This window comes from Petromyzon marinus, chromosome 53, assembly GCF_048934315.1.
Source record: "Petromyzon marinus isolate PM22_M1 ecotype Great Lakes invasive population chromosome 53, UKy_Petmar_22M1.pri1.0, whole genome shotgun sequence".
Classification (NCBI taxonomy): domain Eukaryota; kingdom Metazoa; phylum Chordata; class Hyperoartia; order Petromyzontiformes; family Petromyzontidae; genus Petromyzon; species Petromyzon marinus.
Window position 1 is genome coordinate 12,331,682 of NC_133719.1, and position 115,262 is coordinate 12,446,943.

Sequence of the window (115,262 nt, forward strand, 5' to 3'; positions counted from 1 at the left end):
CGGCGGGATCCATGGCAGCTGCTCGCCCCGTGTGGGCACCTTCCTCCACCAACCCGGCAGTGCAGACCCAGCGCCGCCGCCACAGATCATCCTCTAGGGATCGGAGGATGGATTAGCTGCTGGAGGCAGTAACCGCGCTGCTTCGCCGGCTGAGACCTGAGGTTGAACGAGCGAGGGAAACTTCAGCCGCATCGCCTCCCCAGTGAGGGGACGGGAGCCACGGTCAGCCTTCCTGACCCGGCTCTCCTCAGCAGCTATCAGGAGATGGAGCAGCACCAGCGACACCGCCGACCGTACGTCCCGCGCGGGACCCGAGAGAAAATCCCGGCCTGTCCTCCTGATATCTGCCGACAGCAGCGGCAACTGGGGGACATGAACGACTGGAGCGCAGTGGAGAGCAGCTGACCGGGCAAGGGCACAGATTGGGAGCGAGATTCAGCTTGAAACTCGGCCCAAAACTCAGACGAGGCAGCCCGCGGAGGGAGGACCAGGATAGAGCCACCAGCTGGGTGCGATACCAAGGCTCGCGTTCAGATCGGAGGAATGGCGCGCTTTCATCTGCCGGTTCGAGATGGCCACCCGGGCACTGAAGTGGAGAGAGGAATAAATCCTGATGATACTGCCTACTGTGTTGGACGACCCCGCACTGGCAGTGTTCGTCTGGAATCTGCCTGCAAAAGAAGATCCCTGCAGGGCGTCTACATGGAGATGTTCGACCCTCCATCTGGGGTGCGCCAGAAGTTTAAAAACCGCCAGTGGGAAGCATCCGAATCGCTCCTGGTCTTCAGAACGGAATTGTTGACGCTGGCAGAAGCCACATTCCCGCGGGTGATGCTGCCTGTGGTGGAGGAGAAAGCCCGCACCTCGCTATGGGCTGCACGACAGCTCTGTACTCACGAAGAGATGGCGGGACCCGCGCCGAGTGTGGCACACGTCACAGGGAATTTCGGCAATGTCGAGGGGCTGCCACGGCCCCCAACCAGACACGCGCTGCTGGTGGAGGAGGAGGAGGGAGAGATCGTGGCGGCCCTGTGGGGGTATTCAAGAATCCCACGAGAAGCAGAGCGTTGACCCCAGCACTGGGCACCTCGAAAAGCAGTGGAGCATCCTCTGGTCACGGACGAAGTCATCTGCCATCGCTGTGGTTGTGAAGGAAACATCACGCGCGAATGCCGCAGCAGGACGAGTGCACCGGGGATGACCAGTCGGGATCATCAGCCTTGGTCCGCGGCCGTTCTGACTCAGGCGAGTGCTGACACCTCGGACACCCGGCCAGAACCATCCACCCCATGTTCACCCCATCACGCATTTAATTTCTCGGGGGCAGCGGTTAGGATTTCCGCTGATGGTCCCGGCCTGTGGCCAGACACGGTTAATACGTGGCGTCGTTTGGCCAGAAGGGTGGTGGCAGCCACGGCTGGGACGTCCGTGTTGGTAGGCTCGGTGGCAGGGGTTAGCATCCCCGTGTTGGTTGAGATGGGTGCATCGGCCAGCATCATAACCCTGCGCGTCTTTGACTTGTTACCAGAGGGACAGCTGGTTCAGGCAAGGTACATAGCCGTGAATAGGGGAAGTATGGGGATCATAGGCCAAGTTGTAGTGCCGGTCTGCATCGGGGAGCTGGAGGTACGGGCACCGGTACTGGTCTCCAGTATACTCACGGTTCCCTGCTTCCTGGGCACGGACCTGTTGAGTCACATGCCCCTTCGCATACTGACGGACGAAGGCTGTGTCAAAACCCGGTCGGGGGGGGAGGGGTCGCTTGTATTTCTTGCATCCAGACGGGGAACGGAAGCAGTTTCTGCAAGTTCATCCGCTGGTCGGGACTACGGTCTTGATCCCGCCTGATGCGCAGGCCTTGGTGCCGCTTCGATATCGCACCCCACTTGTCACTTCCCGGTCGGATGCGCCACTCATCGTCTTCACGGTGCCGTCAGTGGTTGGTCGCCATTGCTTATCAGCAGCTGAAACGCTCATGCGCAGGAATCAGCCACTGTTCCTGCAGGTACTTAACACGGCTGACACACCCATTACAGTTCAGGAAGGGACCTTCTTTAAAAATGTCAGTCGCATGCATTCGGACCCTGAGGTGCAGACCATCAACAATGTGCATTTATACGGTCTGTCAGTCGGCAGAGGATATGGCATGGATCGACGTACTCCTGGCACAGAACACCGATCTGTCGATAAAGGAATCATAGGAGCTCAGGACTTTGTTGTGTGACTTCACAGACGTGTTCGGTAAGGGTCCTAACGATGTGGGTCGCACGACGCAGATGGAGAACCACGTTGATACGGGCGATGCGCCATACATTCGGCAGAACGCCTATAGGATGGGTCCTAGCGAGAAGGAGCATGTGCGGTGGGTAGTGCAGGAGATGATGGAGTCTGACATCATATCGCCATCTACGAGTCCATGGGGGGCGCCAGTTGTATAGGTTAAGAAATCGGATAGATCCTTGCAGTTTTGCGTAGACTTCAGGCGGCTGAATAAAGTTACCTTGGCGGACGCCTACCCACTCCCGCGCATAGATGACTCATTGGATGGGCTCGCAGGAGCAAACATTTTCTCCACAGTAGACCTTTTGGCAGGATTCTGGCAGCTACTACTAGATACTGAATCCAGACCGAAAACGGCTTTCAGAATGCCTCAAGGTCTCTTTCATTTCAACTGTTTGCCGATGGGTTTACAGACGGCTCCGGCCACTTTCCAGCGATTAATGGAGTTGGTACTTGTGGGGTTGTAGTGGGAGTCGTGTCTCATCTATCTAGATTATGTAATCGTATTCGCTCACACATTCAAGGAGCACTTAACCCGGTTGTGACAGGTATTTTTTTAATTCGTGACGTGAACCTCAAGTTAAAACTCTCCAAGTCTGGTTCGCGCCTCCATAAAATACTTGGGTAATGTCACGTTGTTTCCCTTCTACGTGGCTTTACCGAAAGAACCAAGACTATGAATCCCTGCAGTTACGAAAGCTTTAAATGCAAATTTGGGTAATGTCGTTAATGCATTGGGGGTCGCGACAGATCCCGACAAAACGGCATGTGTCCGTGATTGTCCAACACCCACGTCCGTGCCTGAGGTCTGCAGATTTGTAGGGTTTGTATCCTATTACCGCTGTTTTCATACTCTTTGTTTTTTTCAGTAAAGTCACGTAGATAAAACAAAATCAAATAAAAGAAAACAACTCAATCAAATCACGACATTTAGGAGGCAACACAAGCTTCCGTCTTCAGGTGGAACAGTCACAGCAAGATAGCTGCATTCTGTAAACAGAATGTCCCAAAGAGCCATCAGTCCTCCTCTCAAAAAGAACATCCAAGAATGGCAGCTTGCCATCTTTCTCCACTTCCATGGTGAATTTGATGGATGGGTGTCTGCAATTGATGTGGTCTTGGAAATGGGTCAAAGCTGGGAGGCCATGTGGCCAAATGACGAAAGTGTCATCCACATATCTCTTCCACAGTGAAGGACGAAGAGTGGATGTCTGGATGGCGTCTGATTCAAATTTCTCCATGAAAAAATTGGCTATCACTGGTGACAAGGAGGAACCCATAGGGGTACCCTCATTTTGTTTGTAGAAGATGCCATTCCAGGTAAAGTAAATGTTGGTGAGGCAGTGCCTAACCAGCGCAGGTACATCAGGGTTCAGTCCATGTTGGACCAAATCCTCAATTATTGTTATGGTATCAGGTCCTGGGATCTTGGTGAACAGAGAAACAACTTCAAAGCTTACGAGGATATCGTCAGGAGATAGTACAATGTCTTTGACCATAGAAACGAATTGGGTTGAGTTAAGTACTGCTGAGGTGGTCTTGCCAGTGAAGGGGAGCAGAGTATCTGACAGAAAACGGGCTAGCTTGTAGGTAGGGGAGTTGATCGTGGACACGATGGGAGGGTAGAGAGGTTGTCATTGCCCATGGAAGTCGTGTCTTGTCGCAAGCCGAGCAGCGGTATTGCATTACCTGCTTTATGGATCTTGGGAAGACCATAGAATCTGGGAGGTCTTGCAGCGGAGAGTTTTAGGGAGGGACGTTTGGTTGGTTCGATTAGGGAAGTCGAACTAGTGATGATCTTGTTGGTTTTATCTACGTGACTTTACCGAAAAAACCAAGGAGTATAAATCCTTGCAGTCACGAAAGCTTCAAATCTAGAATTACCGCTGTTTTGTTGAGAACTTTTCTACCATCACTAAGCCCTTGAATGCACTCACGGCGAAGGGACAGTCGTTTTGTTGGGGCCAGGCCGAGACCGACACGTTCTTGACATTGCGCCAGCGTTTGACAGAAGCTCCACCCCTAGCATACTCCGATTTTTCGATTCCCTTCCTTCTGGATATGGATGCTAGCGATGTGGGCAATTAGGCCCGTTCTCTCCCAGATTCAGGAGGGTAGAGAGGTTGTCATTGCCCATGGAAGTCGTATCTTGTCGCAAGCCGAGCAGCGGTATTGCATTACGCTCCGCGAGCTGCTTGACGTCATCCACTTTGGTCAGCAGTTTCGGCCCTACCTGTGCGGCCGTGACTTCACTGTTTGGACGGATCATGCAGCATTGCAGTGCTCACTCCGCATTGACCAATCGACCGGTCAGATGGCCCGATGGTTGGAGCGGCTGCAAGAGTACATGTATAAAGTGGTGCATCGGAAAAGAATCAGGCATATGAACGCCGATGCATTGTCCAGGCTGCCAGACCCGTTAAGTGTGCCTGCGACGACGGATCCGCACACTATAGACCGCCGGCCGCGGCGCAACCCGAGATCCTGGCGCCGGTTTCCGCCGGGGACACGGACCAGGTGGGGCTGCCAGTATCGCTTGATAGCGACTTTGGGCACGTGCTGCCGATCTCCGCATGTCGGGGAGGTTTTTCTCATGTGGGAAAGCTTGTTGATGCGCTGGGACGTGACTGTGAACTGTAAAGTCCTGGTGGTGCCCTCTTCTCTGCGGAGCTATCTATGCTCCGATGTTCACGCCCGACAGTTATTCCATCTAGGTAGCTGTAAGACCCAGGCTACGCTACGCCTTCACTATTTTTAGTAATAGGTTTTACCCTTTTAACTGGCACAAAAACTGACACCTTTATTCAAGGCATCATGTTTGCAATAACCACAACACAAGCAGTCAAAATGCAAACAAAAGAGACAACTCTGAGAATAATATGCACTGTCCTTGAATTTGATTGGTCCACACCCGAGACAGCTTTTCTTAGAGCCTAGTCTCCACTGGTGTTGGACCAGAAGACGCCAAAAGGCGTACAACTCAAAAACAGCGCACTATCAGAGTATTGAGGGCTCGGGGTGAGCATTTACATTGAGACCTCCTTTGCCAGTAACAAGATCTAGTAATAGGTTTTACCCTTTTAACTGGCACCCTTTTAACTGGCCGGGCATGTCCGCTGATATGCGCTGTAGGGTGTCTGCGTGCACGGACTGTGTGCGCAGGAAGCCCCCGCAGGTTGTGCGAAACGCTCCCCTGCAGTCCATTAAAGTTTCTCAGGTAAACGAGCTCGTGGCCCTCGATATATTGGGGATGGAGAACTTTGCACGCTGGTCCTTTGCCTGCTTGTTGGCTGACCAGACTGCAGGAAGTAGATACCTACTGGTAGGGATGGAGTACTTTACACGCTGGTCCTTTGCCTGCTTGTTGGCTGACCAGACTGCAGGAAGTAGATACCTACTGGTAGGGATGGAGTACTTTGCACGCTGGTCCTTTGCCTGCTTGTTGGCTGACCAGACTGCAGGAAGTAGATACCTACTGGTAGGGATGGAGTACTTTACACGCTGGTCCTTTGCCTGCTTGTTGGCTGACCAGACTGCAGGAAGTAGATACCTACTGGTAGGGATGGAGTACTTTACACGCTGGTCCTTTGCCTGCTTGTTGGCTGACCAGACTGCAGGAAGTAGATACCTACTGGTAGGGATGGAGTACTTTACACGCTGGTCCTTTGCCTGCTTGTTGACTGACCAGACTGCAGGAAGTAGATACCTACTGGTAGGGATGGAGTACTTTACACGCTGGTCCTTTGCCTGCTTGTTGACTGACCAGACTGCAGGAAGTAGATACCTACTGGTAGGGATGGAGTATACTCTTTGGTTCTATTGGGTAAAGTCACGTAGGTAAAAAATAAAATAACAAAATCTAGAAGGGATGGAGTACTTTACACGCTGGTCCTTTGCCTGCTTGTTGGCTGACCAGACTGCGGCGTCCATAGCGGACGCCTTTGTAAATGGGTATGTAGCTAACAAGGGGGCTCCTGGGCGGCTGCTGACAGACCAGGGCAGAAATTTTTCCTCCAAGCTTTTGCAGATGTGTGACATTCTGGATGTCAATAAGGTGTGGACGTCCCCTTACCACCCACAAATGGACGGGATGCTATAACGCTATATCTGCACCATCTCGGGGATGCTGTGTCACGTGGTGAATGACCAGCAGACGGACTGGGATTTGCACATCCCTGGGATTTTGATGGCCTATCGCTCGGCACCGCATGCATCAACGGGATACTCACCCTTTTTCTTGATGTATGGACGCGAGCCGAGCCTTCCGATTGAAGCACAGTTGCGCCCTGTCCCATCGCGGTCGGGAGATTGGCCAGCTGCGTTCCGCCACTCTCTCAAGTATTTGTGCGAGGCTCACAAGGCGGCCTCGGCAGCATCCGTGTCCCCTTTGCAGTGGGTGACCTGGTTTGGCTGCACTGCCCGCAGGTACCGTTACGCACCTCAGCGAAACTGCACCAGCCCTGACAGGGCCCGGTCACAGTGGTGTAAGTATTGTTACCTCAATGTGTTCGAATTCAGTTGGGCAAATGTAGGTGGTACGTTCACCCTTCTAGGCGAAAACGTTACGTCGCAGCAGAGCTGCCCCTATGAGCATCGTCACCTTCACCACCTTCATCGTCACTTTGGTCAGGTGGGAGGAGGTTGTCACGCTCGCGGCTGGCTACTCGTCCGACTGACAATGCAGCCACTGTCCATCCTGCAGGCCTACAGGTGACTGGGACGCCAGCACCTGATCCATCGGCGTTCGTGGCTGAGGACGCAGCCACAGCGTCGGCCGAGGACTCAGCCACATGACGGGGACCCTTAACCCGCTCACGCTCATGCCACCTAATCGCAGCTGTGGACACGGACATCCCTGAAACCCTGTTGTGTTCGGTCGAGGGGTCGGATCGTGGGGGAAGTCTGCGACAGAGGCGGCGCACTTGTTAACAAGGGGACGGAGGTGGAATTGTGTTGTTTCTTTTGCCTTTATTGCACTTTTTGTGGTTGTTGTAATTACATACGCCCGGCCTCGATTGGATTTGACCGGCCGAGGCTCAGAGTTGATGAGCCGAGGACGGCTCTCTCAAGGAAGGGGGGGAGATGTGGATTAGGGAGGAGGGCGGAGATGAAGGGTTTAAAAGTGGCTGTGAGACGCGTGTCCGTGGTTGGTGTTAGGGACGAGTGTGGCTGTGGTTTGAAGAATAAAGAAGTGCGTAACCAGTCTCCGATTCCTCTTCATTTGTATAACCTTAATGATGCCGCTCACAGGTTTGGAAGGTTTTTTGATTTTACAATAATAATTATTATTATAGTTCACTCTGAACGAGGCTTCCATTCACACGAAGCGGTTGTCACCTATCCGGGATTTTGAGATAAAACCATTCTTGTGACTACGTCTCGGTTTATTGAAGGTCAGAGGTGGTAACCATAGTTCAGGAGGAGGTTGTGATGGGTGGGACGCGTGGTGTGCACGGTGGAGGATGGGGTAAGCAACTTTGAGGTTGGGAATAGGAGGATGTTGTGATGTCACCATCACCATCATCAACACTGTCATCACCATCACCACCACCCCTATCACCATCAACACGTTCACATCACCACCATCTAAACAGTCATCACCACCATCAACACTTTCACCACCTTCACATCATCACCATCACCACGACTACCATTACATCTCAATCACCACCATTAACATCACCACCAATAATACTGCCATCACCACCATCACTCACAGTGTTATTAACGATGTGTTGAGTTTCGAAGATTTGGAAAGAAATAAACACGTGAATCAATCGATAAATCAGACTAGGAAAAAATAAACTTACACGGACACAGATTTGTGTGCGAAAGATCTCAGTTTTTTTCAATTATATTTCCCCACCACGAAGAAAAACATTTTCATTTATTCAAAACAAGGTTTTAGAAGACCAACTTCGGCTCAGGAATCACATCGATCGTCTGAAACGACTACACAGTGGATGCTTGTGACCCGTGTGTACTTGCTCCAACAGTCTGTCAAGTCTACGGGGTGTCTTTGTATATAAAGTATTTACATGTGTAACGTACAGCTCTGTCTGTGGTACTCTGTGTGCGTATCTGCTAAAGAACCATCACAATCGCCACCATTATCGCCATTATCGCTATCATCAGCATCATCATCGCCATCATCAGCGACATAACGATCGCCATCATCATCATCATCGCCATAATGATCACAATCGCCATCATCAGCATCATCGCCGCCATCATCATCATCATCGCCATCACCATCCCCATCATCATTACCATCATCGCCATCAGCATCCCCATCATCATTACCATCATCACCAACGTCATAATCCCCATCATTATCACCGCCTTCATCATCACCGCGATCATCATCATCACCACCATAATCATCACATTCATCATCGCTATCATCAGCCACATTCATCATCGCCATCATCCTCACCACCATCAGTTCGACCTCAAAATAAAATCTGACAACAAATGCTAAAACTCTTCGCCTGAGCTTTGTAAGTTTTATTTTTATGTATATATATTTAAGAGTTACACGTTAATTTATTTATTAATGGGATTTTCTTTCCCCGTAAAATGTATTCTAACTCAAACCTTTTTTTTAAATAACCCCTTCACCCAAAAATTAAATTCAAACCACGTAAATTTTAAAAGGCGCAGCCCCTGCAGGTGCCTTGCCGCCCCCCCCCCCGTCTTTTTAAATTGGTATTTGGCCTACTTTTCCACCCGACTTGTACCTCTTAGGAAGAGGTCGGTGTATAGATGTAGCCAACTGTGGGAGTACCAAATTTTAGACACCGCTGGGTGGGCATTGGCGTCGGGGGTGGGGGCAGGGGGTGGGGGGAAGAGGGAGGTCGAGGGGGGAGGAGGAGCGGAATTTAAAAAAAACTTGGCCCACCTCCCCGAATCACTGAAACTGCCGCGCCGCGAGAGTGAACGTCGGCACCGCGAGCTCCGTAGACAACATCTTGTACAATGGCATACAAGCGTAAAAATCACCCACCTTTATAACAATATCACGTCTTCCCCACTCGTGTATATAAACATCTGTATCACGTACGTAACGTGTTATCAACATTGCTAACAAATCATCATCACCATCATTAACATCATATTTATTATTATAATTATTTGCTTAATTCGTACAGAACAGTTGTATGTTTCTATTGCAAACACTTATGCGGATTTAGGGGATAGGGGTTTACGGGATAGGGGTTTACAAGATCGGAGATAGGGTTTATGGGATAGAGGGAAAGGTTTAGGAGTAAGCTTAGGGTATTTGGTAGGATTTAGGGGTCGGACTTGGATGCAGGGTTCGGGCTGAGGACCGAATAGTATCGGGTTGAGTGTTGGGTTCGTGGGTTTGGGCCCTGGTTTGGGCTTGGGGCTAGGGTCATTGTTGGGGTTGAGGGTTGGGGTCGGATTAGATGCAGATGATGGTGATTAGGAGGATGGGTTGGAGGAGGAACAGAGAGGATAATGAGGTCGGAATGAGGAGGAGGGGGTGAGGAGGAGGGGGTGAAGAGGTGAGGGTGAGGAGGTGGGGGGTTGAGGAGGGGTGAGGAAGAGTTATTCAACCGCGCAAAACATTCTCGGCAAGCGCGACGCTCGAACACGTGACAGCGTCGACATTAAAAAATATATACAAAACCACGTGAGGTCGTGACGTCACAAAGGTATGGTCACAAATTCCAAATGGCTTAGAGACAACGATCCCCGTGCAAGGGGGCAAGTGCTATTATTAGCGAACACCTATTAAGGCCGGTGCGGCGCAACAGTTTGCAAGCCCGGCCGCCTTTGTCTCCCCCCACCCCCAGTGTCGACGCCGACTTTGTGCGGTCAGCACAACAGGTCATTGTTTTAGGGCTGAGTCGACCTAGGGGAGACCAAAGCGAGGTCTTGATGCCAAATACACACGCACATACATACACCCCCTTACACAAGCACCAACACGCAACGATACATAGCATCCATTCTAACACACAGCCACACAACAGCAGATATTCGCCACTACCAGTGACGTTACCACAGCGCTTGTGCCACGCTCGGTGCACTTTGAGACCACAGGTAGTGTGGAAGGCTCGTGAGCAGGAAGTCACGGGACAGACTCAGGTGTTATATTTATAAACACGCTTACATACAAAGCTCCCCCCCCCCACCTCCCCATATATCCTCTATAAGCTATTGGGACGAGTGCTGTTTGCGAGCACCTATGAAGGTCCGTCACGGCACATGAGGGGGGTGGGGTGGCCAGTATCACGACCGGTGGCCTTTGTCTCCCCAGTGCTGATGATTTACACGAACCACCAGGTACTCATTAGAGGCTGAGTCGACCTAGGGGAGGAGGTCCATGACCTTTTCAGATAATCGTCACCTGTGTTGGTAGCCGTGAGAGGGAATCGAACTTGGTTCCCACGAGACCACACAGACACATACACACACAAAAGACAAATATCCCCCGTATAGCCTTAACAGACTGTCGGGGCAAGTGCTGTTCACCCTATGGCCACAATTCGCAAGCTGTGTTAAGTTTGGCGCTGTCACTTCCCCGCCAAGTTTCCGATTCACCCCCCCCCCCGCCCCCCCACAGAAAAAAAATCACTTAAAATCAAAACATTCAGATTTGGCTCACTGAGTAGTACCCCAGCTGACGTCATCACCACCAACGGGGGCCCTATGGAGTGGTTATGACTAAAAACCGAACGGTTCGACACCCAGCGACATTCCTGGTTAATACTACGGATGTGTTAACCGTCATTATTATTATTAATACTACGACTACTACTATTACTACAGCACAGCCGTCCACTTCACATTGGGCAACGTTCAAGATTCCGCGGCGTCGTTTGTAAAGAGAGGCGCTGGCCATTGTGTGTCCGAGTCGCGACCCAACTCTGCCCAATTTACACCCCGCGCAAGCGTGAAGCCGAATGGGTGGCATCGTCCCTCCCACTACACCCAGCGCAGAGCTACCCCCAGAGAGCTGTGCCCGTGGGTAAACCATAGCACCACGCATGGCGGTGGTGGTGATGTTGGCGATGGTGCCATTGGTGGGCTGGTGGTGTTGATGTTGGTGATGATGTTGATGGTGGTGATGTTCGCGATGGTGATGTTAGCGATGGTGACATTAGTGGTGGTGGTGGTAGTGATACTGATCCGGCAAAACAACCCCCTACCTCATCGTGGTGCCGGACGGCAACGCTGTGGTGGGCAGTGCCGTGGGGAGAGGGCCAATTTAGATTGGCCTTTCCCTTCATGGCGTCTGTAACCACCATAGCGGCCAAATGGGGGCATCTGGAAGGGTGCGAGGGGCTGAAAACCCCTCCACCTTCAATTAACTACCACCAAACTACGATTAAAAAATATAATAAAGATTGTGCCGGAGGCCCTGGGGGGACAAGAGTCTCCGCCAAATGGCCAAACCCCATTTGGCGGAGACTGAATTCTTACCCTCGGGGCTCCTCCAGAAACAACAAAAAGCCACTACGGATGACCAAGTGGAATGTTCAAACGTTCACTGCGGAGGTGAGGCTGCATCTCCTCTGTCGGGAGCTGGACCGGTACTGCCTGGATTCCTGTGGTATTCAGGAGGTCCAGTGGACCGGCTCTGGCTCTTACCACCATGAGGGGTGGACAGTCCTCTACTCAGCGCAGGAGACTGCCAAACAACAGGGAGTGGCTCTTCTTATGAACAAAAGAATGAGGTGTGGGAAGCTGTAAGCCCCAGGCTACTTTGGGCTCGCCTTCCCATCAACCAGAGGCGAGGAGTGGTGGTCGTGGTTACTTATGCCCCACCGAAGACGAACATCCGTGGAGGGATGCAGGCAAGGGCAATGAGTAAGATGCCTTCTATGACCTCCTGTCACAGGTGCTGGTTAAGTGGCTTCTCGGGATAGTCATCTTGTTGGGTAACTTCAATGTCCAAGTTGGTCATGATGCTAACACCTGGTTTGGAGTGATTGGAAGGCATGGACCAGATCAGCTCAATAACAACGGTAGGAGGCTGCTATATTTTTGTGTTGCCCATGGGCTTGTAATTACCAACACGCTGTTCTGGCATCAGCGCATCCACACAACATCATGGATGCATGCCGGGTCCAAGCAAGAACATCTGCTGGACTAAATAGTGACGGACCATCGGATGCGAGCCCATGTCCTTGACACCAGGACCTACCGTGGAGCTGATCTGTCCACTGACCATCGGCCTGTCATCTGTAAGATGCGCCTGCCATTCTTCCACTCCGGTGGTGGGTGTACACCCAGGACCCCATTCAAACCCAGTGGCATGGTCTCAGCTAGGTGATGAAAGTTGTAAGTGAGAATTTCATCATCGCTTGTGGCTGGGGTTGGCATCGTCCCCCACTCTTCCAGATGTCGAGCGGAAATGGGCGAGGTTGAGGAATGTGGCTCATGCAGCTTCAATGGCTGCTTTGGGTACATGGTTCAGACCTCCCCAGAGACCCTCGCTGACAGAGGAGGTGTTCAGACTGGCTGAGAAAATGTGACAGGCCCACTCTCATCGTCGACAACATCCCACGTCAGAGAATGAGGAGGCCTACCACAGCCTTCGCTCGGAGGTTCGGAAAGCCGTGAGGCACAGCAAGAATGGTTGGTGGTCAATGGTTGCTGAGGAGATGGAGTCTGCTCAATGGCCCGCGATCATAATCGCTCTTTAATCCCATCAAAAAAGTAACCTGCAGCGCCACACTTATTACCATCATTAGGGGAAAGAACGGTGATCCAATCTCCGACCCCCAGGAACAGGTTTGCAGATTTGCTGAGCATTTCTGTGAGGTCCTGGGGGAGGGGAAATCCTTCACCCTGAAAAACGTTGTGGGACAAAGTGGGGATGACCCTGCTCAGGCTGCGGTGCCTCAAATATTGGAAGAAGTCACCCCCTGTGAGTAGCTGGCTGAGGTGCCATCTGTTGAGGAAGTACTGAAGGCCTGAGACCAGGAAAGGCACCGGGCAGAGATTACCTCCCAAGCGAAATGCTGAGGGAGGGTAGCATTTGTGCACAGACTGCCCTATATGACATCATAACAACTGGACCACTGGACGGGTTCTGCAGGATTGGAAGGATGGCCTGGTGGTGGTGTGGTCCCTCTTTAAGAGGGGGGACCACACAGATTGTAATAACTACAGGGGCATCTCACTCCTCATTGTGCCGGGAAAGGTCCTAGCAAGGATTATTCAACATCGCCTTGCCAGGCACGCTGAGGAGAGGCTTGCGAAGCCCCAATGCGGTTTCAGGAAAGGGCGGTCCTGCACAGATGCCATATTTTCTGTCCATCTGCTACAGCAGAGGTGTAGGGAATTCCAACAACACCTACATTTCTCCTTTATTGACCTGGTCAAAACCTATGATTCCATCAGTAGGCCTGAGCTCTGGGTTGTTCTTCGTGCTTTCGGAGTCCCTGACCCTCTGCTCACGATCATTAAGAACCTTCTAGATGGTGAGCGGGCCCGGGTAAAACTACGTGGCCGGAAGTCAGAGCATTCCCTGTTCACTTTTGGGTGCGACAGGGATGTCCTCTGGCTCCCACATTATTTTACATATATTTTGACCACGTTGTTCATGAAGCCTTCAATAGCTGTACCGGAGGAATTTCCATCTGGTACAGATCCAATGGGAAGCTGATTGATGCCCGTGTGTGGTGAAGGGATGGCTCCCTATTGCTCAACCATGTTATGTATGCCGATGATCTGGTAATTACTGCTCACTCAGAGGAGGAGTTGGAGGTGCTACTACTGAACCTGGAGCTTGCCACTAAGAGGTGGGGACTTACCATCATCCCCACCAAAAGTAAGCACCTGCCTGGGTATTTTGTACCATCGGAAACTCCACCCCCACAACTTTCAATTGGTGATATGGTAGTTGTGGAGAGAGTGGAGAGTTTCCTATACCTGGGCAGTGTGCTCATGACCGGCTCCAGTTTGACAGCAGAGGTCTCACTCCGAATCAGTCGAGCGGCATTATCTTTTCATCGGTTGCGTAATGCTGTGTGGAAGCTACCTGGTCTGTCGCTCCGCAGTCATTCCCTCCCTTCTCTACTGAAACATGGACCCCACTAATGGAACATCTTCACCGGTTAGAAGAGATGAGGGGGGAGGGGTGGGGGGCACACTCCCACAACGCCCCCCCCCCCTTTCCAACCCAAACATCTCCCCAACATTTCACGCATTCCCTCCCTCCCCCCCGCTAACCACCACCGGGAGGGACAGGGAAGTCGGTGGTCGTGGTGGATGGTGGTGCCGGAGAGAAGAGACCCCGGGTGATTGGAATAGATAGATTTGGGGGTTTGGGCAGGTGGGCGGGGTGGAGGTACTTTCCTCGAATACTGGAAGCATTTATTCTGGGAGGGGGGGGGGAGTACCCCTTTCACATACCCTCCCTCTCCCCTAACCATCTGGAACATCCTCCAACACTTCACGCATCCCTTGCTCCCTCCTCCGCCATCACCATCACTCCATCTTCACCACGACCATCACCGCCACCACCATCTCTGCCGCCACCCATCCCCTGCGCTGCCATCACCACCGCCGCTGTGGCTGCCGTCGCCGCCGCTGCCGCGTGCTCCCCTCCATGCCATTTCTTCATGTGCTTCTCGAGTGTGCTGAACACGCTGAAGGGCATCTGGCAGACGTCGCAGCGGTACGACTCGCGCCCCATCTGGCCATGCGTCTTCATGTGGCGCGTCAGCTTGCTGCTCTGCGCGCATGCGTAGCTGCACAGCTCGCACTTGTAGGGCCGCTCGCCCGTGTGCGAGCGCCGGTGCACCGTCAGGTTGCTGCAGTTTTTGAACACCTTGCCGCAGTACTCGCACGTGTCGCTGCGCTTCGACTCGCGGCTGCCCGGCGGTCGCCCCCTGCCGTTGCTGCTCCTCCGCACTCCGTCACCACCGGTAGATCCTCCAGCCCCACCCATGCCACCAGCTCCGCCAGCACCAGCACCGCTACCGCCACCACCACCGCTACCGCCACCTTCGGCACCTTCGTGTCGCCCCATAGCAATGGCTAGCATCTTTTGCTGTTGTTGCTGGTGGTGGTTCTGCTGCTGGTGATGTTGTTGTTGATGGTGGTGGCGGGGATGGTGCTGGTGGTGAGATCGTCCCACGAAACCTCCTCGTCCACGACCCCTGCGCCCGTCCAGGATGTCGACGAGGGGCGCCGGGTAGAGGAGGGCCCCCACGGCCCCGTTCTCAGGCACACGGTGCGGGGACGCATGCAGGAGGCCCGGGAAGGCCGCGTCTTTGCCCAGGTGCCTCGTCTGAGCGTAGCCGGCCAGCCACTGAGAGTAGAAATTGTCGTGGCTCATGAGTGGGTGCAGGGCGGGGGAGGGCGGGTGGTGAGGATGAAGATGGTGGTTGTGATGACTGCGGTGGTGGTAGTGATGTTGTTGTTGATGGTGGTGAGCTGCAGGTGGTGGTGGTGGTGATGAGGAGATGTCATCGGGTGCTTCCCATTTGATCTTCTTGCAAGTGATGGTGCCGACATCGTCATCATCTCCATGAGCGGTAGCGTTGTTGCTGATGATGCTATGACTGGCGATGCCACCACCGCTGCTGCTGATGATGTCGATGCTGCTGCTGCTGCTTCGGCTGTAGCTGTTGTTGCTGCTGCCATTGTTGTTACTCACGATGACTGCCCTGTTGTAGCTGTTGTTATTGCTGCTGTAGCTGCTGCTGCCCTGGTGGTAGTGATGGTTGTTGCTGCTGCTGCCGCCGTTACGTTTGGAGAGCGACATGGGCCCAGAGACCAGATCGAGCGGAGACACAGAGAGCATACGGTCGTTCAGCAACGTCCTATCCTCACCACCACCATCACCACGAGGGCGAGCCCAGCCTCCCCTCCGAGCACTGCCACCGCATGGCTCCAGCACGGCGTGGGGGAATCTGCCGGGCACGTGGCGCTCCTTCTCGGCGAGGGCCTGCCTCAAGGCGTCGCTGTACTGCTGGATGGAGCTCAGCCCGATGGTGTCCATCACCTCGCTCAACACCGACATGGGCTTCATGCCCAAGACGACGCCGCTGCTGCTGATGACGCCGCTGCTGCCGCTGATGCCGCTGCCCATGCCGGCTTCGTTGCGGGGCACGCCGTTGGCCCTGGCTTCCTCTGGGCTTTCCTGGAGATCGGGCGCCTTGCGGAGGCCATAGTCGCATTCTTCTTCATCATCGTCGTCTTCATCTTCCTCTTCCTCCACCTCGTCAACGTCGTCGTCATCGCCGCCACCACCGACCGCTCCATCTCCCTCGTCCTCAACTCCCCCAGTCTCCGCTGTGGGGTCCGAATAATCGTCGTTATCATCACCACCACTGCCTCTGTCATCGTGGTGGTGGTGACCCCACGAGGGCCTCACTTTCCCATTCTTGGTGCTCATTGTGGCTGCTCCGCTGTCGGGCGAGACCGAGTTGGAAGCGTCTTCCTTCCTCCTCCTCCCTCCCTCCACTTCATCATCATCATCGTCATCGACGTCGTCATCATAATCAGCATCATCATCGTCATAATCATCATCGCGGTCGTCCGCTTCACGTTTGATGCGTGCCTCCCCTTCGCCCTTGCGGCGACATCGCCGGCACACACCGCGCGTGCTGTGACCATGGGCCCAGCGACCACTGCCACCAAAGCCACCTCCACCGTTGCCACGGCGGCCGCATGGAGGAGGAGGAGGAGGAAAAGAGTGATGAGGAGGCGAGTTGGAGGAGGTGAAGAAGGAGGATGCCTTGAAGGTTTTGTGGCAAACCTGGCAGGCGCGGGACACGAGGCGATGCAGCTGCTGTGGCTGTGGCCGTGGTGGTGGCGTTGCGGACAAACACCTCTGTCTGGACAGACTCGAGCTCCCCACCACCAAGGATGACGAAGAGGAGGTCGACGACTGTGGGGTGAGTGAGGTGGTGACGACGGAGGAGTTGAGTCGCGGAGGAACGGCTGGTGGGGTCATCGAGGTCGCCACCGCCGTCGTCCCATGCCACTCGCCCTCCGACGTTATCTTCGGCGTCATCGCCGCCACTGCCATCGCCGCCACTGCCATCGCCGTTGAGGTCACGGTGGTGATGGTGGTAGCGGTCATGGCGGTCGTGGCGGTCGTGGCGGTGGACATCGTGGAGCGGGCGAAAGGAGGGGTCGGAGCGCCGCGGCCCGGGGATTTGGCGGCGGTGGCGGGAGGTGCCAGAGAGGGTGGCGCGCCCATCGCAGCTGGTTGGTCTGCTAGACTGTGGAGGCGCTGCGAGAAGTCCAGCGCCAGGTCGCAGGTGCTGCCCGCGGGTCTCACCACCCTCTGGAACGCACTGCTCGTCGCCATCGCCTGCTGCTGATGCTGCTGCTGCTGTTGATGATGATGAAGCTGCTGAGCGACCGTCAGCTCGTCGGGCCCGCTCGCGAGGTCGCCAAACCGTGCGCCCACATAGGGGGGCCCGGCCACCGCGTACGGAGAGCCCTGCGTGCGAACCGACGTGGCGGCGTACAGCGCCGAGAGCCCCTTAAAGTCTGCGGCGGGGGGCCCCCCGAATCGGGGCAGCCTGGGGTAGCCCGGGGCACCTGTCAGGGGCCCCAGCACGGAGCCGAGGTCCGCGTGGAGGGTCGGGGTCGGCGGGCCGCGGTACGATCGGCGATCGGAGCCCGGCTCCGAGCGTCGGCGGGGCGGCTGCGGCAGAGGAGGAGGTGGTGCCGGTCTGCCAAGGGAGGATCCCGGAGAACTGGGGACGTTGTTGTGGCCAGGGCCCATGAGGGCCGCGGCTGCCGGTAACTCGGTGCAGTAGATGCGCAGGCCATGCGAGCCCTGCACGTGCTGCAGCAGTGCCCAGGCGCTCGGGCAGAGCAGGCAGCACGAGGAGCAGGCAAGGGCACGAGGCTCTCCAACCTCGCCTGGGGAGGGGAGAGGTTGGAGGTGGTGGAGATGGTGGTGATGGCAGTGGTGGTGGTGATAGTGGAGGTGATAGTGGTGTTGATGGTGTTCAGGTGATGATGGTAGTGGTTGTCGTGGTTGTGATGATGATGGTGGTGGACAAGGTAGTGGTGATGGTGATGATGTAATGATAGGGATGATAATAAATATAATCATCATGATCAATCCACTGTACATCATCATCAAATGCAGACACTATGACGATTAAAAACGAAGCAAATAAATTCACGATCATCAATAAATAACTTTATCATCAATAAACCTATTCACGTCAGTTACCTGAATTTCAGACACACACACTATATATAACCTACACGGGGGGATCTTTGTATTTTGTAAATTAAGATCTAACACAACTTTTAGTTTTAGTATTGTTGGTGATGATAAAACAAACTGTTTTATAATTTTGTTAGGGGAAGCCATGTTTGGTTATCTGCCACGATCTTGGATTGTGTCCAAATGTCCGCTCGGTTTTATTGGTGTCCATTGACGGTGATGTCAGACATTGAGTTTGCTAAAACTCTTGTATACATGATGCAAGAAGTAAGCATAGTTGTACACGTACATATGTATGTATGGTGAACTTCTTTTGCACCGTACATAGCTGACTGTGCCAATCGAAGGTGCAGGGGAAGGACAACAAATTAAACACAAGAAGCAGTTCTAAATAAATTAGTGTTCAAGCTAGATTTAAAAGTGCATAGCTCCAGTGGCGTCCTAATATTGGAAAGAAGAACGTTCCAGACGAACGCAGAAGCGCATTTGAAAGCGTGCGATGCAGTAACCGTCTTTGTTTGATGGTCACCCAAAAGCTGCTGCGAGGATGATTCGCATGATGGTTTATGCTCCTTAACGAGATCAGCGAGATGTTGTGTACAGCATGTGTTTGAGAATGGGGAGCAGTGGAGCAGTGGTTAGCGCGCTGCACTATGAACCCAGTGACCCGAGTTCAATTCCCGCTCACGGCCACCAACAGCAGTTACAAATATCAAAACCGTTCCTGGGTCTCCCCTAAGTCGATGCAGCCTCAAATGAGTACTTGGTGCGATATGTGAACATCGTCACTCGGGAGACAAAGGTGGCTGGGCTTGGTGTTGGCTACCTACCCCCCTCGTGTGCAATGTCGGCCTTGATAGGTGCTAATCATAAATAGCACTTGCCCCAACAGCCTGTTAAAGGCTATACGGGGGATATTTGTCTTTGTGTGTAACGTGCACGCAGGTGGGCGATGAGGTTTGCTGATGAGATGAAATTCGGTAGTCGTTGTTTGTGATGACTTAATTATAGAGCTCAGTTATGTAGCAGAAACAACAACAGCAGCAGCGCATAGAGTCACATTAAGACAAAGCTTCCCTCGATAGTTTTTACACGCAAAAAGGGGCAAAGGAGAGAAGCTGAGCCCCACCAACTTCACTTCACACAGCCCGTGACTTCAATCCACACGCATCTGAAAGTGCGTGATGCATCGACTGACTTTGGTCGATGGCCAGCCAAAACGTGTCGCTAAGCAATCGCCTCCCACTTTGTCGAGCCACTGATGGGTTAGAGGCCTTCTTATGGTGTGGGGGCAATGGAGGGTTGTGAGTTGGTGTGGGGGGTCCAACATCATCACCGCCACTATCTGTACCTATACTTTACCGCGGTGGTCGTGCACAGATATTAAAGGTGGTCGTGCATAGACGATGGCGAGTTCTCGAGGAGAGTACCGAACGTCCTCGCTTAACGCATGGAGTTCTTTTCGCACAAAGCAGAATGTGCACCCTTATAATGTGGAACGCGCGCCGTTATAACATGGAACACGCCCTGTTATAACGCAGTTTCTGAGCAGACGACGACAAACTGTTTTCTTGAGTGGAGTGGCTGAGCAGTACCGTGATACTGTACATACAATGATACAGTAATGTGGCTGTGTACCCACATCTTATTTATTTGTCCCGCCATGGAATGACTGCAGGCTGATGTTGCAGTGCAAATGTGATTCAGTAAGAGTCATTCCTCGTTTAACACAGTTTTTGCTTAACGTGGCACTTTTCAGGAATGCATCTACTAGCACGTTAAACGAGGAATTATTGCACAATAATGCATTGGTTTACCTGCTCTTGAACTTAGGCCCACCCACAATGTAACATCGCAACAGCCGTTACGGAGACAACTTATTGTTTGACACGGCGGTCAACCATTTCCCAATACATCGAAGATCTACGTAGGCTCAACCCCTGTTTAGCTTCTGAAATCTGGTTAAAAACGTCAATAATGTGTGACTGTAAATGTTAGTAAATTATTGTAAACAGTAATGATATTCGGTTTGAAGGTGGGCATATAATTCAAAATGGCCGCTATATTAAGCCACGTATGTACTGGATGTATGTTGAACTTCTTTCACACTGTATGTAGCCAACCGTGCTAACCCGAGATATTCTTCTTCTTTCGTATGGATTCATAGCAGCAGATTTGCAGCGGAGCGATGTGGGTGAGCACTGGGAGACACTGGGTCAGCGTCGACACTGGGTCAGCGTCGACTTTAGCGTAGCCGAGATGGCATGCATTGTAATGTTTAGTTGTGTGTCGATAACTCGATTGCGAGCGCTGCGTCCCCATCAAATACATGAGGGCGAGTGTGGCAGTCCGTAGTGTTTGCGCATCACAGCCCCAACTAGTTCCCGCCAGTTTATGGATAAATATAATGTCCATGCAGGCTTTTTATCTTGTTGCTCAACTGCTCAATGTGTTGCCTGAAAGTGAGACTTCGATCGAGCACCATTCCAAGGTATTTCAGGAGTGGTTCGTGGGTGACAGTTTTACCACAAAACTCGATCTCCAGGGTACTTTTTGCCTCTGCATTTTTTAGATGAAATGCTGAGGACACTGTCTTGGTTGGGATTGGCTTAAGTCGCCAGGAGAAATAATAATCGTCCAATTTCTTTAGCTCGGTGATCAAGATGTCTTGAGCTGCGCTGAGTGTCGTCGCTTGGCTGGCCAGTGCTAAATCGTCTGCATAAATTAACTTGCAGCTTAATGTGGCTGACATGTATCCGGTGTAAAGATTAAACGAGGCTGGTGCTAATACCCACCCCTGCGGTAAGCCATTTTGTAGAGTTCGTGGGTGGCTTATCTGGTTTCCGAGATGGACGTGAAATTGTCGGTCACTGAGCATACTGATGATGAGATGAACAGTTTTTTTGCACTTGATGGTGTTGGTGAGTTTAAAGATAAGTCCTCGGGGCCAGACCAGGTTGTATGCATAGGGAACGTCTATGAAAGCGGCACCTGTTTTCTGTTCATGCTGAAAGCTGGCTTCGATGTGTGATGTCAAGGCGAGGACCTGGTCACAACAGCTTCCTTGTGACCGAAAACCTGCCTGCTCAGGTGGTATTGTGGCTTCGAAGAGAGGAGAGATTTGAGACAGCAGTACTCACTCCAGTGGCTTATAGGCTGTACAAAGAACAGAGATTGGCCTGTAGCTATGTGGGTCATCAGCAGGTTTTCCTGGCTTGAGGAGAGCAATGACTTTGCTTTTCTCCAAAGTCTTGGTAGCTTGCTGGTGGTGATGATTTTGAAAATTTTTCACCAGCCAGAATATTCCTTTGCTGCCAAGGAGTTTTAGGAATTCCGGGTAAACCCCATCTATCCCTGTGGCTTTACCTGCCTTTGTTACCACCAGTGTGGCATCAATTCTGGAAGTATAGCTACAGAAAGAGGAGAGTTTTTGACACTTGTGTGAGTATCTTGTGTAGATTGTTTTACTGTGCATTCTTGTTGTCGACTTGCATTGCCGAGAAGCTGCGCCGCTATTCCATTAGCAGTTGCCTTAGGAGGGTGCCGCTCCACTGAGCTTCCACAGAAACCCTATGCCCTGCAGCCGGAGTGGGTGACGTCAAAAGATTCCATCAATGCTGGCCACTTAGCTCATCTGGCAGAATCTAGCGACTGCAGAAGGAATGTGGCGATCTCTGGGTTGCCGGTGCTTTGATGTTCTCGAAGAAGGTTTTTACTTTCTGCAGCCCAGCTGGAGTGTAGGACCTCCGATAGCCCCATGGCATCGCATCCCTGGTGGCTTTCTTCACGAGCATGATGAACTGCTCAAACTTTTCAGGGTTCGTAGAGATGTGGTGGATGTTCTTTTCCACTGCAGCCAATTTTCCCCTCCGAAGTTCCAGCGGGGTCTCGGTGTGATGGTGATTACTGGGATTTTGTGGCCAACATGGATGACCACGGACTTGTGCTGGCTGTGCGGGAAGTGAGGCAAGACTTTGCGCATGGTGGTTAGAGGCTTGCCATTCTCATATGTGGTACAAAGCACAGGTCTTCCACCATGCAGAGTGGAATGTGCCTTGTTGCTTGGCGTCAAAAATGAGGAAGAGCTCTTTGTGCAGATGCTCAATCAAGGATTTGTTCACCTGCCAGGTCGTTAACTGGGTAGCCCCACATCGTGTGATGGCTGTGGAAGTCGCCTATGTAGATCACGGGATGTTCCACCGCTGGCAATGGTGGTAGGCGATAGGTTGTTATTGGCGGTTTGCAGACATTGTATACGACGAGACCGGCGATTATCGTCACCCAGTTGTGAAGTCGTCATCTGTCTAAATAACTTTTGTTGCGTCTTTGAAGTGATGCACAACGTAACTTGCCAGACTGTGTTTAGCGCAGCCCTTGAAAGCTGCGAGGATGTACCCTGGAATGTTCAATCTTAGAGAGCTGCTTTCCTCCACATGTGTCTCTTGGATAGTAAGGATGTCAATGTGTTCTTGCTGAAGGATCTTTGCGAGGACATCTGCCTTTGCTCGGGATAGGCCCTTAACATTTAGCTGGCATAGACAAACTGAGGGGCCAATGGAATTGCCCACCTGTCCCTAAAGGGGACCTTTGTTTGCAGGCTTGTTCATTCCGCTGTAACCCAGAGGTCAACTGGTCGTGACATACGGTTTCCTTAACGATGTAATTAGTTATGAACTTCGTTGCAGACTTCGTTCACGTAACAGATGCGGAGGAAGAACAACAAACTAAACACAAAGAGCAGCAAACAATTGAGTTTTCAATCAAGCCACGGTTCTAACACAAATAATGTAAATGTGTGTATACGTGTTTTTATGTGTATATACACGTGTTTATGTGGGTATACGTGTGTATATGTGTATATACGTGTGTTACAGTGTCGTGTGAGCAGTGTTAATAAACGGCATCAGCCCTTACAGTGAATTCCGTCTGCGCGTGGTCGTACTGCACAACATGTGTATACGTGTGTTTTACTGAGGGCATACTCATTGCATAAATGCAGACTGTGTAAGTTATATATGTTATATGTTTACGCATATATTTTTTTTGCTGTGACTTTGTGGGGAGCCCAGGTGGGGACATTTGTTAAGTTATCCAAGGCGTTCAACCCATGGCACTTGTAGGGCCTGTCCCCTCCTCCTGCACCTAGCCTGGCACTAACAGTCAACCCATAACACCTGTGTCTGTCCTGTGACCTCCTGCACCTAGCCTGGCACAGCAGTTAATCCATAGCACCTGGGACTGTCCCCCGACCTCCTGCACCTAGCCTGGCACAGCAGTCAACCTTTAGCACCTGGGTCTCTCCCCTGACCTCCTGTACCTAGCATGGCACATTAGTCAACTCATAGCACCTAGGTCTGTCCGCTGACCTACTGGCAGCAAGAGCCTGCTTCCACACTTCATGTCACCGCCTCAAGATGCACCTAGCCTGGCACAAGCGCCGTGGTGACGTCACAGGCACTTAGTGGCGAGCGGTGGGGTAGCTGTTGTTGTTGCTGTATGTCATTGGATCAGTTTCACCTCTCAAAATGTCGCAGGTGAAATATGTTAAAGGTGTGAATATTATTATCGTTGTTGTCATCAAAAACCGATCTTTTCGAACGATTGATCAACTGTGTCATCATCTAAACTGCGTGTGTGTGTGGGGAGCGGTAGTTTCGATTATTTGAACCGGTCCTGGGCCTCCCCTAGGTCGACTCAGCCTTATGCGGTGTATAAACATGGCCATTGGGGAGACAAAGGCGGCCGAGCGTGGTGCTGGCCACGCACCCCCTCGTGTGCCACAGTGCCAGCCTTCATAGGTGCTACTCAATAACAGCACTTGCCCCAACAGTCTGTTGAGGCTACACAGGGGGGCGGGGGTGGGGGGTCTTTGTGCAGTATGCAATGAATGGGAGCTACGTGCAAGTATAAATATTGTCTTTGGCTCATTCATTCTAGTCAGAACGTTTCTTCCCCAGAAAATGGCCCACAGCTCGTATTTGTTAGAGGCACATCATCACCACCAAGATCATTAATCACCACGATAAAATCAACTCAACGTTCCACGGTATTCGTTCAACGTTCTCGTACACCATCACGCGAACTCTGGTCATCCGGCTTTTGACTATCCATCGCGTTAAGCGAGAAGTTACCTATTGTACTCGTGCATTCACCACTGTCTATGCACGACACCTTTAATACCCGTGCCAGAGCACCGCTGTGAAGCATGGGTATAGAAAGTGGCGGTGATGATGGTGGACCCCCCACACACCAACTCGCAACCCTCCATTGTCCCCGCACCATGATAAAGCCTCTCACCTCATCAGTGGCTCCATAAAGTAGGAGGCGATTTTATCAATTTATTATTTTATTCTCATTCTACGTGACTTTACCGAAAGAACCAAAGAAGATAGGAGGCGATTGCTTTGCAACACGTTTTGGCTGGCCATCGAACAAAGTCGGTCACTGCATGGCACGCATTCAGATGCGCTTCTGTAGCTGTATTAGGTAGCCACTGGAGCTATGCAGTTTTTTTAAATCATTATTTAGATTGAAAACTCGTTTCTTTAGAACCGCATTTTGTGTTTAGTTTGTTGTCCTTCCCCCGCACCTCTGATTAGAACGTTCGAGCACATACGGTGCGAAAGAGGTTCAACATGCATAGGCACATAGAGAAAAGATATAGGACCGGGTGGTTCAGATATCGGCCGCCACTGATGTCAGCATTGCTAACCGCTGTTCAACCACTCCCCCGCAGCCCCGTATGATTATTAAAGTTGATGTGTGATTGTGCACCACTGCCAACGTAGCATCACCCCGAGCGATGCTCTGGAGTTGTTTAGAAGCGATCGATGATATATTGAGTATACGAAACACATTTTTTTTTATTTTACCAGGTAAGGCCCACTGAACTGTGTAGCTCTTTTTCAGAAGCGACCTGGCCACGCAAATGACAGCTCAACTAAGTGGCTCATCATCATCATGTGGAAATTTACAGCAGCTAAATACTCTAAACGAATGTTGATTCTAAATGTGAAGGGGAAAACCCGAGGACCAGGAGAAAAATTCACACGACCGGGGAGAGAGAGACACGCAAACTCCAAATATACAGCAGGCGTCAGGGTCGGGATCGAACCCACAACCTCCTTCATACCAGGCAAGAGAGTTAACATCTCGCCACCGCTGCACCCACGATCGGACTCCTCGGCTAGAGCCGCGTGCCAATGTTTCACAACCCATGCCTTCGCACGTCGACAAAAAGATTCCAAATAAGATCGCCACCAATAAACCTGGGTCGAACATTTTCACGTCAACGGCAGGACTGGTAATCGTCCACAGATATATTCACATCACCTGAGCGTGTTATATAATGACAGCGTCAGCCAAAAAGTGTACACAGCTGTGCCCATAGCATGAGCGGCCGCGTGTGTGTGTGGGTGGGTGTGTGAGTGTGCGAGTCGGGCGTGGTGCTGGCCACCCACTCATCCCCTCGTGCCGGCCTTCATAGGTGCTCGCTAACAGCACTTGCCCCAACAGTCTATCCAGGCTATACGGGGGATCTTTGTCTTTGAATAGATGAGTGTGTGGAGCGATGGCGCTGTGGTGGCCTTCATAGGTGCTGCTCGCTAACAGCACTTTCTCCTACAACTCTGTGTGGGATACATGGGGGACATTTGTCTTTGTGTTTCCACATCATGCAGAGAGAGAGAGGTGAGGTGCATGAGCGTGGCTCTTTTGAAATCCACGATCGGAGGCGATGGAGCCAAACTCTGAGTCACGAGCCCCTCTGTTTGCTGTGCTCGCCACAGTCAAACTCTTCTTTACTGCTAGTGCGAGTGTGTGGCGGACGGGCGTGGTGCTGGCTACCCACCCCCTCGTGTCCCATTCTAGCCTTCATAGGTGCTCGCAAACATCACTTGCCCCAACAGTTTGTCAAAGCTATACGGGGGATCTTTGTCTTTTTTGTATGTATGTTGAACTTCTTTCGCACCATATGTAGCCAACCGCGCCAATCGGAGGTGCGGGGGATGGACAACAAACTAAACACGAATCGCCTTTACAAAAAGATGAGTTTTCAATCGAAATTTTAAAATGCTAAGCTCCAGTAGCTTCCTAATATCGGAAGAGTGTTCCAGACGCCCACAGAAGCGCATCTGAAAGCGCTACGCGATGCGGTGACCGTCTTTGTCCGATGGCCAGTCAAAAGTCACTGCAAGGATGAGCAGAGTTCGCGTGATGGGTGGCCAGCACCACGTCCAACCGCCTTTGTCTCCCCAGTGGTGATGTTGTCTTTGTGTGGGAAGTACAGGAGGAGCGGTAGTGTAGTGGTTAGCGCGCCTGAGCTACGAGCCTTTTTACCCGAGTTCGATCCCTGCTCACGGTTCTGCCCTAGGCCAACTAAGCTTCAAATGAGTACCTGGTGTGGTGTGTAAATATCACCACTTAGGAGACAAAGGCGGTCCGCAGGTGGTGCTGGCCTCCCACCCCCTCGTGTGCCGTGCCGGCCTTCATAAGTGCTTGCTAACAGCACTTGCCCCAACAATTTAGATCTTTGTCTTTGTGAGCGAGTGTAAGTTGGGATTGGTACCCCAGTGTAGTGATTAGCGCGCTGCGCTCCGAACACCGAGTGCGTGTTGGATGGGGCAAGCAGCACCTATGAAGGGCGGCACGGCACTCGAGTGTGGGTGGCCAGCACCACGCCCGACCGCCTTTGTCTCCTTTAGTGGGGATGTTTACGACACACCACACCAGGTACTCAGTTGAGGCTGAGTCGACCGTGGGGAGGCCCACACACACTCCCTCACACTCAGCGCGACAGGCTAGGGCGAGGGTCAGTGCTCGGCCTATCCCGAGGTGGCCTACGCAGAGAGAGTCCTGGCTGTCTGAACGTTGACCCAAGCAACTGTCTGCCTCAGAGTGTTACTCAACCAAGTTGTACACCCAATGCAGGTGCGGTGGTTTGGCACGCGAGTGAGTGTGCGTGTGTGTGCATGCCCACACACTCACACGTTCACATACAGCCGCACACACACACTCACTCCAAGACAAAGGTTTCCAGTACAGTCTTTAACCGACGATTGGGGCAAGTGCAGTTAGAACCAATGGACACGAGGCAATGGTGTGTGCCCAGCAGCACGCCCGGTCGCCTTCGCCTACCCAATGCACACACTTAACACTCACGCACACACTCACACAGTCTAACACACTCATACACACACACTCTCTCAAACAAACTTATTCACACACAGTTACACATAAAAATAAAGACCCCTCGTATAGTGTTAACATATTTTGGGACAAGCGTTGTTCGCGAGGGCCTCTAAAAGCTGGCAAGGTACACCAGTAGGTATATGTAAGGTACCTACGTAACCAACTGCGCTAATCGGAGGTGCGCGGGGAAAGGACAACAAACTAAACATAAAAAAAACTGTTCTAAAGAAATGAGTTTTTAGTTTCGATTTAGAAGTGCATAGCTCCAGTGGCTTCCTAACATCAGAAGGGAGAGCGTTCCAGACGGCCGCAGAAGCACATCTGAAAGCGCGATGGGGTGGTCGTCTTTGTTCGATGGTTCGCCAAAAGCCACTGCGAGGATGAGCAGAGTTCACGTGATGGGTGGCCAGCACCACGCCCGACCGTCTTTGTCTCCCCAGTGGCCATGTTGTCTTTGTGTAGGAAATATAGGAGCGGTAGTATTGCAATTAGTGTGCCTGAGCTACAAACCTGTTTACCCGAGTTCGATTTCCGCTCTCGGCCAACACCAGTGACGATTGTCTGAACTGGGCGTCCCCAAGGCCGACGCTGCCTCAAACTGGTACCTGGTTCCTCCAGGATAAAAGTAAAGATTCTGATGTGCTGGCCACCCACCACCTGGTGTGCTACTCGCTAACAGCACTTGCCGCTATAGAAATACTTTCCGGGGGGGGGGGGGGGAGGATCTTTGTCTATATGAATGTGTCTGTCTCTTTGTAGACAGACACAAACAACCCCCTACCTCCTCGTTGGTGCCGGACGGCAACGCTGTGGTGAACAGTGCCGTGGTGGGGAGGGCCAATTTAGATTGGCCATTCCCCTCATGCGTTTGTAACCACAACAGCGGCCAAATTGGGGCTCTGGACGGGTGCGAGGGGCTGATAACCCCTCCACCTTCAATTAATTACCACAAAACCACGTCTAAAATATCTAATTAAGCTTGTGCCGGAGGCCCCGGGGGGACAGGCGTCTATGACGTCTCCTGGCCAAACCCCATTTGGTTGAGCCAGGAGACTGAATCCTGACCCTCGGGGCTCCTCCAAAAACAATTAAAAAAACACTGTGGTTGGCCATGTGGAATGTTCGAAGGCTCACTGCGGAAGAGAGGCTGCCACTCTTCTGTCGGGAGCTCGACCGGTACCGCCTGGATCTCTGTGGTATTCAGGCGGTCTGGTGGACCGGCTCTGGCTCCTGCCACCATGAGGGGTGGACAGTCCTCTACTCGGGACAGGAGACTGCCAAACAACAGGGAGTGGCTCTTCTTCTGAACAAAAGAATGAAGGGGGTGTGAGAGTGTGGCGGTGAGGTGTGGGAAGCTGTAAGCCCCAGTCTACTTTTGGCTCGCCTTCCCATCAACCAAAGGCAAGGAGTAGTGGTCGTGGTTACTTATGCCCCCACCAAAGATGAACATCCGTGGAGCGATGCAGGTGAGGCCGATGAGTCAGATGCCTTCTATGACCTCCTGTCACAGGTGCTGGCTAAAGTGGCCCCTCGGGATAGAGTCATCTTGTTGGGCGACTTCAATGGCCGAGTTGGTCATGATGCTAGCACCTGGTCTGGAGTGATTGGAAGGCATGGGCCAGATCAGCTCAATAACAACGGTAGGAGGCTGCTAGATTTTTGTGCAGACCATGGGCTTGTAATTACCAACACGCTGTTCTGGCATCGGTGCATCCACACAACATCATGGATGCATGCCGGGTCCAAACAAGAACATCTGCTGGACTACATAGTGACGGAACAGTGAATGCGGGCCCATGTCCTTGACACCAGGACCGACCGCGGAGCTGATCTGCAGGACCCCATTCAAACCCACCCAGGACCCCATTTATTAAAGTTGCAAGTGAGAATTTAATCATCGCTTGGGGCTGGGGTTGGCATCGTCCTGCACTCCTCCAGATGTCAAGGGGAAATGGGCCAGGTTTAAGACTGTGGCTCATGCAGCTGCAATGACTGATTTTGGTACACGGTCCAGACCTCCCCAGAGACCGTGGCTGACAGAGGAGGTGTTAAGGCTGGCTGAGAAAAAGCAACAGGCCCACTCTCATCGTCTACAGCATCCCATGTCAGAGATCCGTCCGAAACAGCTTTTCTTCGGCCGGATCGAGGGGCTAAACGGGCGCGGCATGGGCTAGAGAAGAGATGGAGTAATGTGGTACAGGAGGACGTGGAGCTGAGTGGACTTGCCGATGACTGGTACCAGCGGTGTCAAGATCGGCCTCTGTGGAGGAGGCTCGTGAAGGACGCTACTGGGCAGTTGGAGGCAGTCGCCCTCCAACAACAACGGAGGGCGGAGGGAGTGATGCTCACAACGAGCGGAACGCTGGGTGGCTAAAGCACAGCAAGCTGGCACAGTAGGAGGCACAGGTGGTGCATCAGCAAGTCATCTCAGTCAGTTAACTCGTGGCACCTGGGTCTGCCCCGTGACCTGCTGCCAGTGCACATTCGACACTTCACGTGTCCTCAACGTGCACATAGCTTGGCACAAGCGTCGTGGTGACATCACCGCCACTTAGTGGCGAATGGCGGTTGTTGTTGTTGCTGTCTGTATGTATTCGTGTCTGGGCTCCCAGCCAGCGGAGTTGCGTGGCTGGGTTGGATTCCTGGTTCAATTCCAGGCCGTTCCATACTCGTGGAACCGGTTTCGAGGACAGAGGCAGCCATACGAATATGGCTTCTACTCTCATCGAGCACAATGGGGCGTTATGGTGGCAAGATGTTAACTACCTCGCCTTGCATACAGGGGGTCTTGGGTTTGATCCCGACCCTGATGTCTGTATATTTGGAGATTGCATGTCTCTCTGTGGTCGTGTGGATTTTTCTCCAGGTCTTACGGTTTTTTCTCCCCACATTTAGAATCAACATCACGCGTTTAGAGTATTTGGCTGCTAAAAAAATGTCCGCATGATGATAAGCCACTTCGTTGAGCCATCATTTTTGTGGCCAGGTCGCTTTTGAAAAAGAGCGACGCAGCTCAGTGGGCCTTACCTGGTACGATAAAAACAAAAAGTAGTTCGTTCACAAGGGCAGCAGCAAGGTAATTCAGGATCTCGATGTTCAATGTAGACGTCCTGCAGCTGCTGCTGCTGCTCCTCGCCACGACGAGAGGACTTGAGCAGAGAGTTCGTGTCGCTGTTCCTCCTCCGTTGAGGTAGTGCAGACCACACTGGGTTGACTGTGCGGTCGAGTCGCATGACCAACATCACACTCCTGTAGCTGTGTCTTTAATTTGTCTCGATGAGTTACTATGTATCTCTATGGGTCTCTACGTATGTCCAAGTGTCTCTATGGGTTTACTTGACGGTCCAAAGTTTAGGTTTCACGGGTAGTCTTACTGTGGGTTGTGTCTTTAATATATCTCTATATGTCTCTATGAGTCTCTGTGTCTCTATGCATCTCCATTGTTTACTATGCATCGATATGAGTCTATATTTATACACGTGTATCTATGAGTTTGGAATGCATGCAGTAGATGTGGTGCAGTATCAGCCTACTGCTGCTGCTCTGTAGGTATCTGGGTACGCGTGCCTCTGTGTGAACGCATCGAGTTTCATTCCGATCGTACCACAAACGCCCGTCCGAATGTACCTGTGCATGTGCGTACACACGAGCGTGCAGATATGCGTTGGCTATAAATAGATGCACAACATTTTAAGCAATCAACCCACATCTCAGATCTCATCCATCATCACACACACAGACATACGCCTACACTTTACATAACTGTTATATAACACATTTCATGTACCTTTACATAAGACGTACAATGCATGGTCATTTCACTACCTGTGTTGTCTACGGGTCTCTTTAGGTCACCACAAGACCCACGTATCCACCCCCACCCTCCAATTACCCCCCCCCCCCACCATACATACCCCCCTCACCACGGATGATGCTGCCACCTTCCCACACGCGCCTCTCATGTGTATGGGACGAGTCTCGCGTGAATGGGACGAGTTTCGCGTGTATGGGACAAAGATGCACAGAGACACATATACCCACATAGACACAGTCAGAGATTAAAAAGTAATACCACACAGAGTTAAAGTAACTCATCACATTAAGTCACTTAAAGCTAATCAAATACTACATAAAGCTAGTGAATTGTTGCTAAAAGAGAGAATACAGCACAATAGAAGTAAACTAAGTCACATGACTAAATCACTAATGTCCTTACAAGTGAAAATGAATAACAGTGTCTCTACAGATCACTGGAATATAATCGACACAATTACACAGCAATCAGCTGATAATGTATTTAACAAAACTAACACTTCCCAAATTAACAAATTTTCTAGACGGACTAACAAACAACTCTCAAATAAAAATTTACATTTTATAAACAAAACGGTTATCAACATGACTAACGTTGAATTTTCCAGCGATATGGTTTCAGTCGTGTCTAAAGGTCTTAACTTTGCTGTTGCCCCACGTACAATCCCTGTCGACGAGATCATTGCTGAAGTGGAATCAGCAGTTAGACATCTCTCCCATAATCAAGCTAAGATGACTAAGCATGAGGTTGCCAAATTATTAAGAACAGCAAATTGCCAAAACAAATATTAACTTCAGTGAAGCAAAAGCCTTAAGAGAATTGAGAGCAAATAAATATATCCAAGTTCTTGCTGCTGATAAGGGCCGATCGACTGTTGTGATGCCCCGTGAGGACTATGATTATAAAATCAAAGATTTACTCGATGAAGGAACCTACCTTAAAATTAAACGAGACCCAACCAGCACCTTGGAACGTAAAACGACGGCAATCATTGCCAAGTCATCAATTCCCAAGGAAGATTAATACCTGATCAAACCAAGGGCATAAAAACCACCAAGACTTTATGGGCTGTCAAAAATTCACAAACCTGATGTCCCATTAAGACCCATAGTACAATAGGCTCTGCCGTGTACAAATTAGCACAATACGTAACGAAACACTATCGGTAGGACCTCTTCGTTCATAAAAAAAAACTCTGAACATCTCGTATATATAGTCAAAGATATAAAACCCTAATGATATTCTCGTAAGTTTTGATGTGACTTCTCTGTTCACAAGGGTTCCGGTCAAGGAGTCAATTAAATTACTCGACACTCTGGTAACGAACAAAGGTTTATACTCTTGGGTCTTTCAGTCAAGTCACGTAAATAAAATAATAATACTCTTTGGTTCTATTCGGTAAAGTCACGTAGGTAAAAATAAAATAACAAAAATCACGACGTTTTGGCCACAACACAAGTGGCCTTCATCAGGTGAAGGGACTGGACTGTCCAGAGGACAGCGTTGGAGTGAAGACAGCAAGCCCAGGTCGCGTCCTTTAAGCTGTGTGGGAGGAAACAAAATAATAATATATAACGACGTTTCGATCGCAACACAAGCAATCGTCTTCAGGTGAGAGAGAACTCGATCGAAAGACCCAAGAGTATGAATTCCTGCAGTCACGAAAGGTTTAAATCAAGAACAAAGGTTTAGCCAAAGATATCCCAAGGCTAGTTGAACACTGTCTAAAGAACACTTATTGTGGCAAGGAGACTTCTATAAACAAAAGGAAGGAGCAGCAATTGGCTCCCCTTTGTCTCTTGTGATAGCGAATTTGTTCATGGAAGATTTTGCAACAAAAGCAATAGCTTCAAGCACACTAAAACCATCTGCTTAGTTTAGATATGTAGATGACACATTGGTGGTCTGGCCACATGGCAAAGATACACTGAACGCATTTCTAAATCATCTCAACTCGCAAAACCCATCCATCCAATTCACCATGGAAGTGGAAGCTGACAGACCTCGACCATTTCTGGATATTCTGCTCGGACAGGGTCGAAATGGAAATATAATACAGTGTTCACTGAAAGAAAACACATACTGACGCCTATCTGAATGCAGAGTCACACCATCACCCCGCACAGAAATTTACTCTTATCAAGATGCTCATTCATCGAGCTAAGAAACTGTCAGATGGTGACCGTCTGAGAAGTGAAATTCAACATGTTAAAGAAGCGCTACAAATGAACGGTTACAATGATGCACAAATCAACAGGACATTGAATGCCAAAACCGAATCAAATAACACGAGCATTGGAACTGTCTAAGTAATTAAATCGATCAAAATACTGTACCGTAAATTGCGGGAGTAACTGATAAACTAGCCAGATGTTTGCAAAAACAAAACATCCGAGTCATGGTACATAAAATACAGAAATTCATATCTTATACAAAATATGTATTACCGAAGCTATGAACAGAAGGTGTGTACAACAGGATTAACTGCACGTGTGGTAAATGTTATGTTAGGCAAACAGAACGAATGATCAGCACGAGACTAAAAGAACATCAGAGAAATATTAAATTATCCCAAATACAACTGTCAGCATTAGCAGAACACGCGAGCCAACAAGGACACTGAATTGATTTTGATAATGTTGAAGTTCTGTGCAAAACTAGCTACTACTGTACAAGACTAATTAGAGAATCTATAGAAATTGAAAGAAATAAAATTAACTTTAACCATTCGGATAGCTACCGCCTTAGTGCTGCGTGGAAGCGAATAATGAAATAATACATGATTTAAATGCATGCCTACAAAGGGCAGCATACTTCAATAGGGATTACCGTTGGTACGGCTATTTTAATACACACAATACACAGGAAGGACAAGTTCAAAGTGCTCGCATAATGCACATACATAATGTCCATTGCCTCAGTAATCCCCCCCCCCACGAGGCGCAAGAGTACAGAAGCATGGTCACCCCATCTACGCCTCTATTATATAAGGAACGAAACAGTAAGACCTCTCCACAAATCTGGCTGTCGCCTGATGAAGCTAGTTGTAATTACTGGCGAAACGTCGTACTCAGATTGTAAATGTTGTGGCTTGGCTCTCCAACACACCGGTTAGCACTGTACTAGTGACGAATTGGCATGTTCTGTTTGCGTGACAACTCTTACTAGTTGGCTGAATCGGGTGGTGGCGGGTTTTAATGACATATTTATAGATTTACGTGATCTAACCCAAAAAAACTCTATTATGGACAGTCACATAACAACAACCGCCATTCACCACTAAGTGGCGGTGACATCACCACGATACTTGTGCCAGGCTATGTGCACGTTGAGGCCACGTGAAGTGTCAAACGCCCGCTGGCAGGAGGTCAAGGGGCAGACACAGGTGCCACGGGTCGACTGACTGACATCACTGGCTGATGTACCACCTGTGTCGCCTATTGTGCCAACTTGCTGTGCTTTAGTCACCCGGCGCTCTGCTCGTTGTTGTGAGCATCGCTCCTCCGCCCTCCATTGTTGTTGGAGGGCGACTGCCTCCAACTGCCCAGCAGCGTCCTTCATGAGCCTCCTCCACAGAGGCCGATCTTGACACTGCTAGTACCAGTCATCGGTAAGTCCACTCAGCTCCACATCCTCCTGTACCACATCACTCCATCTCTTCTCTAGCCCGTGCCGTACCTGATTAGCCCCCTTGATCCAGCCAGACAAAAGCTGTTTAGGCATGCGATGGCTGGGCATGCGGGCTACATGACCCAGCCAACGCAGCCTTGCCTGCCGGAGGAGCTCACCGCTGGAACTTTGTCCAGATCTTTCAAGGATATGTGAGCTCCTCACACAATCCAGCCTGGTTAAAACCAAGATGGATCGTAGGCAGTCCAGCCTAAATGTTTCCAACTGGCGAAGATGCTCCATTAGGGGGGTTCCATGTTTCGCAAGCATAGAGAAGGGAGGGAATGACTGTGGCCGAGAAGACCTGAAGCTTCGTGCGGAGCGACAGACCAGGTAGCTTCCACACAGCATTACGCAACCGATGAAAAGATAATGCCGCTCGACTGATTCAGAGTGAGACCTCTGCTGTCAAACTGGAGCTGGTTATGAGCACACTGCCCAGGTATAGGAAACTCTCCACTCTCTCCACAACTACCATATCACCAATTGAAAGTTGTGGGGGTGGAGTTTCCAATGGTACAAAATACCCAGGCAGGTGCTTAGTTTTGGTGGGGATGATGGTAAGTCCCCACCTCTTAGTGGCAAGCTCCAGGTTCAGTAGTAGCACCTCCAACTCCTCCTCTGAGTGAGCAGTAATTACCAGATCATCGGCATACATAACATGGTTGAGCAATAGGGAGCCATCCCTTCACCACACACGGGCATCAATCAGCTTTCCATTGGATCTGTACCAGATGGAAATTCCTCCGGTACAGCTATTGAAGGCTTCACGAACAACGTGGTCAAAATAGATGTAAAATAATGTGGGAGCCAGAGGACATCCCTGTCGCACCCCAAAGTGAACAGGGAATGCTCTGTCTTCCGGCCACGTAGTTTTACCCGGGCCCGCTCACCATCTAGAAGGTTCTTAATGATCGTGAGCAGAGGGTCAGGGACTCCGAAAGCACGAAGAACAATCCAGAGCTCAGGCCTACTGATGGAATCATAGGTTTTGACCAGGTCAATAAAGGAGAAATGTAGGTGTTGTTGGAATTCCCTACACCTCTGCTGTAGCAGATGGACAGAAAATATGGCATCTGTGCAGGACCGCCCTTTCCTGAAACCGCATTGGGGCTCCGCAAGCCTCTCCTCAGCGTGCCTGGCAAGGCGATGTTGAATAATCCTTGCTAGGACCTTTCCTGGCACACTGAGGAGTGAGATGCCCCTGTAGTTATTACAATCTGTGTGGTCCCCCCTCTTAAAGAGGGACTACACCACCACCAGGCCATCCTTCCAATCCTGCAGAACCCGTCCAGTGGTCCAGTTGTTATGATGTCATATAGGGCAGTCTGTGCACAAATGCTACCCTCCCTCAGCATTTCGCTTGGGAGATCATCTCTGCCCGGTGCCTTTCCTGGTCTCAGGCCTTCAGTACTTCCTCAACAGATGGCACCTCAGCCAGCTACTCACAGGGGGAGACTTCTTCCAATATTTGAGGCACTGCAGCCTCAGCAGGGTCATCCCCACTTTGTCCCACAATGTTTTTCAGGCTGAAGGATTTTCCCTCCCCCAGGACCTCACAGAAATGCTCAGCAAATCTGCAAACCTGTTCCAGGGGGTCGGAGATTGGATCACTGTTCTTTCCCCTAATGATGGTAATAAGTGTGGCGCTGCAGGTTACTTTTATGATGGGATTAAAGAGCGATTATGATCGCGGGCCATTGAACAGACTATCTCCTCAGCAACCATTGACCACCAACCATTCTTGCTGCGCCTCACGGCTCTCCGAACCTCCGAACGAAGGTAAGCCTCCTCATTCTCTGAAGTGGGATGCTGTAACGATGAGAGTGGGCCTGTCGCTTTTTCTCAGCCAGCCTGAACACCACCTCTGTCAACCAGGGTCTCTGAGGTCTGGACTGTGGACCCAAAGCAGCCATTGCAGCTGCATGAGCCACAGTCCTAAACTTCGCCCATTTCCCCTCGACATCAGGAGTGGGGGATGATGCCAACCACAGCCGCAAGTGATGATGAAATTCTCTCTTGCAACTTTTATCAGCTAGCTTAAATCATGCCACTTTGGGTTTGAATGGGGTCCTGGGTGTCCACCCACCACCAGAGTGAAGAATGTCAGGCGCATCTTATAGATTACAAGTCGATGGTCAGTGGGCAGATGAGCTCCACGGTAGGTCCTGGTGTCAAGGACATGGGCCCGCATCCACTGTTCTGTCACTATGTAGTCCAGCAGATGTTTTTGCTTGGACCCGACATGCATCCATGATGTTGTGTGGATGCGCCGATGCCGGAACAGCGTGTTGGTTATTACAAGCCCATGGGCTGCACAAAAATCTAGCAGCCTCCTACTGTTGTTTTTGAGCTGATCTGGCCCATGTCTTCCAATCACTCCAGACCAAGTGCTAGCATCATGACCAACTCGGGCATTGATGTCACCCAACAAGATGACGCTATCCCGAGGGGCCACTTTAGCCAGCACCTGTGATAGGAGGTTATAGAAGGCATCTGGATCATTGGCCTTGCATGCATCCCTCCACGGATGTTCGTCATCAGTGGGGGTATAGTAACCATGACCACCACTCCGCGCCTTTGATTGATCGGAAGGTGAGCCCAAAGTAGCCAGGGGCTTACAGCTTCCCACACCTCACCGCCACACTCGCACGCCCCCTTCATTATTTTGTTCAGAAGAAGAGCCACTCCATGTTGTTTGGCAGTCTCCTGCCCCGAGTAGAGGACTATCTACCCCTCATGGTAGCAGGAGCCAAAGCCGATCCACCGGACCTCCTGAATACCACAGAAATCCAGGCGGTCCTGGTCCAGCTCCCAACAGAGGAGTGGCAGCCTCTCCTCCACAGTGAGCATTCGAACATTCCACGTGACCATCCGTAGTGACTTTTTGTTGTTTCTGGAGGAGCCCCAAGGGTAAGGATTCAATTTCCTGGCTCTGCCAAATGGGGTTTGGCCAGGAGACGTCATAGACGCCTGTCCTCCCAGGGCCTCTGGCACAAGCTTAATACATTTTAAGATTATATTATTTTCCATACAGAAACCCCATAGACTCACCTCGAGACCCACATATCCACATCTCTCATAGAGACCCCAAAGACTCACACACACCAAGTTGCAATCAAACTAGGTTCTCAAGTTGTGGTGAGTTGATGCGCAATGCCAGACCGCACATGACTGCACACAAAAAACCAAACCTCACATTAAATCCGGGTTGTTACCTAATTTGTCTGATTTCCAGCTGTGGGAATCATTAGAAAAGATTGCCAACGAAAAGCAACACTCTTAGCAGGGCATGACAAAAAAGTTGTCCCCCCCAAGACGAGGGTATCTGGCTGGCTGCTGCTACTGCTGCTTCCGCAATGATGCACAAACAACAACAACCCAACAGCAACTCAGAATATGTATTTATACAGGAGGAATCCGATTAACATAGGATATACAAACTTTTTTTTATCTTACTAGGTAAAGCCCACTGAGCTATTAACTTATTTTTCAGAAGCAACCTGGCTACAAATGGTAGCTCAACAAAGAGGCTTATCTAGACATTCTTAGCAGAAAAATAATCTAAATAATCTACATGCACGTATCTAAATGTGGAGGGAAAAATTGGAGGACCTGGAGAAAAAAATGCACGCGACCACGGGGAGAGAGAGACACGAAAACTCCAAATATACAGCGGGCATCAGGGTCGGGATTGAACCCACGAGCTCCTGCATACCAGGCAAAGAAGATAACGCGACATGTTCACCACTAGAGAACGTGGCACGTTTATTCAAGTTGACGTTATCAATTGGCTGTGTCGCGTGGAGGATTGTACGACACAACATTTTATTTCAGCAGCAATCTTACTCAAAACAATGTATTGTAAATGAGATACATGTACACAGACAGCCTCAACCACAACGGAGCCGAGTTGCAGCACTCATGACAATAGAGAAAAAGGTGTCTCAATGGAGGTGCCTCAACGGATGTGCCTCACTAGAGGTGCCTCAACAGAGGTACCTATGTGATGCCTCAATGGAGGGGGACTCAACGGAGCTGCCTCTGTGGAGGTGACTCTGTGGAGGTGTCTCAACAGAGGTGACTCGGCAGAGGTGAATCAATAGAAGTAGCTCAACAGAGGTGACTCAACAAAAGTGGTTCTTCGTATTATTTTGGCCGGGAGCCAGAGCCATTCCCTGTTCACCTTGGGATGCGACAGGGATGTCATTTGGCCCCTACACTATTTAACATCGTCTCTGACCATGTAATTCGAGACATTTTCCATAGAAGTACCGGTTGAATTTACATCTTGTACAGATACAATGAGAGGCTGATCGATGCCCCGGTGTGGTCAAGGGATGGCTCCCAATTGGTCAACAATTTTACGTGTGCTGATGATCTGGTGGTTGCTGTCCACTCTGAAAAGGAGTTGGAGATGCTTCTGCTGAACCTGGAACGTGGCACTAAGAGGTGGGGGCCTTACCATCAGCCCCACAAAAAGAAAGTACAGTGAGGGAAAAAAGTATTTGATCCCCTGCTGATTTTGTACGTTTGCCCACTGACAAAGAAATGATCAGTCTATAATTTTAATGGTAGGGTTATTTGAACAGTGAGAGACAGAATAACAACAAAAAAATCCATAAAAACGCATGTCAAAAATGTTATAAATTGATGTGCATTTTAATGAGGGAAATAAGTATTTGACCCCTTCTCAATCAGAAAGATTTCTGGCTCCCAGGTGTATTTTATACAGGTAACGAGCTGAGATTAGGAGGACACTCTTAAAGGGAGTGCTCCTAATCTCAACTTGTTACCTGTATAAAAGACACCTGTCCACAGAAGCAATCATTCGATCATATTCCAAACTCTCCACCATGGCCAAGACCAAAGAGCTCTCCAAGGATGTCAGGGACAAGATTGTAGACCTACAAAAGGCTAGAATGGGCTACAAGACCATTGCCAAGCAGCTTGCTGAGAAAGTGACAACAGTTGGTGTGATTATTCGCAAATGGAAGAAACACAAAAAAACTGTCAATCTCCCTTGGCCTGGGGCTCCATGCAAGATCTCACCTCGTGGAGTTGCAATGATCATGAGAACGGTGAGGAATCAGCCCTGAACTACACGGGAAGGTCTTGTCAATGATCTCAAGGCAGCTGGGACCATAGTCACCAAGAAAACAATTGGTAACACACTACGCCGTGAAGGACTGAAATCCTGCAGCGCCCGCAAGGTCCCCCTGCTCAAGAAAGCACATATACATGCCGGTCTGAAGTTTGCCAATGAACATCTGAATGATTCAGAGGACAACTGGGTGAAAGTGTTGTGGTCAGATGAGACCAAAATGGAGCTCGTTGGCATCAACTTAACTCGCCGTGTTTGGAGGAGGAGGAATGTTGCCTATGACCCCAAGGACACTATCCCCACCGTCAAACATGGAGGTGGAAACATTATGCTTTGGGGGTGTTTTTCTGCTAAGGGGACAGGACAACTTCATCGCATCAAAGGGACGATGGACGGGGCCATGTACCGTTAAATCTTGGGTGAGAACCTCCTTCCCTCAGCCAGGGCATTGAAAATGGGTCGTGGATGGGTATTCCAGCATGACAATGACCCAAAACACACGGCCAAGGCAACAAAGGAGTGGCTCAAGAAGAAGCACATTAAGGTCCTGGAGTGGCCTAGCCAGTCTCCAGAACTTAATCCCATAGAAAATATGTGGAGGGAGCTGAAGGTTCGAGTTGCCAAACGTCAGCCTCGAAACCTTAATGACTTGGAGATCTGCAAAGAGGAGTGGGACAAAATCCCTCCTGAGATATGTGCAAACCTGGTGGCCAACTACAACCTCTATGATTCCCAACAAGGATTTTGCCACCAAGTACTAAGTCATCTTTTGCAGAGGGGTCAAATACTTATTTGCCTCATTAAAATGCACATCAATTTATAACATTTTTGACATGCGTTTTTCTGGATTTTGTTGTTGTTATTCTGTCTCTCACTGTTCAAATCAACCTAACATTAAAATTATAGACTGTTCATTTATTTGTCAGTGGGCAAACGTAAAAAATCAGCAGGGGATCAAATACTTTTTTCCCTCAATGTACCTGCCTAGGTATTTTATGTCATCAAACGCTCCCCTCTATCAAATCTCCATGAGTGATGGGGAGAGTTGTGGAGAGAATGGAGAAATTCCCGTACTTGGGCAGTGTGCTCATGCCCGGCTCCGATTTGGCAGTGGAGGTCTCACTGCACATTAGTTCAGCGCGTTTATCCTTTCATCAGCCACGCAATACTGTGTGGAAGCGACCTGGTCTGTCGCTCCATAGAAAGCTCCCGGTCGTCTCGGTCACAGTTATGCCCTCCCTTTTCGATACTTTTAAAACGTGGATCCCTCTAAAGAAATGTCTGCGCTGGTTTGAAACATTCAGGCTAACCTGCCTATGATCCATCTTGAGTTTAACCAGACTGGATTGTGTGAAGACTTCACGAGTCCTTGAAAGATCTGGACAAAGTCCTAATAGTGAGCTCCTCTGACAAGTGAGGCTACATTGGCTAGGTCGTGTAGCCCGCATGCCCAGGCAACGGCATGCTTCTGTTTGTCCAGATAGAGCGGGCTAAACGGGCGCGGCACGGGCTAGAGAAGAAGGATGTAGAGCTGAGTGGACTTGCCGATGACTGGTAATAGTGGTGTCAAGATCGGCCTTTGTGGAGGAGGTTTGTGAAAGATGCTGCTGGGGAGTTGGAGACACCCTCCAATAACGAGGGGAAGAGCGATGCTCACAACAACGAGCGGAGCGCCAAGTGGCAAAAACGCAGAGACTTGGCACAGTGAGGATCACAGGTGGTGCATCTGCCAGCAATCTCAGTCAGTCAACACTTAGCATCTGGGTCCGTCGCATGACCTATCAGCGAGTCTTCGACACTTCACGTGGTCTCAAAGTGCACAAGGCCTGGCACAGATGCTGTGGGAACATCACCGTCACTAGTGGTGAACAGAGACTGTTATTGTTGATGGTGGTCGTGGTAGCGGCGGTGGTGGTGGGGCATCAGGGTGCCCACAGCGACCCCCCTCCCCGGCGGCCCAGGTATGAGGCCCGGACCCTCCCCGGCCTCGAGTTCGGGCCCCGTGCCAAGCGCCGAGCCCCCCGCCCCCCCCCGCGTACAGTGGAGGTGCCGTCCGACTGGTTTTTCTGTCTGATTGTCACAGTGCCAGCTACCCCCCCTCTCCTTCACAGCCCCCCTGCTCCCGCCCCCTCTTCCCCCCACAGCCCCCCCTGCGACCCCCACAACTCCCCACGCACCTCCTCCCCCCACAGCTCCCCCCATCTCCCCTCTCAGCCCCCCTCCAACCCCACGGCCCCCCCAACTCCCCACGCACGCCCCCCTGACAGCCCCCCATCTCCCCCCCCCCTCCCCACGGACCCCCACCCAAACAGCGCCCCACACAACTCACAATTCCACATCACGCTACAAAGCCACTCTACACGGCACCTTCACACAAAGCGAAAGATCCCCCGTACAGCCTTGAAAAGATTGTTGGGGTCAAATGCTGTTAGTGAGTAGCGCCTATGAAGGCCGGAAAGGTACACGAGGGGGTAGGTGGCCGCCTTTGTCTCCCTAGTGGCGATGTTTACAGACCTTACCAGGTACTCATTTGAGGCTGAGTCGACCTCGGGGAGGCCCAGCACCGGTTCAGATAATCGTCACTGGTCTTGGTGACGTGAGCGGGAATCTAACTCGGGTCGCTGGGTTCGAAGCGCAGCGTAGCGCTAACACAGACACTGCCCCAAAGCCACCCGCCCCCTCCACCAGCCCCCCACCCCGCCACCCAACAAACAGCCCCCCTCCAGTCACCCCAGCCCCGCCCCTCAGCCCGAAGCGATGCAACCCCGCCCCCCTCTCTGTCTATACACAAATAGTTTCATATGCAGACTTAGAGACACGTGTGTGCACCACAACACGACCAAAGGCGTAGCACCTGCAAGTGAAATTGCTCGCTCTATTCGCCACTGTCGGCGGAAGGGGCCTGCGCTCGAGGAAGCGTCTAGCTCGTTGAATGTGCTATGTTTAAGGGTCTTTGCCCAAAACGTCGCCTATTATCGCCTGTTATATATGTTTCTCATTAAGTCCCACAGCCCCACACGTGTTGTTGACTCGGAGCGTGTTGGGTTTATTGTTGGTAGTGCTTGTGGACCATTGACCTCTGGATGTAAACCCATCGACTGCTCCACGCGTGGCCGAGCACTCGGGCCTATTTACAAAGTGGTGACGACGTCAGCAAGCCCCGCCCATCACCTCCCGTCCAGCGGCACGAGTGAGTGATCTGTGTATTCGTGTGGCCAAGGTGCCGTCCATAAATTACGTCACGGCGTCACAAAAAGGTAGACCCCCCCTCAAATATGACGTCACAAAGCTCTGCCCCGCCCTCCCCCAAAACCATATTTCCATTTTGAAAATAAAACATGCTTCAAATCGCTTTAACCTATTGTCCTTGTAGTGCGTATTTAATGTGGCGCTGCACTCTGATGTTGCAGGAGAAAACATTTATTAAAAAGTCTATTTAAGTAAGTAGAACGCGTTGTCTATATTTAAAGTTGCGCATTTTGATGTAGCGTCACAATTATCACCCCACCCCCCCGTCACACATCGTCACAAATGTCTGACATCCCCCCCCCCACCACACTCTGTCCCGTGCGCTGAAGCCAACTGGGCACCCCGAATATCAAGAGTTTAAGTTTGGTTTTGTTTAATCTGCAGGTTGAGAACTCAAGAAGCCAGCATGAGCCTCAATTTCCAAGTTACCTGACTCATCAAAATGACGAGAGATCCCATGGAGGTATCTCGAGATACATTGAGATACCTAGAGATACATTGAGATACCTAGAGATACATTGAGATACCTAGAGATACATTGAGATACCTCGAGATACATTGAGATATCTATAGATAGAGAGACCCATATAATACATTGAGATACATAGAGACCAAATACCACAACAACACATAGCGATACATAGCTAGATACATTAGATATACATGGGGATATATTGAGATGGAGAAATACATAGGTTTACCTTGGTACAGTTTGCAGTTTCCAGTTAGTTTTGTTTGACCAGGTTATGATAATAACGATAGAGACAAGGACATTCTCATTTGCAAGAGTGAGTGACCACGTTGGTCATAAAACTGACAAAAGGGCAAATTCATTAAAAAAATAAGTACTCATGGCAATGAAGCAAACGGGAATCGGGTCAAAAACAACTGCGTGAATTATTTTAAATCGATTCTATCCCCACTTTATTCAAATGGCCATGTTGTTATATACAAAATATTACTTAAATTAGGCGCTTGGTATAAACCGTTATTTTAACAAATTTTTAGTTTTAAAATAGACGTACATTTGATTAAATAAGTATATAAGGAGGGAGTGGGGATCTGGGTGTGATGGGTGGGGGGTCACTCCCCCAACCGTAACCTCTTTCCCTGCTCCACTCCATATGATGGTGCTCACTATAGCGGCCTCTAATAGAGGCCCCAGCCGCCAGCAGTGTTTGTGAGTGTGCACTTCCGGTATTGTGCCTGTACCTTATGCATCGCTAGAAACGTTATCGTCATTACGTAGACTGCACAGATCCTCTTTAAATGGAGTTGGCTAGACACCTCCAATAAAGGACCACAGAGCTTGGATAATTCTTAGATGGCACTTGGTTCTGGCTGCCCAATTCCCCATTCGTCTGCGGTTTCTTCGCGCTGCAGGCGCGACAGATGCGTGCGTGTGCAAGCGCAAACTGCGTCAACGAGGCTAAGGACATGAATGTAAAACAGCCGTTTAGGGGGCACGCAAAATCACAATTAAGGCATCTCCAATGCCATGTAAGGCCCACTAAGCTATATATCTATTTTTCATAATCCACCTGGCCACAAATTATAGCTCAACGAAGTGGCTTATCACATAGAAATGTATAGTAGCCAAATACTCTAAACGCGCGATGTTGAGAAAAATCCACAGGGAAAGAGAGACGCAAACTCCAAATATATAGCAGGTGTCAAGGTCGGGATCGTACCCACGACCTCCTGTATACCAGACATGCTAGTTAACATCTCGTAACCGTTTATCGTGTCAATTTTAAGGTTTCGCTGCACGTCGTGGGAGGTGGTAGGGGGTGGTTGGGGGTGGGCAATGTCCCTTCTTCAAGGAGCATAAACCATCACGGTGAACTCTAGACATCCTCGCAGCGGCGGCTCTTGGCCAACTGCCGAACAAAGACAATCACTGCATCTCATGCTTTAAGATGCGCTTCTGTGGCCATCTGGAACGCTCTTGCTTCCGATATTAGGAAGCCACTGGGAGCCATGCACTTTAAATCATGTAGATTGAAAACTAATTTCTTTAGAACCGCCCTGTGTTTAGTTTTATGTCCTTCCCCTCGCACTTCCGATTAACACGGTTGGCGACGTATGGTGCGAAATAAGTTCAACATATATACATTACAACAATAACAATATCATTGTTAGGCTCATCGTAATCATCACAATCAGAATAATTGCATTCACGATCTCTCTCCATCCATCAACCACTCACCTGCAATGCATCCTCCATCACCGTCGCCAATCTCCTTGGCATAGCCCTCCCCCACGTGCAGCCCCGCCCCACGCCCCGCCTCCAAGTGCAGCCCCGCCCCACGCCCCGCCCCTACGCGTAGCTCCGCTCCAGACCCCGCCGCCATTTTCGCAGAATTCAAAACCTGACCGGTGGCGGCAATGACGGTAGCGGCAGCTTCCGATTGGTCACCGTGACGAGCCGCCGCGTGCCCGGCGAGACCTCTGACTCGGCCCTCCTCCACCCTATGCGACTGAGGAGGAGGCAGAGGAGGAGCAGCAGTGCACGCGCAGGGGGAGCACCGGCGCGCCTTGTGCTCAATGAAGCGTGCAATGTCGGACAGCAGGAAGTCGCAGCCGCAGCGGCTGCAGGTGAGGAGGTCGGCGCCCCGCGACGTTGAGGTGGGCAACAGGGATAACGACGATGACGAGGACGACGAGGAGAGCGGCGGCGATGACACCGACGCCAGTGACGACGACGATGACGCCTCCATTGTGGTTGTTACATTGTTGTGATGTTTGCTGCGGTTGTTAATGTGGCGGTGGGTTGTTATTGTGCTCGTTGTTGTCGTGGCGCGCGCGTGAGTTTTTGCGTTGCCATGTCCATCATCGTCGTCCTCCTCTTCCGCCTCCTCATCATCGTCTTCGCCGGTGAGGTTGCTTGTGTTGTTGTGGCAATGGTGGTGATTGCCGTTGTTGTTTTTGGCGATGTCGTGGAAACGGCCATCGGCGAGCGAGCTGCTTTCGAGGGAATCGCTTACGGCTGTGGAGGCGTGGAGAGGAGAATCAGCATCTTAAGCATCAGCATCAATGCCATTATCAATAAGTGATCATCACTCATTATTGCAGAATAAACAACCTCATTCCACACCCAAACATCGCACCTCCTGGCTCTGACATTCCTCCTCCTCGATAAACACTGATGGAACTATCAATTTACTCACCCACTCACTCATTCACTCATCTACTCAACCACCTGCTCACTCACCAAACCACTCACCACTGGTGTAATCAACTGCATCAGAACATCAACAGGCCGTTGCTACATCTCCGTCATGTGGAAAATTAAATATGCACCCATCCTGGTGTCACTGTGGCCATGCAACTCAACACTATGGACTTCATAGTAAACATAAATACACATAGCAATACGTATAAACTTTTACTGGAGAGATACTTAGAGGCCCGTAGGGGCTCACAGAGATACATATAGACCAGGGGTCGACAATCAAAATAACAAAAGATATATATTTTTAGAATTCGGTAAAAAGAAATCAATATTTCAAGAGCTGCAATGCACATTAATACGTAGCCAGTAGCAGACCTCAACATTGGCGTCGGTTCTTGAACCAACAGCTACTGCCATTGTGCGCAATAACAGAATTTCACATTTTGATACAAAATATAAACATCTCTAGTTATGCATAATTCTTATGTTCAAAATGTGTAAAAGACTGACCGACTCAAATAATTCCCAGTCAAGCGACTTCTGCCGCTGCTGCTCAAACGAACCACTCTGGCGCATCAGTACCCATCTTCTGTTTATGGCCTCGCAGAGCCAGTGGTGGAAATTCCACGTCCCTGGGGCCGGGAGCAAGTCCGTCTATACACATTGACGGAGGCAAAGGCGGCCGGGCTTTCTGCTGGCCACACACCGTTGCCTAATATCCATAGGTCCTAACTGCACTTGCCCCAATCGTCGGTTAAACGCTGTACGGGGGACCTTTGTCTTTGTGTGTGTGCGGCTGTATGTGAACTTGTGAGTGTGTGGGCATGCACACACACGCACACTCACTCGCTCGCGTGCCAAACCACCGCACCTGCATTGGGTATACAACTTGGGTCAGCGTTCAGACAGCCAGGGCTCTCTCTCTGCGTAGGCCACCTCGGGATAGGGCGAGCACTGACCCTCGCCCTAGCCTGTCGCGCTGAATATGAGGGAGTGTGTGTGGACCTCCCCACGGTCGACTCAGCCTCAACTGAGTACCTGGTGTGGAGTGTCGTAAACATCCCCACTAAAGGAGACAAAGGCGGTCGGGCGTGGTGCTGGCCACCCACACTCGAGTGCCGTGCCGCCCTTCATAGGTGCTGCTTGCCCCACCCAACTCGCACTCCGTGTTCGGAGCGCAGCGCGCTAATCACTACACTGGGGTACCAATCCCAACTTACACTCGCTCACAAAGACAAAGATCTAAATTGTTGGGGCTGTTAGCAAGCACTTATGAAGGCCGGCACGGCACACGAGGGGGTGGGAGGCCAGCACCACGTGCGGACCGCCTTTGTCTCCGCAGTGGTGATATTTACACACCGCACCAGGTATTCATTTGAAGCTGAGTTGGCCTAGGGGAGGACCGTGAGCGGAGATCGAACTTGCGTAAACGGGTTCGTAGATCAGGCGCGCTAACCACTCCACTACCGCTCCTCCTGTACTTCCCACAAAGACAACATCACCACTGGGAGACAAAGGCGGTCGGGCGTGGTGCTGGCCACCCATCATGTGAACTCCGCTCATCCTCTAAGTGGCTTTTGGCTGGCCATCGGACAAAGACGGTCACCGCATCGCACGCTTTCAGATGCTCTTCTGCGGCCGTCTGGAACTCTCTTCTGATATTAGGAAGCCACTCGATTGAAAACTCATTTCTTTAAAACGGCGTTTTGTGTTTAGTTTGTTGTCCTTCCCCCGCACCTCCGATTAGCATGGTTGGCTATGTACGGTTCGAAAAAAGTTCAACATACATACATATATGCAACCATTGTTGAATTCCCCCATGTGAAGTGGTGCTCATTTTATCAACCCCGGAGGGGAGGTAGGAAATTATGGGTTGAGTCAGTCCCCCACTCACGAACCGGGATATGAATTCGCAAACCTTTTGATTGCGAGCTGCTTGCTCTTGCACTGAGCCACCCGAAGGATTCGTAACTTGCTCACCCGCCCCTATTGGACATCTGTGAAAAAGAGCTTCATAGCTCATCGGATTCCACCAGTCTAAATAAATGTTCTGATTTTGAAATAAAGATTCTGATTCTGATAAAGATTATGATTACAAACGCATCTAATGCATCAACAGTGTTGTCCATCAGCCTATTGGCTTCCCAGCTGGACTAAAACATGCCATGTATCCGTGTGCAGAAACACATTATGCAGTTCTGTTTATAGCTGGTTTTGCTCATAACAATCCACAGCATATTGAGTTAGGGTGGGCGATACGGTTGTGAAAGAAGACGAATGCTAATTGTGAGGAAGGCCTAAAGATGAAAGCGGAAAGGCCCAATCAGGAAGGTGTGGGGTCTATAGATGAAGGTGTGGGGTCTAAAGATGAAGGTGTGGGGTTTAAAGATGAAGGTGTGGGGTCTAAAGATGAAGGTGTGGGGTTTAAAGATGAAGGTGTGGGGTTTAAAGATGAAGGTGTGGGGTCTGAAGATGAAGGTGTGGGGTCTAAAGATGAAGGTGTGGGGTCTAAAGATGAAGGTGTGGGGTTTAAAGATGAAGGTGTGGGGTCTAAAGATGAAGGTGTGGAGTCTAAAGATGAAGGTGTGGGGTTTAAAGATGAAGGTGTGGGGTCTGAAGATGAAGGTGTGGAGTCTAAAGATGAAGGTGTGGGGTCTGAAGATGAAGGTGTGGGGTCTGAAGATGAAGGTGTGGGGTCTAAAGATGAAGGTGTGGAGTCTAAAGATGAAGGTGTGGGGTTTAAAGATGAAGGTGTGGGGTTTAAAGATGAAGGTGTGGGGTCTGAAGATGAAGGTGTGGAGTCTAAAGATGAAGGTGTGGGGTCTGAAGATGAAGGTGTGGGGTCTGAAGATGAAGGTGTGGGGTCTAAAGATGAAGGTGTGGAGTCTAAAGATGAAGGTGTGGGGTTTAAAGATGAAGGTGTGGGGTTTAAAGATGAAGGTGTGGGGTCTAAAGATGAAGGTGTGGGGTCTGAAGATGAAGGTGTGGGGTCTAAAGATGAAGGTGTGGGGTCTAAAGATGAAGGTGTGGGGTCTAAAGATGAAGGTGTGGGGTCTGAAGATGAAGGTGTGGGGTCTAAAGATGAAGGTGTGGGGTCTAAAGATGAAGGGCCAGAGCCTAGAGAGCTTGATCTTCCCTGTTGCTTTAAGGCAATAGAAGAAGAGAATAAAATAGAAGCAGAGCATCAAATAATGCACGGCAGGCAGCAGCATGGCTTTGGTGCTGCTGGTACAGCCACAGGTCAACTCGTGAATACAAAGATTTATCCATAACAGAAGGGTTTGGGCTAGATCGCGTAAATATAAATGTGTCGTTAAACCCACCACCACCCAATACAGCCAATTAGTAAGGTTTGTCACATAAACAAACATAATGAATTGGCAGGAACGAGTTTTGTTTACGTGACACATTTATATTTACACGCTCTTACCCAAAAACCTCTGTAGTGTGTTATGCACCGAGTCTCACACACTGTAGTTGGAGGCAATACTTTTAATAAACACGACCCTAACAACTCGAGTTCTATAGCTCGGTGTGGCTATCTGTTTGCTCTGTGCGTGCGCGTTAGTGTAGCGAACGGGCCAGTCAGCACACACGCTGTCTGGCCCACGATATCAGGCTACACTAAACCAACGAACGAGGAGCGAAGACGAAGAGACGCGGGACTCCAGGCCGATCCCCACAACGGTCCCCAGTCCCTGCCGGGGCTCCCCCTTCATTTCCCTGGGCGCAGGCTCGCCCCGCCCTCGGCCACGCCCCCTGCTGTATCAAGTAAGGAGCCCCCGGCTCCCTGTCACGTGTCCCTCTATTACCCGGCGCTCAGCAGCACATGTGAAATAGTGGCTGGCGCTAACCATAAAGTGACAATATTTCATGTCACTACACCTCTATAATGGATAATATTGGTCGCGAAAGCCTACGACTACCACGTGTTAAACTGACAATCAATTGAAACATTTCGGGCATGGCCATTGTAATGTCCAGGGGTCAGCAACCAAAATAACAAGGGCCATTTTTTTCTCCGTCAAAAACTAAATATTTTTAGAGCCGCAATGCGTGTGAATATCGGACAGTGGTCCTTTATGAACAACGCCACAAAGCAGGCCTAAAAGAGCCGCATGCGGCTCTGGAGCCACAGATTGCCAACCCCTGTATGTCTTATTGGGAATGGACTAAAGGGAACGATGGAGGTTAGAAAAGGCTGCTCGGGCAGCGGAAAGTGTCGTCGATGTGACGATGGCCGATTGGTTGAGACTTGTGACGAAATGTCAGCTGGAAGGAGGGAGAGAACGTGCTGTAAAGGACGCCCACGGTGGAGACGGAGCAGAAGATTCACCTCGTGCTGGATGAATTGTGCCGCCGTGACACCGAGGGCACGGTACATCCACTAGCGTTACACCGAGGGCACGGTACATCCGCTGGTGTTACACCGAGGGCACGGTACATCCGCTCGTCTTACACCGAGGGCACGGTACATCCGCTGGTGTTACACCGAGGGCACGGTACATCCGCTCGTCTTACACCGAGGGCACGGTACATCCGCACGCGTTATTCAGAGGACATGTTATATCCGCTCGTGTTATACCGACGTCTCGGTACATCCGCTCGTGTTATACCGAGGACATGGAATAAACCGCTCCTCACGCACACCACTCACACCCCACTCTCCCCCCTCCACAGGCTCCTCCCCCTTCTCTCCCTACCCCCTTCCACCCCCCTCTCCTCCGCCTCCCTTCCCCCGTCTCACCGCAGACTCCGCTCACACGCGACTTCCCATTCACAGACTTCCCTGAGCAACCACGCCGCACTACCTCTCGCCTCGCGAGACACGGACCCCGCTAAGACCCTTGCAAGACACGGACCCCCGTGAGAGACGGACCCCTGCGACACACGGAACCCTTTGAGACACGGACCCCTTCGAGACACTGCCCCCTGTGAAACTCCTACGAGACCGGGACCATTGCGAGACCCTTTGACACTCCTGTTAGACCTTATGAGACACGGACCCCTGTGGAACTCGTTCGGGACAGGGACCCCTATGAAACACTGACCCCCATCATCCTTTTTCATTATTATTATTTTATCTCCATTCTACGTGACTTTACCGAAAGAACCCAGAAGATGAACACGTGTACATGTTTGAGAATTAATGTGCTATGAAGGGTCATTGCTCGGAACGTCACCAATTATATTTTCCTTGGGAGCCCAGTGCAATTGACGAGTGTATGAGTTTTGTAATTGTTATACTTGTGAGATATGGAAGAGAGACATAGATGCACGCGTGGATTAAAGGATACGCACGTTAGAGTCATCATCATCACCACATTGATCTTGATCCAGCAATGGATACACCGTGTCTCGCTGGGTCCCTGTCCCACTGAGGTCCTTGTCCCTGTCTCGCTGGGGTCCCTGTCTCACTGGGGTCCCTGTCTCACTGGGGTCCCTGTCTCGATGGGATCCCTGTCTCACTGGGGTCCCTGTCTCGCTGGGACAAGAGATAGGAGGCGGAGTGAGATTGAAGAGGAGAGAGCGAGAGCCAGGGAGATGATCGTGTGTTCAGAGAGGAAGCCGAGAGATAAATGCCACGCGGATTGAAGGCACCGCCTTTACATCCAGCAGTGGATCGAGCTCGCCCGGTGATGTTGGAGGTGCCGGTCATTCAGATGGAATATTTACGTATTTATTTGTATTTGTGTACCCGTTATGAGAGGAGCTTGCCTGGTGCAGAGACAGATAAAGGTCCCCCGTATAGCCTTCGGAGCAAGTGGTGTTAGCGAGCACTTATGAAGGCCAACATGGCCCAGGAGGGGGTGATGTGGGTAGCGCTAGGCCCGGACGCTTTTGTCTTTCCCAGTGGTGATATTTACACACAACGGAAGGCGACGCATTCCAGGCTAAGTCGACCTAAGGGAGGTCCAGAACCGGATAAGATAATCGTCACTGGTGTTGGTGTTGGCCGTGAGCAGGAATCGAACTCGGCTCGTCGGGGTCGTTGCGCGACACGCTAACTACAATACCACCACTCCCCGCAACTCACACACACAGACACAGACAAAGATCCCCCGTATAGACTTAACAGACTGTTGGGCCAAGTGCTATTAGCGAGCACCTATGAAGGCCGGCACGGCACACGACACTTGCACAGAGACAAAAACTCACACACTCACGCGCACTCACTGAAACTCACAATAACACTCACAAACACTCACATTCACAAACACAACACTCACTAACACTCAAAAACACACACGCACACCCTCACAAACACTCACTCACACACACTCACAAACACTCAAAAACATCCACACTCACAAACACTCACACTCATAATAACACTTACTAACACTCACACTCACTCACTCTCACACACTCTATAGTCCTCTCGCATCCCGTGCGGAGCGACGCTCTCAAAACGAAACGCGGATTCGGACGCTGTCATCGTGAGCACAGCACGTGCCCCAACCACACCTGCACTGTCCTCAACCCCTCCCCTACACCCCCCACTCCATCCCCCCACTCCATCCCGACTACATCTCCTCCTCTCTATCCCGCACCCCTCCATCCCCCACGTCATCTCTACGACATCCCTCCACCCCTTCCCATATATCCCGCACTCCATTCCTTACATCCCCCCCACACCTCCCTTACATCCCCCACCCCTCCCTTACATCCCCCACCCCTCCCTTACATCCCCCACCCCTCCCGTACATCCCCCACCCCTCCACTCCATCCCCCACCCCTCCCTTACATCCCCCACCCCTCCCTTACATCCCCCACCCCTCCCTTACATCCCCCACCCCTCCCTTACATCCCCCACCCCTCCCTTACATCCCCCACCCATCCACTCCATCCCCTCACCCCTCCCTTACATCCCCCACACCTCCCTACATCCCCCACCCCTCCACTCCATCCCCTACATGCCCCCCCCTCTTCACACGGCGGCGCACCCGTATTGTTTATTTATTTATCTGAGACTTATTAAGGAAGTCGTGGACGCCAGAAGCCGGCATTTCCACGAGAGGGGCTGGGAGTGACCGCTCGCCCCTCCCCCTAACCCTGGCGGTGCTGCGCCTCCTCGTCACTCTTCTATCGCTGCTGCTGCTGCTGCCATGGTCGTTGTTCCCGTGAACTTCACTCGTCGATGCCTCCACCCGTGTGTGCCGTCCCATCTACCACCACCACTGTGTTCAACCACCATTGAGTTCAACCACCACTGTGTTTAACCACCACCACCACCACTGTGTTCAACCACCACCACCACTGTGTTTAACCACCACCACTGTGTTCAACCACCACTTTGTTTAACCACCACCACTGTGTTTAACCACCACTTTGTTTAACCACCACTTTGTTTAACCACCACTTTGTTTAACCACCACCATTGTGTTTAACCACCACTGTGTTTAACCACCACCACCACTGTGTTCAATCACCACTGTGTTCAACCACCACTTTGTTTAACCACCACCACTGTGTTCAATCACCACTGTGTTTAACCACCACTTTGTTTAACCACCACCACTGTGTTCAATCACCACTGTGTTTAACCACCACCACCACTGTGTTTAACCACCACTGTGTTTAACCACCACCACCACTGTGTTCAACCACCATTGAGTTCAACCACCACTGTGTTTAACCACCACCACTGTGTTTAACCACCACTGTGTTTAACCACCACCACCACCACTGTGTTCAACCACCACTGTGTTTAACCACCACCACCACTGTGTTCAACCACCACTGTGTTTAACCACCACCACTGTGTTTAACCACCACTGTGTTTAACCACCACTTTGTTTAACCACCACCACTGTGTTCAACCACCACTGTGTTTAACCACCATTGAGTTCAATCACCACTGTGTTTAACCACCACCATTGTGTTCAACCACCACTTTGTTTAACCACCACCACTGTGTTTAACCACCACTTTGTTTAACCACCATTGAGTTCAATCACCACTGTGTTTAACCACCACCACTGTGTTCAACCACCATTGAGTTCAACCACCACTGTGTTTAACCACCACCACCACTTTGTTTAACCACCACTTTGTTTAACCACCACTTTGTTTAACCACCACCACCGTGTTCAATCACCAAGTCCACTATGTTTAACACCACCACAATGCAGGTCACAACTACTCACCCATTCACTCACTCCCTAACCTACTCACCCAAACCCTAACATACTCATACAATAACCTACTCACCCACTTACCCTCGCATTCGCCCACTCACTCACTCATCCGTCCACCCTCTCACCCACCCTCTCACCAAACTGCAGGTCACCTCACTGCTCTGTCTGCTTCTTCCCTCGTACTGCTCCACGTTGCAATCCCTCCCACTCACCTCCACCAAAACAAAGATCCCCCGTATAGCCCTAGATTGTTGGGGCAAGTGCTGTTAACGAGTAGCACCTATGGAGGCCGGCATGGCACACGAGGGGGTGGGTGACCAGCACCACGCCCGGCGACCTTTTATTTCCCAAGTGGCGATGTTTACACACCGCATCAGGTCCACGTTTCAGGCTGAGTCTACCTAGGGAAGGCCCAGGACCGGTTCAGATAATCGTCACTGGTGTTGGCCTGAGCGGCAATCGAGCTCGGGTTGCCGGGTTGGTAGCGAGGCGCGCTAACCACTACACTAACGCTACACACATCATCATCTCCACCACCATCATCATCATCGCCACCATCATCATTGTCTTCCCTCCCCCCAAGCTCTTACAACAGCAATAACCTCCCATTATACTCTCATCCATCGCAACGTTCATAATAGTGCTGGTTCTTGCTAGCCGCCTGGCGCTTTGGGTCTATGCTCAGCAACCGTGGGAGTCACAATAAGGCAGCCCCCCTCACCTCCTCACCACGCCCCTCACCTCCTCCCCACGTCCCTTACCTCCTCACCCTGCCCCTCACCTCATTGACACGACCAGATTTCTCACCCTCCACGCACCCTCCTGACTCTCCCCTCTCACCTCACTACACCCCCCTCCACGCACTCTCCCGACTCCCCCCTCTCACCTCACTCTATTTCTCTCCCAGTCAATCTTCGCTCAGTGCGAGGGAGGTCGCTCATTCTCCTTTGCTGCCCCCACAGTCTGGAAATTCCTAACCCACAGGCGTCCATGCTGTCGACCCCCTGCCCCAGGATTCAAGACCTTCCTCCCGTTCTCTGGCTATGACTGCCTCTCTCTACAAAGTTATATATATACACTTAAATATCTTAATATATAAATGAATATCCCCATTGTTTGTGAACAGCGCCTTTGAGATGCGGTCACATTTATATGCGATATAAAATCTACAGTGTAATTCCCACACACAGACACACGTGTACACACTTATCTATAAACAAAGATCCCCCTATAGCCTTAACAGACTTTTGGGGCAAGGGCTGTTAGCGACCATACGGTGGTGTTTGAACACAGTTCTCATTTGAGGCTGAGTCGATCTAGGGGAATTCCAGGATCGGTTCAGATAATCGTTACTGGTGTTGACCGTGGGCGGGAATTGGACACGGGTCGCCGGGTTCGTCGCAGTGCAGCGCGCTAACCGCTACACTAATCGTATACACACACGTATACAGACGTGTACACACGGACTCACACGTATACACACTCACATGTACATACACACGTACACACACTCCCATGTACACACTCGCACGTGCACACACCCGCACGTACACATACGTACAATCACAAAGACCTTGTATAACTTTAACAAATTGTGGGGCAAGTGCTTAAGTGATGTTAGTGAGCACATACACGCACACACTCACACTTATTCACACACACACTCACACTTACTCACACACACACTTACCGCTCTCTTGCGTCTCTCCCCGGGCTATCCCCTCCCCCCTCTCGCCCTCTCCCCTGTCCAGGTATATCGGACACTCCTCAGTCGAGGTGGAGATGATGATCCTGTTTAATTCAGCGGTGCATTACATAACACGCGCTGGGCGATTACGTAAGATGCACCTTGATGTGTGTGTGTCCGTGTGTGCGAGTGAAATGTGAACACACGTGTGTCTGTGTCCGTCCATGTGTGCGTGTGGGGAGCAGTCGTGTAGCGGTTAGCGCGCTGCGCTACGAACCCGGCAACACGAGTTTGATTCCCCCTCACGGTCAACACCGGTGACGATTATCTGAACCGGTCCTGGTCCTCACCTAGATCAACTCAGCCTCAAACGTGTACCTGGCGCAGAGTGTAAGCATCGCTACTGGGGAGACGGTGGGGCGTGGTGCTGGCCATCCAATTCCTCGTGTGCCGTACCGGCCTTCATTGGTGCTCGCTAACAGCACTTGCCCCAACAGTCTAAGGTTATACAGAGGATATTTATATTTGCATTTTTTACATATGTAAAAGTTTGTGCTTATCTGTATTTGTGTGTTAATGGTGTGTATATATGTCTTGTGTTTATATATATAAATATATATCAGAGAGTTCCTGGCCAGGCGCGTCCAGGAGAGGCTTGCGGAGCCCCAATGGGGGTTCATGGCAGGGCTTTCGTTGCTTTCGGAGTCCCTGGCTCTCTGCTCACAATCATTAGGGACCTTCCTTCATGATGGTGGTGTAGGCGGGAGGCAGAGACATTTCCTACATTATTTAACGTCTGCTTCGACAACGTAGTTCGAGAAGCCTTCCGTGGCCGTACCAGAGGATTTTCCATGCGGTCAAGGCAAGGGTACCTGACTGGGTCAACTATGTATGCTGATGCCCTGGTAATTGTTGCTCACGCTGCAGATGATGAATCTAGAACTTGCCACCCAGAGGTGTGGCCTTACCAGCAACTCCACCAAAGCCAGGCACCTGCCTCAAACCCCTCGCGCGGACCGATTAGCACAGTTGGCTACGTAACGTGCGAAAGAAGTTCAACATACATTACATAATCGGGCGGTCGTGGAGACAATACAAGGAGTTCCCATAGCCGAGCAGTGTACTTTAAATGAGTACACGGTGCGGTATGTAACTCATACCCACTGCAGAAGACAAAGGCGGCCGGGTTTGGGTGCTGGCTATGTTCATAGGGGCTCGCTCGCGGTCTGCGTGGTAGGGTGACGACATGATTAGCCCAGGGGGTGCCTTGGCCCCCCCTGGTGGCCAAAGCTACGGGTCCCCCCCCCCCCCCCCCCGCTTGACAAACATCGTGATGAGATTTGTTTTCAACAAGTGTCAAAGAGCAACAATACTTTTATTTAAATCGCGGTTTTATTGTTTATGCAACTGCTTTCATTTACGTTCCACGTTTTATTTTAATATAATTAGAGCGGTCACATTTGGCTTCCGCAAATTGCGCCTTGCACGTTTGTCTCACGTCATCATCAGTGTAACCAAGTAGACAAGCAGAGCTGTAGTGGCTACATTTTACGAATACGGAGCGCCCTTACAGCGTTAAATGTTCAAGACCGTGAGCGTACTGATGTGATTGGGCAAGGGGAGCCGCGATATAGAATAGCAGCCGAGATGCGACCGTGCGAGACCGATGGCCGCCCCCGGAGCTAGTGACGCCGAGACTACGCCACTGGCTCCACGTGTTCGGCGGGTGTCGGGGCAGCCTCCGTCTCTGCGTGGTGGTGGTCGTCGTCGAGAGTTCGACGCCGCTCTCTCGAGGAAATCCGCAACTCCGATGGCGGCAGCAGCCGCAGCTCGGGTTTCACGAGAGAGAGCGCAAGTCGAAACCTCCTCACACTACGCGGCCACCGTTCATAAAGGACAGCTCACCCCCCCCCCCCCCCACAAACTAACAACCCACGTGGTAGCGCCGTGCGGAAATCCCTCGTCTCGCAATCGCTAAAGTGGAGAGTTCGTTTAATTTGACCAATCATCGCCGTTATATTTTCGCGGTCAGTAAAACGACTACCAATTTGTGAGTACTGTAGTCAATATGATTTTTTTTTAAACTAAGTTGAAAACGAATTGCTTTAGAACTGCTTTTGTGTTTAGTACTTCCTACGCACGATTGTCTAAAATAATTGCGACATCCATACAACTGTGGACCATTTATGTGAACGATGACCTCGGACATGGGACGAGGAATGTACCACCATTGGTTCCATCTACGGCGCTTGCAATGTTACGCACAGACTCAAACACTACGCGTACGTAGACAAACATGATGGGGCAAGTATAGTTAGCGAGCAACTATTACGGAGAAAACAGCACACGTGGGGGGGGGGGGGGGTAGGTTCAGCGACGCCCGGCCGCCTTTGTCTGTCAATGTCTACACAGTGCTATAGGTACTAATGTTAAGGCCGAGTCGACCTAGGGGAAGCCCAACACTTGTTTACATAACCGTCAGTAATGCGCGCCGCGGCTGGGAATCGAACACACGTGGGCGGCTTCGTAGCGCCCGACCGCCTTTGTCTCACTCGACGCCAGTGTTGTTTTTGGTCACAGCCATCACCACCACCGCGTGATATATTAAATATTCATTTGATGGCCGAGTGGCCCTAAGGGAGGCCCACCCCAACACGCTGGAGTCGGTTTATATCGCGTTTGCTTGAGCAAAGGCCCAACATACCAAGCGATGAGCAACAAACAGCACTGGGATCATCAACGCCATAGATACGACCGTAACGCGAGTCTTCAGCGGAGCAAGTTTGCTATCATTGTTTTCGTGAGAGTTTGGGGGAAGAGAGACAATGATGAGAGAAGTGAGGTGACCTGCAATGTGGTGACTGGGTGGGTGAGTGGGCGGTGGTGAGTAGGTGAGCGAGGGGTGGAGCGGTAGTGTAGCGGTTAGCGCGCTGCGCTAATCAAAACCGGCGACCCGGGTTGAACTTAACATCGGTGACGAATATCTGAACCGGTCTTGGGTCTCCCGTAAGTCGACTCCGCCTAAAATGAGTACCTAGTACGGTGTGTAAACATTGACACTGGGGAGATAAAGGCGGCCGGGCGTGGTGCTGGCCACCCAGCCCCTCGTGTACCGTTCCGACCTTCATAGGTGCTCGCTAACAACACTAGCCCCAACAGTCTGTTAAGGCTATACGGGGGATCTTTGTATTTGTGGTTGTTACGACCTGCAATGTGGTGAGTGGGCGAGTAGGTAAGTGAATTAGTGGGCGAGTGTGTGGTTGTGACCTGTTATGGTGGTGGTGCTGCTGGTGATGGGGGTAGTGGCGATGGCGGTAGTGGTGGTGGTGAAGGTGATAGTGGTGATGATTGTGCTGGTAACGGTGGTGGTGCTTGTAGAGGTGCTGGTGGTGATGGTAATGGTGGTGGTGGTGGTTATGGAGGTAGTGGTTGTGCTGCTGCTCGTGGTTATGGTGGCAATCAGTGGCAAGGATCGGACCAAGCTACGAGTGAGACTGGTGGCAGGACCGTCACGGGGTACAGGGAGGAGTTTTGAGGGGTTTCCCCCCTTCAACATTCTCGGGACCGCGTGCGGTCTGGGAGCTCCCGCGACACGCGGCCCCCGACATCCGAGCGGGCGGCTGCCGTGGCGTCGTGTCTCGCAGGGCACTCGACTCGCCATCCAGAGGTGGCCGGTTTCGCTTTCATCTCCCGGCGCGGCAGTTGAAACAATGGGATAAATCTTGTATTGTTTAACGACACAATGGGATACATCTTGTATTGTTTAACGACTACACCACCCGCAGCGGGAGTAACGGGCTCAGGGCAATTAGTCCACGATCGGTCGGCGAGGTACAAAATGGGCTCGGGCTGAGAGCGCGCGCCAAGTTCTTCGCCACTCGGAGACTTCGTGCAGGAGAGGAAAACGACTCCAAAGTGACTCTCAGCAGTACCCATTGTACCATCATTGCTGCGTGATCGTGTTAGTGTTAGGGCGAGTGTTAGTGTTAGGGCGAGTGTTAGGGCGAGTGTTAGGGGTAGGGATAAACTCTAGAGTGAGGGGTAGGGATAGAGTTAGGGTAAAGTTAGGTTTAGTGGTGGAGTTAGAGTTGAGGGTTGAGCTCGGTTTAGAGCGCCACTGGCAATCACTTTAACTATTTTCCTATCACTTTACGAAACTGATCACTCGCGTGGGACACAGAGGGGCACACCCAAGTTCGATTCCCGGCCGCGGCTATCGTCATTGGCGACTGATATCAACACCGGAGGAGCATCAGGCTTTATTTTAACGACCCAGCCGCGAACGAGTGCCGCCATGGTACGGAGTGTAAACATCAACACAGGAGAGACAAAGGTGGCCGGGCGTGGTTATGGCCACATCACCCATTCTAGTGAGATGCTCATCGCTAATAGCACTTGCCCCAAAAGTCTATGCAGACTACACAGGGGTACTTTGTCTTTGGGAAGCGGTCGTGTCGTGGCCAGTGCGCTGCGCGACGAACCCAGCGACCAGAGTTCGATTCCCGCTCAACAACCAAAAGTGACGAATCTCAACGGGTTCTGGGCCTCCTCCCCTAGGTCGACTGAGCCTTAAATGAGCACCTGGTACGGTGTGCAAACATTATCACTGGGGAGACAAAGGCGGCCGGGCGTGGTTTTGGCCAACCAAACCATCGTGCGCGTGCCTGCGTTCATAGATGCTCGCTTACGGCACTTGTGAAGGCTTTTGTCTTTTTAGATGTATTTGGATACATATATACTTACTATGCCAGTTACAAATGTATTTTATACATTAATTTACAAATAACAATGTGCATATGTATACACATATACAAGACAAATATCCCCCGTATAGCCTTAACAGATTGTTGGGGCAAGTGCTGTTAGCGAGCACCTATGAAAGCCAGCACGGCACACGAGGGAGAGACAAAGGCGCCTGGCCGCCTTTGTCTCTTTTTGCGTGTTTACACACCGCACCAGGTACTGATTTGAAACAGAGTCGCCCTAGGGGAGGCCCAAGACCGGTTCAAATAATCGTCACTGGTGTTGGCTGTGAGAGGGAATCGAACCCGGGTGGCCGGGTCCGTTACGGAGCGCGTTAACCACTACGTCACCGCTCCCGATACATACATACACTCACAATCATACACACTCACACCCGTACACTTACACAACAAATACACATATACACATAATTTGCTCACTTATACACACACGTAGAAATGCATACGCCTCGAGATGTGTGTACTTATGGTGTTATATTACGATGGTTTGTGTTTGAAAGTACATTTTATAATAAACAAACATCTACACACAAATACACACATATATACACGCACATACATGCGAAGACAAAGATCCCTCGGACAGCCTTAACAGACTGTAGGGACAAGTGCTTTTAGCGGGCACCTATGAAGACCGGAATGGAAACACGAAGGGGTGGGTGGCCGGTTCCTGTCTCCCCAATGTTGACGTTTACACACCAGGTGCTCATTTAAGGCCGAGACGACCTAGGAGAGGGAATACTCTCGCTGTTATCGGTCGCGAGCGGGAATCGAACTCGGGTGGATAGGGTTCGTATAGCACTATAGCGTCATGTTTTAACCATTCAGTACTTGCCCCCAACAGTCCGTTCAGGTATACGGTGGATCTTTGTGGAGCAATGTGGAACCATAACCCGGGGAGGGTGTCGAACCAATCACTCCAACGTGGGAAAGTTTTGGATAAAAATGATAAATATCGGTTTTCAGAATCGTCGGGTTACATGGAAATCGGTGGCGCGAGAACAGCTCTTTAGCCCTTCGAGATAATCATTCGATATGTATACAATGAGTGTGCGCTGATCCACTCAGCCTCAAATGAGTACCGAGTGTGGTGTGTAGAAAACATCGCCACTAGGGAGACAAAGGCGGCCGGGTGTGGTGCTGGCCAACCCCCCCTCCCCCACCTCGTGTGCCGTTTTGGCCTTCATCGGTGCTACTCGCGAACAAGGATGTTGCCCAACAGTCTTTGCTAAGGCTGTACGGGAGATATTTGTCTTTGTGTGTGTGGCAGTGGGGAACAGTAGCGCAGTGGTTCACGCACTGCGCGAAGATCCCCGGCGACGCGAGTTCGATTCCCGCTCACGGCCGACATTCAGTGGTGAATATCGGTTCTGAGCCTGCCCTAACTAGATCGACTTGACCTTAAATGGCACTGATCACGTCATGCCGTGTTGCACCGTATCGGCCTTAATAGGTGCTCGCTCATGGTACTTTCTCCAAGAGGCGAAATTATAATTATATGTGTGTATGTGTGATGTCTTTGTTATATAGACTGGGGTGTATGTGTGGATGTCATTTTCATGTGTACATGTGTATGTTATGTCTTTGTGCGTGTAAAGTCATATACAGACAAAGATCCCCCATATAGCGTTAACAGACTTTTGGGGAAAGTGCTGTTCGTGAGCAGCACGGCAGACGAAGGGGTGGGTGGCCAGCACCACGCCCGGCCGCCTTTGTCTCTTTAGTGGCGATGTTTACAAACCGCACCAGGTACTCATTTGAGGCTGAGTCAACCCTGGGGAGGCATTGAACCGGTTCAGATAATCGTCACCCGTGTTGGTGGCCTTGAGCGGGAATCAAACTTAGGTAACCGGGTTTGTAGTTCAACCACAACACACTCAAAATATACATTACGTACACATCAATACATGCACACATACACATTTACACAGACATACATGTACGTACGTGACATAGACAAACATACATGCACTCAGACACATTTACACAGACATACATGTACGTACGTGACATAGACAAACATACATGCACTCAGACACATTTACACAGACATACATGTACGTACGTGACATAGACAAACATACATGCACTCAAGACACATTTACACAGACATACATGCACGTACGTGACATAGACAAACATACATGCACTCAGACAAATTTACACAGACATACATGTACGTACGTGACATAGACAAACATACATGCACTCAGACACATTTACACAGACATACATGTACGTACGTGACATAGACAAACATACATGCACTCAAGACACATTTACACAGACATACATGTACGTACGTGACATAGACATACATGCACTCAGACACATTTACACAGACATACATGTACGTACGTGACATAGACAAACATACATGCACTCAGACACAGCAAAACTCTCCCCCTTATCGCCTTTTAACAGACTGTTGGGGCAAGTGCTGTCGGCAACATACAAACACACATACGTGTACATAGACGCACAAAAGCACGCATACAGACACAAACACACACACGAACCTTGTACATACACAAGCATACATATACAGACACAAAAGATACAAAGATACCCCGTATAGCCTTGACAGAATGTTGGGGCGAGTGCTGTTAGCGAGCACCTATAACGGCACACGAGGGAGTGTGTGGCCAACATCACGCCCGGCCGCCTTTGTCTCCCGAGTGGCGATATTTACACACCGCACCAGGTACTCATTTAAGGCTGATTCGACATAGGGGAGGCCCAAGACTGGTTCAGATAATCGCCACTGTTATTATTGATGAGCGGGAATCGAAATCGGGTGGCCAGTTCTGATGTCCTAACACAGCCGCAGGTTCTACGTTCAGGCCGAGTCGACCTAGGGGACGGCCAGGTGCAAGTTCTAATATCGTTTGAACAAAACTTAAAACATGTTCACAGGGTAATCGTCGACATTAGGGGACAGAGGGAGACGGAGAGAGACGGAGACAGGAAGAGACACGGAGACGCACAGAGATACAGTGCCACACACACAGACATCGGGAGACACACAGATACGTGGAGACACATGGGGACAGACGCAGTTTTGTAGAGAGACAGAGAAACGATCATTAGGGGCCATCCATTTAGTACGTATGCATGGAGGGGGGAGGGGGGGTTAACCCAAATGCGTTCGCTTGCATATGGGGGGGGGGGGGGGGTCTACTGACAATGTGCGTACGCTTAGGAAACGGGGGGGGGGGGGGGTGAAGCCTCGATAGTAATGTTTCTACTTTGGCCGTCAAATGAGTTAGATAGTCCGGCGGTGGACTATCTGTTTGCTTTAACACGTTCATATTATTAACCCTTGATCGTTTATGCGTGGATTAAATATCGGCCGTTCTATAGGATTCTGGGGGGGGGGGTGCGTCAGGCGAACGTACACAGGGGTATAATGTCCGCGTGCGTACAGGGAGGGGTCAATTTGACAGATGTTTGCGTACCTACTAAACGGATGGCCCCTTAACAGCACTGGACACAGACACAGGTATACAAAGATCCCCCGTATAGCCTTAACAGATTCTTAGAACGAAACATGATGGGGTGCGTGTCCAGCACCACATCCGACCGCCTTTGTCTCCTCAGTGGCGATGTTTAAACGCCGCACCCGGTATTTATTTGAGGTTGAGTCGACTTAGGGGAGAGGCCCAGGACCAGGTTCCGAAAATCGTCACTGGTGTTGTATGTGTATTGAACTTCTTTCGCACCGTACATTGGCCGTGAGTGGGAATCGAACTCGGGTGGCCGGATTCGAAGCGCAGCTCGCTAATCGCTACACTACCGCTCCCTACACTAATCCAGATCCCCCGTATTGCCTTAAAATACTGTTGGGGCATGTGCTGTTAGCGAGCACCTATTAAGGCCGGCACGGTACCAACACACAGACTCAAAGACAAAGATCCCCCGGATAGCCTACACACGCTGTGGAGGGCAAGTCCGAGCATATGACTAAGACTTGCGTGGCGCCACGAGGTAACAACTTGAACTGTCGCGGGAGCGGGCCCGGCTGTTATTCCCCACTGATGTTCGCCGTGGCCTCGTGAAGCGCACTCACGTGAGAAGCCGCTAATTTGTAGCGCGGTGTGCGTACCAGAAACAGAATATGTCGTAAAACTGGAGGAATTCGATGAGATATGAAGCTCATTTTCACCGCTCCCCTGGACTCCGTACACCCGCGCGCGCACACACACACACAGGTGAGAGGCACTCACAGGTGTCCCGCGTGTGTGTGAGAGAGAGCGTGGAGTGGAAGCGAGAGCGTGAGACGGGGAGAGCGGCAGAGCGTCTCACCCACCCCCACCGTACATCACTCCCGCGTATCTGTGTCCCCTTATGGACGTGAGAGGTGCAGAGCGCGAGACGAGGGAGAGAGCGTGAGAGAGACTTTCCATGTCACTTACTCGGGAAGTCTCGCTCACTCAGGTGCTGGGGCTTGACTTGCTTGCGTCGAGACATCGCGATGGTACCGGTAATGGTGAGTGCTCTGGTGATGTTAATTGTAGTGATGGCGATGGGGTTGTGGTGTGTGTTTTTTGTTGTTTTGGGTGATGGTGGTGGGGAGTGGTGGGGGGGGTGATGGTGCTGCGATGTTCACTTGACAGAGTTTGAACTCTAAATGAGTCCCCGCGCGGAGCGTGTCTGGAGGAGGCGGGCGGAGCAGAAGGGGGGGGGGGGGGTTAAGAATCGTGGCGGAGTGGGCGGAGCTTAGTGGGCGGAATGGGCGGAACTTGGTGGGTGGAATGGATGGGGGCATGGTAGGTGGAATGGGTAAGACTTAGTGGGTGGGGCTTGGTGTGTGGTGCTTGGTGGGTGGAGTGGGTGGTGCTTGGTGGGTGGAATAGGTGAGACTTAGTGGGTGGAGTAGGGCTTGGTGGGTGGAGTGGGCGGGGCTTGGTGGGTGGAATGGGTGAGATTTGGTGGGAAGAGTGGGCAGTGCTTGGTGGGTGGGTGGGGGCTTGGTGGGTGATGTGGCGGGCGTTTTGGGAAATTGGTGGAACGGCAGGAGGAAGTTGGCGGAAACAGAGACAGTCGGAACGGGGTGTGGGGAGAGGGGGAGAGTGGTGGGGGTGATTAATGGTGGTGGGGGGGTTGCGGAGTGGGGGTTATGCAGGATTTATTATTATGAAACCTGAAACGATTCACTATTACAGCGATTCTATTGTCGCGATGCAGGGTGACGATTCAGTTTATATTCCTTCTCTTGTTACATCTCGTTTGTATTGTCTGTCTCACGTTAGTCGATCATAGGAACCGATTTATAAATCTATTAGTCGATAACACTCACGGGAACCATCGAGTCAGGCAGCAACAGTTGGGGGTGCTTTCACCGCGTGTCATCTCACCACCACACTCACTCACCTAGCCACTCACCTAGCCAATCACTCATTTACTCACCACCACACTCACTCACCTAGCCACTCACCTAGCTAATCACTCATTTACTCACCACCACACCCACTCACCTAGCCACTCACCTAGCCACTCACCTAGCCAATCACTCATTTACTCACCACCACACTCACTCACCTAGCCACTCACCTAGCTAATCACTCATTTACTCACCACCACACTCACTCACCTAGCCACTCACCTAGCTAATCACTCATTTACTCACCACCACACTCACTCACCTAGCCACTCACCTAGCTAATCACTCATTTACTCACCACCACACTCACTCACCTAGCCACTCACCTAGCTAATCACTCATTTACTCACCACCACACTCACTCACCTAGCCACTCACCTAGCTAATCACTCATTTACTCACCACCACACTCACTCACCTAGCCACTCACCCGGCCACTCACCTAGCTAATCACTCATTGACTCACCACCACACTCACTCACCTAGCCACTCACCTAGCTAATCACTCATTTACTCACCACCACACTCACTCACCTAGCCACTCACCTAGCTAATCACTCATTTACTCACCACCACACTCACTCACCTAGCCACTCACCTAGCTAATCACTCATTTACTCACCACCACACTCATTCACCTAGCCACTCACCTAGCTAATCACTCATTTACTCACCACCACACTCACTCACCTAGCCACTCATTCGCTAACCCACTCACCTAGCTACTCACTCACCCGCCCAACCGCTCACGTCCACTACTCAACCACACTGTTCCGATTAGCACGGTTGCCTATGTACGGTGCAAAATAAGTTCAGGTCCACTCTGGAATTCCCTCTTCCGTCATCACCATCGTATCAATCCTCCAAGTTCTCACAACAACATCCATTACAACTCTGATACCAGCGCTGTTTGTTGCTGGTCGCCTGACGTTTTGGGGACCTTTGGGGCAATGTTACTCATCGGCAAACTCTATTGAGTAGAAAATATAAAACTGTTGCGTAATGGATTGGGTAGCCGCGTGGCCAACTCCCGGCACTGCCCGCTCACCCTCCCCTATCCCTCGTCCCGCCCTCCTCTTACCTTCACGAGGGAAGAATTCGCGGCCAATACTCAGAAGTGCCCGACGGTTCGATTCCGAGAAGTGGCGTTGTCGGTTTTATCATCGCTCCCGTGTCACGGACCACAGCTTTAGCCAATCCACTGCTGGATAAGCGCATGTCCCCCCCGCCCCACACATGTGGGTGGGGTTGTTTCACCAAAGCTCACCACGTTGGGCATTGCAGCTTTGTAAAAGGGCGGTGGGGGGCGGGAGTTGCGAGGTGCCAGAAAATCGCTCACCCAACTGATTGCAGGCCGTGGCCGGGAATCGAACTCAGGTTGAGCCGGGTTCGTAGCGCAGTGCGCTAACCGCTGCGCCACCGTTCTGCCACATTGTATACAGACACATATACAAACACATACCGCGACAAAGATCCCCCCTGTAGCCTGAACATGCTGTGTGGGGAAAGTGTTGTTAGCGAGTACTTTTAAACGCCGGCCCGGCACACGAGTGTGGCCAGCAACACGCCCAATCGCCTTTGTCTATTCAGTGGTGATGTTTACACACCGCACCAGGTACTCATTTGATTCGACCTAGGGGAGGCCCAGGACCGGCTCAGATAATCGTCACTGGTGTTGGTGATGTTCGTGAGCATGAATGGAACTCGGTTCGCAGTGCAGCACGCTAACCGCTACACTACCGCTACCTACACACACCTCACCGAACCACACATACATTCCCTTTTCTCACCACACACACAACCGCAGTTCGCCAAATGCATGTGACGTCACCACGGCGATTTACGCCAGGCAAGGTGCACCTTCAGGCCACGTGTGGAAGGCTCGCTGCTGCCAAGATTTGACCGAGATGACCACACTGCCAATTCACTGCATTTGAGCCACCCGGCGCTTCGCTCGTTATGAGCGTCGCTCTTCCGCCCTCTGCTGTTATTAGAGGGCGACTGCCTCCAACCGACCAGCAGCGTCCTTCACGAGCCTCCCTCCACAAAAGCTGATCTTGACACCGCTGGTATCGGTAATCGGATAGTCCACTCAGCTCCACATCCTCCTGTACCGTATCAGACGACTCTTCTCCAGTCCGTTGAGCTCCCTCAATCAGCCTAACCATAATCTGCTTGGCTAGGGGCACACACACAGCACACCCATCACTCATTCCCACTTTTGCCTCCCCCTCGCAGCTACAAGTGACCTCTCATCTGACAACTATTTTTTCTTACCAGGTACGTTCCACCGAGCTCGAAAGCTCTTTATCAGAAGCGCCTGGCCACAAGTGATAGCTCAACAAAGTAGCGGCTTATCTTCGTGTGGAAATTTATGGCAGCCAAATACTGTGAACGCGTGATGTGGATTCTAAATGTGAAGGAAAAACCCAGAGGACCCGCAGAAAAGTCCACGCGACCAGAGGGAGAGAGATGCAAACTCTAAATGTACGGGTTGGGATCTAACCTACGACCCTAACACACCAGGCGAGGGAGTTAACATCCCGCCACCAAGGCACTCCAACAGGGGGGCAGTGGCGCAGTGGTTATCGCACGACCTGCTCGGCTAACATACTTCGACAACCCCCTCCTCCACCCAACACGGCCAATGGTGGTCACGTGAACGAACATGGCTACTATGACTCCATCAGCAGTGCACTCGTCATTATTGACCTGGTTTCTGATACGTCATGCACAGATTGTGGAGGCCTTCATCCAGCAGTGGATTCAGCATTGGGCGATGGTTTTATTCTTTCTTGCACATGGCAGTTGCAGCAGCAATGCAATTCAGGATCTCGATGCCAATGTGAAGGTTCTGCTGCTCGTCATGACGAGGGCTTTAGCAGTTCCTGTCCGCCTTAGAACTGCTTTGTGTTTAGTTTTTTGTCCTTCCCCCTGCACCTCCGATTAGCACGGTTGGATTCGTACGGTGCAAAGGAAGTTCAACATACGCACATCGGCGTCGTTTTGCCGTTCCTATGTTGAATGAGCATGGATCACAGTGGGTTGACTGCGCAGTCCACGTGGTAAATATGTACTCGATGGTGAACTTCTTTTGCACCATACGCAGATAACCGTGCTAAACGGAGGTGTGGGGGAAGGACAAATATGGACGATAAGATAAGCATAATGCGAGTGCGATAGATCAGTAGTTCTCAAACTTTTGGATAGTGTACCCCTTAATGAATTGTTTCAACTTAGTAACCTCCTTCCCTAACCCAACATGGTTCTGATAAATAAATTTAGGAATGAAAATCAATATTTAAACAGACGCTCTAAATGCTTGACGCAATTTTGATAGCACTCGCTGGTTACTCTTGGAAACCACATTGTTTACGATCAATGAGCTTAGAAAGGTATTTTAAATCGTTCTATGTTACCATTTAGATTTACATTTTACTGTAGTTATTTTATATTGGCATTCATATATCGATTATTCACCAATGACTCTCACGTATGATTTAACATTTATAAATCAGCTCATGTACCCCCTGGGACATTGCCCACTTACCCCCAGGGGGTCCGCGTACTCCCGGTTGAGAACAACTTTTACTTTAACAGGCAGGGCGCACAAGCAGCCTAATATCAAAGACTTTATTAACATCGCGTAGAGTAAAATGGGTCTCTATTCCCTCTCCACAACGAAACCGACCCTCCCTCGGGACAGAACAATTAAAATCCCGTGTCAAGAATAACAATTTCACGAAAAACCCACCACGTGCTTCTTTTTCCCCTAGTTAAATCCCTCCGCACCGATCGGAACCAAACATCTGCCCCCCCCCCCCCCGCCACATCCCATTAACAATCAAACAATCACGTAGCCAGCAAACCACCGACAGCCACTGCCGAGACTCGCTCCTTCTACACTGGAACATCCGAGCAGCCGTGCCAGCGAGAGACCCGTGGTTGTTTTTTTTTCTTTTCCCACCAACGATTTGCCGGACTCGGTGGGTGTGTGAGCGAGCGGTGGGCGAATGCGTGGTGGACGAGTGTATGGGCAAGCGAGCGGTGGGCGAGTGCATGGCCGAGCGAGTGGCGGATGTGTAGGTGAGCGGTGGTTGAGTGTGTGGGCAAGCGGTGGCTGAGTGTGTGGGTGTTTGAGTGAGCAGTGGGAGAGTGTGTGGGGGAGCGGTGGGTGTGTGGGCGAAACAGCGAGCGAGTAATGGGTGTGGGAGCGAGCGGTGGGACAGTGTGAGCGAGCGATGAGTGGGTGTGTGAGCGAGCAGTGTGTGAGTGTGTGGGCGAGCAATCGGTGGGTGTGAGTGAGCGGTGGGGTGAATGTGTGGGCAAATGCGCGGGCGAGAGGTGAGTGTGTGGGTGTCTGACCTAGCGGTGGGTAAGTCTGTCGGTGGGTGAGCAAGGGGTGGGCGAGTGTGTGGGCGAGTGAGCAGTGGGTGTGTGGGCGAGCGAGCAATGGATGTGTGGTCGAGCGAGCGGTGGGCGAGCGTGTGGAACAGTGTGCGGTGGGTGTGTGGGCGAGCATCGCCACAGTGAATGACTAAGTAGGCGAGTGAACCGGCATCACCAGGATCGCATGGGGGGCAGGGGGGAGTGAGCAACCAAGCCTCACTCCGGGCAGCAAAACAACCGAGTGAGCGGTGAGCGCAGGAGGTGGCGGTGAACTTGCGGAGGGTAAACGCACAAAGACGGGCTGTGCGTTTACAGGCGAGCGGGCGCCTCAGAGAAAGGCGTCGCACCACTCCCGCAGGCAAGTGAAGCAGTCCGACGACTGCTTGGAGTTGGCATTGCAGACTTCCTTGAGCCACTCCTTGAAGAGCTCCTCCTCCTTCTTGAGAACCAGAAACTGGCCCAGCACCACGTATGCCTACACGGGGGAGAGCGGAGGGAGATGGGGAGGAAGAGAGGGAGGGAAGATATATGGAAGGAATTAAGGAGAGGGAGGAGACAGTGAGGAAGGGGGCAAGGGATTGACAAAGGGAGGGAGCAGTGGTGTGGTAGGGGTTGTGGGGGGAAGAAAGCATGAGAAATTTGGTTGTGCAGCTCTGTAAATCCAATCATGAATGAAGAACTCCACGACGTGACTTCATTAATGAGTGTGCGCGCGCAAGTGAGTGAGCGAGTAGTGGGCGAGTATGCAGTCAGGCGAGTATGTGGGCGAGTAAGTGAGCGGGTGGTTTAGTGAGTGTGCGAGCATGCAAGTGGAGGAGTGGGTGAGCAGGTGGCTGAGTGAGCGGGTGAGCGAGCGAGTGGGCGCGTGAACTGGCAGGCGAGTGGGTGGGTGAGTGTGCGAGCGAGCGAGTCACCCTGTCGAAGCCCTGTTCGATGAGCCGTCCCCCCAGGGTGTCACCGATGCCGGCGAGCGCCGTCACCGGCTTCTCTCCCATGGGCTCTGCCACGAAGGAGCGGTGCTTCTGCGAGGTGGACGACATCTCCTGCACGCAACCGCAACAAAGATCCCCGTATAGCCTTAGCAGACTGTTGAAGCAAGTGCTGTTCGTAAGTAGCACCCATGAAGGCCGGCACGGCACATGAGGGGGTGTGGGTGGCAAGCACCACGCCCAGCCACCGTTGTCTCTTTAGTGGCGATGTTTACAAACCGCACCAGGTACTCATTTGAGGCTGAGTCGACCTAGGGGAGGCCCAGGACCGGTTCAGATCATTGGTGTTGGCCGTGAGCGGAAATCGAAGTCGTGTCGCTGGGTTCGAATCACAGCGGGCTAACCGGTACACTACAGCTCCCCACTCAATCGCAACCACAAGCCACAACCGCTGTATACTTCGGGCACCGCGTCACACGCAACTTAACTAACCACCTCGACATCTCCCACACGCCACACGTTAACCACACCTCAACCGCATCTTCTATGCACGGCGTGCAAGCCACAACTCAATGACAGGCACAATCACAACTCAATCAACGAAACGTAACAATACTTGAAATGTAATGCCATGGGTTTACTCTCCAACACAGGTGTGAAGTAGGAAGTAATTGGCACGCTTTGTTTACGTGACAAACCTTACTAAGTGGCTGTGTCGGGTGATGGCTGCTTAAACGACACATTTATATTTACGTAATTTAACCCAAAAAAATCTCTATTATGGATATTGGTTGTGAAAGCCTACGAGTTAAACTGTTCTAAGATATATATTCTTGGTTCTTTCGGTAAAGATACTCGGTACTTTCCAGAGCAGACAAAACTTGTGTACCGTTTTCAATAAAGTTACGCAAATCTGGTCACGCGAAGCATGCACGGACACACACACACCCCAGACCGACGTGTAAAGTACAGGTGTCTCTCGATTTTATTAAAGGAATGGCGTGCTTCAAAAAACACGCGTGGAACGAAATTTACTAATTAAAAAATTAGGGATGTGTTTTGGACAGTCATTCCAACCATACTCCTAAGCTAATAATATACACCTATACCACTTTTCACAAAACAAAATATTAAAACGATGGAACAATTATTTATCTAAAACCTAAATAATTAAACATTTAAGCGAACTCACCAAAAGATCAGCTGCATGTTGGAATGACTTTAAAGGCGATGTGGAGGCGTTACTGATGCACTGTAGGGAGGGACACACCGTGACGACGCTGTCGCGGATGGGTGGCAGCCTCTCCGGGTGCTTCTCATTTGATGATCTCACGACGCGTGCCGTAGTGACATTTCGTTTACGCCCAAATTCGAATTTCTTTAAATCGGAAAGTGTCCATAATTTGTCAATCGCGTTAACGGGAAATTTCCTAAACTGAACTTGCGTTCGTAAATCGAGGGATACCTGTACAGGGACGTAACCTCGAGAATTTGGTAAAGATTAATAAAAAATGGATTTAAATTCAAAATCAAACTAAAATCTTTCTTCGCACCAAATCTCACAACGAATAATCAATTTCACTCGAATAATCAACATCATCAGCCATGATCAATCCACTGCTGGACGAAGCCCTCCCTGAAGCTGTTACTATCTCTCACGGTCCAGCTATGCAAAAATGCACCCAGTTTTCTGCGCATGATTCGATTTTACCGCTCCATCTCCGCACGTCTCCTGTCCCTCCCTCGGCTGCTGGCGAAGCGTATATTACAAAACACACGCGGATCACTTCCGTCGTTCAAATAAAATAGACTGATAGGACAAGTCATGACTCCAAGGGGTGGCGGCTGTTGTTTGTATGTAGAACTTCTTTCCCACCGTACGTAGCCAACCATGCTAATCAGGAAGTGATGTCGATTATGGTTGAGGAGAATGACGGAATAACAGGCAAAGGATGGAACTCTTACGCGGGGAGAACGCTTGTTGTTACATACTGACCAAATGCCCCGACTGGACATCTGTGAAAAAGAGCTTCACAGCTCATCGGGTTCCTCCACCTGTGGAGGACGTGGCGGCGGCTCGGGAAAGGCATTCATCCAACAGTAGACTGACCATGGCTAATGCTCGCAACGCGCGCCCCCCCCCCCCCCAATCGGAACGCTTTTAATCGGTGCGCATCACCTGCTGTGGCATTAGGTACGGAAACAGTTACGGACGAAGAAAGCGGAACGAAAACTGAAAAAAGGAACTTTAAATAGAACGTTTAATACAACTCATAAAAGGGAGTCTGTTAACTGTGACGTTATTGGAACTGGACTCTATACTGCAGGTAGATAACCGGTACACAAGTCCAGAGTTACCGTAAAGAAGTTAATTTCCTATTGAGTAAAAGCACATTTAGCTCAGAGGATATTTTTCAAGTGCAACTCGGCCAGTAGACATCAAAGCATTTACACAATTACCGATGTAAAAACTACATAATAGCAATTATGTTTTAAAATTATTTTCCTGCTTGAGCTTGTGATTTTAATACTTGGGGCATGGAGTCGACACTGGGATAGAACGCTCTTAAGCTCTTTTTCACAGACGTTCAAATCTTAAACAGGAGGGTCTATGAAAATCTAGCGGTTCAAAACGAAACCTAATTTGACCCGTAACTCTGGTCAAAATGTATTTGGGTCTTACGGGGAAGTCACGTAGGTAGGTTGAAAGAAAATAACATCAGGAGATGTGACCGCTTGTGCCGCGATCGAAACGTCGTAGTGTTATTTTCTTTCAACCTACCTACGTGACTTCACAGAAAGACTCAAAGAAAATAAATTCCTGCAGTCACGAAAGCTTTAAGTCAAGATTTTACCTTCAATTGTAAAGCATAAAAAAAATCAGTTTAAACCAGTCTTAAAAAAAGAACCAGTCCCACAATCGATTAACACACCGAGTTCCATTAGGAATCGATTCACCGCTAACGTTTGCACGGCAGGAGTCGATTAACTCAAGAATGCCCTTTATATTCCAAATCGATCCAGGCAAGGCTGGGGCGGGCGTTGGGCCGCGTCAGTCCAAAGCCTCGCGCGGCAAACCAGCAACGAGGCAGAGGAAATTCGTCCTGCAGGTGCCGCTGCTACCACCGCTGCTTCTCCGCCACTGATGCGCAGGAGTTCGAGTCGCGAGCGCTTGTGGCGACGACTCGAGACGCCATCGCGGCGGACTTTCCCCCTCAACTCACCGCGGCTGATCCTCTCACGGAGACCTCCCGGAGCTCGGCTGCTTCTCTGATTGGAGCGATGCGTGTCACGTGGACGCTCGCGACCAACCGACCAAGATTTAAATTCAGGGTTACGTCACCCGCCCTCTCCTCCCCCCGATTCCCCACGCCCTCTCCCATCGGGCCACGCCCCTCAAACCCCGCCCACATAATACCTAACCCCGCCCACCACACGTTCAGTTCAGTTTCAGTTTATTTTGGTATAGCCCTGTTAGCCATCCGGCTCTTGAATCGGGTGCAACCACAACAAACAAAAAAAACACGAACAAGAAAAACATCTTAAAGTGACTATGTGACTGTGCAAACAGAAAATCCATGGAAAAAACAGCAAAAGTATTCCTGAAAAAGCACCGTACACCAACGCTGTGTGCAAAAAATCCCAGTGGGATGCAAGTCAAACAACAACAACCACCACAAAAACTTAGATTAAGGCCATCAGTCTAACTCCGTACTACAACAAAACAAACATGTCCAAACCAAAAAACTTTTCCAAATCACCAAAAAATAAAGCCATAATTGCAACGTAACAGTGATCACAAGGACTGTGACCGAATTTTTACAATAAACTACATAAATAACATGTAACACCAAACCCTAGAGCCATAGCTGGCTGCATGAGTTACTCCACAACAAAAGCATCGGTCGGAGTATCAAATTTTTCAATGCACCTTTAAGATCAGCACGCTAAATCAAAATACAGATAATACTTTGCAGCGTCATCCGGAGCGAAACATTTTATTTTATTTTACGCCAATGAATAGCAGTGGCAGCTAAAAGTGTACAACTCCTCTAGAGCAGTTTTGAGAGAAGATCTCATTGGTAGCGATTCAAGTTGCAGTTTATTGGCAATAGCATTCCAGACTCTGGGGGCATCAATAGTAAAGGCCCTTCAGTTTTTGTACGGCAATAGGGAATGTGAAGCTGGTAAATGAGCAAAGACCTGAGGTCAAATTTGTTCTTTGAAACAGAGAGGAGATCCAGCAGGTAGTCTGCGGATTTTTTAGTAAGTACATGGTGAATAAATAAGATCTGGTGCACAAGCCGTCGAACATTAAGAGATGTTAAGTTTGACCCAATGTAGAGATCACAGTGGTGAGTCCTATATGGGCAGTTCAATGTAAATCTTAAGGCCGAGTGATAGATGGAATCAAGCTTCTTCAGTACAGTACTTGGGGCTGTTTTATACAGGATGTCACAGTAGTCAAGTAGAGGCAGTATGGTAGCTTTTATCAATTCCAAACGGAACATTGGGGGGAAGCAGTGCTTGTGTCGATACAGAAAACCAATTTTTATTTTTGTCTTTTTACCAATATAATCAATGTGATCTTCAAAATTCAGCTTTGAATCCAGGATGACCCCAAGATACTTATAGATCTTGACTTGCTCTATTTGACAATTATTTAAGAAATGTAAATGGGGAAAAATAACTTCCTGCTTTAGTCCTGGTGAGAAGCATAGCACCTTGGTTTTGGAGGTATTCAGGACTAGTTTAAGAGCAACTAGCTGATGTTGTAGTTTGTTGAAATCACCCTGTAGCTTAGCAATCACGTCATCCGGAGAGCGGCCAGCAGTAATCAGTATCGTGTCATCTGCAAAAAAGATTTACCCTGGAATGATCCAGGTCAGTGCCCAAGTCATTGACATAAAGAGAGAACAAAAGGGGGCCGAGGATGGAAACCTGTGGAACCCCTTTTGCTATTTTAACACTGTTTGACCTCCAACCATCTGTGAATACAGTTTGGGTGCGAGAAAAGAGGTAATTTTGTAACCATTTTACTGCGTTTTCGGAAAAACCGAGGCAACTTAGTTTACTAAGCAGGGTGTTGTGGTCTACTGTATCAAAAGCTTTGGACAGGTCTAGAAAAAGACAGACACAGTACTGCTTATTATCAAGGCTACTGTAAATGTGATTCAGAGAGTCTAATGCAGCAGATGTGTTGCTGTATTTTTTTCGGAACCCAGATTGTTTTAGATGTAGTAGATTTGGATTTAAAGCTTTCGTGACTGCTAGGATTCATCTTCTTTGGTTCTTTCGGTAAAGTCAATGTCGTCCCGACAGTTCTGTTCTTTCACCTGACGAAGGCTACTTGTGTTGTGGCCGAAACGTCGTGAGAATTTTATTGTCTTATTTCATTTTATTTTATTATTTTATTTTAATTCTACGTGACTTTACCGAAAGAACCAAAGAAGATGTAGTAGATTGTTGGTGGACAGGAAACTGCTAATTTGGTAGGTCAATACTTTTTCGAGTGAACATTTTGAAATTGGCATATATTTTATTTTATACCTACGTGACTTTACCGAAAGAACCAAAGAGTATATGATATTTGTTGCGATGAAAATAGCTCCATATTGCGAAACGTCGCCTCGTAAATGTTTCCCATTTTGAGGCCACACACGATATTATTTTGAACGAATGTGTTGCGTTGTTATTTGTGCACTACCTCCAATGCAGCAGAATCAGTCGATGTGTTTATACTGGAGCAATACGATGAGCTACAAAGCTCTTTTTTATACATGTGCAGTAGCAGGGGCGCCGCGGTGACGAGATGTTAACTACCTGGCTTCATATGCAGGAGGTGCGTGGGTTCGATCCCGACCGTTAACGCCTGCTGTATATTTGGAGTTTGCGTCTCTCTCCCTGTGGTCGCGTGGATTTTTTCTCCGGGTTTTCCCTCTACTTTTAGAATCAACATCACGCTTTTAGAATATTTGGCTGTTATAAATTTCCACTTCCTCAGCCACTTCGTTGGGCTATCATTTGTGGCCAGGTCGCTCCTGAAAAAAAGTTAATACCTCAGTGGGCCTTACCTGGTAAGATAAAAAGAGTTTCGAATTATTTGTGTATTTTGTTATACTTTGCACTCCTATCGTGTTTTGTGTTGTTTGTTGTTGTAACGTTCTGACCCGCCTCGACTAAAAAGAGCATTATAACTAATCAGATTCAGATTCTTCTGATTCTTAACTTGATCATGAGACTTAACGTACTAAGCTGTGCTCTATTCTTGAGTATGATTGCAGCAGCAGCAAGGCGATTCAGGATCTCGATGTTCAATGCGGAAGTGCTGCTGCTGCCCTCCACGACGAGAAGGCCTCAGCAGAGATAAAGAGAGAGAAAGTTCGTGGAGTGCTGCTGGTCCTCCGTTGCAGAAGCGCAGACCTCCGGTGAGTTTGCTGTGCGGTCCATATTGTGAGTTGCATGGCCACAGTCGCACTTCTGTGGATTGTCTTTCATGTTTCTCTCGAACAATGTTCTTCACTAATTTTCGCCGATAAGACATCACCAGTGTGAGCGCCGCCACACCGCCTGCAAGGGCTATTCTCACTCTTTGTGTATTGTCAAGGGCCGCACTAAAGGTCACCAGGGGCCGCCAGTGGCCCGCGGGCCTTGCAATGAAGAACGCCGCTATATGGGTCTCTGTGTATGTATTGATATGGGTCTCTGTGTATGTATTGATATGGGTCTCTGTGTATGTATTTATATGGGTCTCTGTGTATGTATTGATATGGGTCTCTGTGTATGTATTTATATGGGTCTCTGTGTATGTATTTATATGGGTCTCTGTGTATGTATTTATATGGGTCTCTGTGTATGTATTTAGATGGGTCTCTATGTATTTATATGGGTCTCTGTGTATGTATTTATATGGGTCTCTGTGTATGTATTTATATGGGTCTCTGTGTATGTATTTATATGGGTATCTGTGTATGTGTTTATATGGGTCTCTGTGTATGTATTTATATGGGTCTCTGTGTATGTATTTATATGGCCCTCTGTATATGTATTTATATGGTTCTCTGTGTATCTCTATGGGTTTACTGTGCGTTCCAGTGTGGGTTGCATGGCCACAATCACACCACTGTGGCGTGTATTTAATGTACAGGTATTGTATCGCTAGGTGTCTCTGGGTCTCTATGTATCTCGATGAGTCTCCATGGGTTTACTAAATTGTCCATAGGGTTGCATGGTGACAATCGCTTTGTGGTCTGTCTTTAATGCATCTCTGTCTGTATCTGTCCATCTCTATGTATCTATGTAGCTATGTATCTCCGAGTCCCTGTGTGTCTATATCTCTATGAGCCTCTATGTATTGTATCTCGGTGCGACTGTCGATATCCATGTGTCTCTATGGGTTTACTGATGCGTTACGGGAGGATGTAGAGCTGAGTGGATTTGCCGACGACTTGTACCAGCTGTGCTTGGATCGGCCTCTTTGAAAAAGGCTCATTGAAGGACGCTGCTAGGCAATTGGAGGCAGTCACCCTCCGGCAACAACGGAGGGCAGAGGAGCGACGCTCACAACAATGAGCGGAGCGCCGGGCGACTAAAATGCAGCAATCTGGCACAGTAGGGGGTACAGCTGGTGCATCCACCAGTCATCTCAGTCAGCCAACCCACGGCACCTGGGTCTGTCCCGAGACCTGTCAGCGAGCCTTCAACACCTCCGTGGCCTCAAAGTGCACCTGGCCTGCCACAGGCACCGTCACTGTCACTTAGTGGTGAATAGTGGTTATTGGTATCAGTATACGGTTCAAATTCTTGTTTCTTTCGGTGTCACAGCGATAGAAAATAAAAATAGAATTAAAATTAAATGTAAATTATAACAAAAATAAAAGCAAAAAACCACGACATTTCGATCGCAACACATCAGGCGGAGAGAAAAGAGGGGGCAAGCCTCCAAATGCAACTGCTTATAAGGGCTCTAGAGAGAGCAAAGCTGTGCGGAGTAAACAGAATGGGTGGGGCAGCCAGTGCCAATGTAGGAGCAAAGCACCAGAAGTCCAAGTAAAGCGAGTGCGTTAGACAATGGGGGAGGGAGGTGCAGAGACAGGGGGAGAGAGAGGCGGGGGGTACAGATAGAGGTGGAGCTGAAGGCGAGGGCACAGTCCAAGTGTGTTAGACAATGGGGGAAGGGGGTAGAGATATGGGGGAGAGGAGGGAAGAGATGGGGGGAGAGAGGGGGTAGAAATGGGGGGGACATTGCACCTCGCTACACCCATCTACACTGCTGACGGTAGAGGTTGACAAGAAAACACAAATCAAGTCATGACCCAAAGTGGTTTGATGACATCGTTCCAATGATTGTTGAGTTTAAAACCGTTGTCTCGGTTGAAATTGCGTCTGTGTCTGTATATATGGATGGTTTCGTGAACGAATCTTTGTTGAAAGCCAGTCGGCTTCTACAGTACCATCGTCTTAGAGAAATCAATTTCATGTGAGCTAGCCGAATTAAAGTAATGATCAGCCACGGCAGAAGTGTTGGTCCTGCCGTGTTTCAGATCTGCCTTATATTCACGAACACGGTCCGAGACATGTCGCTTAGTTTCCCCAATGTAACTGTTGCCGCAGATACAGCTTTGGTTTGTAGACGCCGGGATATTGCATGTCAGGAATAAAATTCACCATGGAGGTAGAAATGGATGGCATGCTACCTTTCTTGGATGTCTTAATCAAAAAGAGACCAGATGGCTCAATGAGCCATTCTGTCTACAGGAAAATAACCCATACTGACGCCTACCTAAAACCTGATTCCCACCACCATCCATCCCAGAAGAATTCCCTCATCAAAACGCTACGCCATAGAGCTCAATGTATCTCCGACCATGAACACCTAACCAGTGAACTCAAACACGTACACCAAGCTCTCAAGGCGAATGGAAAATTCTGACTACACAATCCGCAAAGCCATCACCCCAACCGTGAGGAAGGAGCCATCTCAAGGTCCCATCAAAACCATCACCTTGCCTTACATAGCAGGGATAACTAAAAAGATTTCCAAAATCTTGAACAAACACAAGATCCAGCTCCGATTTAACAGTGCATAAAATTCGTGATCTGATCCCATCTGTGAAGGACAAGATTCCTGACATGCAATATCCCGGCGTCCACAAAATAAGTTGTATCTGCGGCAGCAGTTACATTGGGGAAACTAAGTGACATGTCTCGGACCGTGTTCGTGAACATAAGGCAGATCTGAAACACGTCAGGACCAACACTTCCGCCGTGGCTGATCATTACTTTAATGCGGCTGGCTCACGTAAAATTGATTTCTGTAAGACGATGGTACTTTGCAAGCCGACTGGAAATCAACAAAGATTCGTTCACGAAACCATCCATATATACAGACAATTTCAACCGAGACGATGGTTTTAAACTCAGCAATCATTGGAAAGATGTCATCAAACCACTTTGGGTCATGACTCGATGTTTTCATGTCAACCTCTACCGTCAGCAGTGTGAATGGGTGTAGCGAGGTGCAATGTCCCCCCACCCAACTCTACCCCCCCTCCCTCCCCCTATTGTCTATCACTTGGACTGTGCCCTCGCCTTCAGCTCCCCCCCCCTCTCCCTCCCCCATTGTCTAACGCACTCGCTTTACTTGTGTAATGAGAGCGCCACCTGTGGGTTTACAGGGGACGTCTGCATGGCCACCGCTAGTTAACCGGTATCCAATCTGGAGTCGGGATTTGATCTAGGCCAAACGTAACGGGCGGAGCTACGGGGAGTATATGGGAACCATCCAGAGGGTTCCACGAGGGGGCGTGGCTCTAGGCGGAGCTTAGCTCCACCGGGAGGCATATAAGCAGAGGCAAGAGAGGATTCGAGGTCGGTGTCCGGACTGCATCGCCGCTCTACCTCTCCTTGCCAACGAACACGTGGCGAACCTCCAGCGAAGCAGCATCTTCTTCGGGCAGGCCGCCAGCCAGTGGCGTGAACGGAGAGAGGTGTACCGCAGTAAGTGGATGGAGACGGATCGTCAAGGAAGCGAGGGAACTACCCAGAGAGAGAGCGTGGAGCTGTGCAGGCATTGTTGAATAAAAGGCACCACCTTCTTTGGTTCTTTCGGTAAAGTCACGTAGAATGAGAATAAAATAATAAATTGATAAAATAAAATAACACAATATTCTCACGACGTTTCGGCCACAACACAAGCAGCCTTCATCAGGTGAAGGGACGAGACTGTCTGGTAGGACAGTGCTGTCCTCCAGACAGTCTCGTCCTTTCACCTGATGAAGGCCGCTTGTGTTGTGGCCGAAACGTCGTGGTTTTTTTCTTTTATTTGTAATTAAAATTTTTAATATTTTATTTTCTATCTACATAACTTTACCGAAAGAACCAAGCATGAATTCCTGCAGTCACTAAAGTTTAGTAAAAATTTATACGGTCCAAGGCCAGTCGCACTAGTGGCTGTGTATCGACGTGCCCAATGAGTCTAGAAAAAATACATGCGTCCCACATGATCCTTGTCGACCATATCGGCAGTTCATCATTGATTCAAACAAGGTGGACTGCAGGTGAGACACTGCATGTCGAATCCGGTAGTTGTTTGGCTTGTTGCGAATCAATGCTGATAAAAGTATGCATTCCGAGAAGGCTGTACGGCTGATGGGTAAGACACGTATATGTTGTTTATGTGGAGAGACGGATTGTGTGGGGAGATGAATTGTCTGCTTATTTATGTTGGTGATACGCATCAGAAACGTGATGTTATCGGCCCAATTAATCCACGTTGGAGGCAACTAAATCCCCGAAAAGGTGGAGTCCATATTTTGTTGCACTGCCTTCTGGCAAGTCAGAGGATTCACGGAATCTGTGCGGTGATCCAACCAAGCCTCGTTGCTGCCTCAAGTGCTTGCTTACAGGCAGCCATGTGCGACAACGCAGCCACCACCGCCCCACGGTGTCCACGTTTCTGATGCATATGTAATGACATGACACCTGCTGGCCGGAAAAGGGAAGCACGGGTACGGCCACCGCTAAGACAACATCCAATCTGAAAGGGAGAGGTATCTGGGGCAAAGGTAAGAGGCGGGGTTCGCTGAGATGCTCCGGGAACCTGCTCGGATGTTCCACGAAAGGGCATGGCCAGAGGCGGAGCCTAGCCGCGCCTGGGGAGATATAAGCAGGGGCGGACCGGGGCTCAAGGTTCGTGTGTTGAGTCTTGGGTCCGGTCTGTCGCTGCTCGCCATCACCTCTCTCCGTCGTTCGGCCACGTGGAAGATCTCCTGCAGGCTTCCATCACCATTCTCGTCATGCCACCAGACAGAGGCGTAGCCGAGTGTGGACGGTGGAACTGCGCCGAGTAACCAGCCGTGTGTGTAGCCAAGAGAGACGTTAATATCTAAGTGTTGCGCTCACAGTGAAAGGATAGAGTTGGCCTGTGTTGTGCCCGTGTAAGAATAAAAGTACCCTCTACATGACGTATCGCGGAAGTCACTCATTACACATACACTAGCACAGGGGCCTGCCACCAAACCAAGAGTCGTTTTCAGAATCGGTAAAAAAAACCAATAAACCATGAGCCGCAATGCACGTAAATATGAGACGGACCTGTATAAATAACGTCACGAAGTCCTGAAGGAGCCACAAGTTGCCAACCTCTGCACTTGTAGGTGGTAGGCATATTGAAAACTCACTCAACTTAGCAGTTTAAAACTACCACAAATACAAAGATTCCCAATATAGCCTTGCACATAGTGTTAGGGTAAGTGCTGTTAGCGAGCACCTATGAAGGCTGGCACGGCACACGAAGGGGTAGGTGGCCAACACCACGCCCAGCCGCCTTTGTCTCCCCAGTGATGTTTACACACTGCACCAGGTACTCAATTTGAGGCCGAGTCGACCAAGTGAAGGCCCAGGACTGGTTCAGATAATTGTCACTGGTGTTGGCTGCGAACAGAAATCGAACTCGGGTAGCTGGATTCGTAGCACAGCGTGCTTCTACACCACTGCTCTCCCCTACGTCAAATATACAGTTTAACACGTAGGCTTTCGCGACCAATATTATTCATAATAAAGGTTTTTGGGTTAGATCGCGTTTATTTATAAATGTGTCGTAACCCTCCACCACCCGACACGGCCAATCAGCAAAAAAAGTGTCACGTTGACAAAAGACAAATAATTCACTACTTCAGCCCACCGGTGTGTTGAAGAGTTAATCCACATTTACAGTTTGAGTACGACGTTTCGCTGGTAAATACTTCCAGCATCATCGGGCAATTCGCCAGAATGGTAAAGCCCTCGCTTGCTCCCGGTTTTATATAGAGCAGCAGGGTGACGTCATCACTTAACTCATCAGGTGCAGTGATTAGAGGCGGAGGGGGGGGGTAATGTAATTATATAATCGATTAGTAATCAGTCATTGGTTATGATTAGTAATGAGTTGTAGATTAGTAATTCTTTAAATCAAAATGTAATGTGTATTATTTAATAATACGCTTCCAGGCCGCACTAAGCCGGTAGCTGTCAGAGCGATTAAAGTTATTCTTGTTCCTCTCAATTTCAATGGATTCTCTAATTAGTCTTTGCCAGTAATAATTAGTTTTACACACCACTGCAACATTGTCAAAATCAATTGAGTGTCCTTGTTGACAAGCATGTTCTGCCACTGCCGACAGTTGTGTTTGAGATAATTTAATATTTCTCTGATGTTCTTTTAGTCTTACGCTGATGTTACGTCCCGTCTGCCCAATGTAGCAGCTGCCACATGAACAATTAATCCGATATACACCTTCTGTTGATAGTTTAGGTAATGCGTCTTTAGTGCAAGATACTAGTTTTTGAATTTTGTGTACTGTACCAAATCTTACTGTAATGTTTTGCTTTTGCAAAACGCGGGCTAATTTGTCAGTTACTCCTGAAATATATGGAATTTTTATTGTTTTAACAATCTGGTCGCTTTCAGTAGTATTGCTTTGCGATCGTGATTTGGCATTCAGTGCTCTGTTAATTTGAGCATTATTGTAGCCATTCTGTCGTAGTGCGTCTTTAACGTGTTTAATCTCTCTCACTAGACTCTCACCATCTGACACCGTTTTCGCCCGATGTACGAGCGTCTTGATAAGAGAGGATTTTTGAGCTGGATGATGATGTGATTCTGCATTCAGATAGGCATCAGTGTGCGTTTGCTTTCTGTAAACGCTGTGTGTTATTTTACCGTTTAGGCCATGTCCAAGCAAAATATCTAGGAATGGGAGTGTGTTATTATGGAAATGGAGGTGAATAACACACTCCCATTCCTAGATATTTTGCTTGGACATGGCCTAAACGGTAAAATAACACACAGCGTTTACAGAAAGCAAACGCACACTGATGCCTATCTGAAAGCAGAATCACATCATCATCCAGCTCAAAAATCCTCTCTTATCAAGACGCTCGTACATCGGGCGAAAACGGTGTCAGATGGTGAGAGTCTAGTGAGAGAGATTAAACACGTTAAAGACGCACTACGACAGAATGGCTACAATAATGCTCAAATTAACAGAGCACTGAATGCCAAATCACGATCGCAAAGCAATACTACTGAAAGCGACCAGATTGTTAAAACAATAAAAATTCCATATATTTCAGGAGTAACTGACAAATTAGCCCGCGTTTTGCAAAAGCAAAACATTACAGTAAGATTTGGTACAGTACACAAAATTCAAAAACTAGTATCTTGCACTAAAGACGCATTACCTAAACTATCAACAGAAGGTGTATATCGGATTAATTGTTCATGTGGCAGCTGCTACATTGGGCAGACGGGACGTAACATCAGCGTAAGACTAAAAGAACATCAGAGAAATATTAAATTATCTCAAACACAACTGTCGGCAGTGGCAGAACATGCTTGTCAACAAGGACACTCAATTGATTTTGACAATGTTGCAGTGGTGTGTAAAACTAATTATTACTGGCAAAGACTAATTAGAGAATCCATTGAAATTGAGAGGAACAAGAATAACTTTAATCGCTCTGACAGCTACCGGCTTAGTGCGGCCTGGAAGCGTATTATTAAATAATACACATTACATTTTGATTTAAAGAATTACTAATCTACAACTCATTACTAATCATAACCAATGACTGATTACTAATCGATTATATAATTACATTACCCCCCCCCCCTCCGCCTCTAATCACTGCACCTGATGAGTTAAGTGATGACGTCACCCTGCTGCTCTATATAAAACCGGGAGCAAGCGAGGGCTTTACCATTCTGGCGAATTGCCCGATGATGCTGGAAGTATTTACCAGCGAAACGTCGTACTCAAACTGTAAATGTGGATTAACTCTTCAACACACCGGTGGGCTGAAGTAGTGAATTATTTGTCTTTTGTCAACGTGACACTTTTTTTGCTGATTGGCCGTGTCGGGTGGTGGAGGGTTACGACACATTTATAAATAAACGCGATCTAACCCAAAAACCTTTATTATGGTCAAATATACACACGCATGCTCGCATGTTACACAAGGCCCACCAATATTTTAATTGTAACAATACAGGTCGTAGAGATGCAGACGTGGGACAGTAATTTACATACAAGGGACGGTTACTTTCATGGGACAGATCCAACACTGAAGCACAGCTGGACATGAATGTATGTGGCTGAGCGACTTGGGGAATTCATAATATCTGGGTTTAGACACCACCCACCCCCCAACCCGAGATTACAAATTCGAATCTGGGTTAAGCCACTCACGATTAAACAAAGTTCTCCAGTGTAGCGAGTTGGTCTCAGTCCGGCCACCAATGACTGACATTGAGACTTGGAGACTCGCAGAGATCGGCTTAATTGCCACTGGCTGAATTCTGGATTCAAACAAAGGTTTTTCTGCAGTGCCAGCCCAACGCCTCTTATAAAGGCTTTTGATTTAATTGACACCTCACCGACTGCAGACAAAAGGGCTCTATCTAGGAGGAGCTTCAGAAGTAGTTCTGCGCCACACCCCCCCCCCCCTTCTAGTACCATTTCTGTACCACGAGGTGGTGCACTGCTCGCTGTGAGGGGGTAAACAAAGGAAGCGTCTCCATCTCTTGGCGACACAATGGAGGCGTTTCTTACGTCACCCGGTTTCTGCTGCTGATATTGCTGTTGATGCAGCTGCTAATGAATTTCATTGAAGGATAACATCGAGCAGTAAATATCTGAAAGGTCGTGGACCTCCCATACGCCGCCGACTCAGCCTTAAATGGAGTTACCTGCTGCGATGTGTAAACACACAACAGTACGGGGGAGATAAAGGTGGCTGGGCATGGTGTTGGCCACCCAGCCCCCCCCCAACCCCGCTCTGTCATGTGCCATTGCCGGCCTTCATAGGCATTGCTCTCAAATAGCCTGGATAAAGCAGTGTTCTTTAATAATTTTCAGAGGGGCCACTTTCGTCGATAAGACATATCATTGTGAGGGACGCCATGCATTTGAAACCATTGGGTTTGACAGCAGCACGGTGATATAGCGTTTTCAGATTTGTATATTGTTGGGCGTGCCGTACGTCAGGGGCCGCACTAAAGGTCACCAAGGAGCCGCCAGTAGCTCGTGGGCCTTGTAATGAAGAACACGGGGCTAAAGGCTACATTGGAGATCCTTTGTCGGTGGAGGCAGAAGGTAGAGAGAGGGGACCCCGGGGGTGGGAGGTCGAGCGGCACAGGAGTTGCCCACACCGGCCTGGGTCTACCCCCTCACTTCGTTATCGTGTTCCTGTAATCACACGCACACATCGAGCGTCAGGGTTATGGGTTAGCGATAAGACCAAGGTGCTCTGCAAACCGTCAGGCTACTATCAAAGGTTTGTTCATGAAGCCATCCAGATATATAAACAGACATAACTTCAACCGAGAAGATGGATACAAATTGAGCAATCATTGGAAGGATCTTATTAACCAAGTAAAACCTTAACAGCTTTATAGTTTGCCTTCATATCCACATCTCCAGTTTCTTCAGCCTTCTACCCCCCAGGCCCGCTCACTGCCCAGCCCCGGCATTGTATCGTACTTGCGGTGCAAGTTGCAGAGCGCCACTTCCCCTACCCCACACCCCCCACCCTCTCCATCTCTCCTCCCTGGCTCCTCCCCTCTCTTGCCTTATATAGCCTCTTGTCACATGCAGCTCTTTTGCCCACTACAGCAATTTGTTTCTTGCTGTGGCTGTTCCACCTGATGACGGACGCTTGTGTTGCTTCCGAAACGTTGTGATTTATTTTATACCTACGTGACTTTACCGAAAGAACCAAAGAGTATGAGTAAGGGCTAAGGTTACGTTGACAGATTGGGGTAAGGGTGAAGGTGAGAGTGAGTCTATTGTAACGTGAGTTAGTACCTCTGTGCTGATGTGAGCGAGTGAATGTTTGGTGACACGTGAAGGACTCGTGTTCCTCTGGTGACATGCGTGAGCAAACGAGTGGGAGAGCAAGCGAATGAGTGGGAGCGCGAGCGAATAAGCGCAAGAGCGAGCGGGAGACCGAGCAAGCGTGTGAGCGAGTGTATCTACGCACGCGTTCATGCTCTTGCCGCTGCCGCTCAAGATGATGAATGGCGTCTTCTGGGCCTTCTGCTTCTCCTGCAGTAGGGCAACGGTGCCTAGTGGAGTGTCACTCGAACTCATCTTCCTCAGCATCTGCCGCGTGGAGGAGAGGCAGGGGAAGGTGGGGAGGGCAGCGTTACAAGACGGGCAACATTGTACGGTCAGCTACAAGCGGTGAGCACGCTACCACAAGGCCATGGCAGGGAGCGATTTGAGCGTTGGCACATTGCGGGAGGAGTGTGCGTGTGTTCTGGGAAGCGATAGTGTAGTGGTTAGTGCACTACTCTACGAATCCGGAAATCAGTGTTCGATTTGCGCTCACAGCTAATACCGGTGACGATTAGCTGAACCAGTCCTGGGCCTCCCCTAGGTCGACTCAGCCTCAAATGAGTACCTGGTGCAGTGTGTAAACATTTCCACAAGGGAGACAAAGGCAACTAGCAACTCGCACCGTGCCGGCAATCATAGGTGCTGCTGACGAACAGCATTTGCCCCAACAGTCTGTTAAGATGATATAGGGGATTTTGTCTGTGTGTTAGTGTGAGTTTGAGAGGTGAGCATTTGCAAGTTGTAGTGGGAAAGTGTTTGAGCAGGAGTTCAGGAGTGAAAGCATCAGTGTTTGTTTATTTAAGAGTGTTTGGTTGTGCTGTGGAGTGTTGTATTTGGTGCGTGGGAGAAAATGCTTCGGAGTGTTTTCACTCACGTGCTCCTCTTCGAGTTTCTTTTGCCGTTTCTCAGTTTTCATCCTTCCCGAGCCCTTGCCATGGAAGCGGTGAGATAGCTGTCGGAACGCCTGTGTACACAGCAATGCACACCATTCATAACGACGAACACCATTCATAACGATGCGCCCTGTTCCCAACGACGCGCGCCGTTCCTAACTATTCTAACACAATTCCTAACGTTTCGATTTAAAGCTTTCGTGACTGCAGGGATTCATCTTCTTGGTTCTTTCGGTAAAGTCACGTAGAAGGGAAATAATAAAATAAAAAACATAAATAAAATTCTCACGACGTTTCAGCCACAACACAAGTAGCCTTCCTCAGGTGAAGAAACATAATTGTCGGAAAGACAGCGCTCCAATGAACATTGCTAAGCTTGGCAGCGTATTTTAAGCTGGGTGGGAGGAGCAGAGCGCCTTGACAAAGGAGTTTACATATCAACAGAAGAATTTAGCATTGAAGTAGCTGTGTTAATGTGAGAGATTAGCAGGATGTTAAAGTCAGAAATTAGCATGTAACTGGGAGATTAGTATGATGTTAGTGTGAGGATTTAGCATGTAACTGGTCACGGAAGTAGCTATGTTAAAGTTAGAGTTTACATATCAACAGAGGTATTTAGTATATTATTTCCCTTCTACGTGACTTTACCGAAAGAACCAAGAAGATGATTCCTAACGTGTTCCACGGAACTGTGGGCTTGCAACTTGAGACCCCTCCAGCACCGGGAAAAAATTGCAAACCTTGAATGACCCACCGACCTCCCTACCACGAGTCCCTCTGGTGCCCACGACCGTGCCACGTCTCGTTAGGACCAACGCAACGAGGCGGGCAACCATTCCGTTCCCAATGTTCGAGCAATCTCGACATGAAACCGCGCCACGCCCTATCCTTTCACATGATCCCTCGCGTCAAGGGAGGGGAGCAGGAAGCAGCGCACCTCCTTGGGTGTGAGCTTGCGCCCCGTCTCGTCCACGTACTCGATGCGCACGTCTGGCCGGTAGTGCTCCTTGTCCTTGAATTCCTGCCCGTAGGCGCGGTACTCCTCCCGGCGGCTGTACTTGTCATCGCTGCCGTGACTGTGACGGCGACACGCACACACACACACACAGATGGGGTGGGGGGGAGAATCGACTGTCAATGAGAAAACCTCCCGAGGCTGTGACGAGGCCCAGCAATAGTAGCGTGCGTTGTTGCAGAGATTCAAGGTTTTATTTGGACGGGCAGCCCTGGTTAATTGCGTGCTGCATACAAATCGTAATACTACGTCTACTACTCACGGTGTGCTTCTCTCACAGTGGACGATAAATGGTGGTGCAGTGGTGAGATGTTAACTCCCTCGACTAGTATGCAGGTCGTGGATTTAGTTTTATTTGTATATTGTATACCTTGGGATGTTTAGTTTTTTTAAGTGATTTGTTTACCTTCACTATACTTTGCACTCCTATCAGGTTTTTGCATTGTTTGTTGTAACTTTCTGACTCGCTCCTACTGGAAATCTGTGAATAGGTTTATAAATTGTCGGATCCCTTCAGTATAAATATTCTGATTCTTTTGATTTTGTGCATATCTCCGTTTCTGTCTCTCGCAGAAAGTTCATAATGGCCGTGTTGGGGCACACTGCATTGGCAACCACAATGCCACTGTGGCTAGGAGATGTTAACTACCTCGCCTGATATACAGGAGGTTGTGGGATCGATCCAGACTCCTGACGCCTGCTGTATATTTGGAGTTTTCAAGTTTTCCCCATGGTAGCATGGATTTTCCTTTGGGTCCTCCGGTTTTTCCCTCCACATTTAGAATCAACGTGCGTTTAGAGTATTTAGCTGCTATAAATTTCCACATGATGATGAGTTAATTTGTTGAGCTATCATTTGTTATGAAAAAAAGATATAGAGCTCAGTGGAACTGACCTTGTAAAATAAAAATACTTTATAGTTTTAGTTTAAGCCCCTGGGGTGACGGTTCGATCTGGGGTGATCGACATGGTCATTAAAAAAAATCGGGCGAGCAGCATCCTCACTTCTTGTCTTCGATGGTGTAGAGGGCGGAGGGGAGGGTCTTGTGGGGGTTTTTGACGCGTGCCATCTTAGCTATCTCCGTCTCCAGGTACCCTGCATGTGCGCATGCAGGCGGAGAGGGACACACACACACACACAGAAGGCTATAGAGACAGGCAGATGGCTACAAAAACAAAGATCCCCCGTATAACAGATTGTTGGGGAAAATGCTCTTAGCAAGCACCTATGAAGGTCGGAAACGGTCCACGAGAGGGTGGGTGGCCACGCTAGACCGCCTTTGTCTCCGTAGTGGCGATGTTTACTATACACCATACCAGGTACTCATTTGAGGCTGAGTTGACCTAGGGGAGGCCCAGGACCAGTCCAAATAATCGTCACTGGTGTTGGCCGTGAGCGGGAATCGAATTTTGGTCACCGGGTTCATAGCGCAGCGCACTACACACACAGAGACAGCTTTCGAGACAGGCAGACGGCTATACATGTGTAATGGTGTTATGGGACGAACGTACACCATCTCCAGCTAGCACCCACTGCTTACCTGTAGGGGGCTGTGGGGTGTTTGGGGCTGCGGGGTGTCCTGGGATCCCACAGAAAACCCGCCCCTCGGTGGGGAGGTGTATAAAAGGCGGGAGCTCGGGAGAGTTGGGCAGTGCTGCCAGCGAAGAAGAACCAGTTGAAGACAGAAGGCCAGCTTAGCCTAGGACCCTGGACTCCTCTGGCCCGCAGTTCTTATCAGGGCCGGGCAGACTGAGCCAGTGGTGTGACCCTGGGAGCCTCGGATCCCGACGTCCTTATCAGGGCTGGGTCCGTGTAACCAGAGGTCGGGACCTGCACCTTGGCCAGTGAGGTCGGACTAGCTCGAGACCCTAGCTTAGAGATAGGGCGAGTTCCGTGGGGAAGTATATCCCCTTAGTTAGCGGGTGGAGGGGCCGCTACCCTTCCTGTTAGAGATGTTGTGTTCGGATAGTGTAAGGTTATAATAAATAAGTGTTGCCTCAACCATCCGTCTACGTCGTCTAAAGAACCCACTACACATGCAGACGGCTAGAGATACAGACAGGCAGACTACACACACAGACGGGCAGAAGGCTATACAAATCGATAGACAGATACTCACACACAATAGGCAGCCACACAGATGGCTATACATGCATAAAGACTATACAGAGAGGCAGACAGCTACGCACACAGACTTCCGATTAGCATGGTTGCCTATGTACATACATACAGAGAGCTACACACGCAAAGAGACAAATGGCTATAAAGAGAGGCATACAGCTACGGGAGGAGCAGGAGCAGCAGCAGGAGTAGAAGCATGAGGAGCAGCAGCAGGAGCACTCACCCTTGGTGTTGCAGAGCTTGAGAGCGGACGCGAGACCACCCGTGATCATCGGCTCTTCCTCCAGGATTGCACCGGCTCCCGTTGGGGTCTGTGTGGTCACGCACACATACAAGAGATAATTGAGATACACAGACAAGACACGCTCTCACACACACAAGACACACACATGCACACAAGACAGACACACATGACAACACACAGACGACAGATGCTTGCATAAGACAAAGACCCCCCTATATGAACATACTGTAGGGACAAGTGCTGTTAGCGAGTAGCACCTATGTAAGCCGGTACAGCACACAAGAGGGTGGGTGGCCAGCACCACCCGTGACCGCCTTGCCTCCCACCAGTCGCAATCCTTACACACCGCAACAAATACTCATTTGAGGCTGAGTCGACCTAAGAGAGGCTCAAGACTGGTTCAGAAAATCATCACTGGTGTTGGTCATGAGCAGGAATCAAACTCGGTTTGCTAGGTTCGTAGCGCAACGCGTGAACCGTTGCACTACCGTTCCCCATATACACACAAGTGGACAATGGAGAGTGGGGGGTGAGTGGGCGACCTCCACACGCTCCCGTTCTTCCTCCAGGTTGACCGCGCTCCAGCCGGCCCCCTCCTCATCCTCCTCGTCTGCTCGCATCTCCGAGTCGCTCTGCTCAAAGTCCTGTGTGTGGGGGGGGGGGCAACAGAGGGGAGGGCAGCGGGGGGGGGGGGTGTGAAAGGGGGTTGAGAGTTTCATCATCACAGGAGCTCTTGCACAATTGCTCACAATCACTCTCATTCACTTACGCACTCACCAAAACAGCGGGCGAGTTTGAGTGAGCGAGCAAGAAGCGAGCGAGCGAGGGGATGAGTGAGGGAGCTCAAGGATGAGTGAGAAAGTGGTTCATCGTTAGCACCTTTGGCTACGTTCGGTGCAAAGGAAGTTCAATGTACATACATACATGTGAGTAAGGAGTGAGCGAAGAATAATTGAGCAAGCGCGTGAGGAGAGGGCGGGTGAGCGAAACAAGGGGTGAGCGAGTGAGCAAGAAGTGAGCGAGGGGATAAGACAGCGGGTGAGTGAGCGAGCAAGGAGCGAGAGGATGTGTTGTATATGTAGGTGTTATGAAAATTGATGAAAATAATGAAAAGTAAATGAAATTTGAAATTTACATAATTTTTGCTGATTCGAGAGATAATCGTATTAATTTATGCGAGTGGGTGTGGTTATGATAATGCAGTTCGTTATGATAATTATGTCCAGCCTCGGTGACGAGGATTGTGTTATCAATTGGAATAACGCAATTGATCGTATGCAGTTCTGTAGGTGTTGTGAGCATGAATGAGAGAGTCGATTCAACTCTGCTATTTAATTCCGTATTATCGATAAGGATACGATTACTCTCGATTGAACATTATGAATTATGTGTTATGGATTGTGTGGTGATAGGTCCCCTCAAGGTTTATAATCTCATTCGCAGAACAATTTTACGCAGAATTTCAGGAAGAATCACACACAAACCTTCTGCTTTAATCAACTTTATTTCCTAGCTAAGCTTTAATTTTTGCATAATATGAAAACTCTCGATCTTGGAATTTCAACACAGCGTTAACATGATACCATCACGATTGCGTTGTTTCGCTTTGATAACGGCACCTGTGGTTAATTCCCGATGCGTAACGCAATCGATCGGTTGTTGAGAGATTAAAAACATGCGAACTATTCTATCAAAACCTTAACCTTATAATATACTTGAATTGTTACGCAACACGGCACTCGGTTTTTGATTCGTATCCAATCCTTAACACATTCTGATATGCGAAATTATTATGCTTGAAATCGTCAGCACAGTACCACGGCGATGTTCGTTCATTGATTCATAACGATTATGCAATTAAAGCGTTCGACTGAAATACTTCTAATTGCCTTATCAACGCAACTCAATGGGTGGCGATGTTTTTCGTTATCAGCTAATAGTTGACGCATTTATCATGAGTCTTGTATGTTTAATGGGAGTGTTGTTGATTTCTTGCGTTGAGCAAACACCTAGGTTGATATTCCTTGTATAAAAAAAATGTTTGTTCGTTGTGTAGCGGTGGGGGAGTGAGGAGGGGGGAGGGTGTGGGGGAGGGGGGGCATACGAACGGCTTCCAGTTTCTGTTCACCGCTGGCTGGAAGTGTCAGCACGACGCTCGCCGTCGTCGCGCCGATGGGTGTTGAGTGCGGGGCCGCTGCCCTCTCAGCCCTGGTGACGCGAAGTTGCGCGCTGTAGCACGCTGGTGGCACGCTGTTGGCACACGCTGGTGCTGATGGCACGCGCTCCTCTCCTTGAAGATGCGCCAACACGCCCGTGCTGGTTCGCTGACAGCAGTTTCTCTCCACTGCTGGATGAGCTGCGCCGGCACGCGCTCTTTCCGCTGCTGTAGTATCTGACGCTGCGCTCGCGGGCGACAGGTCAAGTTGTTCTTCTGCTGAGTGAGCCGAGTCGCACGTGCTCTCTTTGTTGAGGTTGTTGGCGGCTCTCTGACAGCAGGTTTCCTCCACTGCTGTATGACTCAATTCGCACGCGCTTAGTCACTGGTTTGCTGAAGTTGTTGGCGGCTGCTCGTGTTTTCCGCTGCTGGTTGAGCCCCGTTGCACATGCTTTCTCTGTGGAGATGCTCGAGCGCTCTCAGCGCTGATTCTTTGTTGGCGGCTGGCCAAGCTTTTTCTTCTGTTGAGTGAGTTGAGTCGCACGTGCTCTCTTTGTTGAAGTGCGTGAACGCGCCCGTGCTGGTTCGCTGACAGCAGGTTTCCTCCACTGCTGTATGACTCACTTTCGTTGATACATCGCGACTCAGCGATCCTCGCTACTCAGCGAGGCTCGGAGCCAGCCGTTCCATACGACTTCCATGCGACTGCTCGTCTTGTGGACGTCTTGAATCGCTGATCTGTCTTTACTGCACTTTTTGAAAATGCGCTGACCGTTATATTCAAAGACATTCTTCTATCTGTGCAGTGAAGGGGGGGGGGCGTGGTCTGTGTGTGTGTGAGTTCGTGTGTGTGTACAGATGGCTCCTGCGATAACGATCTGTTTTGCCCTGGCGTGAAATTCCTCTCTCGCGCTCTGCGGGAGAGACAAAGATGGTCGGAAGCACCTTCTCCTCTCTATACTTTGAGTTAACATTGCTCAAATACCATTTGGTACCATGTTCACCAAGACTCGTGTTTGTAACTACGTCCTCCCGACGCACCTCTCGGGTTACCGAGATTCGCATTGTTATGATGGAGTTATTAAAAAGAAAAATAATTTTCATCCTGAGTTTAAGAGGTCCGTTTCCAGATTGTTGGAATCCATATCCCTTGGTTCTGTAAGGTTCTATAATGGAATATCGTTTAAGGTTAACACGTTATTATTAATGTTATATTGCAATTTTCTTTAAAACTTTGTTTGCCTGGTTTCCGTGTGTGTGGGGTGGGGTGGGGTGTGTTTTATCATTAAACCCGGATGGCTTTTCCAGATGGCCCCTTGTGATAAGGTGTGGTTCCTGCTTCTCCGCGCTGCGAGAGAGATAAAGGTGGTCGGGGTTGCTTGGGATATTGTTTAAACTCTTTCGTAAGTTTGCCCGTTCGCCTCATTTCTTCTCGATAACCTTTGATGTGACTCGGTATTTCTGTCTCCAAGCTTTGTTTTAACAGTAAAAGTATTAAAGGTGAAAATCATTTGATAGCGAATTAATTATTGGATAATAATTCACTGATGTATCTGATGGCCTGGTCTTAATTGGAGTGAGCGTGAGGACCGCTAATTTTATCTTATTCTTGTTGTTGCCTTTTAATTTTTTTACCCGGTTTTACTGGCAAATAAGAAAAAAAATACGTAAACGATTTACCCTGTTGGCGTCTCCGTGTCTACTCTCTTGGTGTTCTGACCTCGGAGGGACCTTTCCTAAGGGGCCCATCAAACTCTTGTTCATCTGGAGATTTTCGCGGATAGCTGTTAACATCCTCGCCTTGAGTTTTTTTTATTTCTTTATATATATGGCCTGTTTATGATCGACATCTGGCTTCCTGGTGTGCCTGGCTGTTTATTAATTTTTGTTTTGTCCTTAAAAAAAAAAATCTGTATGTATATATTGGAAAATATTCTTTTGGATATTGTGGAAAAAGGGCCGTATACAACAGATGAATGAGCAAGTGGGCGAGCGAGTGAGGAGTGAGGGGATAAGACAGCAGCAGGCAGGTGAGCAAGTGAGACTGCGAGTGAGAAGCGAGTGAGTAGCGAGCGAAACCACGCGTGAGTTAGACAGCAAGCGGGTGGGTGGCGAGGTGGGCGAGGTTGGCAAAGTTGACGACGCCCATACCAGCAGGTCGTCGCGGTCGTCGCGGTTCCCCGACAGGCCGTAGGTGGGGATTTCCCCGAGCGTGCGGCAGAACTCCGACGTGGAGTTGAAGACGATGTGGCCATGCCGGTCTCGCTCCCCCAGAACCATCCCCTCCTCGTCATCCTCCTCCTCATCCTCACCACCGTCGTTCTCACCCCGTCGCTCCCCGCTCTGCATGCTCCGCACCACCGTCGCGACCTGGGAAACGAGGTGGACGAGTTTGGGGGGTGGGTTTGGTTTTAGTCGTGGCTGCTACTGTTGTCGTTTGTGTTGTGCTGGCAGACCTCGTGGTTGTCAGTGCGTCGCTTGTTCTTTCATTCGAGGAACCAGGCATGCGCTCGCTCAACTTTCTCAGCAAGCGCGCACTCACTCACCCACTCATTCACCGAACCACTCGCTCGCACATGTGAGCGTGTGCATGCGTGTGTAATCGTACAACCAGGCGCGCTTGCGTGTGACCACGTGAGTGTGCGCGCGAGCATAACATCACACGGGCTTGCGTGCGAGTTCGAGCCTCAAGTGAGTACTCGGTGCGGCAATGTGTAAATATCGCCACTGGGGAGATAAAGGCAGCTGGACATGGTGCTGGTCTTCATAGCCGCAGCTCGCTAACAACACTTGCCCCAATGGCCTGTCAATGGCTACACGGGGTATCTTTGTGTATGTGGGTGTGCGTGTAATCGTGCGATAGTGGAGAGTGGTAATGTAACTGTTAGCGCATTCCGCTACAAACCTGGCGACCTGGGTTCAATTCCCACTCATGGCCAACACTAGCAGCGATTATCTGAACTGGTTATGGGCTTCCCCTAGGTTGACTCAGCCTCAAATGAGTACCTGGTGCTGTGTGTAAACATCACTACTGGGAATACAAAGTTGGCCGGGCATATTGCTAGCGACCCACTCCCTTGTGCGCTGTGCTGGCCTTCATAGGTGCTACTCGTTAACAGTACTTGCCCCAACATCTTGATGAAAACTATATGGGGGATTTTATTTCGATTTATAGCTTTCGTGACTGCAGGGATTCATCTTCTTGGTTCTTTCGGTAAAGTCACGTAGTATGGAAATAAAAAAAGATGGCAAGCTACCCTTTTTGGATGTCTTAATTAAAAGGAGACCTGATGGTTCAATGAGCCACTCTGTCTACAGGAAAGCTACCCATACGGATGCTTACTTAAAACTGGATTCCCACCACCATCCATCCCAGAAGAACTCCCTCATCAAGACTCTATACCATAGAGCCCAATGCATTTCCGACCAGGAACACATTGCCAGTGAATTCAAGCACGTACACCAAGTTCTCAATGCTAATGGTTACTCCGACTACACAATCCGCAAAGCCATCACTCCAGTCATGAAGAAGGATCCTCTTGAGGAGCCATTCAAAACCATCACCTTACCCTACATTGCGGGGGTCACAAAAAAGATCTCCAAAATCCTGAATAAACACAAGATCCAGGTCCGATTCAACACAGTACATAAAATCCGTGATCGGGTTCCATCTGTCAAAGATGTGGTTCCAGACATACAGTACCCGGGTGTTTACAAACTAAGTTGCCTCTGTGGTAGCAGCTACATTGGAGAAACCAAATGACATATCTCGGACCGCATCCGTGAACATAAAGCAGACTTGAAACACGGTAGAACGAACTCCTCAGCCGTGGCAGATCACTGTTATAATTCAGTGGGCTCACATGACATTGACTTCTCCAAGACGGAGGTTCTCTGCAAGCCATCCGGCTTCCATGAGAGATTCGTTCATAAGGCCATCCACACATACAAACACAGACAATTTCAACCGAGAAGATGGATTCTGGCTTAGTAACCATTGGAAAGATGTTATAAACCATTTCGGTTCTTAATTGATTGTATTTTACGGTGACCTTCAGACCGCAGTCCATTCGCTGGCACTGCCTCTTAATACCTCTCACACCACGGTTAATGGTATGGTTTATAGCATGTGGTATAATAATAAATAGTATAACATTGTAATGTTTAACATAATTCACAAGGCAATATATAGTATCGTAATTGCATAGTGAATATACAGCAGTGTGGTATATAGTTGGGTTCATAGAATAAGACAGTGTAATGTTACAAGTCTAATATTGATTTGAAGCTTTCGTGACTACAGGGATTACTTTGTTTTTTTCGGTAAAGTCACATATAAATAAGAAATAATAAAATAACATAATAGCGTACGACGTTTCGGTTGCAACACAAGCAGCCATCATCAGGTACAGAAGAGCTAAATTATGAGAGAGGGGAGACACATAACCTCAGATGTATATACAGACACCCAAGTAGGGGGAAATGACACAGATACAACAGGGGGCACAGAGAGAGAAGCATACCAGACAAACAGGGTTTAGCAAAATTTTGGAAACCATGTAAAGCAACACAGACGGTCAGTCAAAACACAATTGACGCATAGTCCGGTTGATTACGCTATTTCAAAAGATTGCTAAATTGCAAGTAAAGTATGAAACTCAAAATACAGACCGCACACACACACAGACAACCAAGTAGAGCGAGCCAGCACAGAGACAAGCACACAGTAAAGTTGCCTTAAATAGGCAGAGAAGGTAAGGCTGAGTGACAATGGGACAAAATTAGCATGAGGTATGCATGGAGCAAAGTGGGGCGCGGCAGGACGCACTGGGACAAATCAGCACGAGGTAAAGTGGGGTTCGGCAGCACCCACTGCTTGTGTTGCAACCGAAACGTCGTACGCTATCATGTTATTTTATTATTTCTTATTTATACGTGACTTTACCGAAAAAATAAAAGAGTAAGTCTAATATTTTATAGTCTAAAGTATAGGGTAGTGTAAACGCATTGTATAATTCAAAGGTGGAATTTGTCTATGGATATATTATACCATGTATTTTAGATTGGAAGGTATTGTATAGTAGTCCAGTTTATAGCATAGTTATAATGCAACACAGGACAGAGCAGCGCACCTTAGCTGTTCTGCTTTGGTATTTTTCCGTGTGCCCAGCCGCCACTCTCCTCCGCTCCGGAGGTGGGGCTGATAACATGCTAATTCATATGTTAATTCCGCCGACACAGCTTAATAGACGCGGTCCATGCTTGGCAGTGTTCGCTCAAGCGCTGTCTTCTGGACAGACCTGTTTCTTCACCTGAAGAAGGCTACTTGTGTTGTGGCCGAAACGTCGTGAGAATTTTATTTTATTGTTTTATTTTTATTATTTTATTTCCATTCTACGCGACTTTACCGAAAGAACCAAGAAGATATATGGGGGATCTTTGTGAAAAAACGGGGCGCCACGATGGCAACATGTTAACTCCCATTCCTGGTATACAGGAGGGCATGGGTTCAATCCCGACTCTGGCGCCTGTAAATTTGGAGTCTGCATGTTCTCCCTATGGTAGTGTGGCTTTTTCTCCGGGTCCTCCGGTATTTCCCTCCACATTTAGAATCATCCGTTGAGAATATTTGGCTGAAATAAATTTCCACACGACGATAAGCCACTTCTGAAAAAGAGCTACATAAGCTCAGTGGGGCCTGACCTGGTTAATTAAAAACACATTTAGTTTTAGTTTAGTGTATGCGTGTAACCGAGCGAGCGAGCACCCTGATAGCCGCGTCACGCAGGTCCCTCTTCTGCCGGAGCCGCCGCTGCTTGTCCAGCTGCCTCTGCAGCTCCTGTTCCGCCTCATCCTCCTCCACCACGACGGGTGACGCGGGCGTCACCAGCTCCTCTAACCGCCATGCACACACACAACGATTCCCCCACATAGCCTTAAAGTACTGTTAGCGAGCGGCGCTTATGAAGGCCGGCACGGCACACGAGGGGGTGGGTGGACAGCACCACGCCCGGCCGCCTTTGTCTCCCTAATGGCGATGTCCACACATTGCACCAGGTACTCGTACACAGATACACCCCACCATCACCAACATCATCATCAGCAGCCGTAGGCTACCCACTGCTGGGCGAAGACAAATCCCCCGCGATGTACAACGTCTCACCCTCGTCGTCGCTCATTTGCATGTCCTGCACCGTTGTGTCGGCATCATGCCCCTCCTCCTGTCGCTCCTCACCACCCCTGCCATCGCCACGAACCTCCTCGCTCTCACCCTCCGCCTGCTCACCCTCGCCCTCTACAGAGCATGGAGGCAAAGCGCCCTGACGACGCCTGGGGGGGGGGGTGAGAGGGGAGGTGGTGAGTGTGGTGGTATGTAGGGGTTGGCAAGTGTGGCGGTGTATAGGGGTAGGAGAGTGTGGTGGTATGTAGGGGTAGGTGATTGTGGGCAGCGCTCGTGTAGCAATTACCAGCAAACCGAGATCGATTCCCGCTCATGGCCAATACCAGTGACAATTATCTGAACTGGTCCTGGGCCTCCCCTACGTCAACTCAGCCTCAAATGAGTATTTGGTGCAATGTGTTACATTGGCCAGCCAGCTCGACTGCTGCCTCAACCACAGCCCTCAGAGGCCGGCTCACCGCGAGCCGAGGTCCGAGGCCGCCACCCCCGAGGTCTTGCCGGGGAGCGGTGCCAGCTGGTCGGCACGTAACGTCTTCTCTCTGCGCCGGATCTTCTTCACCCGGCGCTTCGTCTTTCGGAACGTGACCTATGTTGTCATTGTTTTGGAAAAGGGGGTGGAGGAGGGGTACAAGGGTCAAGGGGACGTTGGCGACCTCCCGGAAAACAACAAAAAACCGACAGCTCGTATCTTTTTGAAACGCTTTCCCAATGAAGGTTGGAAAGCACGTTCATCACTGCCATCCATCTGTCAAGCTATAAAAAAATTGTTTTACCAGGTAAGGCCCACTGAACTATGCAGCTTTTTTTCAGAAGCGACTTGGTCACAAATGATGGCTCAATGAAGTGGCTTTTCACGTGTAAATGTATAGTAGCCAAATACTCTAAACGTGTTATGTTGATTCTAAATATGGACGGAAAAACCGGAGGAGCTGGAGACAAATCCACACGATCACAGGGAGAGAGACACGCAAACTCAAAATATACAGCAGGCGTCGGGGTCGAACCCACGACCTCCAGTATACCAGGTAAGGGAGTGAACATCTCGCCACCGTGACACCCCGTGGCAAGCTACAAGAGAATGGCAGAAGGCAGGGGAGTGACACAACAACGAGCGGAGCGTCGGGAGGCTAAAATGCAGCGAGGTGGCACAGTAGGGTGCACATATGGTGCATCTGCCAGCCATCTCAGTCAGTCAACCCATGGCACCTGGGCAGGGCCATCCATGAGGAGGGCAGGGTGCGGGGCTCAAGGCAAATCTCACTGTGTGGGCCCCCCCGCCCCGATGCCTTCAAACTAAATCGCAAATATTACACCTGACAAAGTGACAACGAAGTGCGGGGCCCCCTCAAAGCGTGGGGGCCCAGGGCAGTCACCCCGATTTGCCGTACCCCGAGGGACAGCTCTGCACCTGGGTCTGTCTCGTGACCCCCTCATGCCAGCGGCGGGGGAGCCCTCCACACTTCACTTGACTGGCTCAAAGCTGCACAGCCAGCCAGGTACAAGTGCCGTTGGCCGTTCGTCGTCGTTCACATCGTCGCCGTCATCGTCTCACCATCTCTTCGGGTGAGTAGAACTCGTTGGCTATCTGGGGCACCGCAGTCTCGAGCCGCTGGGCCTGGCTGCGCAGCGTGTCACGCACGCTTTGCAGCTCGCGCTCCCAGCTGCCGTCCGCCGTCCCGCCGTGCTCCAGCTGGAACGACTTCCTCTTCTCCCCGTCGATCTCCTCATCGTACTTGGACAGTACGGCCCGCTGGCGCATCTGCAATGAGGTGAGGGCGACAGGGAGAGGTGAGTGATGGAGGGGTAGGTAGGTGGATGGCTCTGAGTGTGTGTGGCAATTGAGGAGTCACGTGAAGGACGCTACTGGGCAGTTGGAGGTTTCCAATAATGGAGGGCAGAGGAATGATGCTCTGCCAGCCATCTCAGTCACTCAACCGACGGCACCTGGGTCTGTCCCGTGACCTTCTGTCAGCAAGCATTCAACACTTTACGTGGCCTCGAAGTGCACCTGGTGTGGCAGAGGAGCGGTGGTGATGTCACCGTGGTGAGTGTTGTTGTTGAGTGGGGAGCGGTGGTGTAGTGGTTAGCGCAGTGCTACGAACCTGATGTTTGATTCCTGTTCACGGCCAACATTTGTGATGAATACCTGAATTGGTCCTGGGTCTCCCTTAGGTCGACTCAGCCTCAGTTTAAATAAGTGGGCACCACAGTAGTTAACATTTCGCCACCTCCCGATCCCGAAACCTGTATATTTGCAGTTTGCATGTCTCTCCCCACGTGGTCGTGTGGATTTTTCTCCGGGTCCTCCCGTTTTTTTCCTTTCAAATTTAGAATCAACATCACGCGTTTAGAGTAAATGGCTGCTATACATTTCCACATAAGCCACTTGGTTGAGCTATAATTTATGGCCAGGTCAATTATAAAAAAGAGCTATATAGCTCAGTGGGTCATAACTGGTAAAAAAAAAGTTTATAGTAAGTACCTGGTGTAGTGTGTAAACATCAGCACTGGGGAGACAAAGGTGTTGGTCTTAATTCGATACTTGCTAACAGCACTTGCCCCAACAGTCTGTTAAGGCTATACGGGGGCGGGGGGGGGGGGAGGAATCTGTCTTTTGAGCGAGTGGGTGAAGGCCTGATTGAGTGAAGGCGTAGGTGGGTTAGTAGTGAGATATCGAAGACGCGAGGGAGTGGTCGAGTGAAGGGGAATGAACGTGCGGGTTGGTGGGTGAGCAAGGTGAGCATGTGGGTGAATGAAGGAGGGAGCGAGTGACTAGGTGGACCGGGGGCGGTGAGCGAGCGACGGGGTTAAGACTGCGTGTGAGGGATGAGCGTGGGTCATCGCGCGAGGCTCACAATGGCCAGGTCATCCACAGACTCGTCCTCCTCGTAGGGCTGGTACACCGGCTTCTTCTTCTTGAGCTCCACGTTCTTGTCAGCCTTCTCCTTGTCCACCATGTTCACGTTCACCAGCACGTCTCCGTCCTCCTCATCCAGGATGGCTGAGCAACGGTAAGACGACGAGGAGGATGGAGAGGTGGAACGGAGGAGAGACATCGCCACGATTGACAACATTGTCAATCATCAACACAACGAGCATTGCCATCGATATCATGTATGTATGTTGAACTTCTTTAGTACTGCATGTAGCTAACCGTGCTAATTGGAGGGAGGGTTACCTTTATCCTTAAGCGTCAGGATGACTGTCTGCCCTTCCTGGAAGGTCTCGATGTCGTGCTCGACAGAGAGCCCCGTCAAGTCCTTGGAGGTGTATGACGGCTACGGGACGAGAGAGATGTTCATCATCAACACAATTATCATCGTCACAATCATTATTGTAGCCACCGCTGTCATCATCAACCAGCGACGAAGATAATGATGGCTAGCTAGCATTGCCCGGTGCTCCACTTGTTTTTGTGAGCATCACTTCTCTTGCCTCCTACACAACCTCTACCACCACTGCCAGAACCACCTCCTGCTTCACCACAACCTCCACCACCGCCGCCTCCACCACCACCACCGCTAGGAACACCACAATCGCAGCGTTGGCTGCACGCCACTCACCTCCTTCTTGGCTCCCATCTCTTCCTCCACAAGACTGCTGATGCCAAACTCGGCGTCCATCTCCTCCAGCACCTTGGCCTGGGGACACCGTAGAGACGCTATCTCAAAGACACGCAATACACGAGGCTCATGATGCCATGCACAGCCAAACACATGCAAGCAGCTCTTGTGAGACAATAGCTCCACCTGTCCAAGCGTCCGTCTGTTAGTTCACAAGAAACAGTACATCAACAACTATCTGGCACACAATTATGCGGCCACCAAAAATATCCGGCGATCCCAGGCCAATCTGGCGAACCTCCATCACAGCTGATGGAGTTGGATTCAGACTCTTAATAACCACCTCCAATTCTACACCCCCTATTATCACCCCATGCAGTCTTTGAGATTGGAGTGGTAAGTACAGTACAGTTAAATACAGTAACTTTTTACAGTAGTATATTTATGTTGATCTATTCGTATGTTTATTTATGCCAAATTCATATAGTTACCAAATTTAAAATACCAAAAAAACTAACTTTCGTGATGATGTCATCCTCATTTCTTTATAACTTTTAAGTTTGTTGTCCTCCTGCAACTCCGATTAGCACGGTTGGCTACATACGGTGTGAAAGAAGTTCAACGTATGTACACCTTGTTGTGTAATGCAACAGCACCAATCGCGGTAGCAGCAGCAGTCATCGCAACATCAGAAGCAGTCATAGCACCATCAGTAGTAGCAGCATCGGTGGTAGCAGCAGCATCAGGAGTAACATCAGTAGCAGTAGCATCGGTAGCAGCAGCATCGTCAGCAGCAGCATCGGCAGCAGCAGCATCGGTATCAGCAGCAGCAGTAATAGTAGGAACAGCAGCATCACCAGCAAAAGTAACATCAATAGTAGCACCGGTAGCAGAAGCATGCGTAAAAGCACAAGCTGCAGCAGTAGTAGTAACACCAGCAGCGTCATGTGCAACAGCATCATCGGTAGCAGCAGCAGCGCTCACCCTCTTCTGCGCCATGTCCTTCTCCTGCTGCAGCTTGCGGCTGCGCTGCACCCATACTGCGGCATCATCCAGCCAGTCCTCCTCCTCGGCCAGCGTGCGCACCTTCCTGGCGATGACGGCATAGGCACCACCACCCGCCGCGTGTAAGTGGGCTCGATAATATGCCCCGGTGGCGAGATGTTACCTGCCTCGCCTGCTATACAGGAGGTCGTGGGTTTGATCCTAACCCTCACGCCTGTATATTTGGAGTTAGCGTCTCTCTCCCCGTGGTCGCATGGAACTTTCTCCGGGTCCTATGGTTTTTCCCTCCAGATTTAGAATCAAATTTCGTTTAGAGTATTTGGCTGCTAGAAATGTCCACATAAGCCTCTTCGTAGCCATATAATTTGTGGCCAGGCCGCTTCTGAATAAGAGCTATTAAGCTCAGTGGGCCTCACCTGGTAAAATATATAATTTTTTATAGTTAAAAAAAAACTTCATACTATTTTTATTTTAGCAGGTAAGGCCCACTGAGCTATATAGATATTTTAATAAAGCGATCTGGCTTTCACAAATGACAGCTCAAAGCAGTGGCATGTCACGCATAAATTTATAGCAGCCAAATGCTCTAAACGCACATTGATTCTAAATGTGGAGGGAAAGAAAAACTGGTGGACTCACAGAAAAATCCACGCGACCACGGGGAAAATATGCAAACTTCAAATACACACACCTATTTACAATACTGCTTAATCTGGAATTTTTTAAACATGATTCTCATCAGCACCACCCATGGCGAGCGATGATACTTAAACTATTTTGATTTTACCAGGTCAGGCCCACTGAGCTATAGAGATCTTGTTCATAAAGCGACCTTGCCATCACAATTGATAACTCAATGAAGTGGCTCATCATGTGTAATTTATAGCAGCCAAGTACTCAATGCGGCCGCTGCCCCAACATTGTGGAACACGCTTCCCCCAGACATCCATGCTGCGGACTCCATGCCCCTAATCTATAAAGCCCACGGTTATGAATTTTTTTCCATCTGCCCATGCATGACTGAATCTATGAAGCAAATACGGTGATGTACGTTTGTTTGGTAAATTAAGGTCGGTATCACGAACTTTGGATTTGTATTTAACATTATTTTACACAAAGCTAAAAAGTAGAATGAATAAAACAGACATTAATAAATAATACATGTATTGATCTACAATATAAGAAAAACAATGTTTATTCAATCTATGTCAGTTTTTATTTATTTTACTACTGTACAGTATAAAATATTATATTATTTTCAATATAAATTCTCTGTTTACAATTAATGGTAAGTTAAGTATTTTGAGTGTGAAATGGTAAGTTACAAAGGCTGAGAATGCATCCTCATAGTACTAATGTTATGAGTTATTCAATATAGGAAGTTTCAAGATACGAACGACGGTCTCGGAACGCATCTACTTGGTATAACGAGGTATTGCTACTGAATGCCAATTGTGTCTGCAGTGTAATGCGATGCAGTCACATTTGACGCTACGTAAATACACATTGTATTGTACTCAAGATAAGCACAATCATCAGCATACGCCATGGTCGAGCCAATGCTGGATGGTCTTCTGCACCCTCTCCCACCATACACCCTCTCCCCACCTTTCCACTGTCACTTTCCCACTCACCCACCTCACCCCGGTCCCCTGTTCTCACCCCGGCCCCCTGTTCTCACACCGACCTGTCCCTCGTGGCCCCCTGCTGTTCACCCACATCCACTTACCCGTCCACCCCCCACCACCCCAACGACTCACCCCAGCTTCTGGTTGATGAGTCTCTTCTCTTTGAGTGCCGCGAGTTTCTCCTTGAGCACAGCCTTCTTCTTGATGCTCGCCAGGTTCTCAGGGTGGAACAGCACAGGGTTGTCCTTGGAACTCCCCTCTTCTGCTCACCGCGGGGGCACGGGGGGGGGGGGCAGCGGGGTACAGCCGGTGAGGAGATGGAGCAATGGGATCGGCTTGTTTGCAGGATGTGAAATGGGAGTATTGCATTGCTAGATCTTGAAAGATTGGCGACAGCTAGGAGATGCCATCGTGCAGCAATGGATTGAGAATGGCAAACGAGGACGAGTTAAGCTGTGCAATGGTGGCGAGATGTTAACTACCTCGCCTGGTATACAGGAGGTCGTAGGTTCAATTCCATTGTAGATTCAATGACGTTTTCATGTTCTCCTCATGTTGTCGCGTGGATTTTTCTCTGGGTCCTCCAGTTTTCCCCTCCACATTTAGAATCAACGTGCGTTAAGAGGATTTGGCTGCTATAAATTTCCACACGATAAGCCACTTTTTTGAGCTATCATTTGTGGCTATGTTGCTTCTGAAAAAGAGCGAGTGTTTTCCTATAACGCGTGTTGTTTTAATAACGTGAATTGGATATAGCATGATGAACGTATTAGGGAACACTTTTTTTATAACGCGGATGCAAATTGTAAATAACGTGATTGAGTGAATAAAAATACATCACACGAGTAGGAATAAGCGGTTGTACAGCTGCCTCGGCGTAGCATCACACAAGACGGAATGCTGCTTGATGCTTCTAGATGCTACCCAAGCGTCTTAAGTCTTTGTCCAGTCTGTGTACACATCTCACACGTTATCCCGGACTCTGCTTTACCCTATATTAATTATAATGCGATGTTTCCATAACGCCGTGTCCTTTAGTAACGCAACTACCTCCCGAAAGGAGAAAATACTGTACATAGCTCAGTGGGCCTTACCTGGTAAAGTAAAATATAGTTTAGTAGTTTACTCACCACTTTGCTTGGCAGCATCGCTGGTCTCCAGAGGCTTCAGTCCCAGCTTGGCTCGCAGTTTACTGCACGAGAACAAATTTAAAATCAGTCACAAGGCAGATGGAACACGAGCTTCCTCACTTCCATGTGTACGTGTCAGCATCCGCGGACGCACGAGTAAAGGTCCCCTGCCACTTTTACGACATTACAACGCGTTGTTCCTGGAAACCTCGTCTTTGTAAATCGACTGGACATCTGTGAAAAAGTGTTTCATAGTTCATCGGAATTCTACAGTATAAATAAATATTCTGATTGTGAAATCGGATCGTCATAAATCGGACCCCTATTTTCCCAGACAGTAGAAACAGGAGAAACATAACTTGCCAATGTGTATTCTATCAGCCTTATTTAGCAGAATTGGATTGGTAAATATTTACACAAACACTTGAGAACAAAAGCTCCACGCCAAGTCACGTCAGAATCCAGACTGACTGTTCAAATGTGTTCGGAGTCTAACCGTGGAAAATGTGACGTAAATCGAGTTTGGCCAGGTCGCGTCTGAAAAAGAGCTATATAGATCAATGGGCTTTACCTGGTAAAATAAAAAAGTGCAATAGTTTCGTGTAAACTTCTTCTTCACACTGGTTTTCCAATTTTAATATACAAGTTCGACTTGTAACATAGACCCCATCATGCTCTTTTCCTCTTTCTTTCACGATATAAAAAAAATTGTACGAATCATTGTAAAAGGTTTTCGTACTCACTTGGTTTCTTCAATACTCAAGGAATTGTTTCCAGATGCCGACTTTGGTGCTGGGACTGTGGGGAAAGAAGCGACGAAGTTTTACTCTCAGATCATGAGCCAACACCAACAATTACCATATTCTCCAGATTACAAGATGCACTATTTCCCCCCTGTATTTTAAAGTACCTTACTATTAGCACAGTTGGCGACGTGCAGTGCGAAAGAAGTCAAACATACATAAACATCGATTCCAGTGCGTTTTATAGTCGGTGTGCGTATAACAAGATTTGTATAGATAGGTCAGTATTGCTAGTATGCTAGTCCAACGCCATCTTAGGCAAGTACTGCCAATTATAAAATGGGCAAGAATTTGAGCCTGTTTCTGCAAAACTGTATACTGATTCAGTTGTATAATTATCTTAGGCCAGTATTGCCAGTAGAGGCGCCACGGTGGCGAGATGTGAACTCCCTCGCTGGTATGCAGGAGTCAATAAGTTCGATCCCGACACCTGTATATTTGGAGTCAGCACGTTCTTCCTGTGGTAGCGTGCATTTTTCTCCGGGCCCCCTGGTTTTTCATTACACATTTAGAAACGTGTTTAGAGTATTTGCTCTAAATTTCCACACGTCTATAAGCCACTTCGTTGAGCTATAATTTGTGGCCAGGTCGCTTCTAAAAACGAGCTACACAGCTCAGTAGCCTTATCTGGTAAAATACAAATTATGGTTAGTTTTTACATCTAGCCCAGTATCGTTGATCATATTCAATGGCTCCCCAATCAAGACACCCCCACCCTTAGTAACTCACCATCTCCACCCTCAGTCACGGCACCCCCTTCATCTCCCTCATCGTGGTCGCGTCTCACTCGCTTCTCCGGGGGGGGTCCGCCCGCCGAGGCGTCCTCCCCGCGCTCCCCGCGTTCCCCTCGCTCCCTCCTCTCCCGGCGCGACCTGGTTCGATCCCGCTCCCTGTCTCGGTCTCTGTCTCGCGACCTGGAGCGCGATCTATGGCCGCGCGGGCGCCGTTCCCCGCGTTCCCCGCGCCTCCTCTCCTCTTCTCCTCCCCCGCGATCCTTCTCCTTGTGCTTCTTCGAGGAGCCCATTGTGGACGTTGGTGCACGGTGTGCGGCCCACGTGCGTAACGATGCAAGTGTGTAAAATTGTGTGCGTTGTCTCCCGTGTGTAAAAGGTGTGTGCGGTTTACCTGTGTGAGTGTGTAACGCGTGCCAACGCGTCCGTGTACTTGTGTTCGAGTGCTTTGCGCTGTATTCACGTGTACTAGGTAATTGATTTTTAAGTACGTCTGTGTAATTGTATGTTAAAATGTCAATATTCACGTGTATTTTCAATGTATAAAGTGTGTCCTTACCGATCTGTAATTAAGATTTCTATGTTGAAATCCAATTTTAACGTCGACGTAGTTAAGTTTTACAGTACGTTAGGTCCAATTACGTCACATATGCAATGTTTATGTATAACAGCTACCCACTGCTTCTTTAACAGCTGTTTATATTTCGTATCCAATCACTGAAATATAACTGTAACAAACGAATTACTTGCACAAACGTTAACTATGTTAAAAAAATAATCGCTGTTAGGCCTCTCAAGGCCGAAGCCTCAGGCTCGCCTTGCTCTTTCTGCCCCCTTCCCTTCACCGAGGCCGGGGGGAGCAGACCAAAGACGCAAGGTCCATGGCGCCCTCTATTCTCTTCCTCTTCGCCGCTTCGACTGGAGATGTGTTCGTTGATTAAATCGCGATGAACCTGGGATCCGCCACGGCGACGCGGCGATTAACCGGCGACGAAAGCTCAACATTCACAACGGAGAGACCCGAAAGAGAAGGAATATGGCGGCAGTGCGATGGCGTCACTACCGGTAGCGAAGGGACACGCGTGGAATTCTGGGATGTTAAGGGGGGAGGGGTTGGGTGGGGGGTGGTGACCACGTGATTAAAACTAGATTCCAAGCTTTCGTGAATGCAGGAATTAGAAATAAATTCAAACAAATCACGACGTTTCGATTGCAACACAAGCAATCATCATCTGGTGGGAAAAGCACAGCAATAAATAATTGCTGAAGTGGGAGAGAGCTGCCGTGGCAAGAGGTTATATAGGTAAAGGGGGAGGGGCAAGGGGGGAGAGAGGGGGGGGGGGGACGTGCGGCTGGGGGGGGGGAAGTGGGAGGCCGAGAGAGCTGGGGATGCGGGGGGAAATTAACTCGGAAACATTGACCAGTACCCGGCAGATATGACAGACACGACCCTAAAGCAGTTAGGGTTTTACCTGGTTAATAACATCCTTCCGATGATTGCTCAATTTGTATCCATCTTCTCGGTTGAAGTTATGTCTATGTTTATATATCTGGATGGCTTCATGAACAAACCTTTTATCGTAGCCCGAAGGTTTGCAGAGTACCTTGGTCTCGGAAAAAAACAATATCATGCGAGCCCACAGCGTTATAACAATGGTCAGCTACAGCAGAGGTATTGGTTCTGCCGTGTTTCAGATCTGCCTTGTGTTCGCGGACACGGTCCCGAGACATGTCGTTTAGTTTCCCCAATGTAACTGCTACCGCAGGTACAACTCAGTTTGTAAACTCCAGGATATTGCATGTCAGGAATGACATCCTTCACAGATGGGATTAGATCACGTATTTTGTGTACTGTATTGAATCGGACCTGGATCTTGTGATTTGTTTGATTTTATTTCTATGTGACTTTACCGAAAGAACAAAAGAGTATGGATTCCTGCAGTCACGAAAGCTTCAAATCAAGATTTCAGGAATTACTCTTTCGGTAAAATCATGTGATTAAGTTCACGTTTCGTGGGGTGGGGGGACGAGGATGGAGGTGGTGACCACGTGGTTAAGTTCACGTTTAGGTGGGAATGGTGGGGGGGCTTTACGGGTGCGTGAGAGATAGCAACGATTTCGGGAAGCCTTCATCCAGCAGTGGATAGATCATGTACGATGACGAATATAAGTGGGGGCTGATGGTGGGGCGGTGCCGGCGCCGCAGTCATGGCAGAGAGGGTGGGGCGAGGTTGGCACGTTGCGACGAAATGCGCGGCTCTGCACTCATCTGCCATGCATCACGTTGGTACCATTGGTGTTCGGGGTAGGGGACCTCGGGGTAGAGACGTGTGATTGGGTGGGTGGATTCGTGGGGAGCGGTAGTGCAGCGGGTAGTGTAGCTGTTAGTGCGCTGCGCTACGCACTCGGGGACCCGAGTTTAATTCTCAAGCCACAGTACTAAGACTCTGGCCATGTAACCCACACTATGGACTGCACAGTAAACCCACTGTGGTCTGCGCTCCTTCACCGGAGTGGTGGGGGGGGGGGCGACTGGGAGGAGGAACAGCAAAACGACACGAACACTCTCTCCCTCGTCGTGGCGAGCAGCAGCAGACCTCCACATTGGATCTTGATTGAAAACTGATTTTTAAAAACTGATTTTTGTGTTTAGTTGTCCTTCCCACGCACCTCACATTAGCACGGTTGGCTACGTACTGTGCGAAATAAGTTCAAAATACACAATATAACTGCATCTCTCTCCATGCAATATTCAGTGTGGCCAGATACATTATTTTTGTCAGCTATTGAAGGGTAGACAATTGAAGGGGTTGTCTGTTAATAGCTACGAATAGTGTAACTATTCACACGCCTATTTACAAAACTGGGTCATTGGGAATTATTTTTTGAAATGTGATTCTCATCAGAGCCACCCATGGCGTGTTGTAAGCTGATAAGAAACAAACTATTTTTTTTTATTTTACCAGGTAGGCCCACGGAGCTATACATCTCTTTTTAGAAACGACCTGTCTACAAATTATAGCTCAACAAAGTGGATTATATCTTCACTTAAAGCTTTCGTGACTGCAGGAATTCATATTCTTTTGGTCTTTTGGTAAAGTCACACAGATAGGTTCAAAGAAAATAACAAAAAACTATGTTATGATCGCTACACAAGAGGTCATCAGGAAAGGGGTTTAGTTTCTAAAGGCAAACTGTTATTTTCTTTGAACCTACCTACGTGACTTTACCGGAAGACCCAAGGATATGTTTATACAGGTTTAAAATGGGCGTAGCCCAAATGTTAGCAGCATGGGCGGGGCAGCTAATGTTAGTGAACTGGAACACGTACACCAAGCTCTCAAGATGAATAGATATTCAGACTACACAATCCGTAAAGCTATTACCCCAACCGTTGGGAAAATAACCATCTGAGGACCCAATCAAAACCATCACCTTGCCATACATAGCAGAGGTAACCAAAAATATTTCCAAAATCATGAGCAAACACAAGATCCAGGTTCGATTTAACACAGTACATAAAATTCGTGATCTGATCCCATCTGTGAAGGATGTGATCCCTGACATACAATATCCCGCGTCTACAAACTAAGTTGTGTCTGCGGCAGTAGTTACATTGGGGAAGCTCAGCGACATGTCTCGGACCGTGTTCGTGAACACAAGGCAGATCTCAAACACGGTAAGACCAATACCTCGGCCGTGGCTGATTATTGTTTTAATGCGGTGGGCTCACACTAAATTGATTTCTCTAAGACGAAGGTACTTTGCAAACCCACTGGTTATCAACAAAGATTCGTTCATGAAACCATCCATATATAGACAATTTCAACCGAGATGGGTACAAACTTAGCAATCATTGGAAGGATGTTATCAACCAGTTTAAGTCATAACTGGCTGTGATGTTCCCATCCTGCCACCTTCCGATGTTAGTTGTTATTTTTGGTTCTCCGATTCTACATTAACAGGTTAAATTTCTCACACCAACACAGCCACCTTCGCGCGCCGACCTCGTGGTGGCGGTTCTACGATCTCACATTAAACATGCTAATCTCTCACATTCACATAGCCACCTCAGCGCACTCACCGTGGAGACCACTCACCGATCTTACATTAACATGCTAATTTTTACCTGGCAGCACTTTATTGGTGGAAACGCACCACCATCGCGGTCGCCGCCCATCACTTACATTAACATTAGCTGCCCCGCCCATTTTGCTGACATTTGGGCTACGCCCATTGTAAACCTTTATAAACAGTTTGCCTTTGAAACTAACCCTCTTTCCTGATGACGACCCCTTTTGTTGTGATCGAAACGTCGTAGTGTTGTTATTTTCTTTGAACCTATCTACGTGACTTTACCGAAAGACCCAAAAAATATAAAGTGGATTATCGTGTGGAAATGTATAGCAGCCAAATATTCTCAACGCGTGACGTTAATTCTAAAAGTGGAGGGGAAAACCGGAGGACTCGGAGAGATATCCACGTGACCACGGGGAGAGAGAGACACGCAAACTCGAAATATAGAGTGGGCAGGGTCAGGATCAAACCCACGACCTCCAGTATACCAGGCGAGGGAGATAACATCTCGCTACTGCGGTGCCTGGCACCAGCGTGAACACAATGTGTGCGTGTGTTACGCAAGAACAATATAATCGACAACTCAGACAATCGATGCACGGATACTCTCTCTATTGCTCCTTCAAGCCGTCCATTCATCGTGTCGGATGCTGGAGACACAACGGAGTTTTTTTGTTTTCACTGACGAATTGTTGCAGAGGTTCGTGGTTCGACACTAATAGGACGCCCTGGTTAATACTTCGTGGCGGACGCTAGATATCTCCTCGCAAACAAATAACCCATTGTGTGCCGGTGTTATGGTCCAAAAGCCAATTGAGATCACACATACAAAACAGTAGCAATGCCCCTTACTGTGAAACACTGTATGTGAACTTGCTACGGTGGTGATCGCCTTGTGCCACACAGGAAGGTGCAGTTTCCACTGGAGGTGTCCCTAGGCCAGGGGTCGGCAGCTTGCGGCTCCGGAGACACATGCGGATCTTTAAGGACAACCGTCTCGAATTCACATCCATTGCGGCTCTTAAAATATTCTTGTTATTTTTGTTGCCGAACTCTGCTTTAGGCTAGACCACATAGCAGCTGCATCGCCCCCTCCTGTGAAACTCCTGCGTACTACGTGATGATAGTCTTGTGCCATACCGGGACAGCTGCCACTGGGGGTGCCTCTAAGCCAAATCACACAGCAGCAGCAGCAGCATCCCCCCAACTACTGCATACTATAGCTATGAAACACAGCAGAACCTTCCTATGCAATAGCCCTATGCTATAAGAACGACAGCGCCAATGCCAATTGTACTCTAAACTAAACAATTTTTTATTTTACCAGGGAAGGCCCACTGAGCTATGTAGCTCTTTTTCAGAAGCGACCTGGCCACAAATG

At 49.6% G+C, this 115,262-nt stretch overlaps 3 protein-coding genes across 4 annotated transcripts; all 3 read right to left on the bottom strand.

Annotated features, from left to right (window-relative positions):
• Positions 1–8,101: 8,101 nt before the first annotated feature.
• Positions 8,102–65,889, bottom strand: LOC116953888 (uncharacterized). The gene is made up of 3 exons (XM_076051881.1): positions 65,670–65,889; positions 45,698–46,477; positions 8,102–18,147 (listed from the first exon to the last, which is right to left on the bottom strand). Exons 1-3 carry the CDS (start codon positions 65,722–65,724, stop codon positions 14,714–14,716), a joined length of 4,269 nt encoding a protein of 1,422 aa, XP_075907996.1. The 5' UTR covers positions 65,725–65,889; the 3' UTR covers positions 8,102–14,713.
• A 4,367-nt stretch (positions 65,890–70,256) lies between these two features.
• Positions 70,257–75,341, bottom strand: BANF1 (barrier to autointegration nuclear assembly factor 1). Of its 2 annotated transcripts, XM_032974158.2 has the most exons (4): positions 75,180–75,341; positions 73,148–73,207; positions 71,941–72,069; positions 70,257–71,501 (listed from the first exon to the last, which is right to left on the bottom strand). In XM_032974158.2, exons 1-4 carry the CDS (start codon positions 75,336–75,338, stop codon positions 71,355–71,357), a joined length of 495 nt encoding a protein of 164 aa, XP_032830049.1. In that variant the 5' UTR covers positions 75,339–75,341; the 3' UTR covers positions 70,257–71,354. The 2 variants fall into 2 exon arrangements, with proteins under 2 accessions (XP_032830049.1, XP_032830051.1); XM_032974160.2 differs by lacking the exon at positions 73,148–73,207.
• Positions 75,342–86,447: 11,106 nt separating this feature from the next.
• Positions 86,448–110,886, bottom strand: SART1 (spliceosome associated factor 1, recruiter of U4/U6.U5 tri-snRNP). The gene is made up of 20 exons (XM_032974079.2): positions 109,803–110,886; positions 109,014–109,068; positions 108,271–108,332; positions 107,273–107,402; positions 105,492–105,597; positions 104,508–104,585; positions 104,123–104,222; positions 103,800–103,945; positions 102,497–102,703; positions 101,403–101,530; positions 100,927–101,093; positions 100,531–100,658; positions 96,915–97,133; positions 93,151–93,252; positions 92,588–92,675; positions 91,248–91,338; positions 90,165–90,303; positions 89,209–89,298; positions 88,477–88,598; positions 86,448–87,683 (listed from the first exon to the last, which is right to left on the bottom strand). The coding sequence occupies exons 1-20, from the start codon at positions 110,095–110,097 to the stop codon at positions 87,665–87,667; spliced, it is 2,472 nt and encodes an 823-aa protein (XP_032829970.1). The 5' UTR covers positions 110,098–110,886; the 3' UTR covers positions 86,448–87,664.
• Positions 110,887–115,262: the final 4,376 nt, after the last annotated feature.

Bases quoted from the DNA above. Each gene is read 5' to 3' on its own strand.
- LOC116953888 (XM_076051881.1), bottom strand. From the start codon at position 65,724: ATGTCTCGACGCAAGCAAGTCAAGCCCCAGCACCTGAGTGAGCGAGAC. The intron at 46,478-65,669 runs GTAAGTGACATG...ACGCCTCCACAG, and splicing joins GAGTGAGCGAGACTTCCCGA to CCGTAAGCGATTCCCTCGAA. The intron at 18,148-45,697 runs GTGAGTGGTTGA...TCCCCTCCCCAG, and splicing joins TGATGGAGGATGCATTGCAG to GCGAGGTTGGAGAGCCTCGT.
- BANF1 (XM_032974158.2), bottom strand. From the start codon at position 75,338: ATGGGAGAGGGCGTGGGGAATCGGGGGGAGGAGAGGGCGGGTGACGTA. The intron at 73,208-75,179 runs GTGAGTTGAGGG...CCCTCCCTACAG, and splicing joins CCGTGAGAGGATCAGCCGCG to TGCATCAGTAACGCCTCCAC. The intron at 72,070-73,147 runs GTGAGTTCGCTT...GGTTGCGTGCAG, and splicing joins AACATGCAGCTGATCTTTTG to GAGATGTCGTCCACCTCGCA.
- SART1 (XM_032974079.2), bottom strand. From the start codon at position 110,097: ATGGGCTCCTCGAAGAAGCACAAGGAGAAGGATCGCGGGGGAGGAGAA. The intron at 109,069-109,802 runs GTGAGTTACTAA...CTTTCCCCACAG, and splicing joins CGTGACTGAGGGTGGAGATG to TCCCAGCACCAAAGTCGGCA. The intron at 101,094-101,402 runs GTGAGCCGGCCT...CCCCCCCCCCAG, and splicing joins GCCTCGGACCTCGGCTCGCG to GCGTCGTCAGGGCGCTTTGC.